The sequence below is a fragment of the Phacochoerus africanus genome, chromosome 1 (assembly GCF_016906955.1).
Source record: "Phacochoerus africanus isolate WHEZ1 chromosome 1, ROS_Pafr_v1, whole genome shotgun sequence".
Taxonomy (NCBI): Eukaryota; Metazoa; Chordata; class Mammalia; order Artiodactyla; family Suidae; genus Phacochoerus; species Phacochoerus africanus.
In genome coordinates this window covers 277,909,872-278,049,584 of record NC_062544.1, presented here as the reverse complement: position 1 = coordinate 278,049,584, position 139,713 = coordinate 277,909,872, and the positions used below count along the sequence as shown (strand labels likewise).

The 139,713-nt window shown below is 45.8% G+C and overlaps 3 protein-coding genes and 1 long non-coding RNA gene across 10 annotated transcripts; 2 read left to right on the top strand and 2 right to left on the bottom strand.

Annotated features, from left to right (window-relative positions):
• Window positions 1-9,254: 9,254 nt before the first annotated feature.
• On the top strand, window positions 9,255-10,004 carry C1H21orf140 (chromosome 1 C21orf140 homolog). The gene has a single exon (XM_047756532.1). It carries the CDS (start codon window positions 9,255-9,257, stop codon window positions 10,002-10,004), a length of 750 nt encoding a protein of 249 aa, XP_047612488.1.
• A 9,915-nt stretch (window positions 10,005-19,919) lies between these two features.
• On the bottom strand, window positions 19,920-33,105 carry SMIM11 (small integral membrane protein 11). Of its 6 annotated transcripts, none has more exons than XM_047795937.1 (5): window positions 33,023-33,085; window positions 29,858-29,900; window positions 28,879-28,984; window positions 23,207-23,385; window positions 19,920-20,088 (listed from the first exon to the last, which is right to left on the bottom strand). In XM_047795937.1, exons 3-4 carry the CDS (start codon window positions 28,888-28,890, stop codon window positions 23,221-23,223), a joined length of 177 nt encoding a protein of 58 aa, XP_047651893.1. In that variant the 5' UTR covers window positions 28,891-28,984; window positions 29,858-29,900; window positions 33,023-33,085; the 3' UTR covers window positions 19,920-20,088; window positions 23,207-23,220. The 6 variants fall into 6 exon arrangements, with proteins under 6 accessions (XP_047651893.1, XP_047651899.1, XP_047651869.1 ...); XM_047795943.1 differs by having other exon boundaries at window positions 28,879-28,981; XM_047795913.1 differs by lacking the exon at window positions 29,858-29,900 and having other exon boundaries at window positions 33,023-33,104.
• Window positions 25,696-60,758, top strand: LOC125135644 (uncharacterized). 2 transcript variants are annotated; one of them, XR_007137022.1, is made up of 4 exons: window positions 25,696-25,859; window positions 57,281-57,559; window positions 57,705-57,880; window positions 58,871-60,758. It is a non-coding gene; the product is annotated as an uncharacterized LOC125135644 (long non-coding RNA). The 2 variants fall into 2 exon arrangements; XR_007137023.1 differs by lacking the exon at window positions 25,696-25,859 and adding an exon at window positions 49,789-49,887.
• Window positions 37,243-38,060, bottom strand: KCNE2 (potassium voltage-gated channel subfamily E regulatory subunit 2). The gene has a single exon (XM_047795898.1). The coding sequence runs from the start codon at window positions 38,052-38,054 to the stop codon at window positions 37,683-37,685; it is 372 nt and encodes a 123-aa protein (XP_047651854.1). The 5' UTR covers window positions 38,055-38,060; the 3' UTR covers window positions 37,243-37,682.
• Window positions 60,759-139,713: the final 78,955 nt, after the last annotated feature.

Sequence of the window (139,713 nt, the reverse complement as noted above, 5' to 3'; positions counted from 1 at the left end):
CCACTAGCCCAGGTGATCTCATTATAAACATCACAAGGTGGGTGCTATTAGGGACTAGAGGCTCAGAGAGGCTAACTAAACTGTATATTGTCAAACAGCAGATGAGAGGTTCAAGCTGGGTCCATGTGATGCTTCTGTGCATGTGTTGTCCAAAATCTACCATGATGTCCACCCAAAGTGAGGAGTGGGAAGACTACCGGTTTGGGTTAGGTTCATTTCGCTCTCATGCCCCATGTACACGGCGGGTCGGCTGGGGCTCCACTCTGTGTCATTGCTGTCCTTGCTCTGAGACCCAGGTCTCTGGAGCAGCCGCTCTCTGAAACATCTCTGGTCTCAGTGTTGAAAGAAAGAGCTCCAGAGAGTCTCACTTGGATGATTAAATGCTCCAGCCTGGAAGAGACACACATCACATCAGCCCACCACTCCCTGGCTGAATTAGCCCAAGGTCCTCCCAACCACAAGAGGGCAGGGACGTGTCATCCTAACTGATAGGTTCCCAGGAGGATGGAGATAGACCACCCCCCATGCCCCAAATGTGGCTGTTCATCTAGGAGACCTGCTGCCAACATGGGTATGGGCCTGGCACAAGATCTATATCCTAGGAGTTCCTGTTGTGGCACAGTGGAAACAAATCCGACTAGTGCATGAGGTTGCGGGTTCAATCCCTGGCCTCGTTCCCTTTGCCGTGAGCTGTGGTATAGGCCAGCAGCTGTAGCTCTGATTGGACTCCTAGCCTGGGAACCTCCATATGCCACATGTGTGTGGCCCTAAAAAGCAAAAAAAAAAAAAAAAATCTACATCCTCTCTCTGGAATGCAGAGGCTCAGGTTGGACAGCAGGAAACAATGGCCTGAGGAAAACAACTGCCTGCATAGATTAACCTCCTACAAGGATTAACTGTCCCTCTCATGGGACTCAACCCCTTACCCCTCCCTTGACCTTGCCCTCCTTCATCATTCTTGCCACAAGTTCCCACCATGAACTTTAGCCCCAGACTTCCTTCACCACAGATCCTGTATAAGCCTAGCCCTCCTCACAGTCTGCCATCTTGAGCTCAGCCCATTCCTCTCTGATGCCTTAATTAATCTTTCTTTCTTTACCAATTTGGCCTTGCCTGTTCCTCTCTCAGCAAACCCACCACTAACATGTGCTTGAAAGGCTAAAGCCAAACAATTAGGGGAGACTACTGGTGGCTACCACAGAGTTGAACCAGATTTCAGGTTCTCAAGCCATGGGGTGGGGATGCAATGTTTGTGTCCTCCACAAAATTCATAAGTTGAAATCCCATCCTCCAATGTGATGACACGAGGAGGTGGGGCCTTTGGGAGGTAATGAGATCATGAGGGTGTAGCCCCCACGATGGGATTAGTGCCCTTATGAGAAGAAAAGTGAGAGCTCATCTCCTCCAATCTCTCCCCTCCTGTCACAGGAAACACTAAGCAGATGTCTGTCTGAAAACCAGGGGGTGGGGCCTCATCAGACACTGGATCTGCAGGACCTTGAACTTGGACTTCCCAGCCTCAGAGCTGTGAGAGGTAAATGTCTGTTGTTTAAGGCCCATCTGGGGTAACTTGTTACAGCAGCACAAAGGGACTAAGACGCCTTGTTCCATGGAGGTTCCTCAGGTCTCCATGAAGGTGAAGGGAAGCCAATCCCATTCCTTACTTTCTATTCTTTTCATTTATATAAAACTCAAACCTCTCTGCACTAAAAATTCTCTCTCTCTCTATATATATATATACATATGTTTATATGAGGAAAAAAATTTATTCTGTTCCTTTCAAAATGAACTCTGAGGAGTTCCCAGTGTGGTCAGTGGTAATGAATCTGACTACTATCCATGAGGATGTGGGTTCAATCTCTGGCCTTGATCAATGGGTTAAGGATTCAATGTTGCCATGAGATGTGGTGTAGGTCGGATCTGTCATTGCTGTGGCTGTGGCATAGGCCTGTAGCTGCAGCTCTAATTCAGACCCTAGCCTGGGAACTTCCATATGCCTCAGAGGCAGCCCTAAGAGGGAAAGAAAAAAAATGAACTCTGAGATCCCTACCAGCTCCATACCCATAGGTCTCCTCCAGGGCCCTGATGAGGCCTTGATCTTGGACAGGGCTTTCAACTTGGTCTCATCTTAGAATCACATGGAAGTTTCCCAAAATCTTGATAATACTTAGGCCAGGCCAATTCCATCAGAGGCTCTGAGCTCGGGGCCCAGACACAAGCAAAGTGCCTCTGTTGAGTCCTCGGTGTACCTAGTTTGAGGACTGCTGTTCCGGGCAGTGTAGAAGCAGCTTTAAGCCCCATGGGCTGGCTCTTGTCTCCCAGGTGAAGGCCTGAGGAGAAGTCGGGGGTGGGAATTGTGCTTCAGCCAAATGAGGCAGAAGCCGGTCAAGGAAGTTTGAAGAGAATTTGGCGATGACCCTGACTAAAAACAGGAAGCACTTCCGGCTGGCTGTCCTCCCACAGGTCCAGGTATTCAAAATTCACACACGTGCACCACAGAGGCAGCACACTCACTGACACACACATTCACACGGCACACAACACATACACATATGCACAAACATGCAGTCATTGAATCTGCACACACATATCCTCCCACACATATACACACTCACGTACATGTATACTTACACACACACTTACGGCCCTACTCACATATATTGGTTTTGTTCCAAATGAAAGAGACACATCAGGAAGTTCCCACTGTGGCTGGGCAGTAATGGATCTGACCAGTATCCATGAGAACAAGGGTTCGATCCCTGGCCCCACTCGGTGGGTTAAGGATCCGGTGTTGCCGTAAGCTGTGGTGCAGGTTGCAGACTCGCCTCGGATCTGGCTTTGCAGTGGCTGTGGTGTAGGCCGCCAGCTACAGCTCCAATTCGACCCAGCCTGGAAACCTCCATATGCCTTGGGTGCAGCCCTTAAAAAAAAAAGAGAGAAAGAGACAGATCACATATTTGGGGGAGAAGGAACCTCACCCTTGCCTGGTCCAATTCTCTCATCCCACCTGTGAGGAAAAGCAACTCTGGGGAGGGTCGAGGCTTGTGAGAAGCCCCCTTCTCAGTTCTGGTCAACTCTCCTTGGCTTGAGAAAGTACATTAGAAGGATTTTTTTTAAGTGTTTTTGATTTTTTGTAGAAAAAGAGGTGGCTAGAAATTTTTCTCTTGGCTGTTTGAACTTGCCCTTTGGAACTCACAGAAGGTCAAGGAGGCTATTTCCTAAAAAGACTTGAGGGACACAGAACGGTGTTTGTGCCAAGGAGCCCCACAGGGCCCTTTTTGGTGACATGGGGAAGGGTGACCTCAGCATCCCGCTAATGCTCTGGCCTTGAGGGTGGAGAAGGAGCCACACAACCCCTGAGTCCGTTGTGATTGATTTAAATAAGCATCATGTTTCCTGCACAACCAAGTTTGTGGGCTACTTACATGTGTGACAACTGTTTTAGATTATGAGGTTTCGGGGGGAAGAGGTGAAACTGGTTGGTGAAACCAGTTTCCAAATGTTCCCTTTTTCTGTGTGACAGGCACAGTTTGTGCCAGGTGTGCCAACAGAACTATAGCAATATTTACCCACTAGGTTAGGGTGTCTGTCACTTTCTATAATTGGAAGAAACTTGATCTCCCAGTTACACCAAATTAATTTAAATGAATTAACATTTTACAGTGTTTTATCTTAGAACATCCATTACCTGGCAATGGAGAAGAAAGACATATGGAAGTATTTTCTAGAAAAAACAGATAGTTATTCATTATACAGCCAAGAGAGAAGGCTGTGATTGAGAAGGGCTCGGGAGTGTGCGTTGGGTTCCTGGGAAAGCAAGGTTCTATCTCAAGTCCTGGATGAACTGGATTTTGGCACTTGCCATCAGCCCCTACCTGGATTAAATCATGAGCCTTTGCCGCTGCTGACCTGCAGCACCCCCTAAGCGGAGTTCAGGGTGGAAATCAGGAGTAAGGCACCCTGGGAGTTCCCGTCATGGCTTAGCAGCTAACTAACGAAGCCGACTAGGAACCATGAGGTTGCAGGTTCGATCCCTGGCCTTGCTCAGTGGGTTAAGGATCTGGCGTTGCTGTGAGCTGTGGTGGAGGTTAACAGCTCTTCAGATATTAAGTATTTGTAGGAGAAAATTTTATGTGCCCGATTCTTGCATTTCCTTATATCTCAAAAAACACTAAAACCCTTCATAGTGATGTCTGCTCCTCATGACTCATAGCAACCGTCACAAGACCAGCAGAAAACTTTTGTAAAATGTGTCCACAGCTGTCGTGAGACATGTTTCTACAATCTTTTCTTAGCCTCGTTGCTTCTATTTTCTATGCTGAAAACTCCATCTTGTCCTGTTTTACTTTACCCCATCGTCCTGCTTGAAACACAGTCGCCCTGCTGGTAAATGACTTAAGCTTAAGCACAAAGACCCAAAGGCATAAGTTATTCATAGGGTCACCTGAATGAGGACATAAGGCGTTGGTCTAGGTACATTGGACCTGTGCAGACAGGCACGCCATTTGCACAAGCATGATATGTCCTCTAAAGAACAAGAGGAAGATGAGCCTCATGGCCCCAAGGGGTTTATGAGGGGTCGTTAGCAGGAAATGCATTAGCAAGGAGAACCGAGGTGCAAATCTAGGCACACCAGGTTGCTGCAGATAGGCATGCTGTCTGCAGAAGCACAATGGTGACTCTCTAGGATGCTACCCATAAATAGCTGATGCCAAGCTTCCTCAAATGCTAATGATTGTTAAATGCCTAAAGGTCAGAATAAAAGCTTAATCAGCAACCGGCTATGTGACTTTTAAAACAATTAAAAAAAAAAAACCCACCTATATCCTGCATCTACAACCCCCTCCTCACTTGACATAATCCTAAAGAGCACAATAAAAGAACTGTGGTTTCTTGAAGTGGGGCTCTTGGTCCCTGAGACCTTGAGTCCCTCAGTTCCCACCTTTACTTAAGATAAATGTCTTTGTGTCTTGTTTAATGTTAACTTTTTTCCTTAAGTTTCACAGCACCCGTTCTTCAGCCCCAACCTGCTGAGCTGGTCTCGGTACACAGCTGCATCCACCGCCCCCTCACCTTTATCATATAGGCTGATATTATTTCCCCCTGCCTCTCTGGGGCCGTTTTTCAGGGCTGTGGTTGAGTCAACAAAACAAAGGATGTCACAGTCATCAGTGAGTGCAGCTACCTCCAAGGGTGAGCCGTGAGCCCCAAGGGACCTCAGGAAAGAAACAAAGCATACCTGCCACCTAGCAGCCATCAGACTGCAGCCAATCCTAACAGGGAGCCCTGAGGAAACTCAGGCTCAGAAAATATAGGATACTGGCCCCATGGCTGAGGTGCCTATCAAAAGAATGGTTTCAGTGAGGCCAGACCTCTTGTGTTCCTGCTCCCTGCCCTTTGTTGCCAAAAATCCTATATAATCCTAGCTCCCCCCTCACCTCCTCAGAATAGTTTTCTCAGGGCTAGCTGAGAAGCTGCCTCCCGGGGTTAAGTCCTAATTTTGCCCCAAATAAAATTTAACTCTCCACTTTCAGGTTGTGGGTTAAGTTGACAGTTGCAAGGTGGTGCCTTGGAGACGTACATGCACTGCCCCCTGGTGGTCCTTCCACGGTCCTGCAAAATCTTCCAAGTAGGATGTCATCCAGTTGAAGTTGATTCTTTGTCTCAGGCCCTCAGTATCCTTCAGTGGAAACAAGAAGGGGAGTCCACAAGGCCAAGCATCAGGGGAAGGAGCAAAGGGAAAGGTTCTCTGAGTTTCTCTGGTCATGCACAGAGCAATGCATTAGGCCCCACTTTGCTGCCGGCCAGGCTATTCCTTGGTCCTGCCTTAGTCCTGGGCCAGAGAGTGTAGATCCTGGTGTCACAGACGGCTTCCTTGCCATCAGGCTGGACAAATGTCCCAAGCTCATCTTCTACATTCCATCCCCAGACCTAAAATCAAAGGATCCCTATTCCTTCAGTAGGAAGTGATATTTAGAGGCCATAATCCGGAAGGTAGGAGTATAATTTGCTACTGTCTTTTTATTTGTTCATTTTGGTTACTGATAAGCAGTTAGGTTCATTAGTTTCAGTTTTGTATATTTTATATTGTATAAAATTATATACGATCTTGCATATTTTAGAGATTGTTATGTTTTAGTTTTCTTTTTCTTTCTTTTTTTTTTTTATGTTCTTTTTAGGGCCACTCCCATGGCATGTGGAAGTTCCCAGGCTAGGGGTCAAATCGGAGCTATAGCTGCTGGCCTACAACACAGCCACAACAACGCGGGATCCTAGCCACATCTGCGACCTACACCACAGCTCACCACAATGCCAGATCCCTGACCCACTGGGCGAGGCCAGGGATGGAACCCACATCCTCATGGATGTAGTTGGGTTTGTTTCCACTGCGCCACGATGGGAACTTCCTTTACATTTTTTTTTTTAATGTGAAATGTTTATGATACAGTCATAGTTTCCTCGGTCCCTGCTTTACTGCAACAAAGCATCGAAACAGCGGATGTTTTCTAAACTTATTAAAGTGAAAGTACATTTTCAGAAAGAGTGAGAGAACACACATGGGCGCAGGTTAAAAAGAGAGCCTGACTCACTCTGCAATGTTTTTTATATCCCCCAATGCCTGAGTGGAGACCCAGTTTGACCTTCTGATTGGTCTTGGGCAGGAGACCTTATCTGCATGGGGAATAGGTTACAGGGTGGCCTGGTGAGGAATGGGCCACATTCCTTCTTTAGCAGGGAGTGAGTGAGCCGTCCAGGCTGGTTGAGGTGGGGGAAGGGGCATTACAGTGAGACATGGCCAGAGGCTTTGGGGCTTAATCTCCATAAAGTAGACTTGAAGCCTGTAACATTTACATTTTCCAGTCAAAACTAGGAAACAAGATACATTCAGAAAAGATTTCTCACTGATTTCCTCCCTCTTGTTCTATCGCTTCCTTTAAAAGTAAGCTTTTTTTTTTTTTTTGCTTTTTAGGGCTGCACTCTTGGCATATGGAAGTTCCCAGGCTAGGGATCAAATTGGAGCTGCAGCTGCTGACCTACACCACAGCCATAGCCACAAAACACCAGATTCAAGCCACGTCTTTCGCCTACAACACAGCTCACCAAAACGCCAGATCCCCCACCCAATGATCGAGACCAGGGAGCAAACCAGCATCCTCATGGGTGTTAGTCAGATTCATTTCCACTGAGCCGAGATGGGAACTCCCATAGGTGAGCATTTTTAATTAGTGTTTGGTTTATTTTTCTGTTGTTTATATTGGACAATACAATCAAATATGCATATTATTTATCACTTATACCACGTATTTACACAAAGATAACATATTGTACCTTTTCTTCTAGACTTCTTCTTCTTTTTTTTTTTTTTGTCATTTTTAGGGCCACACCCACAGCATATGGAGGTTCCCGGGCTAAGGGTCCAACTGGAGCTGGAGCTGCTGGCCTACACCACGGCCACAGCAACTCGGGATCCAAGTTGCATCTGTGACCTACACCAGAGCTCACGGCAATTCCGGATCCTTAACCCACTGAGCAAGGCCAGGGATCGAACCCACATCCTCATGGATGCTAGTCAGGTTCACTAACTGCTGAGCCACAGCGGGAACTGCTCTTCTATACTTCTGAGCATGTGTCCCATATCCATACACGACTAAAAATGGGATGAGAGAGAAGTAAAGGATTTATGTCTTAGAATTGATTTCATTGTATTTTATAATGTTTTCATGTTGCCATTCCAGGTCACAGGGTCCTGTTGGACCGAGGGGAGAAGGGAGGTGGCTGAAGAGGGGGACTCCAGGACTACCATTACCACTTCAGTGCGAAACCACCCTTCTCTTCTACATATTTCACTTCCACATCAAATTGGGTCTGAAGAGGGTTCCTGCTACTGAAAGAAAAACTCTAAGAGGAAATGGCCACAATTATCAACCCAAACCCCCCGATCCTGGCCTCTAAGAAAGGCACTCGGAGAGCCCAGGTTTCATGTTAACTTTGCTGACTAACTGTGCTGGGTTAGTCCTAGGGTCTGGCACTGCCTAAACCTGAGTCTCAGGAAATCTTTGTGGGAAGAAAATCCTCATCCCTTCAACAGTCAAGTGAAGGACTTGATAAATCCTTCCATCCACATCTTCATTGGAGAGAATCCATTACGCACCTTTATGAAACATCTTTAGCTCTCAGGAGACCAGAAAATACAAAGAAAGGAAACTGAAGAGGCTGCTAGAGTTTGAAGGAAGCTGTCTTTTTGCCTTGAGTACATAAAAGTCCTTTGCAGATGGGGTATTGCGTTAGCTCAAGAATTGGCAGCCCCAGGGAAATAGAGGTACGCAGGCTGACTTTCTTTCGCTGTTTGCCACACCCCTTTCTGCCACCTGGAAAAACCGCAATTGATTGTGAAGGTGGGCAGGCATCGGGCACAAAGCCCATTTGTATGCAGACATAAACCACACACGTGCCCAGGCCTTAGCAGACATGTTATGAATGTACCCAGGGGCCTGGAACAATGCCTGGTCCCTGGTAGGTGCTCAGGATGGATGAATGAATGAGTACTACTCGTCATCATCATGACCCAAATGGAAAAGAGCCGGGAACTTGGCTCATCGTTGTTAAACGGTTGCCGTTAGGGGGCTGAATAGTGTCTCCCTCAAATCATAGTTGAAGCCTTCACCCCCCAGTATCTCAGATTATGACGATATTTGGAGACAGGGTCTTCAGAGAAGTGATTAAGGCAGTATGAGGTCATATGGGTGGGCCCTAACCCCACGGGACTGGGTCTTTATAAGGACAGAGGCTCATGGGCACATACAAGACCGGCCAAATAAGGACACAGCGAGAAGGTGGCTATCTACAAGCCAAGGAGAAAAGTCAGGAGAAACCAGAGCAGCTGACACCTTGATCGTGGGCTTCCAGTCTCTGGATCTGTGAAAAAGTCAATAGATTTCTGCTGTTTAAGTCAACCAGCCTATGGTATTTTGTGAAGGCAGGCTTAGCAAACTAACACAATTGTCAGTCTCTCTCTCCAGGTCAACTGCAGACGCGATGTCAAAGTCGTATTTTGTGTGGCTAGCAGTTCCCACGTCATATAAAGCAGAAAGGCGTGGTTCTGAGTGTGTGTTCCACGATGCTTTGAGAGCCAAAGTGAATCTATGGACTGGCTCAGCTGTAAGAAGGCCCTTTGTGAGGTCATCCTCCTCCTCTTGGCAGATCTCTGCAAAGGAGACACGTGAGCTTTGAAAAACACCACGGAAAGAGCTACCATGCCTCACTTCGCAAACCCTCTCTTAAGAAACATCATTATCAGAAATCTATTTGATAGCATCAAGAGGAAGCAATGTCTCCAATACCTGAAGACCTTGAGAACACTGCAATATGATGGATTCACAACCATATATTTTGGGGAAACTGATATCCCTGAGAGTCTTGTCACTGGGGAAGATTTCAGTGATGGTTCTTTCCTGCCGACTCCAACGTGGTGTATTGTTCATGCTGGTGGGAGTAAAGGATGGGTGCCTTGGACATATCGAATGTTCCTGAGGGATGAGTTATGCACCAAACAAGAAGACAGCCTCTTCTTTGAGTTCTGTGAGGTGGCCCAGAAGACCTATGGGAAGTGTGCCATTGTGATCAAAGAGAGAAGGCAGCAGGATGAGATGAAGCCAAAAGAAGACAAAGAGTCTGAAGCCCAGGTCTCATCCGTCATTAACTTAACGAGCATCGTATGTTGCCCCGAGGTAGCCAAGTACTATGGCCATAAACTACTCTCTCTGCCATCCCCTTACAATTACCTGAACCCTTTAGACTCAGCCTGGTCTTCTCTGAAATGGTTTATCATCAATAACAGGAAGGAGTTTTGTTTGCAGTCCATCGACAGTGTCTATTCTTACCAGTATATACTCTTCAGTGATTTAATTAGCAAAGGGATTGAAAGGATAAACCCAAGCAAATGGAGAACACTAACTAACAAAGTCCGAAGATGGGAAAACTACTATCTTGGTAAATTTTCTTAAGGGGGATTCCTCTAACAAGCAGTAGGATTGTGCTATGGGCACAACCTCTCCCAACTCTGTTGAGCTCAATTCTGGACCACTGAGGCCAAAGATACTCTTTCAATAATCTCACCGGGATGCTGTGAGGATGGAGGCTTCTCAGGGCATTAGCAGGGTACTTACGGCTTGCTGGAGGTTTCATTAAAACTTGTTGCTGAATTAGCGATCTTGACTCTGATCTTGTTAAGGCCGCTCTGGAGGCTATAAGGTCAGTGGGAAGATTAGGGTTAGGCCAGAACAAGGGAGCTTGGTGGTGGGTGATCCGAGGTGAAGAGAACTGTGTAGGTCTGAGATTAAAAAAGAGAGAGAGAGAAGCAAGTGGGCAGTCACAAAAAGTGGAAATTAAGTAGTGTGCCTACCAGTGTCAGCCCATCAAAATAATCCACAGCTTGCCATCAGCAGGTGTGGTCCAGATGGAGGCTGAAGAGGCTCCTTCCTTCCCATTGCTTGAAAGCAAGAAGGCAGAGGTGAGCAGGAGACATCCAAGGAGGTGAAACCCCATCCAGATCCTCCAAGGCAAGTTGGTGATCCCATAAGAAGCCTGGGAAGCTACGACGGTGATGGATTCCAGGGGACTTGGTGGGTGACCAAGTGATGGAAACGGGGAGCGGGGAGGGTCTACAGAACCCACTTATCCAATCCGTCTCATGTCTCAACTCTAAGACTCCCAACAGGAGGTCATTAGACTGTCATGCAGTGCATACTGGGCCCTGGTTGCTGAGTCACCTGTAGCTGATGCAACAGCATCCTATTCAAGTTTGGGGCTGCTGCTGGTGATTGTAAGGATTTGCCATGGTACCTTTCATTTTGACAGAAAAAAGGCCTGCCTCCTTTTAAACATATCACAAAATTTATTTGTCTTTATATATGTTCAGGCAGCAATTTTACAATAGAAGTGTAATTCTTCTGGAATGTATCAAAAATAACCTCTGAAAACTGTTACTCAACTCCTAAAAGCCTTGTCTATGTATTGGATTGCGAAGCCAGGTTCCCGTTAGCCAAGCCCAGAAAAATCAAATTCTTTGGTTGTCTTTCTGTCCACCTTTCTTCCTGAAACTTCCTGGATTCTTTAGAAATATTTTGTCAGAAAACAGATGCTCAGTGCTTTATAGCAACTAAGTGGTTGACTTCTGTAGATTTTGTTATCATGCATTTTTTTTGTTTGTTTTTGTTTTAGGGCTGCACCTGCAGCATGTGGAAGTTCCCAAGCTAGGGGTTGAATTGGAGCTTTAGCTGCCATCTATGCCACAGCCATAGCAACACTGGAACCCAGCCATATCTGTGACCTATGCCACAGCTTGTGGCAACACCAGATCCTTAACGCACAGAGGCCAGGGATCAAACCCAAATCCTCATGGATACTAGTCGGGTTCTTAACTTGCTAAACCACAATGGGAACTCCCTGTTATCACGCATTTTATCTGAGGATGAATCGCACTTACCACTTACACTTGGAACCAGACAGTCTCAGCTATACCTCCCACTTTACAGCCAATGGTGCAGTATGACTTTCTTGTGGCTACTGTAACAAATTACTACACTCTTGGTGGATTAAACCAACAGAAACTTATTCTCTCCCAGTCCTGGAGGTGTGAAGTGCAATATCAGTTCCACTGAGCCAAAATCAAGGTGTCAGGAGGGCCATGCTCCCTCCACAGGCTCTAAGGGAGAATCAATTCCTGGCCTCTGGTGACTGCTGGTGGCTGCTGGCATTCCTTGGCTTGTGGTCACATCACTCCAATCTCTGCTTCTGTGGCCACATGACTTTTTCCTCTTCTGTGTCAAATCTTCCCTCTGCCTCTCTCTTATAAGGACACCTGTGATTGCATTTAGGGCCTGTCCAGGTAATCCAGAATCATCTCATCGTCACAAAATCCTTTCCCACCTGCAAAGATTCTTTCATCATGGAGGGTAACCGTCCCAGATACCAAGGATTCAGACCCTGATACCTTTGGGGACCATTATGTAGCTGAACCTAGGTTCTGGCTACCCCACAGCATACAGAGTTCCTGGGCCGGGAACTGAGATGCAGTCATGACCTAAACTGCAGCTACAGCAACACCGGATCCTTAACCCACTGTGTGGGGCCAGGGATTGAATCTACAACCCAGTGCTCCCAAGATGCCACTGATCCCATTGTGCCACAGCGGGAACTCCTGAACCTCAGTTCTAAAGAAGGTCTTTTATCTGCCAACCTGAAATATTGCATTTCTCATTGGCAATTAAGCTGGGGCAGTGGCTCTCACTGTGTGCAACTTTTGTGTGGTCTTTTTTACTACCTGTTTTCCATTGTTTTAGAATTTAAGTTCCCTGAGAGCAACCAGTAGGACTCCGGCCTCCTTGGTGACTTCAGTGCCCTGGCATCGTGCAGGTCCATATGTTGGTGGCCTGGGTTTGGGGAAGTGAGTGTGTTTTGTCGCCACCTCATATTTCTCCTGCATGTGCCCAGAGCTCTGTAGTGACAAGAACTAACAGCTACACATGCTTAACTCACTTACTCCTCACAGCAGCCTGTGATGGGTACTACCATTCTCTCCACGGCTCAGAAGGGTGAACAGAGAGATCTGTAACTGGCTCCAGGGCAGAGGAGCTGAGGTTCAAGTCCAGGGTTCCGGGTGAGAGCTGTGATTCACACAGCCTCTCCCCTGTCAGCCAGCTCAGTTCATCCTCATAACCAGCCCTCAGGGAGGTTCTGCCACTCCCCCATTTGACAGATGAGGAAACTGAGATGTTGAGTAGTTACTTGGGCCAGTTAGATTCTAGAGCCCATGCGCCCAGCCCCATGCTAGGTTTGGTTATCAAAGCCTGGCTCCTTCTTTATCATTCCTACAGTTCACAGGGCTCAGCTTGGACATCAGGTGGACATCAGCCAGCAAAGGAGCCGCCTCCAACTGGGACACCACAACAAAATGTATTTCAGCACAAAATAGAGATAGAGGCAGGTCCCTTTTAAAGACATGTTATTTTGCAGTAGATAAAAGGGAGGGGGGAGATTCCTGTTGTGGCTCCGTGGTAATGAACCTGACTCGTATCCATAAGGATGTGGGTTTGACTCCTGGCCCCACTCAGTGGGTTAAGGATCCAGTGTTGCCCAAGCTGTGGTGTAGGTTGCAGACATGGCTCAGATCTGGTGTTGAAGCGGCTGTGGTGTAGGCGAGCAGCTGCATCTCCAATTCAACCGCTAGCCTGGGAACTTCCATATGCCACAGGTGTGGCCCTAAAAAGGGGGTGGGTTCAGATTTTCAGAGGCACAACATAGACCAACAGGAGCTATTTTTGTTTAAAAGCTCTCCTTCCTTCTGGTCCTTGCCACACCAGCAACCACATCCCTGCTTCCTCCCCATGGACCAGGGTGCTGCCCAGGAGGTCGGGCATTGGAAAATGGCACTGCCCTGGAACAAGCTCAGAGGCAAATTGGCAAATGGAGCCAGGTGCCCACTGTCTCTGGCCTCGACCACTCAAGGAAGATCAAGCCTCAACTGAGCTGATGGAGCAGCCCCTGGCCAATCGGGGGACTGAGTTTCCCCACACCCCCACCCCTAGGCCGTACACACTCCTACCTCTAGTGACCATTTTACATGTATAGGACAATTTTACACACTCGACCTCATTCAGTTTATTTATTTATTTGTTTTTGTCTTTTAAGAGCCGCATCTGCAGCATGTGGAAGTTCCCAGGCTAGGGGTGGAATCAGAGCTGCAGCTGCTGGCCTACACCACAACCACAGCAATGCCAGATTCAAACCACATCTGTGACCTGCACTACAGCTCAGGGCAATGCTCGATCCTTAACCCATTGAGCGAGGCCAGGGATCGAACCCAAGTCCTCATGGATACTAGTTGGGTATCCACAGCAGGAACTCCCCTCATTCAGTTTCGATAACCACCTGTACGTAGGCAGGGCAGGAATTCTTAAGCTCATTTTACAAAAGAAGACAAGGCCAGATGGTGACAGACTCACCTAGAGGCATGTCCACCTGTAGTGACAGGAGGGTCAGGACTAGACCATATCTTTCTACCAGGAAGCCCTCACACCCCTTTCTGGCTGGTTCTATGGGTCAGTTAGGATTAGGTCAGGCTATGGGTAGTGGGGACCTAACCCCAGAGGTTTAAACAAAATAGATGGCACCCTCCACATCTCCCTCCAAAACAAGTGCTGAGGTGGCAGTTCAGGGCTAATACCCATGATCATGAACTTGGGTCTTATCTTTTCACTCTACTGTCCTAGACTTGGTTCCATCCTCAAAGTCACCTCATTGGTCAAAATGGCTGCTGAGCGAGCCATTGCATTAACATTCCAGGCAGTCAAGAAGGAAAAAAGGAGGAAAAGGGGATTGATAGGTGCCCAGGAGGCTGGAGACAGAACCACCCCCGCCAAATATGGCTGTTCACCTGGGAGACCTGCTGTTGACATGGGTACAGCTGGCACAAGATCTACATCCTCTCTAGAATGTGGAGGCTCATATGGGGCAGGAAGAAATAATGGCCTGAGGGGAAAAAAACTGCCTGCATAGACTAAACTCCTACAAGGATTAACGGCCCTCTGTCATGGGACCCGACCCCCTACCCCTTCTTTGACTTTCCCCTCCTCCTTCTTTATTGTTGCTGCCACAAGTTCCCGCCATGATCTCCAGCCACAGATCCTTTATAAGCCTAGCATCTCCTCACAGTCACTGCTGGCACCATCGTGAGCTCAGCCCATCCCCTCTGATGCCTTCATCAATTTCTCTTGCTTTGCCAACTTGCCTTTATGCATTCCTCCCTTGGCAAAGCTAACAGGGGTCATCCCTTCCCTTTTAAGGGATATTCCAGGAAGTCTCAATACTTCCACTTAAATCTCATGGGCCAGACTCAGTGGCAAGGGAATCTGGGAAAGGTAGTCTTTTATTTTGGGTGGCGATGTGGCGAGTGGAAAATCCCTACTCCCCTTCCTTTTGCTGCTACTCTTCATTGATTCACCAAACATTCGAGTACCTTCTTTGTGCCTGGAATGTATGTCTGGAACAGGGGCCCAGAGAAATTAAGCTCAGGCTCTTGAGGTGGTCAGGCTGGTGGTCGGAGAACTTCTCGGTCAGTGAGATGTTGGATGTGGGGGGAGTGAGGGCTTGGAGTCCAGGGCCTGGTGCCAGGAGACGTGGGCAGAGTGGCAGGAAGACGTGAAACTGGAGCTGAGGCTGCCAGTGTCTCTGTCCCTACTTTGAGGAGCGCAGTACACAGCAAATTTGGGAGGACTTCTTTTACAGTTCTCAAATAATCAGCTCTCTGTGTTTTCAGGTGAAATCCCTCCAAATTTAATTCAATGGGGCTAATCAAGAATCTTAGAAAAATACAATCAATACATTTGAGTGTCCAAAACATCTGGAAGCATAAGAAAGATACTGAGCCATGGAGCTCCCGTTGTGGCTTAGTGGGTTAAGAACCCAACTGGTATCCGTGAGGATGTGGGTTCCATTCCCGGCCTTGTTCAGTGGCTGAAGGATCTAGTGTTGGCACGAGCTGCGGTGTAGGTCACAGATGCAGCTCACATCTGGCATTGCTGTGTCTGTGCTGTAAGCCGGCAGCTGCAGCTCTGATTTGACTCCTAGCCTGGGAACTTCCATATGCTGCAGATGCAGCCCTAAAAAAAAAAAGAAAAATATCGAGCCAATTATTTGAAAACTAACGAGTAATTTGTAACTAACATATTGCTCAGGCATAGATTTGTTTTCTGTCTTTGCAGGACACTCCCCTCAGCACACACACACACACACACACACACTCAAGCTCAAAATAAGAATGCATTGTTTCTGCTTCCTCACGTCCTCTCCAGCCCCACAACCTGGCCTCTGTCCTCACTGTGTTGTCTTAAAGACTGGATGACCCACAACTTCAAAGAACAAGCATGCGTGCCCTCCCTGTCCTTGCACACAAGTGAAGAGTACAGATCCAGAGCTGAAGTTCGAGATTCACAACCTGTCCCTGCCTCCTGCCAGCTGGGGGACCTTGGACAGAGAGATTAAGCTCTCTGTGCCTAGGCTTCCTTATCTGTGAGAAGGGGATTGTGCCAACTGTGGGAGGTAATAGTTGAAAAGCAGGAGGAAGAGAAAGTGCTGAATAAGGATTCAAGGCTATATTCTCTCTCCTGCTCCTTATTCTACTGCCCGGATGCTCTTTCCCGGCCGGGTCTCCCGCTCATCTCCTTCTGCCCATCGTTTGAAGCGCAAAAGAAGGTTCAGGGACCACCTCATTGGAATCCTCTGTGGGTGTTCAAATCACAGACTCCTGGTCTCTCTGGTACAGGTTCTGATGTGGCAGATCTGGAGTTCAGCCCCTGACGTCTGTAGTTTGTTTTGTTGTTGTTGTTTTTGCTTTTTAGGGCCATACCCGTGGCATATGGAGGTTCCCAGGCGAGGGGTCGAATCAGAGCTAGAGCTGCCGGCCTACACCACAGCCACTCCAGATCCCAGCCACATCTGCGACCTACACCACAGCTCACAGCAACGCTGGATCTTAACCCACTAAGCAAGGCCAGGGATCAAACCCTCAACCTCATGGTTCCTAGTCAGATTCGTTTCCACTGAGCCGCTATGGGAACTCCCCAACCTGTGTTTTAAATAGGCTCTCGTGCACGCTCATGTTTGAGAACTCAGCCTCAATCCTCTTTTCCCTCCAGACTCTCCATCACCCCCAGCTTCCTTCCAACTGGGACAAGACCTGAGCTGAAGAGCGGATCTCAGCCCACTCAGGATGTCACCAAATCTGGTGAGACGGAGAACCGCGCATGCCCAGGCCGGCTCGCACAAGCAGTCGGGAAGATGACGTCATCCAAGCCAAGGTGCTTCCCTGAGTGAGAATTTGGAGACAGGCTGGCCAGAAGTGACCCTTTTCAACCACCCTAGGTTTTTTGTTTGAAATATTCAGTTCCCGAAATACATTATGTAGTCTCTGCCTCCTTCAGTGTATGAATACAGTGTTGCCCTGTAATAATTAGAATCGTCATCATGAACAGAAGGTCATAATGGGCGATGTTCCTGATGGGGCTTGGCGACCGCAGGGACGAGTTCTCAGGCCTGATCTGCAGCTCAAAGACCGTCTCTGTCGTTCTGAGGTATATCTGCTACCTTTCTTCCTTTCTGCGTCAGGTATGTCGGAAGCTTGAAAACCAAAAGATGTGTTAGGAACACATCTGATAAGATTAAGTATGGTCTGTGTGAGGGAGCCAGGGGCTGTCCCGTACCAGGAGGACATAGATTCCCATTTATGCTCTTTTAAACATCTTTCAGCTGCCCAGACATGTCTTCTTAGGGATCCATTTTCAATTATGGTCCAGAGAGGTGCCGGGTAGGTGCAGTTAGATGGCGTCCTGGTGTGGGCTTGGCCCTCCATCCACCTCCATCCAGCCACACATTCATTCATCCAACCAATTAAAATCAAACTACTCATCTATTAACTTCATGTATATGATCAATAGTATCATTAACTCCGGGAGTTCCTGTCATGGCTCAGTGGTTAACGAACCCGACTAGCATCAGTGAGGAATCAGGTTCGATCCCCGGCCTCACTCAGTGGGTTAAAGATCTGGCATTGCCATAAGCTGTGGCGTAGGCCAGCAGCTACAGCTCCGACTCTTCGACCCCTAGCCTGAGAATCTTCAACGCTGCTGGTATGGCCCTAAATAGACAAAAGACCTAAATAAATAAATATATTAGTATCAGTAACTCCACCTAGTGATTAATCATCTCCCCCTGGTGGTAGAAGAGGGTATCAGAAAGGTTAACCTAAACCCCAAAACACTGTTTACGGAAAACCCACGGGCATGTACAATGGCTCGTCCAATCCTTACATTATCAGCTACTAAATTTTCCACGATGGCCAGATGTTCCACAAATTCCAAAACTGTGTTTTAAATCCTGAAGCCCCTTTGGAATGGATAAGCAATGAGATCCTGCTGTATATAGCACTGGGAACTGTATCTAGTCACTTACGATGGACCATGGTAATGTGAGAAAAAGAGGGTATACATGTATGTGTGACTGGGTCACCTTGCTGTATAGTAGAAAATTACCAAAACACTGTAAACCAGCTATAATGGAAAAAATAAAATCATTTTTAAAAATAAAGAAATAGGAGTTCCCGTAGTGGCGCAGGGGAAACGAATCCGACTAGGAACCATGAGGTTGCAGGTTTGATCCCTGGACCTGCTCAGTGGGTTAAGGACCTGGCATTGCCGTGAACTGTGGTATAGTTCACAGATGTGGCTCGGATCTGGCGTTGCTGTGGCTCTGGTGTAGGCCAGCAGCAATAGCTCCAAATGGACCCCTAGCCTGGGAACCTCCATATGCTTCGGGTGCGGCCCTAAAAAGACAAAAATAAATAAATAAATAAATACCGAAGCCTAGAAAAATACCTGTGTTTAAAATAAACCTGAACATCTAAGCAGGCATAGATTCTCCATGAAAAGCCAAGACCAGCCACCCCCATCCCCTGACCTTGGACTTAGAGGCATCTAGGTGAGGCATGTGGGAAGAGAGGGCACCCAGGGTGCTAAGTATGGTGCCAGGTATGCTGGGAGCAGTCCTGCAGAGAGGTGAGGAAGCAGAGGCTGAGATTCCAGGGCAGGAGCCTAGAGCAGCACGGCTGAGTCACCTGGCAGGCTGCAGAGGGCACCCTGACAAAGGCAAAAGGAAAGGCCCTGGCCCAGGGGCAGTTCTGGACCCCACCCGAGGTCAGGGAAGCCTGAGGGCCAGGCTGCAGAAATCCCAGGGCATCGGTTCATGCTGCAGGAGACCCAGGCCACAGCGAGGCTCCCCAGCAAAGGCCAGAGCAGCGTCCTGCAGGGGGACTGAGGTGCCAGCAGAAGAGAAAGACCCTTTCTATTTTGGGGATTTGGAGCTTGTAGGGTCAGAGTCTCCCATACGTAAAACTTGGATTCTATGTAAATTGTTTTCTAAATTGTGATTAGGAACATCCAGCAATCAAAGTAAAATTGAAGATGGATATAATTCCATTCCGCGTGGAGTTTAAAATTCCATGTCCCATCAATCTGGGCAGGGAGAGGGGTGTTCACTAACACGCATTCATGCAAATTTGCCTTGTGGCTGCCAGCAATGAAGCCAAACATTCCACCATGTTTATGACTTTGGTTACTGCTTCATTTCCCACCCACTCTGGTGTCTTGAGAAAAGCGAAAAAATCATGAACCTTTTAATTAATAGAGACCTCAGTCAGGTGCTGAGTGGAAACACCTATCAACCCCACTTCTCTCAAATCTGAAAGTCTCCTCCGGAGGTCCCACCTTTCACCTCTTAGGAGCAAATCCCAATAAGCAAACTGGGGCATGGGGAGGAAGGCACCCCTGGGCTCCTCCTATTCCTTCACACAGGACTCAGTGGAGCAAGTTCCTCCCGGACTGGGTGCCATCATGGCAGGTGGGTCTCATCCTGTACTCCTCCCTGGACCCCCACAGGCTGGCAGAGGCACGATGCTGCTGGAGGGGTGAACAGCCTCTCTCCACCCCAGCGATGGAAACACGAGGCATGACCACAGTGCTTACAGGAGGGGAAAAGAAGAGTGCATGCGATAGGACAGCAGGTGAGAGGGGTGGAGGGGTGGGTGGGAGCGGGCAGGCCGATGCCGCATCGGTGGCCCAGTCCTCTGTGGAGGTGCACCTGTGATCTGGTGCCCAGAGCCAGGAAATGCTGGAGAGGTAAAACTCCCTCTTCTCACTACATGGGGGCGGGGGGCGGGGGAGGGGGAGGAGGGGGGAGGGGGGAGGGACTGGGAGCGAGGAGGGGGGAGGAGCTTACATGAGCGCGCGTGCGGGCACAACTGCACCCACACACACACACACACCCCCACACTGGCTTATTCCAAAGAACAGAGACATCCTTTTTACAAAGACATTTTATTTAAGTAAATAAAATACCGGTTCTTTTAAAAGCATATAAAAATTCCCATCATTTTAAGTTAGGCTACAGGTTGGGAGTTCATCTTCTGACACATAATTCAGGAATTAAGGCTTTCTTCTCAGCTGGAGTCCACTCAAGCTGACATTTAAATTACACAATCTAGAAGGGAAGACCAAAGGGGTAAGTGTGACATGTCTGACAGAATAATTGTGAATGTTTTACCTGCTCAGCATTAACCTTTCTGTTCAGCCTAAGTGACTTCACCAACGGTAACAACTGAGGTTTATCTATTAATGAATGTATTTTTAGCAGCACTATTTCTTTTCATCTAAAGTCCTTTTGTTTAAAAGGGGGCTCAAGGCCAAGCTCTAATAAGCTGCCAGCCCAGGCAGGTCTGTTCCAGGCTCAGCAGTGTGAGCTACACATCCCTATACCTCACCGGCCTCTACTTAAGTTTGTGTGAGGTCAGAAGGGTTTAGATCCCACACCTAATCTTTTCTTCCTCTTTGGGGTTTAACACACAAAGTGAAGACTCCGTGTGGAACAGAAATCCAAAGAGCATTCCAATGGAAACTGCCTTCCCTCACCCTTTTTAATTTCAAGGTGCTCTCTAGCGCCTATTCCCCGCCCCTTTTGGGGGCCACGCCCACTGCACTGGAAATTCCACGGCCAGGGCTGAAACCTACACCGCTGAAGCTACCAGAGCCACAGCAGTGACAATGCCAGATCCTTAAGCCACCAGGGAACTTGTCTTGTGCCTACTCCTGCGTTTTAGTCAATAAAACATCTTTTTTTTTTTAAAGGCAAGGTTTCATAACAGTAACTTCTTCTGCGAGGTGAAGCTCACTGAGGACCCCTGAGCAGTGCGTGATGAGAGGAGGGTCCCCACCTGGGGTGAGGACCAGGGCTTCCTGCAGCGCCCTTCCTCCATTCTGACCCGGTGCAGCCAGGGCGAGACCCTGTGATGGAATGTGCCACCGGGATTCAAGTCCAGTTCTGCTCTTCACCAGGGACAGGGTGGGCCGCTTTCTCAATCTGAATGGACACACAGGGCTGTCAGGAGTGGTCAGTCACATCGCTGGATACGAAATGCCCCGAACGATCATTCAATACACACTGAGATTATTACCAATAATCACGCTTTTTAGCCTCCACAAGTCTACGAGTACTGTAAGGGAATTCAGCTCTACAGAAGCCTGTCTCAGGGTGGACAGGGGTTTTGAAAGTCACCAAACCAGTGGTTCCTACAGGGACCTGTTGCTGAGAAGACTACATAAGAATCACCCACTAGGTTTTCAAAAGAAGAGAGGCCCAGATACAACCACAGATATAGGTAGAACTTCGCTGAGGCTGGAGCCTGGGAATCTGAGGCTTTTGTTTTGTTGTTCGGTATTTTTTGGGCCGCAAACAGAGCATATGGAGGTTCCCAGGCTAGAGGTTGAATCGGAGCTATAGCTGCTGGCCTACACCACAGCCACAGCAATGCTGGATCCTAGCCATGTCTGTGACCTCCACCACAACTCACGACAACACCGGATCCTTAACCCACTGAGCAAGGCCAGGGATCAAACCTGTGACCTCATGGATGCTACTCAGATTCGTTTCCATTGAGCCTCAACGGGAACTCCTGGGAATCTAAATTCTTGACCATCAGCCAAGTCGGAGATCTATGGATCTAAATTCCCTGGCACCATATTTGAAACTACTATTTTTTTTTTAATTTATTTATTGCTTTTTCTTTTCTTTTCCTTTTTTTTTTTTAAGGCCTGCACCTGCAGCATATGGAAGTTCCCAGCTGAGGGGTCAAATCAGAGCCACAGCTGCTGGCCTATGCCACAGCCACAGCAATGCGGGATCTTAGCCATGTCTGCAACCTACACCGCAGCTCATGACAATGCCAGATCCTTAACCCACTGAGCGAGGCCAGGGATCGAACCTGCATCCTCATGGATAGTAGTTGGATTCATTTCCGATGAGCCACAACAGGTACTCCCTGAACCCTGTATTTTTAGAGAAAAGCAGAGAGCTCAAGGTGCTCAGTGATGAAACTGGATGGCACACCAGAGATCAGGAAACTGCTAACTGTCACATGTTCAGTTTAATAACTTCCTGGTGCCCAAACGCAACCAAGACGTTCTGGGCACAGGCATGGGGCTACAATAATGAGGGAGACCCTGGACCCAGTGAGGTGGTCACTGGGAAGGCTCTCTAGGCCCGGGGGGAGGGGGGGAGGGCGAGAGGGGAGGGGGGGGCTAGCAAGCCAAGGCCAAGGGGCATGAAAGTCTATTGCGGTCAAAGAATGGCCTGCAGGAGCATAAGGAGAAGCAGCAGCGGGGCCGAATGTGACCTGGGCGAAGTGCACGATGGGAACGGATTGACATGCCATGGCCAGGAGATGGCCTTTATCCTAATGTCAGCAGGGCTTTCTCTTTTTTCTCTTTTTTTGGCCTTGGCACACAGAGGCTTGATGTGGGATGTGGGCTCTCAGTTCCCAGACCAAGGACTGAAGGCTGCCCACAGCAGTGAAAGCACCAAATCCCAACCATGAGACCTCCAGGGAACTCCCAGTTAGCAGGGTTTCTTAATCTTTGTTGTTGTTGTTGTTGCCTTTTTAGGGCCAAACCCTCGGCATATGGAGATTCCCAGGCTAGGGGTCGTATCAGAGCTATTGCTGCCAGCCTACATCACAGCCACAGCAACACAGGATCCGAATCGTGTCTGCAACCTACACCACGGCTCACGGCAACACTGGATCCTTAACCCACTGAGCGAGGCCAGGGATGGAGCCCACAACCTCATAGATACTAGTCGTGTTCGTTAACCACTGAGCCACGACAGGAACTCTGGGTTTCTTAATCTTACGTAGAGGCAGGGGTCTTAATGACCCGTGACCCCACTTCCTCCCCCTCTCTGTCCGCCAGTTCATGTACCATGTGTGTACTCCTCCAGGAAGAAGGCCCACAACTTGCAGGACAGTCTCGAGTCCTGTGACCCAGTTCCTGTTAAGCCCCACTGCTCTTGACGAGGCAGAGCCACCGCAGGCTCAGCAAAGGTGTGGACTAATCTCACGGGCCCCGGGGCTCCCCATCTGACAGGCTGTGCACACCTCGCCTTCTGCGGAGCTGTTCTACCTCCGATGACAGGTGGCCCACCCGCACACACGCGGCCTTCAGACCCACCCGACGGATCTTGAGGCCTGTGAACTAGCACACCCGAGGCAGGGCCGCCCTCCTCGCCCCCAGTGGATGTGGAGTTCTTATTTGCGCAGCCTCAGTACCTTTTCCTCTCCCGTTAGTTATCCTTCTTCTCGGCCTGCTTCCTCCTTTCAGCTTCCAGTTTTTGCTGTTTTGCTTCCAATCTTTTCCTTTGGTATATCTTGACTCCGGCAAATGCCAGGCAGAGAATTAATGTTTTCGCTGCCAGGATATACAGGAGCAGGGGCATGTGTTCAAGAGCCTGGAAACAGAAAGAAGCTATTCTAAATGATCTCTCATTGATAAGGAATGTTTTGCTCATGCTCCTTCACTCAACAAACATTTCCTGGGCACGGATGATTATGCGCTGGGCCCGGGGCTGGGTGCTGGAATGGGACAGACAGGTGCCTGTCCCCGTGTTGCTGACAGTCTAGTTTCAGCTCTGCCCTTCTTCACTCCCTGGCTGCTGGCTTCGCAGAGAGGACCACCAGTGGACCGCAGATGTGGTGACTGCTCTGTCACAGCCTGACCGTGCGCTCTGCCCATCACCTAGGCCCTCTGCGTCTGAGGCAGTGGCGCCATCCAGTGTGAGGAGCTGGGCCCAGGGGCGTGGTCACAGCCCCTCCCTGTCACTGAAAGACCACACGACCTGGGTCGGTCGCTCGGCTTTCCTGAGCTTCGAAGGGAGAATTCTCCATCTCTCACAGGATGCTATGGTTTTCTCTTGGCTCCGGCTACTCTGCAGCACTGGTAGTTGAAGGTAAAATCAATAACAAATAAAATACTACAGCTTTGATTAGACCCCTAGCTTGGGAACCTCCACATGCGCAGGTGAGGCCCTAGAAAAGACAAAAAGCCTATATATATATATATATATATATATATATATATATATATATATAAATAGAAAATAAATACAGTAAAACTTACATAAATACCATTAAAACTTAGAGACGTATTCACTGTTCCTATAATTTCCTGTTGGAGGGAAGTTTTAACCCATTGGCTAGAAGGAAGTCTAGGGAATAATTAGGGGTTGGAATTATTCTTCGCAGGCTTTATCATGAAATTCTATGCATCACAAGAGTATCTCAAGTAAAATACTAGTTTTGTAAACATGACTGGTATGACCTGAATAAGTCAATTTTTAATCACACAAGTGCTTTTTGTGTGATTAAAAATTCCTTCCTGGGGGAGTTCCTGCTGTGGCTCAGTGGTAATGAACCTGACTAGTATTCATGAGGATGTAGGTTCGATCTCTGGCCTTGCTCAGTGGGTTAAGGATCTGGTGTTGCTGTGAGCTGTGGTGCAGGTCACAGACACAGCTCAGATCTGGCATTGCTGTGGCTGGGGTATAGGCTGGCAGCTGCAGTTCTGATTCAGCCCCTAGCCTGGGAACTTCCATATGCTGCAGGTGCGGCCCTAAAAACCAAAGAAAGAAAAAGAAAATTCCTTCCTTCCTAAATCACGTGAAAAGGTATGCCTTTGTTGACGGATCATTCTTCTAGGGAACTAGGTAGGATGTATTCCAATGACATCATTAGGTTAAATGCCACACATCACGTGTATGCGCAGCACCAAAATAATGAGATTCTGCTATGAAGACTACATCTGTGCCTTCCTCTGAAGGTTTAACTAGAGCTGATCTGAAACCAGTTAGTGAGAACTTGAGCTGAGAACAACACGCCCACAGAGGGCTAGAAAGGACTTTAAGATGACCTGGCGCCCCACCTTGTTTTTTGCAAACGAGGAAAGTGAGGTTCGCTGTGGCTGAGAGGCCTGTGCCGGTCCCACATTCACAAGGAGGCCAGAGTTGGAACAGAATATTCCAAGCCCTATGCCAGCTGTCTTTCCACTGAGTCCTGCATGCCAGTGAAATGCAATCAAAAGAAAGTGATGTCCCAGGAACACTCGGAATAACTAGGTAATAGTTTTCAACCACAAAATCATTTTAATGGTAAAGAATAAGCACAACATCAGCCACAGTCTAAAAGACTAGAAAGTTACCAAAGTGAAACTTTTATCCTGACAAATGCAAGCAGCTTAGAATTCTGATCTGGTGTCCAGGTCCTTCCTCCCTCAGACCTACAGCTATTCTCACCAACATCTCCCCCAACAATCTTGTAATTCATCTACCCTCCTGAAAGTTCACTTTTGGTGTTTTTTGTTTTTTGTTTTGCTTTTTAGGGCCCCACCCAAGGCATATGGAGGTTCCTAGGCTAGGAGGTGAACTGGAGCTGCAGCTGTTGGTCACAGTCACAGCAACACCAGATCCGAGCCACATTTGCAACCTACACCGCAGCTCATGGCAACTCCGGATCCCCAGCCCGCTGAGGCCAGGGATCGACCCCAAGACTTCATGGATAGTGGTTGGGTTCCTTTCTGCTGCGCCACAATGGGAACTCCAAAAGATCACATTTTAGAGATGAGGCTTGGCTCTATGTTTATAAGCCAGCTAAGAAAGAACATTAAATTTTACCTCCTTAAAAGGCAAAAATCACCAGTTTGGAGATGAAACTTCCTTTTACGACCACTCGGACTTTCCAGTGAAACTGACTGACAGTGTTACGCCCAGTCCTCTTAATCTCTGAGGATGAGCCTCGGGAGTCCTATACAACCGAGCCGCTATCACAGCCTACGGTTCTTGTGATCTAAACAAATCCAAGCTTAGCAGCAGCCACTTCAGGAATGTACAGCACAACCCACTGAAATGGAAACATCAACAAATGGACCCAGGTAAGCAGTTTCAGTATTTACTTACTGTCTAAAGGTTGTGGAGGGGAGGCAGATGTTTCGGGACTGAGAGGGGACAGAGCCTTAGCAGTGGAGGTCAAGGACACCACAAGGGCTACAGCAAAGGGTTTCGGGGGCCCCTGTTCCTGCATCTCTCTTGGGTAGTTTTGCTAAATCTTCAGTTGTGTTCAATCTCTTCCTTTGATTTCCTTTTAACAAATCTCTCAGACTAACTCCCAAAACATACAAAAATTCAAGGGGGGGGGGTCAATGAATAAAACATTGTTGGGATGGACTATATCCATACCAGTTAAACAAACAAACAAAACAATAGGAAACTCCTGTTGTGGCTCAGTGGTAACGAGCCCAACTAGTATCCATGAGGACGCAGGTTTGATCCCCGGCCTCGCTCAGTGTGTTAAGGACTGGCATTGCCTTGAGCTGTGGTGTAGGTTGCAGATACGGCTGGGATCACGCACTGCTGTGGCTGTGGCTCTGGTGTAGGCTGGCAGCAACAGCTCTGATTAGACCCCTAGCCTGGGAACCTCCATATACCACAGATGCATCTCTAAAAAAAGCAAAAAACAAAACCCCCTGTGTGATGAGAATGAGTGACTTAAAACACACTCCGTTGCTGACACCCTGATGCACAGGTAGTGCGGACCGGGGCTGACCGAGCCAGAAACGGAAGTCAGGCTGCACCGGGCGCACCTTCAACCTCCTAGGGTCACTGCGGTCAGGACATAAGGAGAGACCATTCTTTTCTAACGACTGGGAACTACCCCCCAACTTCCTTTTTAAAAAATGAAGCTGCTTCCTGTAGCCCGGAGCTGTGCATCTGCCTGAGGTTGGGAAGGTCTGGGCAGTTCTGTCCCCGGCCCAGGAACAAGTAGGGTTGGTGACAAGTACGGCTGGGCTGCGTGGTCAAGTGGGTTGAGGTCAGTCTACAATGAAAAAGAAAACCTTCTCCGCGTAATGCCTCACAAGTACACACACCAGCGTCGCCTGGGGACCCCTTAACCCCAGGGCTATGCGATCAGAAACTCTGGGGGTGGGGCCACAATCCGTATTGTAACTAGTCCTCCAGAAGGTTCTGAGATGCCCCCGCAGTGAGAGCCACAGGTTCAGAGCGCAGGCGCACACTCCGACCCCTGCTGACGTAGCCTCTGGCACCAGCTCCGCCTGTCACCACCACCGACTCCAGGGTCTGTTGAGGCTAACGGCCTTTCCCTACATCTCACCCCACACTGCCCTCTGCTCCCCATCTCCCACCCCGGCTGCCTCATCTTTCCTCCCCCACATTTCTACTGGCAGCTCTGGAACCCCAACCTCGCTAAACAAACACTCCGATGTCTCCAGCCCCTTCACGAATCCTCACCCTGCCTCCTGAGCCTCCACGAGGTCCTTCCTGGAAAACAGTCCCCAGAGGCCTCATGCATGGCGCCCCCATGCCCCACAGCGCTGGGGAGGAGGGATGTGTACTGTCCTGACTCCTGATTCTGCTTCCAGAACTTTCCACGTCTCCTTGCAATAATGAGCCAGTGGCTGTTCTGAACAAGGAAATGCTTATAACAATTTATATATACATGGGAGTTCTGTTGTGGCTTAGCCCATTAAGAACCCGACTAGTATCCGTGAGGATGGGGGTTCAATCCCTGGCCCTGCTCAGTGGGTTAAAGGTTCTGGTGTTGCCGTGAGCTTCGGTGTAGGCTGCAAATGTGGCTTGGATCTGGCGTTGCTGTGACTGTGGTGTAGGCCAGTCAGCTGCAGCTCAGATTCAACCCCTAGCCTGGGAACTTCCATATGCTGCAGGTATGGCCCCCAAAAAAGAAAGAAAAAGAATGAGATCCTAAGTTTGAAAGTACACACATTACAGTTATGTATGTGGAAAAAATACAGGAAGCAAATACACCAAAACTTAAAAGCAGCCATCTCTGGAGAGTAAGATGATATATGATTTTGACTTGATTTCATGCTTTTCAAAGCATCTACTTTTGTGACTGTTGTCTAGGCAACCTCCACCCCACCCCACCCCACCTACTTCAGGGGTGTAACCTGATGCTCCCCTTTCCATCTGCGAGGTCTGCTGACTGTGGCCCAGAGCCCTGTAACACTCGTGGCTAACAGGGAACTCTTTGGATGCCCCTGAACTTCTGCTCCCACCAGTTGCACCCAATGTTTTAGAGGGGCTAGTTATGTTTATTCCGCAGCCAGCTTATTTAAGCAGCACTTGATGTCATGCTAGACCATTTACTTAAACATGATACTCGTGGAATATGACTATGTAGAGGAAAGACTGTTTCCAGGAAAACTAAGGTGAATGCTTTGAAAGACTCACTTTGAATCAGAAAAAAAAAATAATAATACTGTTGGCCACACAAATGTGAAAGATTAGGGAAGAAGAGCATACAAATCTGGGAAGATTTTGTAGGTAGACTGCTTCCTAAGATCTTATTTATCCACACGAAAGAAACCACACTGTGAAATCATAGGTGAACCTTCCAAGCCACCTGTTTTACGAAGAAAGAAAAGCCTCTCAGAAAAGCCTGGCCTTCCTCCAAAAGTCCGGTGGATAAATGTACATTTATATTTTAACTTAGAGTAAAATGCTAAATGTTATTGCGGTTCCTGCTTTAATCCACTCCCCCACCTTTATCCCTTCTTTTTTTTTTGTCTTTTTGCTATTTCTTGGGCCGCTCCCGCGGCATATGGAGGTTCCCAGGCTAGGGGTCGAATCGGAGCTGTGGCCACTGGCCTGCGCCAGAGCCACAGCAACGCAGGATCCGAGCCACGTCTGCAACCTACACCACAGCTCACGGCAACGCCGGATCCTTAACCCACTGAGCAAGCGCAGGGATCGAACCCGCAACCTCATGGTTCCTAGTCGGATTCGTTAACCACTGCGCCACGACAGGAACTCCCTTTATCCCTTCTTAATCAACCTATCTCTACAGAACCATTATTTTGAATTTTTACAATCAGGAGAAAGCACCCAAACCATTATGTTTAAAGTTAGTCTCACCTTCCAATTCATGTTGGATCAACTAGGAGTTCACTCCTGGTCAGTGCAGGCCACTCAGACAGGCATAGGAAGAGAGCCAGCTGGAGGGCCAGGTCTCACTGTCCTGCTGGGGAAGAGAAGAAACAGGTCCACTGGGGTTTTCTAGAACAGACCGTCTTCAGAAGGCTTCTCTTTGATGGCGAGAGAGGGGGCACGTGAGCAAAGACAGCAAGCTCTGCAGAGAGGAGGGTTAAGTATCCCCAACAAGGTGCCCCAGAGCCTGGTGGAACAGAAGGCCTGGGTGAGGCACAGACAGTACCAAGCTCTCCCCAGCTGCCCTTCCCCAGGGAGGGGAGCACAGCCCCTGAGAAGGTGGCAGCACTTCTCCTAAGGGGACACGTGCTCCCATTCCATTCATCTGTGACATAAGAGTCCAGGTCCAAAATCTGTTCCTCCACCCACCTCCTGCCCTGAGCAAAAGTTGGCTTGTGGAGGAGTGCCATTTTATTTCTCAGGTCTTCTGAGTATTAATTAAGCTACTCCTGGTTTTTAAAAATATCTGGAGGGAAAAGATGCAGGCACCCCAATGTTCACTGCAGCACTGTTTACAACAGCCAAGACACGGAAGCAACCTAAATGTCCATCGACAGAGGAATGGATAATGAATAGGTGGCGTATATATATATACACTGGAATATTACTCAGCCATAAAAATGAATGAAATGCCATTTGCAGCAACATGGATGGACTCAGAAATTATCATACGAAGTGGACTAAGTCAGAGAGAGAAAGACAAATATCATAGGAGCCCAATAATATGTGGAATCTAATAAAGAATGAAAGAGGGGAACTCGTTAACAAAATAGAATCAGACTCAAAGATTCTGAAACCAAACTGAGGGTCACCAAAGGGAAAACGTTAGGGGGAGGGATAAAATGGGAAGCTGGGGTTGACACATACACACTACTATATATGGAATGGATGAGTGACAAGGACCTACTGTATACAGCACCGGGAGATCTAGTCAATGCTCTGTAGTTGCCCTGTATGGCAAAAGAATTTGAAAAGGAATGGTTAGGTGTATATATATGACTGATTCACGTTGCTGTACCCCTGAAGCTAAGACAACCTTGTAAATCAACTATCCTCCCAATAAAATTTAATTAGAAAATATCTAGGGAAGGGAATAAATGATAGGACAAAAAAATTGTCCTAAGAAAGCCATTCATATTAGATTTCCCTCTACAACATGAGGGAGACCCTAGGTTCCCGGAAGGTGAGGCAGGAAGCGATGAGGCAGGGACATGGCCAGAGTGTAGGATTTGCTCCGAGGCCCAATGTGTCACTATTTTTAGACTATGACACATGTCCCAAAAGTCAGCAGACTGGAGCTCTGCAGGAAGAACCCACCCACTCTGGTAAGCGACATCCCTCTTGGGGCCTCAGTCCCGTCTGGCATCAACTACATGGGCTCTAGAGCCCCTGCTTTTTCTGCAATTTGGCGACTTAAAGCATAATAATCCCAGCTTCACTTTATCGTGCCTGGCCGTGCCACAGCGCACTACTGCATTAACGCAGCTCGTCTCCACGGCAGCCCCCAAGAGGGGTAGTTTACTGTGTATACTTTGGAGATGAGGAAACAAAATTTACATGACATGTTCAGAGTCACACAGAGGGACTGGGATTCCAACCCACCCGGTCTGGCTCCAGTGTCTTATCCTACGGCAGAGAGCTCTGCAGTAAGAAAACATGGGGATGCTGCTCCTTAAATGCACTTACAGTTAGAACGACGAAAAACATCAGAAAAATTCAGAGTCCTTTAGAATGGAGAGAAACTTCAGGAGAGACATTTCTTTTTTTTTTTAAAAAAAATAAACTTTCACTTACAAAAGCATTAAATATAAAAAAAAGTTCAGACCTCATCTGCTCAAGGTCATAGTATCCTGAAAACAAGCTGGCAGTTGGCACAAGACAGCCCAGTTCTCCCCATGACTTTTCCAAAGTCAGATAAGCTAACGACAGGAATTTACACCACAAATCTGTTTAAATGCGATGACCATGACCGAAGGTGCTCATTACCTTTGTGCATAAATGGCCCATTTGTCTAAATAGCAGCAGACTCTGACTTGCACCGGGCAACTCGGTTCCTAACAGCTTATAACCTGTTGCTGGAATTTTCACTCTGAATAATGTCTAATAATCTCGGGAATTAGTCCTGTTGTAAATGTTAAGGTTTAAGATCATATGAACTTTATTTTTACAACTCCTGCTTTTATTGAGTTGTGTACAAATATAAGTAGACAAGCTTGGCTGTTTTCCACATGTTTTCTGAGACCAAAGGACATACCTAGAGAATTGAAATAGGTATGGTAGCCCCAAGGTCAAGGACCCCAAGTAGGTCCAAAAAGCTTAGAGGAAGAAATCAAAAGATCACCCGGGGTGATCTGTTTACCAGTGATGTGACCTTGGACGAGTCACCTGGCCTCTCTAAGCCTTAGCTGTCTGTCAATTCTCCTTCAGAGACTGGAAACACTAAGCAATGTGTTCAGCATATGGAAAGCACTAAACAAATACCAACGATAACAGTTATGATAAATATCTCTTTCCACTAATGGACATGTCAAGCTGATAAAAAGTGGTATCCAGTCAAAATGCAGACAGCAGGATATGGTATAAAGAACCAGCACTGGATAACCAGGAGAACTGGAGATCTGGGCTCAATTCTTGGTGGCACCAATGGCAGGGCACGTGAGTGACCTGGCACAGGTCATTAGCCTCTTTAACCTAAAGTGTTATCTCAAAAATCAGAAGCCAAAGAACAGTGCTGAAACTCGGCAATGCCTAAGTCACCACCCTCTTTGATATCACAGAATCTAACTAAAAATATACTGGCAGCTCACTCAACTTCATATCTAGGGTGATAAAATTCAGTCTCTTTAGAAAAAAAAAATTTAAAGTCAATGTGCAAAGGAGTGGAAGACTTGGGCTTAGGGTGAGATAGGAGAGGGCAAATCAGTCAAACTCATTCCCACTCACTGGCTCCAATTATAACTCTTTCCCACCTCCCCTAAATTACATGCTCTAACTCAGCCATTTCTGTAGCACCCTGCAGGACTTCAGCAAATAAGAACAACTGAGAAAGCTAAAAATATCAACAGGCTATTTGCTCTGCTGCCATATGTACACCTGACCCAACACCAGAACCAGGAGGCAGCTGGTATCTGAGGGCTGAACTACAAACTGACAGCCGCAATTTTGAGAGGCCTAAAATCTATGAAGCGCTGGAAGTTTTAAACTTCCCTTTTAACAATGGCTCAGAGTTTCATTTCCTTTCCTGCAAAAACGTCCTGAGTTTTCCTTTGCCAGATTTCTCCTAAAAAATAGAAAAGCTACTGGCTTATTTTCATTAAGCCAATTAAAGCACTATGGACAATGTATGGTCCACAATTTTCTTCTTGGCACACCTAACAAACCCCAAGGGTCGGTCTGTCTCTTGGAGTCTCATTCCAGCCACTAAGTGAATTTTCCGGAGCTGTTCTCATTCCCAATCTCTACTCTTTTCAACCCAACCCTTCACCCAATCTTTTGAAAGAGCAGTGGGTGTGGGAAGGAAGGGGTTCAAGATGAACCTAGGATATCACCTGGTTGGCCTCTAAGGCCCAAGCCCGGATCAGCCCGGGGTTCCCAGGGCGAGGGGCTGGGCCTCAACTTCTCCGTAACGGTAACAGTAATCCGAGGGCCGGGCCAGGGTCCTCTCCAGCCCCGACACTTGGGGAGCAAGGCCTGTACCGCTCACACCCGAGAATGAGGGCCAAAGGCAAGCACTCCCCTCCCCCCCCACCCCGCCCCCTCCGCCCCGCCATTCTAACAGAACAGGGCGTCCAGAGCATTCGCTCGTCTCCTAATCTCTCCGGCCTGCGTGACAGCCTCAACACTCCACCCACCGCGCGGGATCCGCGGCGCCGGGACAACCCAGCCAGGCAGGGACAATCCGCGGGCGGGGGGCGGGAGGTGGCAGCAGTCACCTTCGCCGTGCCCGGGGGCCCGGCGGTGAGCGTCTAGAGAGAAAGTGCAATCGCAGGGCCGGCCGCCAAACTCCCCAGCGCCCCCAAGAGCTGCCGGGCCTCAGCTCAGGATTCCGTGGCCCAGGACACCACCCACTTACAGCTCCGGGCCGCGGAGGAACCAGCCGGCACACACGACAGCTACAACGCCGCGGGAAAACTACACGTCCCGAAATGCACCGCTCCGCGCGCCTGCGCAGTGGGCCAGGATCGCATCGATGCGTGCGCCGCCTTGATGCGTGCGCCGCTTCACGCGCACTCGCGCTTGGGGCTGGCGCGGCTTTCTGGAGGCTGCGACGTGAGTCACGGAACGGGATTGGCCGGGCGAGTGAGGGTGGGCCAGGCGCTTTCTTCCAGGCCCTTGGCACATTCTCCTTTTGAAGTTACTGGAGTTGGAGGACGGCGGATGGAGGGCGGGCTTTGTGGGGGCTTTGTGGGGCCCCTCCCCGTCAGCTGTCTCGCTTTCTTTGGGTGCTCCTTGCTGTGTGTGGCCGAGGGCACGTGGGTCCCCAGAAGTTTCCAAATTTAGCCTTCATCGTCTCTGTCAAAAATGCATGCATTTTCCTTTGGAATAGCGGTGGGGTGCCCATACTAGGTCCCCAGATTCATTCAACAAGAGCTTAGTAAGCTGAAGCAGGTACAACGCACTCAGACCCTTCTGTAAGGGAGGGCACAAACTGGACACTGAAATTCAAGGGTAGCAAGAGGAAAGTTCATAGAGTCCTTAGTCCATGCTCAGCTCACCCTTCTGTGGTTTAGGAAACTAAAGCAAGAGGAGACGAAGTGGCCAGCGCAAGAAAACGTGCAAATTGGTGTGGCAGAACGGAGATTTGAACCAGACAGTCCAATTCCATATCCCATTGTGACATCTTGGTGGTGATGAAAAACAAAATGTTTCCTGGAGAAAGTAACAAAAATAATGTTCTAAGCACTTTATTGTCTAATTGAAGTCTCCTGACAAGCCTGTGAAGGACATATTATGACTGTAATGAGGAAATGAAGACACAGATTAAGTCGTGGAGGGTTTTAAAGCCAGCAAGTGCCAGAGCTGGGACTCCGGATCTAGCCTCTATCAGGGCAGCCACTACCATGAGTTCCTTTTCTTTCTTTTTTTGGGGGGTGGGGTGGGTGCGCACCCATGGCATATGGAGGTTCCCAGGAAAGTGGTCGAATCTGGAGCTACAGCTGCTGGCCTACACCGCAGCAACAGCCACAGTGGACCTGAGCCATGTCTGTGACCTACACCACAGCTAGCAGCACTGCCAGATTCTTAACCCACTGAGCGAGGCCAGGGATCAAACCCACAACGTCATGGTTCCTAGTCGGGTTTGTTAACCACTGAGTCACAAAGAGAACTCTCTTTTTTTTTTTTTTTCCCCTTCTTTTCAGGGCTGCACCTGCAGCATATGGAGGTTCCCAGGCTAGGGGTTGAATCTCAGAGCTGCAGCTGTCAGCCTATGCCACAGCAATGCAGGATCCAAGCCAAAATGCTCGTCAAGATTGGGTATTTCTCCCATTCCCCGAAAGTAAACTTGGCTGATGAACATTTATTAAATGATGATATTAAATGTACTTAATTAGGAAAACCTAGATCCCTCCTCCCCTTGATGAGTTTTCCTGTGTCACAGATAAAGCCAGGCACCTGTTCATGTGTTAGGGACAGACTTGATTCAGTCGCTGTCACAATAGGGAAGAGAATTTGGCATGAATTAAACTCAACTTTGATTGGTGCAGAGGTAACTGGGCATAAGAAGGAGAATGAGAAGGTTGGGGCCACAGGCACTCAGGCAGAGTTGGGGGAAGTGGAAATTTACAAAAAGTGGAAGGGAATAGTCAGCCTGATCTGGCTTTGTCAATGGATACTTCTCTGGAAGAGAAACAAACTCCTATTTTTATGATTGGAGGCAGTGGTGCCAGTTAAAGCAAGGGTCTGTTGGGGAGAGTTACTGCCTTGAATGTGTTCTTTTCAAAGAGACAAGACAGGCCTGGGTGGTCAAAGATTTACACTTCAGGAGTTCTCTTTTGTTGCAGTGGGTTAAGGGTGCCGCTTTGTCACTGCAATGGCTTGGGTCACTGCTATGGCGAGGGTTAAATCCCTGGCCTGGGAATTCACATGCCATGAGTATGGAAACAAAAAACACCAAAAAGCTTAAAAAAAAAAAAGAAAGAAAGAAAGGTTTACGCCTCCAGTGGGGAGACAAAGGATTTATACTTGTAAAATTTCTAAAGTAACTGCTCTAGGAAGGGTCGGGGCTGATTTGCTTATCTCCAGGTTTGGGTTGGAACGAACAGTAAATTCTCGTGGCAGTTTGTTGAGTTTTCTTAGGCAGGTACTTTAAAGGGGGCTGGGGTCCTCTTAAGGAGGCTGCCTAGAGCTATTAGAAACTGTGGGAGTGTTTCAAGTCTCTTAGTGTGGGGAGGTGGAGGATACATTTTGTGTCAAGTGTCTACAGATGTTTATATGTCAAGGTTGAGATCAAGTCACAAAGAGGATTCAGAGAAGCCTGAACCAGAATTTGGTCAAGGAGATGGATAGTCTTTGTCAGTTAGTAGAAACCTTGGATTCCTGTCTGGATTCAGACCCAAGGCTAGGATTTTGTATCTTGGGTTGCCGCTCTGGGCACACTTGTTCCGGTGTTCTGTGTGCTACAGCACTGCCGGGTTTCTGATCTGAGGAGGGAAGCCACACTTTCCGTATCTGCTCTTGGAATATGAATGGCTTTTCCTAACACTGTTTTAATGCTTCTGTTGCCATACTTACATGTTTATTATTAGGAAACAGACCTCTCTATCTCGCTCGAAAGAGACAAGCCTTGTAATCCGTGTAAGACATCGAAGAACGACTCCTTTTTTTGTTTTTTGTTTGCTTGCTTCTTGTCTTTTTAGGGCCACACGGGTGGCATATGGATGTTCCCAGGCTAGGGGTTGAATCAGAGCTGTAGCTGCCAGCCTATGCTACCGCCACAGCAACACCAGATCTGAGAAGCGTCTGCAACCTACACCACACGCTGGAACCTTAACCCGCGGAGAGAGGTCAGGGGTGGAATTCGCATCCTCATGGATACTCGTCTGGTTTGTTACCATTGAGCCACAACAGGGACTCCCAAGACTCCTTTTTGAGTTTTGTCTTAGTGCCCTGAGCCCTGAGGCTCTGCTCGCAATTGCTCTGCCTTGGCTGAGTAGATGGGAGATAAGGAAGGAGAAGAGTGTAAGCAAAGAGGAACGAAACTGCACAAAGCTGCACAAAGCGCCAGCCCATGCATCTGTCTTACCATTGACTTTCTCTTCCCAGCTCTTCTGAAAGATTAGACAGACCTCGGTCCTTCTGCCCTGGCTCTAGCTCTGCCCACTTTATGTTGATCTCCAGTATAACTTTGTCACATGATATCATCATGATGTATATGTCTGATTCCCTCTCTGCTGAGTGAGTGAGTTCCTCCAGCTCAGAGAGTCACATGCATCTCCAAACTCCTGGAGTCTAAGCCAGTGACCCACATAGATAGACAGTAAATGTTACTGATCGAGTTAATGAATCAAGTCACCTAATATGTGGACTGGAGATTCTCATCTATCAGTGAAATGATGTGATCAGAATATGATAAGCTCCAAGATGCCCTCCAGCCCTGACACCCTAGGAAATCATGAAGCCCAAGGTTCAGAATAAGAAGAAGTTCCGGTCTAGCTCTTCAATAAATACCCACCATTCAGACACTTTCGGTGAAAATAAGTCTCTTGAAATGTGAGTGAAACTAAGTTAAGTGTAAGTAGAAAAAAATAAACTGAGTGAAAAGATTGAATTGTTTATACAGTAATGTTTTAATATTATTTTTTTCTATAATAACAAGAATTTTAAAAGGTCGTTTTCGGTAAAATTTTAAATTAATTGGAAAATATGTTTCTGTGGCACCAGGTCATTCTTCAAGATTCTTCTTTGGTGTGGACTCCTTGCCCTTGTGAAATATTTGTTCTATTTTCAGACTTCCAAATAAGCTCAGTGCTGGGGAAGAGACATACCCACAGTTCTGTTCATTCATCACTGCAGCGCCTCTATTCATGAATTACTAAATAAGTGCCCCATGTCAATCTGGTGAGCTAATGATAGATTTTTGAACCTCAGCATCTGGGTAATACACCCGGTTTATTTATAAATTGCATTCGTCACAGACAAAATGCTTCTTGAGAAAGAAGATTCAATGATTTGTTCCTCTCTCCTTTCTGTCCCCACTGCCACTGCCCAGGCACTCTACTTCAAATTTGGCCTTATTTCTACGATTGACATTGATTTTTTTATTTTTCGGTTTTTTTAAAATTGTTTGGCTGCCCCATGGCGTATGGAGTTCCTAGGCCAGGAATCAGATCTGAACCACAGTCGTTAACCTAAGCCTCACCTGCGGCAACAGTGAGTCCCTCACCAGCCCTGCCGAGGAGGAGATCAGGAATCAAACCTTCAACCCGGCTCTCCCAAGACAGCTGATCCCGTTGCACCACAGCAGGACTGACATTGATTAAAATGACATCTCCATCCCTCAGAAAGTAAAAGAAGGCTTTGTCATAAAACGTTGCTCCAATGAGCAAGGATAAAATCACTGAGATTGAAATGTCCTCTATCTTAATTGACAAACCACATCATCTCCACGAAACTTCCCAACAGAGAGCGAGGAACTTAGTGTCTTCTAAGCAATGACAACTGGATTTGCTCCATGGCACAGGTGTCTCTTCATATTTGCATGTCGGCCGTTGGCTCTATGCCTCTCTCGCTGATCAAGGAGACCTTGTGAGCCCTGCTGCACCAATGTTCTCGTGGATGGTGGCCCTTGATTCTTCTAGGTTCAGAATTTGACTCTTGTATTTCCCTTGCCAGTCCTCCACGATGTACTGGTGGTAGGGGTCGTTGGAGTGTTCTCGTCGCTTGGATTTCACCGTGCTCACCAGGATGGCTACGATGATGAAAGAGAACATTCCAATCATCACCATCAGGTACAGGATGACATAGTAGAAGTTCTCAGCATCAACCTTGGCTTGCAGGGCCTCTTGCTCCACTGTCGTGTTCCTGCGCCAATTGTCCATATAAGTAATAAAAATCCTTCTGAAGACGTCTTCCAGGGTCTGTGTCAGATTGGATAGAATAGGCATATTTCCTTCCTGCTGCAATTTAAAGAATAACATGGATGAACAAGGTTAAGAGAAAATGGATTCTTGGAGTTCCTGCTGTGACACAGTGGGTTAATGATCCAGTTTGTCTCTGTGGAGGTGCCAGTTCAATCCCCAGCCCAGAGCAGTGGGTTAGGGATCCAGCATTGCTGCAGCTGTGGCGTAGATTGCAGATGCAACTCAGATCTGATCCCTGACCCCCTGGCTCGGGAACTTTCACATGCCACAGGTGTGGCTGAAAAAGGAAAAAAAAAAAAAAAACTGATTCTTTCTGCCTTAAGCGATGGAGGGAGGAAAGTAATATTATTTCTTCTTTATCTACTGGTGATTATGTGAGTGCATATTTTGTTATTCTTTAAACTTTGCATATATATTTAAAGCATTTTTAGTTTATTTATTTATTTACCTATTTTTTTTTTCCCCAGCTGCACTCGAGGTATATGGAAGTTCCCAGGCCAGGGATTAAACTCCCATCTCAGCAGCCACCAGAGACAACACCAGATCCTTAACCTGGTGTGCCACAGCGGAAACTCCTAGCATGCATGCTGTCTTACGATAAAAGTTTAAAGGAGCACATAAAACTATATGTAGCATGATTCCAATTTACATACGTAAATAAATATGCAGATAAAAATGGAAAAAAGACTCGAAATAGTTTAAAGTGTTAATAGTGGGTGGACTGCTCACAATTTTTTTCCTTATATTTTTCTTATGTCCAAATCTTTCATCAATAATCTTGCATTCCTTACTTTGTTTCTAAATGGATCAGTCACAGTTCCCATTGTGACTCAGCAGGTTAAGAACCCAACATTGTCTCTGTGAGGGTGTGGGTTTGATCCCTGGCCTCCCTCAGTGGGTCAAGGCTCTGGCATCGCTGAAAGCTGAGGTGTAGGTCACAGGTGTGGCTCAGATCCAGTGTTGCTGTGCTGTGGCATTGGCCAGCAGCTGCAGCTCCAATTTGACCCCTAGCCTGGGAACTTCCGTATGCCACAGGTGGGGCCATAAAAAGAAGAAAAAAATAATAAAGGAAGTGGGATGAACGGGGAGTTGGGGTTGGTAGAGGCAAACTATTACATTTAGACTAAATAAGCAATGAGGCCCTACCATACAGCACGGGGAACTATGTCCAGTCTCTTGGGATAGACCATGATGGAAGATAATATGAGTAAAAGAATGTATGTATGTATGACTGGGTCACTTTTCTGTACAGCAGAGATTGACACAACACTGTAAATCAACCAAGTGTAATACAAAATAAAGTCTAAAATAAATAAAACAATCAGTCACTTCGCAAGAGCCAGCACAGTGCCTTATTCACAAAGGATACTCAACAGACTGAATGCGGCAATGACTATGTCTGCTCTGGGTTTTTAGAGAACGCTGAGGCCGGGGTTGCCAGGCGCATTGACAGACTTTGCAATCTGCTCCATGTCCTATGTCTAGGCAGCGCTTGTCCCAAGTATCCCAAAGTGATGAGTAGGAACATCCGTACTTGAAAGTGGTGCAAAGGAATGACCTGAGGGATCATTCACTTCTCAACTCCCACCCTCTTCTCCATCCTCCACCTCACTGCCTGGCCCCCAGCATCTCTCCATCTCACTGCCTGGCCCCCAGCATCTCTCACCTGGCTGATACAATGCAGTTCAACGCCCTCCCCAACACCATCTCCCCAGAGTCCCCTCTGCCCTGCACAGCAGTCAAGGTGCTCCTTTTAAGGGGAAAATGGGAGCATATCATTCCTTTGTTTTGAAAACAATGCAATATCTTCCTGTTGTTCTCAAAAATAAATCCTCATTCCTTAACAGGTTTACCCGGCCTGTCCCTGGGCTGGCCCCTGACCGCCTCTCCAATTATTCTACCCTCGTGGCAACTGGTCTTACTGGCCTTCCTTCCTCCATGTCAGGAGACCTTCTGCTTCAGGACATTTTGCACATTCTGTTCCCTCAACCTGGAATACTTTTCCCTTCTCTTCCCTCTACTATCTCCTCACCCCTTCTGGTCCAGCTTAAATGATATTTCTGAGAAAAATTTCCTGGCCCTGCTCCCAACCAGTCTTCTCCACCTCCACCCTTACTTTTCTCCAGCAGCATCTTACTAGTTTCTTCAAAGCACTCTTCACGATCTGTGGTAGTTGTGTGTGTACATCGCAGGTGTGCATGCGTGTGTGTGTGTGTGTGTGTGTGTGTGTGTGTGTGTGTGATGACTGGCATACCGTCTTACCCTTCCCACTTGACCGTCATGTCTGTGTGGGACTTGTATCCCCTTTGCCTACCTTGGCAGAGTGAAGGTTGGCACAGAGACTGGCACCTAATGGGCACCTAATGGATGTTTGATGAATCAATGAACGGGGCAGGTCCATGCTGAAACTGGAAATGCAGCAAGGACCAGTACTAGACTTCCGTGGGAGCTCAGTGGAGTGGGAGAGACACAAACTAATGAGAGTGCAAGGTGCAAACGGATGTTAAGAAGTGTGAACAGAGGGATAAGGAGCTCAGAGAATGGAGCAGAGCGTGGTTCTCAAATGGGGCAAGTACCAGTGAACAGAACCAGGAGCAATGGAGCAGGGGGGAAGCCTGCTTACTACTGTAACTAAGATAATCTAAGTTTCTTAATCAGATGTTTTCAGTTCTATTATTTGAAGAGCTCTCAGGTCTTCCTCCTTCTCCCCTGCATGCAAACTTGAGTGCGTTGAAAAGAAACTTAATAGGTAAGTTTGTCCCAAAGTACATGCCAGGCACATTTTCTAACCATGTGACAGAGATGTGTCCCACCCCTACCCAAATAACACAATTCCCCATGAAAACATTGCAGCTAAGGCGGTTTTAATCCAACACAGGGCTTCACCACTGGCTCCTTAACCCTTGAAGAGCCAATGTCTCCTCCTCTGGGGGGAGCTCACAATTGTCTCATCCAGGAAAAGACAGCCCACTCCCACCCCTGTGCCCTCAGCACATGCCGTGCAAATATGTCAGAGCAGGGTCCCTTCACCTGCCTGTGTTCACACCCTCGGTTTCTGCCAACCCTTTTCCACGTCTTCACCCAATAAAGAAAATTGATTTTTCCTAGCTTTCCCACCCCCCTCCAGCCCCCACTGCACCCTCTACAGAGAGCTGGGTTTCCTTCTATGAAGCCAAATTTTAAAATGGGTAGAAGATAGACATAACCAAAGGGGAAAAAAAAGAAAAGAAAGTTCCCAGGAGTTCCCATCATGGCTTAGTGGTAACAAACCCAATAAGTATCCATGAGGATTAGGGCTGATCCCTGGCCTTGCTCAGTGGGTTAAGGATCTGGCGTTGCCATGAACTGTGGTGTAGGTCACAGGCTTGGCTCAGATCCTGTGTTGCTGTGGCTGTGGTGTAGGCTGGCAGCTGCAGCTCTGATTCCACCCCTAGCCTGGGAACTTCCATATGCTGCAGGTGTGAACTTAAAAATAAAAAAATAAAGATCTCAAAGCAATAATTTTAAAATAAATAACTCCCGGAGTTCCTATTGTGGCTCAGTGGTTATCGAATCAGACCAGGAACCATGAGGTTGCAGGTTTGATCTCTGCCCTTGCTCAGTGGGTTAAGGATCCGGCGTTGCCGTGAGCTGTGGTGTAGGTCGCAGACGTGGCTCGGATCCCATGTTGCTGCGGCTCTGGCGTAGGCTGGCAGCTTTGGCTCCAATTGGACCCCTAGCCTGGGAACCATCATGTAAGAGGGAGCAGCCCTAGAAAAGGCAAAAAAAGACAAAAAAATAAAATAAGTAAATAACTCTCTCTCTAAAACAAACAAACAAACAAACAAAAAAACAGAGTTCCTGTTGTGGCTCAGAGATAATGAACCCAACTAGTATCCATGAGGATGCAGGTTCGATCCCTGGCCTCACTCAGTGGGCTAAGGATCCAGCATTGCTGTGGCTGTGCCATAGGCTGGCAGCTGCAGCCCTGATTGGACCCCTAGCCTGGAAACCTTCTTATGCTATGAGTGTAGCCCTAAAAAAGGAAAAAAACAAAAAACAAAAAACAAAAAAAACCCCCAAGACTCAAAGCAAACAAAAAAGGAAACAAATAAAAAATCCCAGAAGAGCTAAGTTTGCAAAATAAAGTGCTGGTGGTGACAAAGGACGGTTGGTACCACAGAGGGCCCTGAGCGACTGTGAAGCAGGAGGAAATTGAGACAGGGATGGAGGGAGCCGCTTCTGGGCAGAGAACTGGATCCTTCGTGTCCTTTTGTCTAGGTGGGAATTAGTCTCCTCATTCTGCTTATTGCGCAGAGGTTCTTTGAAGCCAGCCCGTGAGCCCTGCTCCCCCCACCCCACCCCTGAGAGGTGTGACATTGCAGGCTCCTCAGTGCTCTAAGCTCCGCCACCCACCGTTTCCCATGTACCCTCTGTGGGCTCTGCCACTGAGCTTGACTTGCCAGTGACTCCCCTGAGTGGAGACGGTAAAGTCCCGGTGTCGCATGGGAGGGACAATAGGATAGACCACATTCACTGCTCACATCGTACTGTGCACGTTTTCACCGCAGCCCCTCTTTAGCTTTTCACCACCTGTGAGAACTCTGGGCCAGGGCCAGGGGCTCCTAAGAAGTGCTCTCAGGGCCTGGAAGATCGTAGGGGACATGGCAGAGGTGTGTTTTGATGTTTAGCAAGGCCAGCCAGGCTGCAGTGCCTCAGGGGAAGCCTCAGTTGTCCACCCTGGAATGAGGGTGGAGCACTGCAAGTGAGCACTGAGGGCGGAGTGAAAGCGGAAAGGGTACCATGATTCTTCTCCATCATTTTCCCTGTGGTGCCCTGCAGAAGAAAGAAATGCAGCTCCCTAGCAGAAGGGCTGAGTATCTCCAGACTCACACTCTTTTTTTTTTTTTTTGACCCCACCCTCAACAGGTATAAGTTCCCAAGCCAGGGATCAAACCTGAGCCAGAGCTGTAACCAGAGCCACAGCAGTGACCACGCTAGATCCTTAACCCACTGAGCCACGAGGGAACTCCAGGCTCATACATTTTAAAAAGGGGGTTTGCTGGAATTCTCGTTGTGGCTCAGCAGGTTAACCACCCAATGTTTTCTCTGTGAGGGAGCAGGTTTGAACCCTGGCTTTGCTCAGTGGGTAAAATCTGGCATTGTGGTGTAAGTCACAGATGTGGCTCAGATCTGGTGTTGCCATGGCTGTGGCATAGGTCTCAGCTGCAGCTCTGATTGGATACCTAGCGTGGGACCTTCCCTATGTTACAGGTGCAGCTGTAAAAAGAAAATAGATAAATAAATAGATAGAGAGAGAGATAAATAAATAAGTGGTATTTTTATAGTTTCAGAAATCCAAATAGGTGGTCATCCAGAAGCTTTGCCCTGGCCTCCTAGTCTGGGCTGGAGATACCTTTTCAGTGCTGCTTTTTGCAAACTGTCATGTTGGTTTGCCCATTTTCAGCTACCCATTGCCTGCATGCTATCCACAGGATGCTCAAAACCATCAAAATAAAATAGAATATTTTTATTTATTTATTTATTTTGTCTTTTTGCCTTTTCTGGGGCCGCTCCTGTGGCATATGGAGGTTCCCAGGCTAGGGGTCCAATCGGAGATGTTGCCGCCGGCCTTCGCCAGAGCCACAGCAATGCGGGATCTGAGCTGCGTCTACAACCTACACCACAGCTCACGGCAACGCTGGATCCTTAACCCACTGAGCAAGGCCAGGGATTGAACCTACTACCTCATGGTTCCTAGTCGGATTCAATAACCACTGAGCCATGACGGGAACGCCTCAAAACCACTCTAATAAAGGGTAGATGGTTACTTCCATTTTACAAAGGAGGAAACTGATGTTGAGAGAGTAGGTCCTTTGATTCCAAAGGACATGAGGGCTGAGCAGCTAGAGGGCAGGGATTATTTTAGTCACCTTTGAACTGGGGACCTGCATCCTGGTTGGTGGACAGCTGACCTTTATTATGTCTTTGGTGAATGAATGAACGCTCTTCTTTTGTGTTCTGCAGAATTCAACTGGAAACTACCACAGCAATGATTTTTAAATTATTTATTTTTATTTTTTGCTTTTTAGGCCAGCACCTGTGGCCTAAAAAGCCACCTGGAAGTTCCCAGGCTAGGGGTTGAATCAGAGATGTAGTTGCAGGCCTATGCCACGGCCACAGCAATGCCAGATCCGAGCCGCATCTTCGACCTACACCACAGCTCATGGCAATGTTGGATCCTTAATCCACTGAGCAAGGCCAGGGATTGAACCCTCAACCTAATGGTTCCTAGTCGGATTTGTTTCCGCTGTGCCATGACAGGAACTCTGATTTTATTTTTTCCTAGAAAAGTGGGCACCCACAAAGCTCTATATTCACTTTCAGGGGACCCCTGGGCCCCTCAAGCCCAACCGAGAATCTCTAAGATGAAGGACTTCTGTGCTGAGTTCCCCTAGAGTTGGCTTTATTCCCAGGTGTGGGCAAGGCAGCTTTCCTCTGCCCGTTAGCGCTAACGCTGCTGACTGTTGGTTCAGTTCTTCTCACATGGACCAAACCCCACTGCTAAGCAGATCAGCAATGCTTTTTGATAAGACTTAATCATGGAGCTGAAAAGGGCCCGGGGGGATTAAATGCCTAAGTGCTGATCCCTGGCCAGGCTGAGAAAGTCAAGCCCAGATGCCATCGGATGAGACGTGGTTGAGCAGCCCGGTGTCTGCTCCACATCCACTAGCCAAAACCATCCCAGCGTGGGAAAGCTCTTTCACTGATGGACATTCTGCTCAGACAAACAGATTCACATTTCTGCTACCCAGAATAACTATGTAGCAGATAGACGTTGACTGCCTTTGGTATCAATCCCTCCTCTAAGCAGAATGTGTACTAGACATTCACCTTAGGAATGTGAAGGCAGCAGCTATTTACATTCTGTTGAATCACTCGAGGTTGCCGTTGGTAGAGGCTAAAAATGGTCAAACCTTGGCACTTTCATAAAGTCCAAACGCATACATGTGGATCTACATATCCGGGCTTTTTTTTTCTTTTTCTTTTTGTCTTTCTAGGGCCACACCCGGGGCATATGAAGGTTCCCAGGCTAGGGGTCAAATCAGAGCTACAGCTGCCAGCATACACCACAGCCACAGCAACGCCAGATCCGAGCCGCATCTGTGTCCTACACCACAGCTCATAGCAACGCCGGATCCTTAACCCACTGAGCAGGGCCAAGGATCAAACCCACGCCCTCATGGTTCCTAGCCGGATTCGTTTCTGCTGCGCCATGATGGGAACTTCTCCAGGCGTTTTTTTAATAGATGGTTCTTGCTCAGTCAAAGAACAGGATGGGCCCCTAGAGATTCTTTGGGCTGATCTGCTCCTTTGGCAGGTGGAGTAAGCTTAAGCCCAGTGAACTTATGTCAACTATCCACGGTCACGGTGCTTAGACGGGAGGTTGAAGTCCTTTAGGCTGGTGCCCTGCACCCACTCTGTCCTAGCAGAGGTCACAAAATTCAATAACTCCCTGTTTCCATCACCTGTGGTGGGTCAACTCACGGGGTGAAAGAAATGAAACCAAGACCATGGCTTGGGAGTGGCCTAGCTTAAGGATCCAGCATTGTCACTGCTGCAGCTCTGTTACTGCTACGGTATGGGTTTGATCTCTGGCCCAGGAACTTCCGGTGCTGTGGACACGACCAAACAAACTTGGGCCCGTGCCCATCAATTTGTTTTCCTTATCTTCATGTCATACGATGACCCCCTCATTCCAGCTGCACCTGTCACAAGTGTGCAGAATCCCTGACAAGGACCGCCCGACACTGTCAGGTAAGTAACACACACGCGATCCCCAAATCAAAGTTCCCTCTCCCTGAAAGACTGGGCTCACTAGCATCATCAACACCTACAAAAGGCAGCCGCATCTTTCCTTTTTATAATGGGAATAGAAAAGGAGAACGATCTACCTTTACCATGAAAGGCCCATTATCAAAAATTTTTTCTTAAATTTGCACCCAAAGGCAATGGCTGAAGAAACGAGAAAGGAAAACACTACAAAAAGAAGGAGGAGGAGAAAAAGAACATGAGAAAAAGAGGGAGGAAGGGAGGAAGGAAGGAAGGAAGGAAGGAAGAGAGGGCCAGGTCTTGTACCAGGAAGATCATTCCTTGTGTAATTTTCTGGGAATAAAATAGAGAGCTTTGTAACTTAATTTCTCAAGAAATTAAGAATTTGCCGTGGAAACTTGCCTCTGCGGTGTGTGAGCGGTGGGGGATGTCTCCCTGTGAAGTCAGGCTGTTCCGTGCCTTCTCGGTGGGACAGGCAAGCTTTTAGGATGCTGCATGAACCTGGCCTGCTGAGTAGCTTCGGCCTGCAGCCAGCTAAGCCCTCGCTCACCCAGCCTGCAATCCCAGGCTTTTATGAACCCAAGTATTTAATCTAATCTTCTGTGGAAAGTTAAATACCAGCCAGCAGCTAGGAATTAACCTTGAGGCCGGAGGGGTTGCAGAGTCTGGCACCGGGCAGGAGTGGCACAAGTTCCCTCTTCAGGCTCCATGATGCCAGCTCCAGCCAGGGCCATGCCTGGGCCCCCAGCGTGGTGAGCTGCCCTCCCTGGGACATGGCCATCTCTGAGTGGCTGGGGCTGCTTGAGGAGAAGGCCAGTCGATGGCTGCACCCAAGGCATATGAAGTTCCCAGGCTAGGAATTATATCCAAGCCACGGCTGTGACCTAAGCCACAGCTGGGGCAACACTGGATCCTTTAACCCACTGCACTGGGCTGGGGATCAAACCCTCATCTCTGAAGCCACCCGAGCCACTGCAGTCAGAGTCTGAACCCCCTGTGCCATGATGGGAACTCGGAGCCACAATTTTGTTGAAATACCCCTTGCTGGGATAATTTCCAAATGACTTAAAACAACACGGTTGTTTGATAAAACTGGCCACAATTAGGTGGTCTACAGAGTGGGTGGAAACAAGTCTGCAAAGCGTGCAGAGACCTTAAAACAGAAGAACAGGGAGTTCCTGTTGTGGTTCAGGGGGTTACACACGCTACCAGTGTCCATGAGGACACAGGTTCCATCCCTGGCCTTACTCAGGGGGTTAAGGATCTAGCGCCGCCGTGAGCTGAGGTGTAGGTCCTGCGTTGCTGTGGTTGTGCCCTAAGCCAGCAGCTGCAGTTCTGATTCATCCCCTAGCCTGGGAACTTCCTTATGCTGAGGGTGTGGCCCTAAAAAGCAAAAATAAAAAATAAAAAATTAAAAAAATAAAAAAATAAAACAAAACAAAGAAACCCCAGCAGAACAAACTCTGCTTACCCAAAGATCCTCATCTATCCTTATCTATCATGGTGGGCAGAGTGGGACTTAATAAAAACTAACATTTTTGGAGTACTTACCACAAGCCAGGTTCTTCCCAAATGCCCTTATTCTATTAGCATCATGTTGTCACAACTCAATGCAGAAGGTATTATAAACTTTACAGCTGAGTAAACCAGGCACAGCAAGGCAGTCAGAGTGACACAGAAGAAGAGCCAAGTCCAGTCCTGAGTGGCGGCTACAGGAGCTACCGTCCACCAAAGTCACTAGAAGTTCATAGGGCTGGCCACTACTCTGTAAGGTAAATATGATGTAAAGAAAAGTTAACCTTGATTCATCGTGGATTTTCTCATTAAATGGTACTCTAAACAATAGGGTTTGAAGTTCACTGGGGGGCAAGAGGAAGGTGGCTGGAATTTAAAATTACCTACAAATTATAGTTGTTAATGAATTAGATGTGATCTGAAGAAATACAAGGATGTCTAAAACTCGGCACCAGCTTCTCATGACACTGTGTGTCCTTGAAAATTGTCTTCGCTGAACAAGATAAGGCAAACCCAATCAGACAGTGATGGTTTGATGGTCCAACTGGACCAAAAGTGCTTCCATAGAAACAAGCTGGACATTCAAATGGGTCCCCAGGAAATTTCACTGGAGTGACTGTGCCACCTGCTGGTGAAACAAGGAACAGACGCCAATCTCACTGCTACAGCCGCCCTGGCTGTTTAACCTCACATCTTGAATTCTCATAGTGCAAAGTTAAGAAGCATCAAAAGAGTGTGCAAGTCCAAGGTTTGGTAATGGGGGCAGGACCAGAAGCTGGTAAATCCTGAGCTTTGGAGGCTGGCAAACCCATGAGCGAATTACACATTACTCCTGATCTGTGGATTCTGCAACTGTAAGATGAAGCGAAGAAGAATCCCTACCTCATTGGGGTGGCCTAAAAATTGGATGAAAGAAAGGACACAGAGCATGTAGTATAGAGCCTGATACATAGTAAGAGAGGAAGTGTCCTACACATGTGAGCTTTTGCTATTACATGGCGGTGAGAAGTAGAGCTTGACCAGCCTCACCAAGGAAAAGAACATTCCAGCACCTGCAGTAGAGTAGCTCTATAATGGTTTGTTTTTACATAGCTCTTCCCTGATACACAATTCATGCAGCTGAAATCCAATGGGTACCTGATGAAATGGATGCAGACGCAGAGTGCAAATGCAAGCCAAGGGTCTGTCACAGCCTGGAGAAGGAAGTGGAAGAGGGACAGAGCTGTGTCTTCTTTGTCCTGATGGGCATCAGCCCTCTTGGCATCTTCTAAAGTCTCTCAGGAGATTCCCTCTGCATCGTCCCCAATGAGAGTAAAATGCTATCCACCCAGACGCAAGGTTCAAGAAAGCAAATGTTCTCTTTCCAAACCAGGTTGCAGCCCACATTGTTACAGGGCACCTCTGCCTCCCAAGGGCATGGTTTTAAATGCTCATGAACTTGCTTTTGGATTTAAAATGGAATGTGGAGTTCCCGTTGTGGCTCAGCAGTAACACACCTGACTAGTATCCACTGGCCTCGCTCAGTGGGTTAAGGATCCAGCATTGCCCTGAGCTGCAGTGTAGGTCGCAGTCATGGCTCGGATCCCGCACTGCTGTGGCTGTGGTGTGGGCTGGCGCTATAGCTCTGATTTGACCCCTAACCTGGGAACTTCCATATGCTTCAGGTGTAGCCTTAAAAAAAAAAAAAAAAAGAAAAAAGATGCTTGGACCTACTGTATGGCACGGAGAACTCTGCCCAATATTCTGCGATAATCTGTGTGGAAAAAGAATCTGAAAGAGAATGGATATGTGTATATGTATAACTGAGTCACTTTACTGTATAGCGGAAATTATCACAACGATCAACTATACCTCAGCAAAATTTAAGAAGAAAACATTTTTTAAAAAGCTGCTTGGAGAAGGACCTCAGTACCACTTCAGAAACATTAATAGTACCTGATGTTTCTGAAGCTCGTAAAACAGGTTTTTGTGGATGGTCTTAGCATGGGTATAATGGTTTTGTGAAAAGCTGGAGCCGGCCATGCTGAGAAACACTGGGAGTTCTGGGCAGCTACACTCTGAGCTTTGAATGTCTCTGCCCGGCTTCAGATTATTACAAGAGACGGCAATGGTTCTTGAGTGGATGACACTGTTTGACTGAGGAACTACTAGAATTTTCTTCTTCTCTGAGCTGCAAACACACTTGACAATTTCCAACAAATAGGGCTTTGCCACAGACTCCTCAAACATGTGGGCTTCTTTGGTTTTGGAACAAAAGAAGCAACCTTGTAGGATGCTTGGGAGATGTGGCTTTAATGATAGAGCAAAGCAAGTTTTGCTACTGTTTATAAAGATCCATGCACCCCTATGTCCATTGCAGCACTATTCACAAGAGCCAAGATATGGAAACAACCTAAATGTCCATGGACAGACGAATGGATTAAGAAGATGTGGTATAAATACACAATGGAATAGTACTCAGCCATAAAAGCAATGAAATACTGCCGAGGCAACAACGTGGAAGCAACTAGAGATTCTCATACTAAGTGAGGTAAGTCAAAAAGAGAAAGACAAATATCACATGATATCACATGTGTGGGATCAAAAATATGGCACAAATTAACTTATCTACAGAACTGAAACGGACCCACAGACATGGAGAACAGACTTGTGGTTGCCAAGGGGGAGGGCGGAGGAGGTGCAACAGACCATTTGGGGTTTGTAGATGCAAACTTTCTAATTACATTTAGAAAGGATCAACAACAAAGTCCTACTTTCTGGCACAGGGAACGATAGCACCCGTGGTATATGAATGTTCTCAGGCTAGGGGTTGAATCGAAGGGGCAGCCGCCAGCCTATGCCACGGCCACAGCAACGTGGGATCCGAGCCACATCTACAACCTACACCACAGCTCACAGCAAGGCCAGATCCTTAACCCACTGAGCGAAGCCAGGGATCGAACCCACATCCTCGTGGATCCTACTCGGATTCGTTAACCACTGAGCCACGAAGGGAACTCCCAACTGTACTTTAATAAAATTATTTTGTAAAGTTTGTCCTCTTCAGGTGGAATCTTCATCCATGGTGCTCTCCCAGCTTTGCTTCTAGGCATGAAAATCTGGTCACCAAATCGTGGCAGGCCTGCTTTGCAAGGTAAAGCCAGAGGATGCCTCAGCTTCATGGTCCTCTATTTTCCCTGACCTTGCTCAAGTTCAGCGAGGCCCAAGTGCACTGTGTCATGGGCTTCACGGCAGGGCAGTGTCTTTAACTTCTGTGAGCAGAAAAATGAGGGTCAGACCAAGCTGGCCCATTGTCTGCGGGAGCATTTCTTCCCCGATGCATTAACCTGGAGTGAATGATGCCTTACCATCATACCAGCGTTATTTTACAAAGATGCTTTTCAAAGAGGAAGAGAATCAAAACAGAGAAGAATCCTCAGCACAGGGGCCACAGGTGTGTGGGGACAGAAACTGGATGGAAAGGCGGGAAGGGACAGCCCCGGGGCCACATCTCCCCTAGAAGCAGTGAGAGGGCCCCTGGACCTTTGGAGGGAAAAGCTGATCAGTCCAGCCAGGAGAACAGGGAAGGGGGTCGGTCTCACCAGCAAACTGGGCGTTCCATTTTGCCAAGAATCAGACCGGCCTTTTGGTCTCTATTTAAACCCCAGCGTCCTGGTGTTGCTGTGGCTGCAGTTAGGCTGGCCCCGGTGGCTCTGATTCGACTATTCTGGGAACTTCCCTATACTACTGTGTGGCCTTGGAAAAAAAAAAAAATTTGCTTCAGATTAACGGCCTCAAGGAGATAGCACAACTTTAGGACTATCCAGAAAAGGGACGTCCCAGAGGAACCTGTTGCCCACCTCTGGAGAATTCCTGATGACCAGTTTCTAGTTGAGGGTCTTTCGAGCCTGATGAGGCAGGGTGCTCAGAATAGGTTCTCCGGAGCTCAGGCTAGAAAAAGAAAATCTAAACCAGAAGCTGCAGTGTTCAAAGTGACCACACGGTGTCCCCACATCGCTGTCAATGTCAGCCAGGCTCACAAAGCAGCCCAGTCCCCACGTGGTCAGTTCGGCGAATTCCGTAGAAATGGCCTTGCGCTGCTCTGGGCAGGTGGGCCCGCCTCCCTGCAGGAACTAACTGTCAGTAGCCCTCAACAAGGTTCGGGCTTATTCCCTTTTAAATTTTTATGTTAGAGAGGAATGGATACAACCATTCTATTCATTGCTTATTGCTGTTGTTTTTGTTGTTATTATTATTATTTCGATAGGCAAGAAATAGCTTTATTCCGAGTTCCTGAGGTGGCACAGTGTTAACGAACATGACTAGTATCCATGAGGACATGAGTTTGATCCCTGGCCTCCATCAGTGGGTTAAGGATCAGGTGTTGCCATGAGCCGTGATGTAGTTGCAGAGGCAGCTTGGATCCCGTCGCTTTGCTCCTATTCATTGTTTTTTGTTTTTTTTTTTTAAATTATTTTTGTTTTGAAACCATTGTAGACTCAGAGGAAGTTACAAAAATGCTGAATCTCCTGTACCCTTCAAACAGCTTCCCCCAGTGGTAACATCTTCTGGTAACTGTAATAAAGTATCAAAGAATCAACATCAGTACAATGCAGTTACTAGACCACAGACTTTATTTAGATTTCACCACTTTCCCTACATTCATAGGTAAGTGTATGTGTGCGTGTGTGTGTGTGTACCACAGACTTTATTTAGATTCCACCATTTCACCTACATTCGTGTGTGTGTGTATTTTGGTACAGTTTCCTCTAATGTATAGATTTAAGGAAATACCACCACAATCAAGGTACAGAGCTGCCCCCTCACCACCAAGAAATTCCCCCACCTGCACCCCTCTCTCCCACTCTCTATCCCCTGGTCACTCTCTATAAACCTGTCATTTTGGGATGTTCTATAAATAGAATTATAGCCTATAACTTTCTGAGACTGGTTTTTCCCCCGCTCCACTCAGCATAATACCTGTGAGATCCATCCAAATTGTCATGTGTGTCAATAGCTAATTTCTTTTCATTTCTGAGGCGTGTTCCGTTATAGGGATGCTTAACCTTTCACTTGCTAGAGGACATCTGAATTTTTTTTTAGGTTTTTGCTATTGTGAATAGAGCTCCTCTGAGCATCCATATACAGGTGTGAGTGTGGACGTAAGTTTTCATTTCTCTGGGATAAATGCCCAAGAGTGCAATTCCTGGGTTATGCCGCAGATGCTTATTTAGTTTGATAAGAAACTGCTAAATTAGGAGTTCCCGTCGTGGCTCAGAGGTTGATGAATCTGACTAGCATCCATGAGGACACACATTCCAACCCTGACCTTGCTCAGTGGGTTAAGGATCCGGCATTGCCATTCGCTGTGGGGTAGGTCACAGGCGAGGCTTGGATCCAGCGTTGCTGTGGCTGTGGTGTAGGCCAGCAGCTGTAGCTCTGATTCAACCCCTAGCCCGGGAAACTCCATATGCCACAGGTGAAGCCCTAAAAAGAAAAAGGAAAGAAAGAAAAAGAAACTGCTAAATTTGTTTCCAGAAATGCTGTACCAGCTTACATTCTGGCCAGCAACAAGTGAAAATTCCAGATTGCTCCATATCCTCATCAGCAAAGCTTTGTGTTTTACATCCATGGTTACGAACTCCTAAGACTTTAGAATATTAAAGTTTTTCTAGTCCAGCCCATTGATTCTACACAAGGAGGAACCAAGATGCTAAGAAAGGATCCCCTCATTTCCCCTTCCCCCAAGTCTCCTTTCATAATTACCATCTTCCCTGCTTGCCCACTGAAAGTCTTGGGCAGAACTGTCTCCTCTTCCTGATGTCTCTGGAAACTTGTCAAAGGTTGGGCATGACCTAAGAGCTTTGATTAAGCCTCGGGGGAAAGTCTTGCCCAGGAAATTCAACCTTGTGTTTTGCTGCCATTGAAGAAACCCGTCTCCAGATGCACTTGCAGATTCTCACATTTTTTTAAATTTTTATTATTATTATTATTTGTCTTTTCTAGGGCCACACTCGTGGCATATGGAGGTTCCCAGGCTAGGGGTCCAATTGGAGCTGTAGCCAGTGGCCCACGCCAGAGCCACAGCAACTCGGGATCCGAGCCGCATCTGTGGTCTACACCACAGCACATGGCAATGCCAGATCCTTAACCCACTGATCAAGGCCAGGGATCGAACCTACAACCTCATGGTTCCTAGTCAGATTTGTTAACCACAGAGCCATGATGGGAACTCCCTTAATTTTTATTTTTTATTATACTTGATTTACAATGTTATGTCAAATTTTGTTGTAGGGCACAGTGAATATATATATATATATATATATATATATATATATATATATATATATATATATTCTTTTTCTCACATTATCCTCAATCATGTTCCATCACAAGTGACTACATACAGTTCCCTGTGCTATACAGCAGGATCTCATTGCTTATCTCCTCTAAATGCAGTGGTTTCCATCAACCAACCCCAAACTCCCTGTCCATCCCACCCCCGCTCCCTCCCCCTTGGCAACCACAAGTCTGTTCTCCATGCCCATGAGTTTGTTTCTTTTCTGTAGAAAGGTTCATTTGTGCCACATATCAGATTCCAGATATAAGTGATATCACATGGTATTTGTCTTACTCTTTCTGACTTACTTCTCTTAGTATGAGGGTCTATAGTTTCACCCACATTGCTGCAAATGGCATTATTTTGTCCTTTTTTATGGCTGAGTAGTATTTCATTGTGTAAATATACTACATCTTCTTATTCTGTTCACCTGTTAATGGACATTTAGGTTGTTTCCCTGTCTTGGCTCTTGTGAATAGTGCTGCAATGAACATAATTGCATTGTATCTTTTTCAATTAAAGTTTTGTCTGAATATATGCCCAGGAGTGGGATTGCTGGGTCATATGGTAGTTCTATATTTAGTTTTCTGAGGTACCTCCATACTGTTTTCCATAGCGGTTGTACCAACTTACATTCGCACCAATGGTGCAAGAGGGTACCCTTTTCTCCACACCCTCTCTAGCATTTGTTATTTGTGGACTTACTAATGATGGGCATTCGGACTGGTGTGAGGTGGTCCCTCATTGTAGTTTTGATTTGCATTTCTCTAATAATCATTGATGTTGAGCATTTTTCCATGTGCCCGTTGCCCATCTGTGTATCTTCTTTGGAGAAATGTCTATTCAGGTCTTCTGTCCATTTTTCAATTGGGTTGTTGGTCACATGAATTTTAATGGACCGTTGCAATAACTTCTCTCAGGAAATTACTAAGAGCATCAAAGTTCAATTATTGTCTGAAGTTGCAGACCATGACTAGACCAGCTTTCAAAGGTTAATCTGCCCCCCGTCCATCAACAATGTCTACAGCCGTTGCCACTAGCTCAGCTATGTCCATTTATTGAGCACCGCCTGTGTTCTAGGCAATGTGCAGGGCCTCCATGCACCACGCCTCTGTCTCTACCCTAACCTGCAAGCTCATCTCACCACTGACCTATGAGGAAAAAAAACGGCTACCAGAAGTCATAATCTTGGATTCAAAAATTTCAATTTTTTTTTTCTTTTTAGGGCCACACCCGTGGCATATGGAGATTCCCAGGCTAGGGGTCAAATCAGAGCTGTAGCCACTGCCAGCCTGCACCACAGCCACAGCCACACCAGATCCTTAACCCACTGAGCGAGGCCAGAGATCAAACTACCATCCTCATGGATGCAAACGATCAGATTCGTTTCTGCTGAGCCATCATGGGAACTCCTTGGACCCAACGATTTTAAAATAAAAGAACCAGTTCTGGGTTATTCTTTTGCACAACTGCTCACAGTACAAAAAGCATAAAATATTGTTTCTGGTGGTCTAAGTGCCTTTTCTTGTCCCTTTCTGAGCAACGGGCCTCTCTCTTCTTGGGTGTTATAGCTGAAATTTAAGTAGCTGGCACCAGGTGGCGCCAAAGCTGAGCTTTTTCGTTGCGTGGACCTGCCAGACCTCTCAGAAGCCCTCCACCGAATCTCAAATCCTGGTGCTTCCCACTCAACTACAGCATTTCTAGCACATTAAGCTCTTTATGAAAAGAGCAGACATCCTTGCTTGCTTAAAAAGCAAATCGCTGAATATTAACACCCACGCCTCTTTCTGAAAGGGTTCCATTTTACAGGAAAAAGAAAAGTACATTGAGGTAGAAGATAGAACCTTTGCACTAAACACCAATTGCTTTAAATTGCTGCTTATTCTAACTTCAACTTTTCCTTATATGGATGCTCCTGGAAGATAGATAACTGTTTCAGACCCATAGAGCATTTTGAGCGATTAAAAGCCATGCATTTCTCTGCAGTTTTCTATGTGATGGAAGTTCAAATCTACCTGTAGCTTTGCTGACTGTTGAGCCTGGAGAATATTTTGAGAACTGAAGTCCTCCCGTTTTGTTTGTCAATGTCCAGTTCCTCCTAACCTATGAATTGCCCGGTTTCTTTCTATGTGGATGAATTATTTTCTGCTTTCTTGTTCTCCCGTACTAAAACCCGAGAGACACAGCTGCTGCATATATGCCGCATGTCCCAATGACCTCTCATTTTCCTGATTCGGATATGTCTTCGACAGGAATTTTCCTTCTTCCTAGTTCTTTTCTTTGAAGTTTCAAGCAGGGTGACCAACTCGTGCTGGCTTGCCTCTGGAATTCTTTTCCCATACTGTGCCCTGGGAACCCCCTGGGTTCCACATAAAACCGGACCGTGTGCGATGCTAGCTTTAGGGTCTGAGTAAAAGTTAACTTACGATGAAATTCAGATTAGGGCCAACCACTGCAGCGGGCTTCCTTCGCAGTGGCACACTTATTACACATTCATTGATTAACTCACTCATTCATGCAGCAGACATGCATGTGTTAAGTAAAACTCGACTCCTTTGGCCATTCCAAACCTACCTACGTGACTCTTAATGTTCTCACCTTTCACCAAAGTTTGGTTTGGTTTGGTTTTGGTTTTGGTTTTTGCCACGCCAGCAGCAGGTGGAAGTTCCCAGGCCAGGGAACTTCCAGAACCCAAGCCACTGCTGTAACGATACGGTGTTCTTAACCCACTGCGCCACAGGAGAACTCTTGCTGCCAACAATTTGTTATATATCTTCTAAGGCCCGCAGTGCTGAATAGAGCATCTAATCTGAACGGACGCTTCATTAGTGATCATTCCATGAAAGAAGAGAAATGAAGGCCCCCCCACTTCCCCCTTGAGGCTCCACTTCTCTGTGGCCCCAAAGCGTATAACTTCAGTCTAGAATCTTACCAGCCTCTGCCTGACACTGAACAATCTCTTAGGCAGGAGTAGCAAAGGGGACATCGTAATGCCCCACGGGGCCTTGGCCCTGGTGGAGACGACAGTGTCCAACATTTTTAGAACCTGCCACAAATTTCCAAAATTCCTTGTTACCCTTCCAAGAATAAAATCTCCCCAAATTTGTGTTCTGTGAGGTTTACATTTATATTTATCAGAGGCTAGTGTTTAGGAAGGACTCAGAACTTCAGGAGCAGGCTGCGTTCCACCCCAGACCCTCAACGGTTCCGAAGAGGAGGCAGTGGGAGCAGGAGGGAGGAATTCGCCTGTGAGGTTGTCCTCTATTCCCAAATAAGTTCCGTCTCTCTTTCCCAGCCAGACTCTCTATAAAAGGGAAAACTGGACAACAGGCAGTGGGAAAGGAGCTCGTCCTGGCAACTTTCTGTGAAACGCGTACACCACGCTGTTTACAAATTCCTGCAGCTAGCCCCAGAGTCCAAATGTAGACAACTCTGTTTATGTAACTAAAATAGATGCTTATACCGTGTGATTAAGGTGGCTACTGGGAGTTGGGCCACAATCGGGAGACCTTGGCTGCAGCTGAGGCCAGAGGTGAGTGCAGGGCACAGAATCCCCTGGGACCCTGGGGCAGGTATGAGCCTTTTTTTTTTTTTTTTTTTTTAGAGACTAGCTTTCGGGTCTAGAAGTCTCCCAAGGACGGCACATCCAAGAGGCAGGGGATAAGCCAGAACCTGGCATCCGTGGCTGGCTGTCTATCCCAGGGGATGGAGCTCTTCCTTGAAGAGGGATCAGCCCAGCACCCTCCCTCTCAGCCAGCTCCCTTCTCAGCACAGTGCTTGGACTGAAGCCCCCATCCTGCACCAACAGAAGACTTGTTCCAACATATGTTTCCAATCAGCCACCCACTTGCTTGGGTCAGTAAGGAGGCTCAAATGTTTTGGGGTAAGGAGACATACAGCCCAATAGAACATTCCCTCCAAACCCTGGTCTCAAACTCACCATGTCCTTCCTACCTCTGGACCCCCCCAGCGTCATGACCAGAATGGCTTCCTTCACAAGACCCATTCGAGTCTCATTTCCTCTCCAGATGTACTCCACCTCTCCCACAGGAAGAAGTTTGCTCCCCGCTGCAGAAAGAGATGACCCATCTCCAGGTCCATCCACCCCACTCCTAGGAGAGCTCCTTGGGGTCAGGGTCTTGGTCTCAGCATCTTGATACCAGCCTTGACCCTGGCACAGAGTCCACCATGGGCACTCATGTTGGTAAGTGGTTTGTCTTGCTGAGTCTGGGGAAGGCAGCACTGACGGGCCGTAGGATGTGAGCAGGAGAAACAGTGCTGGGAATTCTGCTTCAATGCACCCCATCAGCTCCCCACATCCTGAAGGTGGAGGCCCTGTTCTCATGGCTCACAGGGCCGGGCATGGCCACCCCGTTGCCCCCTGCAGCTCACCTGGGTGCCAGACTCTCCATCGCTCTCCTCTGGGTTCCAGTCTCTGTGGACCACAGTTGTTGGAAGGAGCCAGGAGCCTTGGGGGACTTGGCACATCATTTCCTCTCCTAAGACCTGCTGTCCCACCAACTGGATCCACTCTCTGCCTTGTGCTACTCACGGCTCAGCCCTCTGCTTAAAAACTGCACCTCCCTAAGGTCTAGCTCATGTTTCCTCATATGTTTGCACCATAGAGGGGTTAGGGGAGGGGCTGCCATAGCATCTCAAGGTGTGCACACTCCCCTTTGAGAGGCGGAGCAGGGCCCTATCTCCGGGACATCCCCATCCAGTCCTGGCCATGTGGTATGTGGGCAGGAAACCCATCTTTCTCTCCACCATCATCCCCATGCCAAGCCCCATTGCCTGGCTTACTAAGAACAAACGTACACATGAGCTGATGAATGGATGTGCTGATTAATCAACCGAAGGAGGCTGAAGCACCTTTGGGGGGAGAGCCTTAAGCAACTGGAATCCAGGTCACCTGGAGGCAAGATCAAACTGGAACTTGCCCGTGGCCACCAGTGCTTCTGGGGAAGAAAGGGTAGCTGTCCTCTGTGCGAATGAACAGGCTCTTACACGGCAATGGGTCAGTGGAGGAAAGGTGACGGAAAAACCCTCACAGTTGTCGAAAATGTCATTTTATCTTTTCCTTTGGACAAAATAAACACAAGCTCTCTTCACTGAGTCCTTAAGGGGAAGTGGGTGGCTGTGGCTCGTCGTGGGAGGAGGACAGGCTCTTGACCGTCAACATCTCTGATCTCAGAGGCAGACTCAAGGAGAAGGAGGCCCCACTGAAGTCACACTTGGATGCCAGACTCGCCGCGCAAGGGAGGGCGCTGCGGCTGCCAGGACCAGCCCAGGCACACAGGGGGGCATTCACAGCCTCGTGGCCACAGCCCCTCCCATCTGCCCTGTGCACCCCAGCAGCAAACAGAACTCTCTGTCTCCGTGCCGGAGTCAAGCCTGCACAGAATTAACTGTAATAATTGGCAGGTGGGCCGCTGGCTTCTGGGTTTCAATTCACCAGGGGCTCATGAAAAGGGAAGAAAAAAAAAAAAGTGATGTTCTGTTGTAGCCAGTATTTAGCTGGGGCTCGGAGAAGTTTCAGCTTTCCATGACAAGAAACAAACTGTGTGGCTGCAGCTGCCCTGGGCAAACAAGGGCTCCAGGACGGCCTTGGAGAGAGAAGCCCTGGCTGGCCATGATCACTTTGCTCCTTGGGGAAAGAGGAGGAAATAGGCCTTGACCTGCTGCCCTTCTCAGAAGCACAGATAATGGAGAAGAAAGGAGTCTTTCTGGGAGGTTTTTTCCTTGGATGGAAGGGAGTGATCATCACCCCCCAACATTTTTCCATGGCAGGAAGGCCCTCGAAACACTTCACAAGAGTACCTGCAATAAGGATGTTTGTCCCAGCCCACAGCTGAGCCACCATTCACCAGCCTCCACTGTACTTCTGATCTTTGCCCACTGCAGACATCACTAATCAACAGCGCTTATATTTTCTCCTGAGCCTTAGATATGGACTCAGCATCCTTCTCAACACTGTACTCGTGAAGCCACTAAAAATTAATAGGAGTTGGCATGAAAGCCAAAAAATATTTGCCACATCTCTTTTAGTAACTCTGAAGAGGCCAAAGTTACAATCTCACCAAAATTTCTGCAAAGACAGGAGTGCAGCGAAGTCCTATGACGGAGCTGTGGCTTTGCTGCCAGTTACAGCCCCAGCTGGGGATCCTTCGCATTGCTCTCCAGAGAGTGGGCTCTGATGATGACCCTCAGGGAGGGGGACGCTGGGCAGGATTTCACTGGAGACCCACGTACGGCGGCCCAGGCCTGGGGCAGCCAACGCCAAGGGCATGTCTTTTCTGTTCATGGCACCTGCATCCAGTGCTAGTCCTTCTCCTGGAGCTTTTGCCTCCAATCAGCTACAGAGGGACAGAGCAGCCGCCATCCCGAAGTGCTTTCTTGGGGACAGCTGCCCCGTCGGCAGTGACGCTGGCCATGCGCGTCTCCCTTGCTCTTTCTCAGCAGGATGGTTTGCTCCCCTTTTCACTGGAAGCTAGTGGATAGTGCTGGGGTGGGGGGACTGGCTGCCAGGGCTGGGAAACATTGAAGAAGCGGCTTCCCTTGGGGTCAAGCCCACATTCTTCCCAGGGGAGAATGTCCTTAGTTCAGGACCCAGGTGACCCCAACTCTGCTTTCAAGGATGGCCATCCTTGGGCGTCCTTCCAGTGGGCTTTGGGACCAGGTCTCCTAGGTTCCTTTCCCCGGTCCTATTGTTAAGCACATGAGAGATCAAAGCCTGAAGCACCTACAATGGTGCCTCGTTCTTCTCAGCCTGAGGCTGGGAGGAGCTGCCTCCGCCATCGCAAGTTGCAAGTCGAGTGCTGTGTCTTGGGCACTGGCCTACTTCTCCAAAAAGGAGGGAGACCTGGGCAGCCCCTCCCTCTCCCCCACCTCAAGGTGTGGTGGCAGGGCCACTGCTTGGGGTCTCAGATGGCCACTTCAGCTCTCTGAATCGGCTTTCTCCCCTGCAAAATGGGAATAATGACACCACCTCCTAGGATCGCTCTGAGAACAGAATGAGATAGTTTTATGTATAAACTAAAATTTATTTCTTTATATTTTTTTAAGTTACAGAGGAGTTCCCATTGTGGCACAGCAGAAACGGCTAATATCCATGAGGACGCGGGTTCAATCCCTGGCCTCACTCAGTGGGTCAAGGATCTGGCATTGTGGTGAGCTGTGGTGCAGGTCACAGATACAGCTTGGCTCCTGCACTGCTGTGGCTGTGGCTGTGGTGTAGGCCAGCAGCTGCAGCCCTGATTCAACCCGTTCCCTGGGAACCTCCATATGCTTTGGGTGCAGCCCTGAAAAAAGGCAAAAAAAAATTACAGTGGGTTAAAGTATCCAGTGTTTCCTCAGCTGTGGCATAGGTTTCAGCTGCCATTCAGATTCACTCCCTGGCGTGGGAACTCCTCTCTGCCATGGGTGTAGTCATAAAAAATAAAATAAAGTTGATTTACAATGCTGTGCTAATTTCTACTGTACAGTAAAGTGACTTAATGATACACATATACACAGTCTTTATGTATGTACACATTCTTTGCATAAGTATATATGCGCATTCTATACACACACACACACACACACACACACTTTTCCATCGTGGTTTATTCTAGGAAATTGGATAGAGTTCCCTGTGTCGTACGGTAGGACCTCCTTGTCTATCCATTCTAAATGTAATAGTTTACATCTATTAACCCCCAGCTCCCAGTCCATCCCTGTCCCTGCTCCTTGGCCACAAGTCTCTTCTCTAAGTCCGTGAGTCTGTTTCTCTTTTGCAGATAGGTCTATTCATGCCATATTTTAGATTCCATGTACAAGTGTTATCACATGTTGTCTTTCTCTTTCCAACTTACTATACTAATCTCTAGCTGCATCCACGTTGCTGCAAATAACATTATTTCATCCTTTTTCATGGCTGAGTTAACCTATGTAAAATGCCCAGCGTGCAGGAAGCACCCAACAGATACAGACTATTATCAGTACGGGGTAGATATTTCAGTCATAGCACCATTCCTATGGATTTTTAAAAATTGTGGTAAAATACACGTAACAAAAATGTACTCTTTTTCAGTGTATAATTCAGTGGCATTAAGTATCTTCATAATGTTTGTTACCATCACCATGATCTGGTCCCTGAACTTTTTCGTTACCACAAAAGGAAATGTACCACCCTGTACCCATTAAGCTGGCCCTCTCCATCCCTCCGTCCCACACCCAGCCCCTGGCAACCTCTGATCTGCTCTCTGTGTCTATGGATTTGCCTACTCTGGTTATTTCAGATGAGACTGGGCTTGTTCAGGGTGGAATGGTTGTAGACTACTCTGGTTATTTCAAATGAATAGAATCATACAATATGTGTCTTGTTTCTTCCTTTACACAATGTTTTCAAGGTTCATTCATGCTGTAACATATATGGGTATGTCATTTTATTTTATTTTTTAGGGCTACATGTGCAGCATGTGGAGGTTCTCAGGCTAGGGTTGAATCAGAGCTACAGCTGCCAGCCTACACCACAGCCACAGCAAAGCCAGATCTGAGCCATGTCTGTGACCTACACTGCAGTTCACAGCAACACTGGATCCTTAAACCACTGAGCAGAGCCAAGGATCAAACCTGTATCCTTATGGATACTCATTGGGTTCTTAACCTGCTGAGCCACAATGGAAACTCCTGACGTTTCATTCTTTTTTTGTGGCTAAATAGTATTCCATGGTATGGATATATTATATTTTGTTACTCTCTTCATCTGTTGATTGACTTTTGGGTTCTTTCAACATTTGGGCCCTTATGTAATGAATATTTGTGAACACGGTTTTGTTTGAATGCTTGTTTTCATTTTGGGGGTTATGTACATGGGAGTGGAATTGTTGGGTCATGTGTAGCTCTATATTTAACTTATTCAAACATCTTCCAATTGTTTTCCGCAGTGGCTGCACCATTTTACATTTCAATCATCAGTGCACGAGGATTATCATTTTTTCATATCCTCACCAACGCTTGCTATTTTCCTCTTTTTAAAAATGTCTTGGCCATCCTAGTGAGTTTGTATCTCACTGTGGTTTTTATTTGCATTTCCCTAATGACTAATGACATTGAGCAACTGTTCATGTGCTTGTTGGCCATTTATATATCTTCTTTGGAGGAATGTCTACTCAAGTCCTTTATTCATTTTTTAATTGGGTTGTTTGTCTTTCTGTGGTTTCCCTATGAATTTTAGGTCATTTTCTAACCAATGGGGTCAGGAAGAAGAATCAAAAGACATCTCTGTGTGTGTGTGTGTGTGTGTGTGTTTGTGTGTGTGTTCAAAGTCCCTGTACACTCTAAATGTGCAGGGAATAAAACTAGTTCCTTTAGTTTGTCTATAATTTGTCTTTCTTTTGGGTCTTTACTACTGGTTAATAGGAAAAAGATTAATTTTAATCCAATCTGCTTTATAATTTAGATCCCCAAATTTAAACAGCCTTTTCCATTATGTTCAGTCTTTCTAGGAAAAAACAAAACAAAACAAACTCAACTTCTAAATCTCTGATATTTCTCTGCCTTGGCCCCAAGTGATCACGGCCTCTTAGAGTACAGGGTGGTGGCAGCTTGGTAACCTCAAGGCAGAGGGCATATCTCGGCATCCTTGGTGTGGTGACTTCTGCCTCTGCTGAACTCCTGGGCTGTGTCTCTTGCCTGCTAGTTGAGCCTCACTGTGCCAGAAATGGTGGCCTAAGGCTGTGGCCACGTGGTCAGTCTTTTCCTCTTGGCTCCAGCAAAGGCCACTGGCATCCAGTGACTCAGCCTCCCCTTTGAGGTCTGGCTGTGCCTTCCACTGCCCATCTCCAGCCGGATCTTGGCTCCTCTTTATTCTCACCTTCAGCACAGGTAAATCTAAGACAGCTCAGGATAGCTAAAGCCTCAGGGCCTTCCTGCCAAACCACCTCACACAACCATGCTTGCCCAGATGAATCACCTCCACAACAGCTGCAGCCCCTTCCCAGAGGCCCAGAGGAGCATCCTGGAGCCTCAGAGGAGGGGGAATTCAGTCGGGGGCAACTAAGCTGGATAGGGGAAGCATCTTGAGGTGGGAAGTCTGCCTTCTGATTGTCCCTTGCTCTTCACAGTACTGGCCACAATGTTAGGCAAGAAGGCAGAGATGAAAACCCTAGGAGGTCGAAGGACACAGCTCAGTGGCTATTTGTCTTTGAATCAGAGGCACATTCGAATGGACACACCAAGCTCATCTCTACCACTGGCCATGAACTTCCTCAACTTACTGTTCACAAAATGACAGAAAAGAGTACATGTTCCATATTTACAAACTTTCCTGCTAGTCTTGAAGGTCAGAAGAAGATATATTCCCCACCTCTTTGGGGAGAGTTCTTCTACCTGTGCTCTTATTTCCCATCCCTACACCTTCTTTAAGATCTGGACCTTGATTCCAGGAGCTCAAAGGAAAGCTTCCCTGCTCAGATCTACAGAGAAGTGGTTGACCAGTTGGTTTTTTTGCCGGCTCCTATGAGCAGAAACTGCTGAACCTTCTTTTGCCTCCTGGCTTTGCCCCTGCTTGACAAATGCTCTCTTCCTGATCTACCTGACATGGAACATAAGCTCAGGAGCATTTAAGCACCTCTGGGATGAGGGGGAGAAAGACCAAGCCTCCAACCGCAGAGGCACCCCTTGGAGGAGGACTGAGGAAAGAGCTTGATAATGAGGATGCTCGGATGACATGTTAGAGTCTGAGAAAAGGTCTCCCTGGAACTAAAAACCTATTCTTTATTTTCTAAGATTTGAGAAATAAACTAAAAAGAGTATGATTGCCCCTGAGCAGTGAATGAGAGGTCTGGAAGACCAAGGGAAAGAAAAGAAGCAGCTTATGATATGAAAACACAAAGGGATAGAAACCTGAAGGAATCAGTAAGAGACTTAGAAGATCAAACAAGAGAGAAGGCCTTCAAGCACAGACGTTCCAGAAGGAGAGAGAGAGAGAGAGAGAACAGGTGATGGAGGAGAAGTAATATTTAAACAAAGAACAAGAGAAACTTTCCTTGATCTGAAAAAAAGACTAAAGACTGTAGATTGAAAGGCCAAGTTCCAGACAGGAGTATTTTGCTAAACATACACACCCAGATATAACTTGGTGAGGTCTTGGAATGCTAAGGATAATGAAAATTGTTGACCACGATGAGAGAGAATGAGAGGAATGAAGGGAGACACTGCTTTTTCTCGCTATAGCTTTGCATGGTTTCACTAGGAAAAATGAGTACTCATTATTTTAAAATTGGCAAAGAAAAAATATTTTAATGCCTTCTCATGATTTCCATGTGTCTGTGGACCCTCTTGGCTCATCCAAAGACATGCGTGGCTCCGGATCCAAGGTCCATTGGTCCTATTTTTTTTTTTTTTTTTTTGGTTTTTCCTCTTACACTTGGGCCCTGGCCATCCTAGGCTCCTTCAGACCAGCAAGCACTTCTTGTGCCTTTTACTTTGAGCCAAAAACTGTACTTGACATTGAAGTGTGGTCATGACAAGGTATGATTCCTATACTCAAGGAATGTAAGTCAGGAGGGAGCTGAATTTGCTCCACTGGGTTGAGCTTCTGGGCCTTCGTTCTTTGCTAAATCTCAGGGGAAGTGGTGAGATTATAAAAGACCATGCACTTTTTTTTCCAGCTGCCTGTCTAGGGCTCCCATCAAAAAAAGGTGACCTGACACTATATTTCTGAGGTTTCCATGACAAGACCAGGATGGCATTTCCTGTGACCCAACTGAGGTTCTTCTGAGACAAGATGGCTGGCTTGGCCTCCCCCAACCCATCCCAGTTCCCTTCCCCTCTCCCTGCACCCAGTCTCCACCAAAATCCCCCCGACCATCCCCGTCCCTATGGATGAGGGGATTCCCTTAGTCTCTGGAACACATTCTGTATTTGAATTTCAACTCTTTTCTTGGGCTTGCTTTCCAAAGACAATGAAATCAGGTCCCAAATGCAGGTCATCTTGAAGCAGTGTCACCCAGGTGGGGCCAGGGACTGCTTAAGGTTAAAAAGCAAAGAAAGAACTAAAAGAGGGCATTTCACAAATTGGAGGATTTCCCCCTTCTTCTCTGGTGTCTTTCTTTCTCTCTCTCTCTCTCTCTCTTTTTTTTTTTTGGTCTTTTCTAGGGCTGCACCTGCGGCACATGGAGGTTCCCAGGCTAGGGGTCTAATCAGAACTGTAGCCGCCAGTCACAGTCAGAGCCACACGATATCCAAGCTGCATCCGCGACCTACACCACAGCTCATGGCAACACCGGATCCTTAACCCACTGAGCGAGGCCAGGGATCAAACCTGCAACCTTATGGTTTCTAGTCAGATTCATTAACCACTGAGCCACGACGGGAAATCCTCTGGTGTCTTTCTGATAAGGGGAGAAAGACAGGGACACAGAAAGCTTTGGGGGAAGCCAGCAGGAGAAGAAGCAGGGAGGAAAGGAGAGGTGGCTCCTATGGGAGGAACTGTGGAGGGCCAGCACCCCGGCAGTGCCAGGATCTTCCAGGGAACACCTTGCCAGTGATCCCCAGTGGGGCTGTAAAGTCACCACACTGGACAAAACATCATGTGTGGCTGCAGCGCTGATGCATTTCTGTGTCTGGGGGCACCTGGCTGGGGAAAAGGATACAGTTTCCCAGGTGCTCCATGACTGGTGCCATCGAATCCACCTTTAGCGCAGGGTAATAAACACACACTCCTTGCTCATGTGCCATCTTCCCTCTTCTCCTTGCCCTTTCCGAGCCTCCCTCTCTGATTCCCATTCCACCTGTCTTGTCAAAAACTGGACTCTTCCTGACAGACCCCACAGCTTCTTCTTAATGTCAGAAGACAAGAAATGAGACCATGGGTCACCCTGCCTTCCTGCTCCCTCAGATAGGCAGTCGAGCTGGAGCAAAGGACCCCAGAGGGCCAAATGAGCAAAAGCTAAGGCACCCCAGGGCAGCTCAAGACCACGTTGCCAACCCTGGCCAAGGTCCCGGCCAAAGGGCAGAAAGAAACAGGCTTTCTGTGGAGAGTATCTTCAAGGATTTGCACTCCTGCCCAGTTGACAAAAGCCCTAAAGTGCTGGCCTGGGGAGGGAGTGCCAGATCTCTGTTTAGTCTGGCATGACTCTCGCAGGCCTGCAAGGATCAGCAAGCTGCAAGGGTGGATCTCAAGGCTCCTGAGTGCCCATGTTTATCTTCAGGCTCAGATCCAGGAGCTCAGCAACGTGTCCATTTCCAAATAATAATTACAACAATAGCCTGTCCTCCAAGGATGCAGACTTTGGGATGCACGTCCAAGTACAGTAGAACAAAAGACCCTAAGAGAAGGCTGATGTCTCTGGTGCATGAGGAGTGGAATTTACCCTGAGGATTTTCAGAATCCATGGAGGCCTCAAACACCTCAGTGAGAAGAGGATGTGAAGACATTATAATTGGAAGAGATAATTAGGGAAATGACTGGAGCAGAATGTTTTGTAAAATTGAGCGTTTCAGCTGGTTCTGGTCATCGGACAATGGAAGGACCAGCATTTGGAGATTCAATTATCTCCTGAAGCTGAGGACTAGTTGAATATATTTGGTTCCGGAAATGTCCCAATGAAGCAAGAGAAAAATGGGACAAAAGGCTTTGGCAGAGGCCAAGCCATTCTCCCAGCTGCAGAAATGAAGGCCGAATCCCAGAGCACCCCCCCACCCCACCCCAACCCCAGCCTCCATGTGGCCTCAGGAAAATGCATGAAGCAGGGCTTAGCAACAGCCTGGCTGGTAGCAAGGGGCATGGACAAGCCCCCCAGGAAGACTGCTTATATCAGCCCACCCTACCCCATAGGGCCCACCATCTCATCTCACTGAGAATGAGAAATACTAAAACAACCTTTCTGAATGCTGGCGCCAGGCACCCAGGCACTTACCAGTCAACTTCCCTGCCTCCTTATAGAAAAATTCCAACTTCCCAACCACACACTGACATTCCTGGCAGAAAAAAAACCCTTATTATTCCACCTGAACCAACGAGAAACAAAGCCAGGCAAGAAATGTGCCTGTTGGGATTGCAAAGCTTTGAATGCCATCAGTCATGTGGAAAATGTTGAGCCCAGCCTGGCATTGTCCTCCAAGGCCCTCATGCAAACAACAAGAGGCCACTGAGAGCTTTCAAGCCCACATGGAGGGGGAACCGCTAATCCCAAAACCAGGCACTGGCCTCCTCCGATGGCCCTGATGAGGACCAGGTGACCAGAGATGAATGCGACCACACTACGCTAGCATGTGTCAAATCTGAGAGTGCTGCAAAGTCTGGAATGAATGAGTCTGCAAACAAGAAAATCTATCTGTCCAGGAGCTGGAAAGAATAGGATGTGGAAGAGGTGGGGGGGGGGCGGGTGGCGGTGGGGGGAGGGTGTCATCAATTACTTGTGGTTCTCAGAGAGCCAAGAATTATGCTTGGAAGTACAACTTCTGAGCATCTGGAGAAGTCTTTGGTCAGCATCCTAAGTCTTCTGGATAATGTCAAAATCATTCAGACCATCCACTCCAGGCCAGCTGGAGGCAATATTGCGTAGAATGCAGACTTGTCTTGGGTTGCTCTCAGCCCTCTCCCTGCCTCCTGCCCACCTTCCTGCTGGTCCACACCAGCCTCTCCACCCCCACCAAGAACAGCCCAGGGTCTTTCCTCCCCCAGCTGCCCAAATCTGCTCCTAGGAGGGACCCGCTGCCACTCTCCTTGCCCCATCACAGGTCAAGCATCCATGTATTGACATTATAATGGGACTAAATGCCATCAGATAAAGGGTTAAAGTCTCACTGTGGAAACTGAGGATTAGCCAGAGCAGAAGGCAAGAGTCACATGACCTATCCAGCTTCGCTTCTCATGGGGCCTTGTGTGTTGACCTCCTTGGCCAGGTCTCAGGGAGACTCCAGCGTTCCTTCCACCCTGAACCAGTGGAGGGGCGGCAAGTCCACAGAAGTCTCTCAGGAGCCCCTGAGGAGGAGCCAGGCATATTTAGGAAGATGAAGTCATTCCATGGCCAGCTTGCATCTTTTTTTTTTTTTTTTTTTTTTTAACAGGGCCACACCCGCAGCATATGGAAGTTCCCAGGCTAGGGGTTGAATTGGAGCTTCAGCTGCAGCTGCAGGCCTATGCCACAGCCACAGCAATGCTAGATCCAAGCTGCATCTGGAACCTACCCTGCAGCTCATGGCAACATCTTATCCCTGACCCACTGAGTAAGGCCAGGGATCAAATAGGCATCCTCATAGGTACTAGTTGGATTCATTTCTGCTGCACCAAGATGCGAACTCCTGGCAGCCCACATCTTAGATCCTTAGAGACACTGCGCCACTTTCATGCTGGGCCCTGGGGGATAGGGCACAGTGCCCAGGAAAGCGTTTTGGTGCTTACTAATAATTTGGTAGCACACGTGCCAGGGCTTCTCCCATGTCCCTAGGGAGGCCCTTGGGACAGTAACTACCTGCCCATACAGCTCACACTCCCTCCTTCCAGTCGCAACCCCTCCACGAGGCATCCTCTCCAACCCCACCCCTGTCCCCTCAGCCACACCTCCCCACCCCGCTTCCATGCTTCACAAAGCACCTAGCCCAGGTATACTTCGGTTTTACTCCCCTGCAGGGAGTACCCCTCACAGTACCGTTTAGAGAAACATCCCGGCTTTGCCAGGGCGAAGGGTGCCCCCTGGAGCTGGGCGAGGCAGAAGCCCACCCTTCTTCGATTCCCTCCCAAGTGGTCCTGCGTGCTTGGGAGAGTTCCGCAGGGCCACTGCAGCCAGTTGCCAAAGGCTCATCATTGCGACCCTTCTGTCCCTCAGAGCAAGAGGCCCTCTCCCTCGCCTTCATCTCCCTCTGAGCCTCATGCAGGTCTGGGCGTCCCCATGTGCCCCATCGTAAACCTCGCCCACTTGGCCAGACTGGAAGTCAGGGCTACAGAAGATCATTTGCTCTTATTCACAAGTTTTTGTGGATTTCTTTTTTCTTCTGCATATGAGAGGCATTTAGGTGTCTGGGAAAGAGTTTTTAAAATAGTTTTATAGCTAATGAAGAATTTTAAAATATCCGCTAGAACAAAAGGCTTCTTTGAAGCCCAGTCTGCAGAACATCAACACAATAGACATTCTGTTTACTTTGCTACAAATCATTTACTTTGCTACAAATTAAATGCAGAGATAGGGCCTTTTTTGCGCCTGGGGTTGCAGAGATGTCAGCCTCTGAAAGAATTCGAGTAACTTCAGCCCCATTCCACGTGCTCCACCTCAACTATGTGCTATGTAATTGCGTGTGTGTGAGGGCATGCATGTGTGCGTGCGTGCATGTGGGGAGGGGGAAGGTCTCCAAGGGGCTCTGACTGGGCCCTGAGCTGGGGTGGGGGGCAGGGGGCAGGGGTCAGGGGGCGGGGTGGGGAGGGTGGCCCAGCCTCTCACTCTAACTCTGTATTTCAGACCCTAGAGTGAACGAAATGAATAGAGCAACTCAGTACTTTTGACCTGGAGAAAATACAAGATTTGGGGATGGGAGGGAAGGTTGGAAGGAGGGAGAGACAGGTGTTTCCCTCAGAGCCTATCAGGGAAGCTTCTTGTGGGATTGCTTTCCTGCCCCACCCATCCCCATCCCAAGGAAAAGACACCCTTGCTGCTTCCAAGAGGGGCTCTAACAGACTCCATGGCCATGCTGATCCCATTTCCGCTTAGTTCACTCTACTTGCTGTTGGCAATGGATTGAGCTGAATCTCTGCCACATTCACATCTTGAAGCCTTACCCCCCAGGACCTCTGAATGTGACTGTCCTTGGAGACCAGGCCTTTAAAGAAGTAATTCAGTTAAATGAGGTGGGCCCCCTTTAGGAGGGGCCCTAATCCTATCTGCCTGGTGTTCTTATAAGCGATTAGGACACAGATACCCAGAGAGGAAAGACCACATGAGAACACAGCAAGAAGACAGCCATCTACAAGCCAAAGAGAGAGGCCTCAGAAGAAAGCAAACCTGCTGACACCTTGACCTTGAACTTCCAACCTCCATCGCTGTGAAAAAATTAATTCCTGTTGTTTAAGGCACCTAGTCTGTGGTATTTTGTATGGATCCCTAGCAATTTCAAACAGTGGTGAAAGAACCAAAATCCTGGCTCTCTCTCACCAAGCTTCTGTTCATCACCTGTAAATGAGGAGCATTTGTTTCTGCCCTGGAGGGGGCTCTTGTACCTGTTAGGATTACAGATGACAAGGCACTGGAGAGCAGGGTCTGACGAAGATTCTGTTACTATTATTGGAGACCTGTCAACATGCATATGTTGCTTATGGTTCTACCAAATATGCCTAGAATCTCCATCCATTGATTTGATGATTTAGTACCAAAGAATTAAGTGTTTTTGGTAACCCTGGAGATTTTACCCTCTCTGGGCCACCATGCTGCCCAACTCCACATTCATTCCCTAAACCAATCCCTTTTCAGGAGTTTGTATCTTCACCTATTTCACAGAAAGTCAGTGTCTCATAGTAGCCATTGACAAGACAAAGTTTCGTTGAAAGTCTGTATAAATTATATCCACGGGCTACTTGCCTTCACGTCAATCTCTAATAAGTTGGCCAGGCATGATTTTGCTCTAATATAATCTGTTTCCTTTTCCCCAAGTATATATATATATAGGGATTGGTGATTCTATCTTCTTGCATATCTGCGCTTTGTAATGCATAAGAGAAGTGAGCCCTGCACACTGAGCTTCTTTTATGTACTAGGGTTTCCGGGGACGCTGTGACCACATGTAATGATGGGTTACCTCCTTCACCAACAGTCCTGGCCATTGATGTACATTTAGTTTGCTTGTCCTTGAAAATACTGGACTTTGACCACCTCTGAATTTAAATCTCCAACCTGAAAAAATAGAATCTCCCTAAAAATTCTCCCAACCAGCACTGGCTCAGATCCTGGCCACATATGACTTCTCTACCTTAATATCTCTAAATGAAAGGACCCTCTTAGCCCACAGTTCCTGATGGCCACTGACTCTCTGTCTGAGTCTCTCCTTAAAAATGTTTTTTCGGAGTTCCCGTTGTGGCGCAGTGGTTAAGGAATCTGACTAGGAACCATGAGGTTGCGGGTTCGATCCCTGCCCTTGCTCAGTGGGTCAAGGTTCCGGCGTTGTGAGTCAAGGTTCCGGCGTTGCCACGAGCTGTGGTGTAGGTTGCAGACGCGGCTCAGATCCTGTGTTGCTGTGGCTCTGGCGTAGGCCGGTGGCTACAGCTCCGTTTCGACCCCTAACCCGGGAACCTCCATATGCCGCAGGAGCGGTTCAAGAAATGACAAAAAAAAAAAAAAACCAAAACAAACAAAAAACAAACAAACAAACAAACAAAAAAACATAATAAAAATTTTTTTTTCTACTAGAGTTGATTTGCAATGTTGTGACACTTTCTGCTATACAGCAAAGTGACCCAGTGATAGGTATGTATTCTTTTCCATCATGGTCTATCCCAGGAGATTGGATATATTTCCCTGTGCTGTACAGTAGGACCCTGTTGTTTAATCTTTCTAAACCAAGTTTCTCCTTTGGGACATCACTTTCTGTAGATACTCAGGCCTTGCGAAGTTGGCTCACCTTGGTAGATATTTCAGATTTCTCCTCTACTTAATTGTTATACAACAAGCACTTTGTAAACTATGACACCAGGGATAAGTGTACTATTTTGTGCTTAATTACTGGTTTTCAATCTTTAATATATTGTTGCATTCCTGGCTGATAACTTCACCCCAGGATTTTCTGGTCACAAAAAGTGAGTGGTCTTCATTTACTCCAACCATCCCTCTGGGTCTTTGATGACGACTTCCCTCTGTTGTCTGTTGTCTTTTCTGTCAACCTGGCCTCAGGAGAGCAGCGTGGCCACTCTCTCCAGGCCCAAGAACTATCTATTAAACTCTTGCCCAGCTTCTGCCCTCACCTCAGAGAACCTTCCTCGGCTCACCTTTCTCGGCTTCTTTCCACACACAGTCTCCTGTGCTAGAAAATCATCTTCCTGACGCTAGAAAATCATCTTCTCCTGCCTGCCCTTTGCTAGGTGACCACCTCTCATGGCCAAGATTCTTTTTGAAAAAATTAATTTAAATTCAATTAAAATTTTTGTTAAAATTAATTTAAATTCAACTAAAATTTTTGTTTGTTTGTTGTTACGGCATATGGAAGCTCCCGGGTTAGGGGTCAACTCGGAGCTACAGCTGCTGGCCTACACCACAGCCACAGCAGCACCATATCCTTAACTTAATGAGTGAGGCCAGGATTGAACCTGCATTCTTATAGATACTCGTCGGTTTTGTAACCCACTAAACTACAATGGGAACTCCCTAAATTTAGTTAAATTTTTAAATGTTATTGAGATATAGTTGACATATAACATTGTGTAAGTCTAAAGTATAGACTTTGGTTTGATGCATGTATGTATTGCAGTATGATGTGCACAGCTGTGTTAGCTAATATCTGCATCATGTCACATAATTAGCATTCCTTTTTTGTGGTGAGAACAATTAAGATCTAGTATTCGTGATCTAGATCATAATATTGTTGACTATGTTCTTTATGCTGTGCCTTAGATCACTAGGACTTCTTGAACTACTAGCCGCAAGTTTGTACCCTTAAATAATATCTCCCCAGTCAATTCCTTGTCCTTCAGCCCCTGGTGACCACCATTCTACCCTCTCTTTTTATGATTTTGACTTTTTCAGATTCTACATATAAATGTATATATGAGTATTTGTCTTTCTCTGACTCATCTCACTTAACAGAAAGCTTTCAGAGTCCATTTATGTTGCCTCAAATGTCAGAATTGCCCTCTTTTTCATGGCTGAGTAATATTCCATTGTAATTACATACCACATCTTCTTAGCCAAGATTCTTTTTTTTTTTTTGAAAATAAAAAACTCTATTAAATACATACAATAAAGAAAAAAGACAGGGTATCAAATGTTACATGCACACATTAGAAATTAATCAAAGTATATGAAAAAAGCCTGGAAGGAACTCTGCAAAAAAAATGATAAAGACAGTTTGAGTATAGGAATAGTAGGCAATGTTTTTTTTACCATTTTACATGTTTCCTAGATTGAAGTTATATTATCTTTGTAATTAAACAATAAATTTCCTTTGAAAATAATGTCAAAATTACACTCTGATAAAGGTTTTGACAACCTACTTTTATAACCTCCTCTCTTAAGCATTTTTGCCAAGATTCTTGACCACAAGGTCTTCACCCACTACCATATCTCACTGTCACTTAATCATACTAGGATGTCTGAAGTCTGATTGCCATCCCACTGCTCTTCCAAATGAAACACTCACTCCCAAGGCCAAAGACAGAGGCCCTGGGCAACTCCCCACTTTGGGGAGGGAGGCAGGAGAAGCCCAAAGCTATGAGCAGAAGGCTGAGAGGCCAGGCCTGGCTGAAACATCCAGCCTGGTGGAGAAATTATAGAATCACATGGCAGGTCTCCAGGTAACCCAGACAGCACCCGGAGGTCAGTCACCAGCCTGCTGGAGGTTTTGCCTCCCCTTCCTCCATGATCCACGACTTCTGCCACCCCAAAGGTGCCAGCCTGCCTGGCCCATCTCTCTCTCCTACAGATTTTCCCCAATCTAAGCCATCCCCTCCCCAGCACTGTCCCACATCCATCAGAGACACCCCCAAACTTCTCTGTCCTGCCCCACAGCAATGATGAGTGCCACCTGAATACCCACTTTCAGCCAGACCATCGCTCAATTATTCTGTCCTCACAGCAACCCTACATGTTAGATATTGTTGCCATCCTCATTCCCATTACACAGGTGAGGAAACTGAGTTCCAGAGAGGACAAACTTTTCTTCCCCAGTGTCTCCCTTTTAAAAAGTAGCCAAAACTCAATGCCTAGGAATTGGGTCCCTCTGAGCATATCTTGCCCCACATCCCCTCTTGCTGTCTGTGTTCATTCAACTGTGTGGCCTTGGGAAAGGTGACACCCTCACCCCACCCCCACCTACCCAGTGCAACCCTGGACCAGAGAGCCTGTCCTCTTCCAGAGAGCCCCAAGCAGTCTCCAGAAGACCTTGACATTCACAGCTGAGACCCCGGCCCCTTGTTCTCCATCCTAGTTCCTGCTTTGTCCTCATTTTCTCTCCCATAGAGGCCAACTATGCTGCACCCACTTCCCCTGCTGAGTTGTCACCAATGGAGAGAGACCTGACTTCGTCCCCAAGAGGAAGAAGAGAGGAGCAGTTATGCCACAGACTCCAAGTGGATTGTCTGGGTTCTATCTCAGATTCTCCACTTTTTTACTGTGTGGTTTGGGGCAAGTTACTGAGCCTCTCTGTGCCTTGGACCCTACATCTGTAAAATGGGGCTGTTACCAGTACCTCCCTCCTGTGAAGGATGAAGTAACACAGTCTAAGCACTGAATTTTTTCTTAGCTCTTTTTTTTTTCTTTTTCTTTTTAGGACCACACCTGCAGCCTATGGAAGTTCCCAGACTCAGGCTGTATCAGAGAAGCTGCAGCCACCAGCCTACATTATAGCCACAGCAACGCAGAATCTGAACCACATCTGCAACCTACACCATAGCTCGCAGCAACGCCAGATACTTAACCCACTGAGCAAGACCTGGGATCGAATCCACATCCTCATGGATAATAATTGGGTTTGTCACCACTGAGCCACAATGGGAGCTCCCTACCTTAGCTCTTATTATTTGTACTCATGTGGTCTAAGGAAATATCCCTTCTCTTAGAGCTAAGACTTCCGTAGGAGGTGCTTAGAGGCAGAAAACACCGGGAGAGCTCTAGAAATACACCTCAAACAGCAGAATTCCAGGCATCCTGGAAGGCCAATGGTCCTTCTTTGCACCCTCCAAATCATATCACCAAGAGGGCTGCCTGTATATCCTAACGATGCTTGTGGCCCAAGTAAGTGCCACCAAGCTGGTTGTCACCAAAGTGACCAATTGCATCACTGATTTAAGGTTTTCATTAGTTAGAAATAAGCCGGGGAGTTCCCCAGCCTACTTAAAGGAATCCTGGGGAAGATCAGCCTCTGCAGTGATGACCTTCACCCAGCAAAGTAAAGAGGGAGGAGCAGGGCCGAGGCCCCAGCCAGGTCGCCAGGCCTCACAGACGTCCTGGCTACGAGGTAGGGAGCACGGCGAGAGGGGAGCTGTGCAAAGGGAGCTTGAACAGCTTTGGCTTTTTTTTCTTTTTCACTTTCTTTTCTTTCATTTTTTTGCTGTGCACAGTTGGAGCTGTTACGGGTCCCAATCGTGACATCTTGTTTATTGATTCCACAGGCTCCAGGACCAGAGCATGATGAATATCGCTTTTCCACCGGGGCTAAAGTCACATAGCCAAAAGAGTGAGGCAATCATCCAGAAAACAAAATTGTTTTTGTCTGAATGTGCCATTGGAGACGCTCTGAAAAACAGCCTCTTCAGGTGATTACAGAGCCTAAGCAAAGCCAGGCTCTTGCTTGAATTATCTGCATAATTGCCTTAGTTCCCTAGTTTGCCCACGCAGACTCGAACTTGCAAATCACCAGCTCGCCTAAGCAAGCACATTCAAAGTCAGGCAACGATAGTAACGATGCTAATTTAATAAAGGAAGAGCTAGGCTCTGCAGAGCACTCAGCTGTCTCAACAGCCTGGCGTTTGTTTGAAGACTTCCTTTGACAGTGGGTTTCATGAATGTCTTTGTTGCTAGTTGTCCACAATAATCCTGGAAGGTAGAATTCTTACCTTGAAGACCATCCTGGCCCCTGAACCAAGCTCATCATCTTGGATGGCTTTCCCCTTTGTGGGAGATCCCTCATCCCCTCACTTCAGGGAGTGTCCACCACAGACCAGTTCCTGAGGTCAGCCATCTGGGTCCCCTATTGACCCAACTGGGTACTGTCTTGAAAAGGCAGATGACTTCCTCTGAGACCATCTCCTGTTCCTACTTTTGGCTAAGCAGGCAGAGTTACTCTCTCTGGCATTATCTGAGCCCATATCTGCCTCTACCAAAGCCACAGACAGGTGAAGTTTCCTGGTAGCCTAGTGGTTAAAGATCCAGCGTTTCACTGCTGTGGTTCAGGTTCGATCCTTGGTCCAGAAATTTCTAGCTGCAGCAGGCATGACCAAAACCAAACCAAACCAAAATAAAAAGCCACAGACAAGACTCCAATAAAAAACCAAGTGTTATGGCAAAATGGAATCCTTCAAGGTGGGGGCAGGGGTGTAATTACAAAGGCAGAGGCAGCCCAGCAGAACCCTGGGGGGTGGGGCACAGACATCCCAGGCTAGCAATCTCAGTGCTGTCATGGCCCCTATATCCACATGACCTGATGGGGAAAGGATAAGCCTCCAGAATATGCAATGTGAGGGTCATGCAGAGCAGGCCACATTGGGAGGAGCTGTGTGGGACAGAGCCAACCAAGACCACTTTACAAGAAAGGGGCAGGGAAGGCAGACCACAGCACCAATCTACTCCCTGCCTTGGATCTCAGGTTGGGCACCTGCTGGCCAAACTCCACAAGAAGGCAGGCTTCACCATCCCACCCATGAGCCATACAGGTCAGGCTCCCAAGGTAGAGATCAGGTGGAGGAAGGTGAAGAGTGGATATAGAAGGGCAAAGAGAAGGTATTCCCCCAACACAGCAATCAAAATTCAATGATAAAAGGAACCCAATTTTGAAGTTCAGACTTGAACATCTTTGAATGTGATAAACACATGTTATATCCAAGAAAAAGCTGATTTGTGTAGAACCAAGAATCTGCTGCCTTGACTAGGCTGAGATGACACTTTGACTTTGGGTCTGATAAATGATCATAACCCTGAGAAAGTACAGAAATTACTATCTGGTAGAGTCACTGCAACCTCAGGAATGGATAAAAATAAAAATATGTAGAAATATAATAAAGAAAACAAAATAGGTCCATGATACTAGCCCTTTTATCATTGTTTTGTGTCATTATAACAAAGTTTCATTGTCATTGTGATAATATTTAAAAGTTCTGAAGCACGTAAAAGAATCCAATATCGCAGACTATGATTTTAACTGGATGATTAGGAAAATTTGATTAAATTTAAAGTAAATGTTTAAATATCAGGAAATTTCAAAATTTGTAAATTTCCGAAGTTTGTGTTATTCGTTCGATAAGTGGTATTTGAAGAAGTACAATATTTAATACACTTATGAGATTAATAAACTGTGCATTTGATTAACCATACACAAACTCAAAACTCTTGGACATTTGCAAGGCATCCTCCTGTTACTAAGGACCTAGTATCATAAGCTCCAAACCAAGCCCTAGCATGTCTGTGAGGCTTTCATTGATCCTTCTAAGAATTTCTCATCTCCTAATTCTTTAGCTGCTAGATCTTCTTTTTGGGTCTCTGTTGAGTAAGGTCATTCTTCCCCTCTGTTACTTGGGGTAAATAGGCCTTGACTCCCCAGCTTGACTGTACACACTTTGGGAGACAAACACTTCTCCTGAAGCAATCTTCATTTCTTTTCCATTCTTCATTTCTCCATGCCCAGTGCTAGATACATATTAGGTACTCAATACATGCTGATTAGTTTCAGACACATATGGAATGATTCTATTATACTGGATACACCCCCAAAAAACAAAATCAAAGTTTTTGTCAAGGACAGAGTTAATATAAAGGACCTAAGTATGTTCTACTTGAGTGTTTAGGGATGAGGGTATTTTCTTAGGACTTCCTGGACTTAAAAATACTTTCTCAATTCTAGGATGACTGCTATACCCTTACCTCACTTCACCATCACCCTCACGAAGACCCGTTCAGAACTGTGACATCTTCAGGCTCTGTGGTTCTTTAGGGGTGTAAGACACAGCCTCTTTTTTTCTGAGGAGGTCTAAAAAATGTCTTTTGAGTGCCTACTGTGTACCCAGCAGTGTACTAGGTCTTGGGGATAGAGCAGTGAAAGAGGTAGCATCTCCACCCTGTAGAGGGTCATGATCTCACAAAATAATACCATGCAGCACATGCTTGGTGAGAAGTTAGTGAGTGATAATAAGTGCTCTAGGACTCAAGGAGAACATGATTACTGAGCTACAGAATGTTCAGGTAAAGTTCCATGAAAGAAGGGGCAGGGCAGCAGGGAGGACTTTAGGGAGTCAAGAGGGGTGGAGGCCTGGATGTCTTCTTATTCTCTTGGGGTGAACAACAGAATAAGAGAGGCAGAAATTGATTTCTGTTTTGGCCATATTACATGTGGGGTACCATCACTTCAGGGATAGCTGCTGAGAGTTGAACTACGCAGAGACGATGTGAGTAGACAATGAGGACAATCTCAGAAAGTTTCAGAGCATCAAGGCTGAGAATAGATCCAGGGGTAACACAGCAATAGTGTGATGTGTTAAAAGCAGTGCTTGTGGCTGCCTGATGGGAGGGGGAGGGAGTGGGAGGGATCGGGAGCTTGGGCTTATCACACACAACTTAGAATAGATTTACAAGGAGATCCTGCTGAATAGCATCGAGAACTTTGTCTAGATACTCATGTTGCAACAGAAGAAAGGGTGGGGGAAAAAATGTAATTGTAATGTATACATGTAAGGGTAACCTGACCCCCTTGCTGTACAGTGGGAAAATAAAAAAAATAAAATAAAATAAAATAAAATAAAATGCTACAGCTGAAAAAAAAAATAAAAAAATAAAAATGCTGTCTGCTCTGCTTAAAAAAAAAAAAAGTGGTGCTGGGAGTTCTTGTTGTGGCTCAGCAGGTTATGAACCCAACTATTATCCATGAGGATGCGTGGTCAACCCCTGGCCTTTTTCAGTGGGTTAAGGATCCAGCATTACCATGAGGTGGTGTAGGTTGCAGACATAGCTCAGATTACCTGTTGCTGTGGCTGTAGCTGTGGCCATTAACTGCAGCCCTAGCCTGGAACCTTCTATATGCCTTAGGTGTGACCCTAAAAAGCAAATAAAATAAAACAAAATAAAATAGTGCTTTTAGTTCCAGACATTCCTTTTCTAGTCACCAGCTTCTTCTCATATTCCATAAATTGGGTCAATCCAAAGTTAGGGATTTTTAATTTGATCCATCCAAGGTGAGAGGTGGGGGTGGAGATTTGTGATGGTGGGGGTGGGGCATGGAGTGGGGAGAAGAATGACAGAAATGTCCAAGAGGCATGAGGAGTCCATCTGTGAAGTGCTATTCTTTAGGATTCTTCTTATGAGGGTTTCTGAAAGGGGGTGAGCCTAGGATGGTGCCTCCAAGGCAAGCATGAGTACTAGAGAGGCAAAAATGGAGTGGCATGTCACCAAGGGGACAGTCCAGTCCTATGTCACAATTTCCCTGCACCCACTCTAGTTCTGAGAGAGCGCGATGTTTCCCACATGCCCCAGAGTAGCATATAGGTAATCGACAGAGAGTGGCTCTGACAAGAGCTCAAGGGGACACTGTTGTGACATACATTGCTGAGGACAGAGACCTGACAGGAATGACAGAAGCCTCAGGGGTGTGCCAGTATGCGTGGAAGATGATGAGTTGTAACCAGATGCCAGTCCCCTCCCCGTAGAAGGGACAAGGACTCTAGAGCAAGGGGAGAGCAAGGCAGTGGGGAAGGGTTTGAGATAACCCTGCGTTCACTAACATTTCAGTGTTCACTGTCTGGCAAAACAAGATCTTGAAACAGTGCAAAATCAGGTGTTTTTTTTAAATTAAAAATAATGAACATTTCCAAGTTCATGATTTGAGATTTGTGCACATATATTTAAGGCTAAACAGGAAAGTAGAGACTCTGAAATGGCCACAAAGGTAGGACAAAAACCAAGAGAGAGAGGGGGGAGTGTCATAGAAATCAGGGAGAAAGGAGGTCTACGAAGGAGGCTGGTGGTGTGGAGCCCAATGCCTAAAGGACCAGGGATGCGTAAGGATGTTGTAGAGATGAGCTTTTGAGGGACAGAGGCCGCATATACAGTGCTTCTCTCAGCTTTACTGGCTGCCTGGCTTAGCATCATGCCTTGCATCTTAAGCTTGAGAAGAGAGTTTCATACGCTCTTCTTCAGGGAGCCCAGTGCTCTTCTTCAGGGGCTTTAGTGGGTGGGGCAGGGCTCTTCTTTAGGAAGACTGCTCCTCTAGTTCACATACCATTTAGTCTTTCTTTGAGCTTAAAACAAGTCTCCCTGTTTGCAAGTTTGACCAGATTCAGTGTATATGTTGAAAAGCAAACATGGAGAATATTTGGCCCTGTTTGGGGGAGTCCTAGAGAACTTCTAGGCCATCATGATCCTTCAAGACCAGTATGAGGAGTTCCTGATGTGGCTCAGAAGGTTAAGAACACAACATAGTGTCCATGCAGATGCAGATTTGATCCATGGCTTTGTTCAGTGGGTTAAGGATCTGGTGTTGCCAGAAGCTGTGTTGCTGTGGCTGTGGAGCAGGCCTTAGCTGCAGATCTGATTCAACCCCTAGCCTAGGAACTTCCATATGCTGCAGTCGAGGCCCTAAAGACTAAAAAACAAACAAACAAAAAGACCAGTATGGGCAACTTTCAGGGGAGGTCAGTTAAGCCTAGGCTAATCAGTAACTAGATCCATCATGTTGACCAGAATTGGTCATTGTGTTGGGACTATACTAGAGTCCAGTGTCAATGAGATACCCACTGATAGTTTTGGGAAAATCACTTACTTTTCTAGGTCTCACTTCCCTTCCCTATAAAAGAGGCACTCTGCATTCTCAGAGATTTCTTCTCCTCTCCCAACCATTTTCAGTGCTTTGTCGTTGTCTATTGGTATATTATTATTGAATTCAATGCACTAGAGCATTTGATTTGCCAAAGCATAAGAAAATATTTTCCAGTTGGTGTAAGTTTGGTGAAATGGGCACTCCTGTTGGTGAGAACATGATTCTAGAGGACAATTTGGCAATAAGTATCACAAGTCTTGAAAACCAGGGATCCAATTTACCCAGGAAATAATCATAGACAAGTGAAAAGATATGTAGCCAAGGATGGATCATCATTGCTATGCTATGGATAATAAGAGAAAACTGGAAACAACCTAAATATCAAATAACAGGAGATGATTATAAAGTATGACACATTCATGCAATAGAATACTATGTGTAAAATCATACATAAAATTACACTTAAAGTGAATATTTAGCAATATGGGAAAATACGTAGAATATTTAAGACATGTGGTTATAATAAGATCTGATTTTTGGAACATTATTGTTTTATCAATTAATTAATTAATTGTCTTTCTAGGGCTGCACCTGCAGCATATGGAAGTTCCCAGGCTAGGGTCCAATTGGAGCCCAGCTGCTGGCTTACACCACAGCCACAGCAACTCGGGATCTGAGCCGCATCTGCAAACTACACCACAGCTCATGGCAATGCCAGATCCTTAACCCACTGAGAGAGGCCAGGGATCAAACCTGAGTCCTCATGAATACTAGTCAGACTTGTTTCTGCTGAGCCACAGCTGGAACTCTGTATTGTTCCATTTATATGAATAAAAAATAAAGGAGAAGGAAATAGCCTAAATATTTATAAGACTATTCTCTACGTGGGAGGCTAGAGGCCATTTTAATTTTCTTCCCTGTGCTTCCCTGTATTTTCTGCAATCAATGGGAACTATGTAATCATGTTTTTAAATACATTTTTATAGAGGGCACTTTGCATCTAGCCCCTCTTCATATTCTGACACCAGATAATCTTTCAGAAATAGTGCAGTGAATACTTCATCAGCAAAAGGTCTTTTGTCTCTGCCTGGCTCTGAGTCTTTGGGAGTGTGGTTTTCATGGATGGTGGGGAAATTTAGGGGTGTTCTGTTGAGATGGTTGCAATGATTTGTGGGGAAAGGTGAAAGTCTGGAGATAACTGCACTTGGTCAGTAGTAGCTCAGTCTCTCCTTCTCTCCACCTGTAATGCCAACAGCCCACATCCAAGTTCAGCAGAAAAACTTCCAGCTATACAACCCGGGACCGGAGAGGATGTCTACCCACAAGTTATATAACTAATGGTGTCTTTTTTTTTTTTTTTTTGGTCTTTTTAGGGCCGTACCCACGGCAAATGGAGGTTTCCAGGCTAAGAGTCAAATCGGAGCTGTAGCTGCCGGCCTACGCCACAGCTACAGCAATGCAGGATCTGAACTGCATCTGTGACCTACACCACAGCCCATGGCAATGCCTGATCCTTAACCCACTGAGTGAGGCCAGGGATCAAACCCACAACCTCGTGGTTCCTAGTCAGATTCATTCGCCACTGAGCCACAACGGGAACTCCAGATGGGGTCTTTTTCACACAACATTAAAAAGCATTACTTCCACATGCCAACCATGGACGAATTTCCTCTCTTGTGGATTATCAGCATCCCTGCTCCAGAAACCATGCTGCATCTCCTCCCCTCTATCCCACTGGTGACAAGCAAATGACCAAGGACAGCATCTCTCCAGACTCAAGGTGAGAGGAACCAAACCCCATCTCTTGGTGGCCAAGTGGCAAGGCTGTGTTGCAGGAGAGTATGCAGGGCGTGATGCCTATTTCATCTGTTTTGGTGGAAGGCCTTCTGGAAAGGAATAACTGATGTCTATAAAGAGGTGTTTATACAGGCCCGGCATTAACAGATGTTCTAATTTTTCAAGAGTGGCCTGAAAAAAAAACCTTGATTTTTATCTGAAATCTCTTATTTTGTTTTAATGTTGCCAACCAACTCTGAACACCTCAAAGACATTGTCCAATGTCACTTCATAAAGGTCTCTTTATGAGACTGCCTGTCCCTTCTGTAAATGGTAGGATCTTTATTTATCCTGATAAAAACAGGTTTTCAATTTTTAGTATGGAATTGGGCGGAAAGGTGAGAAATAAAATGTCACTGAAAGAGGGATAATGCTAGGTCCAGGGAAAGGTAAACCGATAATTCTAGGAAGGAAGCTAAAGAAGGGCTAGGGTTCTAGGAGTTCCCGTCGTGGCCCAGTGGTTAACGAATCTGACTAGGAACCATGAAGTTGCGGGTTCGATCCCTGGCCTTGCTCAGTGGGTTAAGGATCCGGCCTTGCCGTGAGCTGTGGTGTAGGTCGCAGACGCGGCTTGGATCCCACGTTGCTGTGGCTCTGGTGTAGGCCAGTGGCTACAGCTCTGATTCGACCCCTAGCCTGGGAACCTCCATATGCTTCGGGAGAGGCCCAAGAAAAGGCAAAAAGACAAAAAAACAAAATAAAAGAAAAGAAGGGCCAGGGTTCTAGAGGAGAGAATAGCAAAGTGGGTGAGGTCATCCTTGCTTGGAAAAGACGCCATGTCTTCTTTTCCAAAGAGAAGGAACAGAGGAGGAAAAGGGAGGGAAGGAAGGCTCTCCCCATGTGAAGCAAACCTTTGTGGTTCGGGCATTGTTTAGATGCTCTTTCAGGACTGGGGGGCCTTGGTAAGCCCAGTCCTAGGCCATCATGGTGCTTATCTGCCCATGAGCTGCCCTGTCTTCTCATGGGGCCCAGGTTTGTGCTGAGAAGGAGGTGGGAGCTGGTGAAGGCTCTGAGGGCTCAGAGGAGCCCATGGATAGGAGCACCCACCACAGGCAGAGGGCCAGGAGCTCTCTAGAGTTGATCGCCAGCCTTGCAGACATTCCTAAATTGGGCACCCATGAGCAGGGATCTTCTGAGGCTTGGAAGCAGGGACATGGGAACACTGAACACGATCCTAGGTTGAAGACTAGAGCAGAAGGCGGCCCACAGAGTGAGGCATGAGTGGCCTTTAAGTGGTGTGGCTCCAGGGGAGGGCCAGTGGGGCTCAGGGTGGGGACAGATGCTATGGGGCATGGCTCCTCTCAGGAGGCCAGAGGGAACAGCTATGCTCCACGGGCCATGCCCATCTGCCAGTTCTGCCAAGGAGCAGCATTGTGCCTGTGGCTTCGGCTTGCCAAGTGATGGGTCTGTCTAATCATGAGATAATGGGGGCCGGTACCTCTGAGGAGAAAATCAGCCCCTCAAGTGGTCCAATCACATTTTAAGATGCGAAGTGGATGATGCCAACCAACTCTTCATTGAAAAGGAAAAATAAAATATTCCTGTGACCTTTGTATGTATTCTAATTATTAAAGACCTGAAGGAAAACCAACAGCTGTAATTTAACTGAGCAGAATGTAGGCTTTGACCCATTCTGCAGCCTTACAACAAGCAAGGGCTTTATAGAAAACTCCCGGTTTTCTAGCAGAGGAGCAGTTAGAACCAGACTGTAACAGCACAGGCAGATTCACAGGGAAGAATCTTAGAAAGCATCATGGAATGAATAGAAAAGGACTCAACATATACTAAAACTCAGAAGCCAGAGAACAATTTTTCTGAGCCTACCGATAATCAAATCAGGTATCGTGGACACCTTATGTAAGAGTATTCAGAAAGTTTGCTTTGTTTTTGTGAAATGAGGTCTACCTTCCCAAATTTCATCTCCAAACTTAAATCTGAACCTGGCATAAAATTTACTTCCTCACTCACTATGCTATGCCTCCTCTGGAAGACAATTTGAAACCAATTTTCTATTGTACAGCAAAATCAATGCCAATTCATCCTGATGTTTCCAATCAACATGTCTTATTTTCTTCTCTGTTCCCATAACTTATAATTATTTGTGGTGCTCTCCGAACAAACTTCACTTCTTCTCCTTAGTGCTTCCTTCTGGCTGAAAATTTATATATGTGGAAGTCATTTGAGGCTGGAGATCACTGATCTATTATCAAGCAATTTGGCAGGCGAGTAGTCTTCAAGACCACCCACCATTTAAAAATACAGAGCTCTGGCTTTTGGGTTCTCAGAGTTTAGGCACAACATTTTAAAGAAAAGGTGAAATTCTTAATTAGAAGGTCAACACAGAGCCATACAATTTCTTCATTTGGCTTTTGAGCAAGCAAATCATTGTCTAAGTGCCACCACTGTTCCCTGCTAAAATAATTTCCGCAAATACTAGAGGACTGAAATATTTGATTCTTGCTCAGAAATCTCATCCAATAACTTAACACTGGCACACTCCCACCTGCGCCTTCAGCACGAGGCTGCCGCTTATCCAGCCCTGCCATTCCCCCCATTCTCAATCCCTTTGGGGTTGTTTAAAATATATGGGCATATTTTCTGCTTGAAAAATATTGAAAACCTTTCCAATAAATTTTTATAATTATTGAGGTTTGAGTTTTAGAGAGCAAGGTTTTTTGTTTTTTTTTTTTTTTAATTTTTTATTTTTTGGTTTTTAGGGCTGCACCTGTGGTATATGGAAGTTCCCAGGCCAGGGGCTGCCTTGGAGCTGCAGCGGCTGGCCTATGCCACAGCCACATCCATGCCAGATCCAAGTTGAGACTGTGACCTATTCCACAGCTCATGACAACACAGGATCCTTAACCCACTGAGTGAGGCCAGGGATTGAACCCACATTGTCATGTCTGGCTGGTTACCGACGCACCACAACAGGAACTCAGTGGCTGGTTACTGCTGAGCTACAATGGGAACTTCTGAGAGCAAGCTTCTTAAATAGGCATCAAACCATGGAACTTCTTGAGAAACCCACCTTCTCCATGCACCTAAAATCCCAGGGACAGAATTGGGCTGAGACTAAAATTTATGTCCAGGGCAAACTCAGTCCAGAACCCTCCTACCTGCCTTAATTTCTCTCTTAATCTGAACGATGTGAGCTCAAAGGGGATAGCAGGCCAAAAACTAAGGAGCCAGGCAATCTCCAATGCTTGATTTAGTCAGTTATGCAATTAAATCAAAACACAGCACAAAGACCCGGAAAAACACTCCTAAGTAAGTAACCCAGTGCACATCAGTGACCAGGTGGGAATTTCTTTTCCTCTGGCCATGGTGGACACAGGTGATGCACATTGGTAATGTACTTTTCCCACTACATTTTTTCCCCTGGTGCTGAGTGGAGACACGTAATTTTGTGGTCTCTCAAGCCATTTGACATGACTGCTTTTTGGCAAACAGAAAAAAAAATGCTTTCCTGCAGCACTCGTGTCTCTATCCCCCTGGACTGAGTTTGCACAACTAAGAGGAAAAGCCGCACAAACTCGTGAGATGCTGCACAGCGCTTAGGTTTTCATTCTGTCTTCAGTTTTTCTCCACTGCGACTCCAAAAATGTCAAGGAGGGTTGTGAAATCCTCCAAGCAAAATTGATTTGAATTCTCTAGAGTCAAAAAGAAACATGCAGCCATGGGGGTGGGGGAAGGAAAGGTTGCTGTCGTCGTTGCTGTTGTTGGGGCTTCTTTGGAAAGGTTTTGAAATAACTGTTTTCCATCTTAGGTGGTCATGACACCCCTAGATTTAGTGACAATGTCTAGGAACTACCACCTAAAGATTTATTTACTCACTTAAGAAATGTCAGGATTAGCAAATGGACTCACACATGGGAAGAGGCAAGGGCAGAGCCCAGTACGGAGAAAAGGGGACCCGCATGCTGGGAGACATATTAGAAATGACTTTGAGGTAAGATGGTGGCAGGTGAGGGAGTGGTTAGAAGAGACCATTTTTCCAAAGATGGAACCATGGAGGCGGGAGACTATGATGAGGCCAAGGATCAGATCCGAGCCACGATGCCACCTACACTACAGTTGCAGCTGTGGAAACACAGGATCCTTAACCCACTGTGCCAGTCCGGGGATCGAATCTGCCTCCCAGGGCTCCAGAGACACTGCCCATCCCATTGCCCCAAAGTGGGAACTCCACTTACATCCTTCTCTTAATTCAAGCCACCAGACTTCTGAGAAGGAGCACGTTTGTCAGTCACCCCCAAATGTAAGCACATTAAGCCATCCCTTTCCCATGTCCTTTCTCCTTTAGTTTCTTCTGCGGATAGAAGTGATTTATAAAAAGAACTTTTAAAAAGAAGTGGCTTAATGCTTAGACTATCATTTCAGGGAGATCTAAGGTGAAAAAAAAGCTAAAGAAGACAAAGAGAGCACAATTAGCTTTCCTCAAGCAATACTTGCTCTGGTTCACCTTCGAAAGGGCTTCTCGGAGCCTGATTGGTTTGAACTGAAGGCAGGGCAGTTATCCCACCAAGATGTACCCAGAAGGCATAGCAACCACGGCCCATTTTGATTGGTTGAAACCCGTTATTTAGTCATTAAGTATTGTGATTGTGGCTTCACAGTGTCTTTGAGAATGTTGAGGCTTAAGGCAAAATGAAGGACATTTGAGTTCCAGGAAGTTGAGTTGGAAGCCCTGTTCCACTACTAACAGTGGGAACTTACACTTCAGATACCTTCTTTCCCAGTTCCTCTAACCCACAGTGACATATAACATCTCTGGTAACTAGAACAACATCAACCAATAACTTGTCAAACTGAGTGCCAACAGCCTCTCTTGTCCATTGGTCATTTTTCAAAAAGAAACTAATCAATAATCATGAATCCAGTGGGGGATGTGTCTCCAGAGGCCTTTACCCTTCAGATAAATTTTAAGTCCGCATTTAGATCCCCTTCTTAGCCCACATTGGCATTGAAGTTGGCAAGGCGTTGCTACTCGTTTATAAAATATACAGTGTCACTAAGAAGGAGATAACGTAGCTTCCTCTTATGTCTGTTGAAGTATCAGTTCTTAACCAGGCATCCAGTTCCCTTTTATACCTTTGCCCTTTCAAGTCTGATAAGGACTGCTCATCAATTATGTACTTGTCCCTCCCCGGGATGGGTGTGGGGATGGGGGACTACTTTGCCTCCAAGCCCAGAGAAAATTCACTACCTGAGATGGGCTGAGGTCTCTGTGTTCTCAGGTTAGTTTCTTCCATGTTCTCAAATTTTAAAAGTTCAATTTTACATCCCTTTTGTGTTTGATGATGATATCCCCATGCACTGCTCATAGTTTGTATTCGTGTAAAAAGCCTTTTGTATTTTTAGATTTAAAAACCTAAATGTAGGAGAGCTGTCTTCACAGAGGAAAAGACTTTCCTATAAACAGACACTGGATTAAATCTATGTTGCTCCAAAAGAAAGAAATGAAACCAGGTGCAGACAATCTACAGGAGTATAATTCTTTTCAAAAATAAGGATGATTTTTCCTTAATAGTTGAAGTTACTGAAAAAAGGAACCACTTGCCTTAGGACAGTGAGGCCAGTTACTGGCATTAAGAGGACACCCCTAGAAAGTATTTCAAGAGACTGGAGACCCTTCATGAGAGAAGTAAAGTAGGGGGTTCAGCACCAAATGTCTGTTTTGGAGGAGGGAGCATGTCTACGGCATGTGGAAGTTCTAGGCCAGGGATTGAACCCCACGCCATAGCAGCAACCCAAGCTACTGCAATGACAGTGCCAGATCCTTAACTCGCTGCCCCACAAGAGAACTTCCAGCACCAATGTCTACAGTGGTACCTTCAGCTCAAAAGCCAGTGGGAACGCCCAGCTGAGATGAGTCTGTGGCTGCCAAGAGTCACCCCAGTCTCAGGAACAGAGCATACACCATAGCACACTTTTTATCATTTGTCCAAGTCTTTCTTTACTTCCCTTAGTAGAGTTTTATAGTTTATTATTTGATTTGTATAAACACTTAGTTTTTTGTTTGGTTTGGTTTCTGCTTTCTTAGGTTTAAGTTATAGTAAAATAAAAGAAGAAAGTTAAACTTCCATAGTCCCACAGTTTAAAATAAACAAAGGTTAGCTTTTTGGTCCTATCTATTTCCTGTCAATTTTTAGGAAGAAAAAAAGGAAGGAAGAGAGGAGGGAAGGAGGGAGACGGGAGCGGGAGTCAGGGATAAATATTAGCGCATGTCTCCTAAGCCACCAACCCCCGACCCACTCCTCCCCACATTTCCCTAGAGACTGAAATGATCATGTATCATGTATGATTCCATTTCTGTAAAAATTTTCTTTTCTAGGTAGATTCATTACACACACACACACACACCCTGGTTTTGTTTTTAAAATATGCAAGTACATTACCTATATATATATCCTTTCAGTCTGCATCTTGCTTCATACACTCTACCTTATGTTTGTAATACCTGTTAACATTGATATATATCTGTTTTATTTATTGTTGTTAATGGCTGTATTGTGTTTCATCATAGAAATACCACATTTTATTTGTTTATTCCTATACAGAGGGATGTTTCAGTCATTTCCTTTTTTCCTGCTACTACAAAGCAATGCTGTAACAGACCCCATGGCATATAGGACGCATAGGAAATTATGCAGAAGGTTGTCTATTGTGTACCCAAAGCATAATTTCTAGGACCTAGGGGCAAGCCCATTTTCCTAGACATACCAAGCTTCTCTCCAAGATGTTTTTACCAATTCACATTTCCAGCAACAATTTACCATTCCCCCTAAAACCTTGCCAACAGCTGAGATAGCCTCACTACTTAATTTTACCAACACGATGGATAGGAAATGGTCTTTCTTTGTTCTTTTCACTTGCCTTCTCTAAGTTTGAGCATCTTTTGTTTGTTTGTTTTCTTATGTGTTAACCGTTCACATTTCCTCTTTGGAAAATTCATTTTTTTCTACTTTTATTTGCCTTATTATCTATTTTGTTTACTAATTCCTAGTCTATTAAGTGTGTCTCCCAATCAGTTTCTTAATCTTTTGCCAACAGAAATTTATAGGTTTTTCCCTACAGGGTTTTGAAATTTGCAGCAGCTGAATATATTTATTTTTTCTTTATTTGCTGGACTTGATAAGTTTTGTTTTGAGGTTTTCATTACTCTAAGATCATGTGGATGCTGTCCTTTATTTTCTGTAATAATTTTTCTTTTCTTTTCTTTTCTTTTTTTTTTGGTCTTTTTGGCATTTCTTGGGCCGCTCCCGCAGCATATGGAGGTTCCCAGGCTAGGGGTCCAATCGGAGCTGTAGCCACCAGCCTACACCAGAGCCATAGCAACGCGGGATCCGCGCCGCGTCTGCAACCTACACCACAGCACACAGCAACGCTGGATCGTTAACCCACTGAGCAAGGGCAGGGACCGAACCCGCAACCTCATGGTTCCTAGTCGGATTCGTTAACCACTGCGCCACAATGGGAACTCCTGTAATAATTTTTCACACTGAGGTCTATAATCTACCTGGTGTATGTATAAAGCATGGTTTGAGGTAGGGGTCTAATTGCATTTTTACTGCTCTTCTGCTTCACCTCCCCTTCTCCCACTTCCCAATCTCATGAGATTTTTCTGAGATAGTTTCTGCCACTCCAGAGCTGGCCTGTCCTTGTCTTCATGTAATGTCTCTGGAGCACATTTCCTCTGGGCCAGAAGGTGATGGGGGATACAGTTCCAGTCGGTTCACAGGGTGGTACCCTTGTGTGTTCCAAAGTGGAATGAAACATGAAGTTGTATTCAGAGGGCTGGACATGTCCCTCAAGCCATGTGCACAGGCTTAGCTGCCTAGCTGGCATGTTCTCGCCCACAAGGACACAGCATAGACATTACGGGCTGAAATGTGTCCACCCACCAAGTTCGTATGTTAACACCCAAACCCTTATTACCTCAGAATGTGACTAGAAACAGAGCCTTTTTTTTTTTTTAAATGGCTGCACCCACAGCATATGAAAGTTCCCTGGCCAAGGGTCAGATCCGAGCCACAGCTGCAACCTATGCTAAATCCTTTAACCCACTGCACCAGGCTTGGGATTGAACCCCCTCTTCTACAGTGACCCAAGCAGTTGAAGTTGGATTCTTAACCCACTGGGCCACAGCAGGAATGCCAAAATGGGAGGTTTTTGTTTGTTTTTGTCTGTTTAGGGCCACACCCGGAATGCCAAAATGGGAGGGTTTTGTTTGTTTTTGTCTGTTTAGGGCCACACCCATGAGATATGGAAGTTTCCAGGCTAGGGGTTGAATGGGAGCTATAGCTGCCAATCCACATCACAGCGACAGCAATGCCAGATCCAAGCCATGTCTGGAACCTACATCGCAGCTCATGGCAATGCTGGATGTACCCTTAACCCACTGAGCGAGGCCAGGGACCAAGCCTGAGTTTCCATGGCTATTAGGAGGGTTCGTTGCCACTGAGCCACAACAGGCACTCCGTGACTTTAATTTTTGCTTGTGTACTCACACCTCCTTTTCAGACTCTGCCTCTCTGGCTTTCCTCTTACAAGGACCTTTGTAATTACTAGATCCACTTGGCTAATCCAGGATAATATCCTACCTCCAAATCCTTAGCTTGCTCACACCTGCACCATCCCTTTTGCCATGTAAGGTGACATTCACAGGTTCCAGGGGTTAGGATGTGACTATCTTTAGGGGCCATCACTCTTGTCTACCACAGTTGCAAAACAGTGCTGTAAAGCAGTTGAAAGTTATTCTATTATGTTCCAAAGTAGAGGATTTCAAAAGAATGAAAGTATTGAAACATTTCCTGCTTTTTCACTCAACAGAAGGGTTTTTAAACTAACTTTTTAAAAAACTGTCTGTTAGTACCAGATGTTTTTCAAAATCATTTTTAGGTCCTTGTTACTCTAAAAAGGTGTTGTTTTGGTTGATATTTTGTTTGCTTTAGCTCTCTGTTGAGCTTTTTTCCACATCCAGTTGGATTCTATCTGTCAACATGCTTGTGGGCCTGTTTCCACTTAGAAGATCCTCTTCCATGTACAGCCTTGAGGCACGAGTGTCCCAAACTACTGACAACGCCTTCCTACCACGGATTTCTCCAGGCAGCTTGTGCAACACTGAGTCAGGCGGGCAAAGCTGCGGGGCTGGAGGGAGACCAAAGCTCTTCTGGCCCAACCTGATTCAGCTTCTTCCGGCCTCCTGTTATTGACCCTCTCAAGCAGCTGCAGGCAGTGCGTTCTTGCCACCAAAGCCTTCCAGTGTCACGTGGGGGACTCGAGTGAATTACAGCCTGCCCTGGGCATGTGGGTGGGAAAGCACCCTGCAGGCAGACGCAGAGGAACACACGTGGGCATTGGCCAGAAACCTACTGGAACTTTCAGATGCAGGCAGATCTCCTGCAGCTGAGAGATAGAGGAAGGAGGGCTGATTGTTCTGGAAGGCTGTTGCATTCCCAGGGGACGTGTGTTAGAACAATTCACTCCCTAGGAGAGTGTGTTTTTCCGGCAGCTACTGCTTGTTTTCCAAAACAGCAAGCTGCCCCAATCATCTGTGTGTCTCTATAATGGACCAGGACTCTGTGCAGGTGCACGGAGCACTGGTGTCCGCCTTCGTGGCTGTCAATCTGCTCAGTGGTTTGCTCTTGTGTATGCTAATGTGTCTCCACTGTAGGTCCTGCTTTTTACACAGAACTGAGAGCTGCTGGAGGTGGTATCATCTAACTGCCCTTCCAGCCTCTCCTCTCACTCTGACGCTCGTGCTTCAGGCTTTTGCCCAACACACCAGAAAGCCACTTCTGCAACCCTTGAGAAGGAGAAAATGGCAGAAGGCCTAAAGTCCTTTCCTGCTCCCCTCTCGCCCCTCTCCTGGGGGATGTCCCAGGTCTGTGGGAGGAGGTCCTCACTTCATGCCAGTATTCCTCAGGTCCCAAGATGCCACTGCTCCTGCCCTCTCCCAGGGTCTCTGTTCACTCCCTCAGCCAGGCACGGGCACCCAGAGGTGCAGGTACTTAGCCTGACGCTGTGGGTGCCTTCAGGTTTTTCTCAGGAGATAGCAGCTACTCTGAAGAAGCATCTGAGGGATGGACTCATTCCACTCTTCAGGTTCTTCTTCTTTTTTTTTTTTTTTAACTAATAAAGTTTCTTTTTTGAGCAGTTTTAGGCTCACAGAAAAATTGAGTAAAAAGTTCAGAGAGTTGCCGCTTATCCCCTGTCCCCACACCTGCTCAGTCAAGCCCAGATCAACATCCATCACCAGACTGGTGCATTTGTTACAATCAAGGAACTGAAATAGACATGTTATCACCCAAAGTCCATAGTTCACCTAAGGTTTGCTCTTGGCGGTGTATATTCTGTAGGTTTGGGCAAACATGTGACCTATACCCACCAAAATAGCATCGCTGCCCATTATCTGCAGAATAGTTTCACTCCTAAAAATCTTTTGTGCTTTGCTTCTTGGTCCCTCCCTCTCCCTCAACCCCTGGAATCCCCTGATCTTTTTACTGTCTTTACAGTTTTTCCCTTTCCACTGTGTCATAGAGTTGGAATCATATATTTGTAGTATTTTCAGACTGGCTTCTTTCACTCAGTAATATGCATTTAAGATCTCTCCTTGTCTTGTCATGGCTTGATAGCTCATTTCAATATTATTGCCGAGTAATATTCCATTGTCTGGATATACCAGTTTGTTTATCCATTCACCTCCTGAAGGACATCTTTGTTGATTCCAAGTTTGGGCGATGAGGAAAAAAGCTGTTGTAAATATCCTTATGCAGGGTTTTTGCACAGATAGAAGTTTTTTCAACTCCTTTGGGTAAATGCTATGGAGACTGACTGCTGGATCAAATGATAAGAGGATGCTTAGTTTTATAAGAACCTGCCAAAGTGTGCAGACTCTTTTTAAATTTAACATTTCTGCCTCACTTTATTTTTCACCAAGCTTTTTATTAATATGTAGTAGGCGCGTAAAAGCCTCATGGGATGGCACTCTTGATTCTTCCAGAATTCCCCAACTCAAGAATGTGGAAAATTTGTGCAGGCTCCTGGCATCTTCCCGAATCACATGTCCACTGGGAGCTGTGTTTCCTGCACATCTATGCACACCACAATCTAACTGCCTCCCTGACTTTTGCGAAATTTCTAGCTTTTACTCAGTGGCCATTTTTGACACACAAGATTACTTTCTGTTGTTCTATAATTTCAAAAGACTTACTATGTAGACGAAGTCAAGGAAAGGAGATCAACATACTGCCCTGGGGATAAGGATGCTGGTGGTGGGCTAGACACATCCATGAAGCCACGTGATTTGTTTCCAATACAAGCCTCACCATGTTATTGGTTCATATCAGTGCCTCAGCAAGATGACAAATTGCAACTTACTGTAGGATTTCTGAATCGCATGGGAAACTCAAAACTTCAAAAACTAGGTCCACAAATTCCATACAGCTTCTTTTTCCAAAGGTCCTTTGAAACAGCTTCATATGAGTAACCTGGTCTAGTCTGAGGAATAGTTCATTAGTCTGTCCTTGATTTGCACAGTAGCATAATGACAGTATAACAGTAAGGATGCTGAGAACAATATAAAAATCACCGAGCCATTCATTTGCAAAAATGAATGGGGTCCCAGGTCTGTTGGCTTCTCCATTAAGAGCATCTAAACAAAGGACATGGAAATAGGGAGTAGTTACCTCTCAATGTCCCTGGCAATAAGGTGACAGCTCTCCTAAGTAGACCACTTAACAATGCTAGAGATGTTATCAATTAAGATAATGCTTGTAGAGCACAGCCAAACAGACATCCAAACAAGGGATTCCTAGGAGGTCAGAAAACTTGAGAAAGCATGAATCTGTCAGGAAAGAGAGCTAAGGTGGAGTTGGTGTTGCCTATGGGGGTCACAGGTCAGTTCTTGGTGGTCTAACTCAGGCTATGTAGGTCATGCAGGCACCAGGGACAGGCAAGGTGAGGAGACGACTGGGACACCCTTACTAAAGCCAAGGCCACCAAGGGCAACCCCCTGAAAATTGAACCAGGTAAAGAGGGGCCTGGGCAGGAGCGTTCTATCTCCATCTTGGCTCTGGGTAGAGCCAGAAAGAATTGACCCTGAGAATTTCTAATAGCCAAAATTCATACTATGTGGGAAGCTCTAAAGCCAGCAGTTTATTTAAAGTGATACCAGGTTGCAAGTATTCCCAGGCACCTGCCAGAAACAAATTCAATACCTTATTTGAACACTGGCCTCAAAGATTTATCATAGATAAGGAGTTCCACTCAGCACTACTCTAATCTGACTAGTATCCATGAGGATGCAGGTTTAATCCCTGGCCTTGCTCAGTGGGTTAAGGAACCAGCATTGCCATGAGCTGTAGTGTAGTTTGCAGACTCAGCTTGAATCCTGCATTGGTGTGGCTGTGGCACAGCCTGGCAGCTGCAGCTCCAATTTGACCCCTATCTTGGGAACTTCCCATGTGCCACAAATGTGGCCCTAAAAAAAAAAATTATCACAAAGTTCTAAGGCATATGAGCTCAGCATCAAAATCCACCAAACTCAAGAAGAAATAAGCCACTATGCATGAAAAATCACAAGAAATCATAAACCACAACAGGCCTGCAAAGATCAGAGATATTGAAAATATCAATACAAAATATGAAATTGGTTCATATAAAAATACTTAAAAATAGTAAATGAGGTAACTGAATATGACGAAGATATGAGACCATCAAAATATATCAGGCAGATTTGATACGAAGCCAAAAAGTACTATTGAATGAAAAATAGATATGAATGCAGCACAGAGAAACAGAGGTAGAAAGTATAAAAGTGGTTAAGAGACATGGAGGATAGGAGTTCCCATCATGGTGCAGCAGAAATGAATCCAACTAGGAACCATGAGGTTGCAGGTTCGATCCCTGGCCTCTCTCAGTGGGTTAAGGATCTGGCTGTGAGCTGTGGTATAGGTCACAGACGTGGCTTGGATCTGGAATTGCTGTGGTTGTGGTGTAGGGCCGGCAGCTACAGCTCCAATTAGACCCCTATCCTGGTGTGGCCGTAAAAGACAAAAGACAAAAATAAATAAATAAAGAAAGAGAGAGACAAGGAGGATAAAGTGAAAAGATCTAACTTATTATCAGATCAGAGTTTTATGAAAAGACTACAGAAATAATGTGGAAGAGGCAATATTTTAAAAGATAATAACCATGAATTTTACAGAACCAATGAAAGATATCAGTCCTCAGATTCTAAAAGCCTAAAGAAGAGCAGTTAGACAAATACCAAGATATCTTCCCTTAGATACATTCGTAGTGAAACTGGGCAATTGGATTCAGCAAATTATGAACCATGGACCAAATCCTGCCTGGCATCTAAATAAAGTTTTATTGGAACACAGCCACACCATTTGCTTACACATTTTTTATGGCTGTTTTCAGGCTACAGAGGCATGGCTGAGTAGTTGCAACAAAGATCACGTGGAAGGCAAAGCTAGAAGTATTTACTTCATGGACTTTTCCTGAAAATGTTTCCCTATCCCTGTTGTAGAACATTAAAGTAAAGAGAAGGTATTAAGTGATTGTTCAAATTTATGGAGAATTCACACAAATAGAATTTTATGTCACATCTCTTGCCCAAGGATTCTCAGAGTTGGTCCCAGAACAAGGACCAGCAATATCATCATCACCTGGAAACTTGTTAGAAGTTCAACTTATTGAGCCCCACAATTAGCCCAGAAGATTCCAATGCATGTTAAGTTTGAGAACCATGGCTCTTGACTAATTTACCAGACCAGAGGTTCCCAACCTTGGCTGTACTGTAGAATCATCTAGGATTTTGTAAAAAATATCACTGCCTGGACTCATCAGACCCACATAGTAGGTCTGAAATGTGGCCTGGGTGTTAGCATTTTTTCAAAGCTCCCCAGGTGAGTCCAATCTTAATTCAGGTGAGAACCACTGCATTCCATATTGCTGCCTTCCTTGTTTTATTGCTGTTGAAGTAGACAAGGAGAAAATGTGGCAAACTCCCAATCTTTGTCTGTGTCATGTATTGTATTCTTCACTATGCAGATTAAATAAGAACAGGGCACTTTGTATTGGGAGAATGCTCTTATTTGAACCACTCAGATAAGCCTAAATTAAGTCATAACCTCCCTCCCTTCCATTTACTCCCCCTACCCATCCACCCAGCCTCATCTCTCTCCTAGAAGAGGAACTATTGATAAGTGAAATAATGAAATGTCAAGCCATTTGGGTGGATGGAGAGTGAAGCTTTGTGAACAGTCAATTCTGTTGTAAACAAGTTTAGGATAATGAAGTATTTTGGTAATGCCCAACTTCACCAACAAGGGAAGAAGGAACTGAGAGTTGATGAGTTAAGAAAGTTCAACCCAGAAGGTCATCTGCAGTGTAGGTACCTGGGATGGGCCAGGTGGGAGACGGAGCATTCATGTTAAAGTCCTCACAGATGTGGGGGCTAGAAGAGGAAGGCTAACATCTGCCTTTCCATTCACCCCAATGACATTGTTGAACTTGCTGAAGCACACACCTCCTGGGCATGATCTACTGAAGGCCTGGCCACCTTCTTCAGTGTCACAGCAAGAGTAACCCTTCTAGCATTCTCATCTACTTTGAGTTTCCACCCATTCCCTTGGAGCTATATCTGGTGGACATTAAGAACTAGATGACATCAAATCACCACCATAGTCTTAGATTTTATGCGAAAAGGGGCCATTTGGGCCAAGTGCTTTTATAACAGAGGACAGTGAAATTAAGAGAGAAAGGAAAAAGTATTGACATTCTCAAGTTTGGCAAAATTCCATTTGCAAAAAAAAGGAATGCTAAGAGATTATCAAAATTTTCACCTAAAATTTCAAAATAGCATAATGTTGAACCACCATAAAAAACAAGTGGTTTTTATAATAGGAAAGCCCACAAAATGGCCACAGTAATTTGCATCTTCATGGTTTATAGGCAAGAAGTCTTCAACTTGAGTTGAGGGAGAAGTAAAATAAACAGCTAGGGTTCTTTTAACTACTCACCAAGATACTTATGCACTTAAAAGCCTGATGCTGGAAACCACATTCTCATCTACTTTGAGTTTCCACCCATTCCCTTGGAGCTATATCTGGTGGACATTATTGTAGTGCCACTGTGAATATTTGTTTAACGTTCACCACACATTTATGGGGAACAGATTTGGTTCACCATGGAAACCTTGGATGAGGCAATTGAGAAAAATGATTTTCATGAGTAGGCTTATGCAGCAGGGGGAATGAAAATGTTGGGAGAAAACAAGAGCCAGAGATAAGCAAATCCCCCCACCCCAGGGTCAAGGGAATCCATGGCAACATTTCCACTTGGGGTGTCCACACCACACCAAGGGTTAAATTCAAGACCAGGAGGTCAGAGAACCTGAGCCTAGAAAGCTGACCTTAAATTGAGTCTTTTGTTTTAAGGCAGCACTCAGGACAGCTGCAGGAAGGGTCTGGGCCAAGCAAGGTGACCACTCATGGGGTCAGGGTTAGGACACAGCCAGTGTAGGGATCAGGGTGAAGATAGAGAGCTTGAAGGTAGGTAAGGAGCCTCCTTGCACAAGGCCTGATCTGGCAGAAGCCAGGGCTGGTCCCCAAGGATCACTGCTGCTGGGGGAGGCCAGTTGCAAGGTGAGCTGTCCCTGGGGAGACTAGGTGCTTCTCTCGACAACTCCACTAGGAGTCTATTCCCTCTGGGGTCCATGGTCATGGACCTGGAGTTTTTTTAGACGGCTTCCAAAGCACTGGTACATCCTCAAGGTATTTGATGGATACCAGTTGGGGACAAAGACAGGTACAAACTGGGGGTGTGTTAGAAAAAGCAATGGATACCGTAGAGATGTAGACACTGAGGACTGGGAATTTGTTTCCAGAAGGTCATTTCCTGGGAGGCTGGAATACAGACTGACAAGGTTCAATGTTCTCACCCTGGCTGAGAATTAGAATGACTCGGGAAACTTAAAAAAATAAAGACAAAACAAACAAACAAAAACATTGTAATGCCCTGATCCTGACTTAACTGGTCTGAGGAGGTTTCTCTGGGTGATTCTAGGTTCAGCCAAGGCTGGGTTATGGGGGGTGTGGGGATGGGCAACGGATAACTACTTCTGCACCTGTCACCCTCTGTCTCCTTTCTTGTTCTATGGAGACGCCACCCTGTGAATGTCTAATGTTTGACCATCTTTGAGTTTTTAATTATACCATCTCTTGAAAGGCTAATAACCATTGAGCTTATTTATTACTTTTCTACTAAAATTACTTCAAAATGGGAGGTTTTAAGGAAGTCTTTTCCTAACTGAACAATGAATAATCACTATGTACAAAGTATTGTTCTCTGAGGAAGAGGAAAAAAGTGACAGGAGATGACAGGAGTGGGGAGAGGAGGTGTTCAAGGCTTGGTCAGGGATGCCTGTGTTCTCACCTGCCCACGGATCTGGGGGAGGAGCTGCACCTCATGCACAATGTCACCCCACCTGTTGAAGGTGGATATCTCCCTGGGGACCGAGCTGTTCAGTAATAAGCCACAAGACATGGGCACCATCTGAAATGTAGATCCAGAACAGAATTGGAACAATGATGCAAAGAATGCCCTTTTGCCTAGGGCTTGAGCTTCTCAACAAAATACACTTTGGAAGACCTCTGGTCTTTCCCAGGCCACAAACCCTCCTTTGATACATTTCCTTTTTCCATGATTACCAAGCCCAAATGCGAAGAGTCGACCTGCTTCCTCCTCCACTGGATGCTTCCTAACCTTGGCTGAAATATGCAGCACATCCACCACAATCTGTCCAGCTACCAAACTCGTGGCTGTCATTCAGGGACCTTAGGCTTACCTGGGTTCTCTCTATTGATCAAGAATACACAAGTTGACTCTTAAGTCATACAAAGTGAAATAAATCAGACAGAGAAAGACAAATACTGTATGATATCACTTATATGTGGAGTCTAAAAAGGCAGAACTTGCAGAAACAGAAAGCAGCATGGTGGTACCAAGGCCTGGGGGGTGGGGAAGTGTTGGTTGTCTGTTCAGTTGGAAGACGACTAACTTCTGGGAATCAAATGTACAGCATGGTGATTAACATTAGTAATACTGTGTTGTATACTTGAAAACTGCCGAGAGTAGATCTTGAATGTTCTTACCACCAACAAGTAATGTTAATTATGGTGACATGTTGGAGTTGTTAGCTAACTATGGTGGTAATCTTTTTGCAATATACAAGCATATCAAATCAACATTGTACACCTTAAACTTACAGAATTGTATATGTCAATTGTATCTCAATAAGGCCAGGAAAATAATTTTAAAATATGGTGTGTATTTAAAATATCAGGAAATGTTCTTGAGAATCCTCCTATGTCCAATATCACCGAATCTTTTTTTTTTTTTTTAATGGCTGCACCCATGTCACATGGAAGTTCCTGGTCAGAAATTGAATCTGAGCCACAGTTTGCAACAATGCTGGATCCTTTAACCCACTGTGCTGGGGATTGAACCCACACCTCATGGTAACTCAAGCTGCAGCAGCTGGATTTTTAACCCACTGTGCCACCACAGGAACTCCTGAATCTATTTGTTGTAGTTCTGTCCCACTTGTGCAATTGGCCCTTTATATTTCTGCGTGCATCTTCTGGTTTTTGAGTCAAATGGACATGTATTTTAATATTTTTTAATTAGTGGAAATAAGATATATTAGAGTTGAAGAAATGGAATTAATTTTTAATGCTTTGTATGACATTTAAAATTTCCCATTTTCAGCAGCTGGTGAATTAGTATCAGCATTCCTGTTTTGATAGATCAGGGAAATTAAATAACTCACCCAAGGTCACAGAGCTGGTCAGTGGAAGAGTTGCAGTTCCACCAGAGTCAATTTGGTTATTTATACATTAAGTGAATTTTTTTTCTGCTTTGTTCAAAAGTAAGCCAAAATTAAAAAAAATTTTTGGTCTTTTTAGGTTCCCAGGACAGGGGTCAGGTGGAAACTGTAGCTACCGGCCTATACCACAGCCACAGAAATGACAGATTGAACCACATCTGTGATCCACACCACAGCTCACAGCAATGCCAAATCCTTAACCCACTGAGCAAGGCCAGGGATTGAACCTGCATCCTCATGGATACTAGTCAGATTCATTTCTGCTGAGCCACGATGGGAACTCCCAAAGAAATACTTCATTGATCTGTTTTCTTTTATATTGAGGTCTGTATTTGGTTGATTAGTTTGGCTGTTCTTCTTTTTTTCCTCTATAAAAAAAAAAAAAAAGCTTCTTGGGGACTTGGAACACAGACTCCTGAAACTACCTCTTTACCTATATGGTTGGCAGAATAATGCCCCCCTCCAAAGATGTTCATATCCTAATCCTGGGAACCTAGAATAAAGGTTGCCTGCATAATAAAAGGGACTTTGCAGATGAGATTACATTAAGGATTGTGGGACGGGGAGATCCTCCAGGATAATCTGGATGGACCCAATATAATCACTGAGGTCCTTATGAGAGGTTGGCAGAAAAGTCAGAATGAGAGAGCAATGATGTAAGGATAGAAGCAGGGTAGGAATAATGTACCTTGAAGATGGAGCAAGGGGCCGTGAGCCAAGGAATGCAGATGGTCTATAGAACTGGAAAAGGCAAAGAAACAGACTCTCCTGTGGAGCCTCCAGAAGGAAGGCAGCCCTGTCAACACCTTGCTTTTAGCCTAGTGGAACTGATTTCAGATTTCTGAGCTCCAGAAATGTAAGGCAATACCTTTGTGTTGTTTTAAGCCACTAAGATGGTGATAACTTGTTATAGCAGCCACTAGAAACGAGTACACTCCCCTCCCTCCCCTCCCCCTGCAGTTCTTCACACTATGATCTTTGGCTCTATGAGCCAACCCGATCCACACTGCACCCAAGGAAAATGTTACTTTTAGGTGTGAAGTCAGCTCACTTTTTCCTTTTATTTTTTCACAGTGTCCTAAATCCTAAAAACAACAGTCTTGTTATTTTGGGCTAGGGCCATGTACAGGGGACTTGGATGTTTTCTTGGAATTCCTGGCTTTGAGTTGAACTTGGTGGCTCAGGCCAAGTTGTGGGGGGTCCCAACGCTAGATGAAACTTAGGGGGGATCTCCCTCCTCTTCTTCCTCTGCTCCAAGACACACCACCCACAGTGGCTGGCTGAATTGCATTTGAGTGTTTGTGCACAGTTCTGGAATGCATGGCCGTTCCAGTCACAGAGGTGGTCAGACTTCCCAGATCTTCCCATTCCTGACCCCATTCCATATTTTCTTTTCATTCATTCATTTCTTCATTCATTCATTTATTCAAATGATACTAATTAGCCACCACCCAGGGCCAAATGCTGCGGTAGGTACTGGGATAAAACACTGAACAGACACAGCCTCTCTGTCTGTGTGGCAGAATAATGGACAGTAAAAGTGTGGTCAGTGTGTACTAGCAGAGACGTGCAGTCACAGAGGAGGGCAATCCACTCTTCTGAGAGCTGGTCAGAGTTGGTCTCAGGGAGGGTGGGACCCTGGAGCTGGGTCTTGAGGGATCAGTGGGGCTCCACAAGCAGGCAGGGAAGGAAGGGAGGGGTTGAAGCAGAAAGTGCTGCAACTCTAGAGGTTGGACATGATGGACTGGCATGGCCCAGCTCAGCAATGCAAGTAGTTTGGTGTGGCCACAGCAAAAGGTATGAAGGAAAAGCGGAGGTAGAGAGAGGGGCCCAGCCTCCTGGAATGTCAAGGGCAACATTTGTAAAACTGAAGTCTTTTTGCCTGCACGTTTGACTCACAACCCATTGGCTGGATGGTGGAAGGGTCTGAGAGCATCTCATCACTGGGTGATGGATATTTGTTGGCTGATTTAACTAATTTAAGTGTGACGTGTGGGATTGTGTTAGGGTTAGTGTGCAGTTAAAGGGACAAGACTGGGCTGCATAATGGTTAGACTGAGGGCTTTGGCATTGCATAAATATGAGCTATGACTTTCTAGGTGTGCAACTTTGAGCCATTTAAACAACCCTCTGAGCTGGTATTTTCCCCAGTGAAGTTCAAAGTTTGGAGTGGAGATTAAATTAAATAATGCATGTAAAGCGTTCAGCCCGGTACCTAGCACACAATCAGTGCTCGTAAATCATAGTTGTTTATTATCATGTCCTTTAGGTCAATTTAACAACGTGTCACTCTATTTTCCCACCAGAGGAAGATAGGAAGATGCTGTCAACGGCTTTAAGAAGGGATTTTAATAAGAAGCTGTGAGGAGAATGACAAAAGAGCCAGGAAATACACATCTCTCCACTATAAGAAGATTCAGGTTGAAAACAGATGGGATTAACTGGAGATTAGAAGAGTCTTAATTAATTAGGGCAAAGTTTCAAGATTCTAGAATGACAGATCTTTCGGTAGTTCCAGTCAGGGAAACCAAGAACACCATGGCAGGAATTTGGAGAAGTGAGGTTGTTATTTTCTAAAAGAACCTTCATGGAGGAAAATAGGGAAAGAAGAGATGGAAAGACACTTTCGTCAGCATTTTGACATGACCTTCAACGTTCAGTCATTGGGGCAATCTGGGTTCTAGTTCTTTGAGGGTAGGGCCTTGTCTTGGGTGTCTGTTCCTACAGAGCGACTGCTGCATGGTGGAGAATCACTAAATGTTGAACAAGCTTCTCTTCCAATTCAGGCATTATTTTAATTTTATTTTATTATTTTATTTTTGTCTTTTTAGGATGGCACCTGCGACATATGGAAGTTCCCAGACTAGGGATGAATTGGAGCTATAGTTCCACAGCAACACCAGGTCTGAGCCATGTCTATGACCTACACCATAGCTTCGTGGCAATGCCAGATCCTTAACCCACCTAGGGAGCCCAGGGATTGAACCTGTGTCCTCATGGACACTAATCGGGTTTCTTAACTCTGAGCCACAATGGGAACTCCCTCACATTTTAATTTGGCACAGGTAAGACAGTATATGGATTTTTTTAAAAAAAACTATAGGTGCAATCACTATGGAGAACAGTATGGAGGTACCTTAGAAAACTATACATAGAACTACCATATAACCCAGCAATCCCACTCTTGGGCATATATCCACACAAAACTCTCCTTGAAAAAGACACATGAATCCGCATGTTCATTGCAGCACTATTCACAATTCTCAAGAGATGGAAACAACCCAAATGTCCATCAACAGATGATTAGATTAGGAAGATGTGGTATTTACACACAATGGAATACTACTCAGCCATAAAAAAAGAACAGAATAACGCCATTTGCAGCAATGTGGATGGAACTAGAGACTGTCATAATGAATGAAGTAAGTCAGAAACAGAAGGACAAATACCATACGATATCAGTTACATCTGGATTCTAATGAATCTTTCTATAGAAAAGAAAATCATGGACTTGGAGAATAGACTTGTGGTTGCCAAGGAGGAGGGGAGGGAGTGGAATGGATTGGGAGCTTGGGGTTAATAGATGCAGACTATTGCCTTTGGAATGGATTAGCAATGAGATCCTGCTGTGTAGCACTGGGAACTATGTCTAGTCACTCATGAAGGAGCATGATAATGTGAGAAAAAAGAATGTATACATGTATGTGTAACTGGGTCACCATGCTGTACAGTAGAAAATTGACAGAACACTGTAAATCAGCTATAATGGAAAAAAATAAAAATTATTACATATATTAAAAAAAAAAAAGAATCCAACTGCAGTGGCTTGGGGTACTGTGAAGGTGTGTGTTCAATACCTGGCCTGGCACAGTGGGTTAAAGGATCCAGCATTGCTGCAGCTGCGGGCAAAGATCACAGCTGTGCCTTGGATTCAATCCCTGGCCCAGGAACGCCCATGTGCCCATGTGCCTAGAGTGCCACCATTAAAAAAAAAATGCTTTGCTAAATCCTTTCAGAGAGTTCTATGTTTTGAGGGGCACAAGATAGCTGTTCTCCTTGCATGGCTCTGCAATAAACCTTTCTCTGCTCCAAAAACAAACAAACAAACAAACAAAAGAACAAACTACAACTTCTCATCCCCATCTGTCACTCAAATTCCACACATTGCTCAGAAACTTTGTTTTTCTCATGATCCTGTCAGCACCTGCTGAGTAATAACAAGATCACATGTGGTCACATGCTTTTTCTTTTTTGGCTATCCGGAGGCATATGGGTATTCCCAGGGCCAGGGATCTGATCTGAGGCACAGTTGGGACCTACTCCACAGCTGAGGCAACATCGGATCCTTTAACCCACTGTTCCAGGCCAAAGGCAAACCTCCATCCAGGGGCTGTAGAGACACCTGCCAATCCCATTTTGCCACAGCAGGAACTCCCTGAAAGGGTTATATAAACTGAATTAAGCAGCATCACTTGTGTCCCGTAGAATATGGACCGACAATGAAAGGGTATTTAAAATACATCTTTAATGGGAGAGAGGTGATTAATACACCTCATTATTTTGCAAGTTTTAGGGTTCTTTATACTTTGTGAAACAACAGAAGCTGAGAGATGTGATTTTACTGGCTCTCGGGGATGAAAAGGTGACTGCACATATGTAAGAGGACTGAATGGAAGATGTGAGCGTCTGTTTGTACTTATCAGGTCTGGATGCTCTTTGTTCACTTCTTATAGACCAACCATGACAAAATTTTTCTTAAAATTGCCCTAGTAAGTTTCTTTTTTTCCTGACTTAACAGAATTTTCTTGCCATCTAATCAGAAGATGTCAGCTTTTTAATATTCTTAACAAACAGTTTAAACACTAACTGAAATACTTCCTTTGGCTCATTTCACTCAGTATGAGATTCTCTAGCTCCATCCATGTTGCTGCAAATGGCATTATGTCATTCTTTTTTTATGGCTGAGTAGTATTCCATTGTGTATATATACCACATCTTCCGAATCCAATCATCTGTCGATGGACATTTGGGTTGTTTCCATGTCTTGGCTATTGCGAATAGTGCTGCAATGAACATGCGGGTGCACGTGTCTCTTTTAAGTAGAGTTTTGTCCGGATAGATGCCCAAGAGTGGGATTGTGGGGTCATATGGAAGTTCTATGTGTAGATTTCTAAGGTACCTCCAAACTGTTCTCCATACTGGCTGTACCAGTTTACATTCCCACCAACACTGTAGGAGGGTTTCCTTTTCTCCACAGCCCCTCCAGCACTTGTTATTTGTGGATTTATTAATGATGGCCATTCTGACTGGTGTGAGGTGATATCTCATGGTAGTTTTGATTTGCATTTCTCTTATAACCAGCGATGTTGAGCATTTTTTCATGTGTTTGTTGGCCATCTGTATATCTTCTTTGGAGAAATGTCTATTCAGGTCTTTTGCCCATTTTTCCATTGATTGATTGGCTTTTTTGCTGTTGGGTTGTATAAGTTGTTTATATATTCTAGAGATTAAGCCCTTGTCGGTTGCATCATTTGAAACTATTTTCTGCCATTCTGTAAGTTGTCTTTTTGTTTTCTTTTGGGTTTCCTTTGCTGTGCAAAAGCTTTTCAGTTTGATGAGGTCCCATGGGTTTATTTTTGCTCTAATTTCTATTGCTTTGGGAGACTGACCTGAGAAAATATTCATGATGTTGATGTCAGAGAGTGTTTTGCCTATGTTTTCTTCTAGGAGTTTGATGGTATGAGCCAGAAAGACAAAGACAAATACCATATGATATCACTTATAACTGGAATCTAATATCCAGCACAAATGAACATCTCCTTAGAAAAGAAAATCATGGACTTGGAGAAGAGACTTGTGGCTGCCTGATGGGAGGGGGAGGGAGTGGGAGGGGTCGGGAGCTTGGGCTTATCAGACACAACTTAGAATAGATTTACAAGGAGATCCTGCTGAATAGCATTGAGAACTTTGTCTAGATACTCATGTTGCAACAGAAGAAAGGCTGGGGGAAAAATGTAATTGTAATGTATACATGTAAGGATAACCTGACCCCCTTGCTGTACAGTGGGAAAAAAAAAAAATACTTCCTCTGGAAGATTTTTGAACAGGTTAAAAATGTTTCCATTTTTTAAAATATGCAGATAGGCGTTTTTATAACCAAACCATCATTTTCAAAAACAGTACTACATAGTAGTCAGATATTTCCAAACATCTGTTTTCAAAATGCTTTCTCCTGGGAATTCCTGTCGTGGTGCAGCAGAAACAAACCTGACTAGGAAACATGAGGTGGCAGGTTCGATTCCCTGGCCTCACTCAGTGGGTTAAGGAGCCGGCATTGCCAAGAGCTGTGATGTAGGTCGCAGATGAGGCTGGGATCTGGTGTTGCTGTGGCTGTGGTGTAGGCGGACAGCTACAGATCCAACTTGACCCCTAGCCTGGGAACCTCCATATGCCACGAGTGCGGCCATAAAAAAAGCAAAAAAAAAAAAAAAAAACCCAAACCAAAACAAACAAAAAACTTTCTCCATAGCATGATTTACTCTTGAGAATCAGATCAGGAAAGTTCTTTCTCAAAGTTAAAATGCCATCTTTACCTTTACAGATTATGTTTATTTATTACTCCAAAAATCTCTCCCAGTGCGGAAACCACTGACAGCCACATGTGTCAGAAACTGCGAATTTGCAACAGTCATGTGATGATGGCAAAAGCAATGAGTGGGCCCCGTGGCTAAGTCGAAAAATCCTTTGATGTATTTTACAAAAGATAACCAGTAAATCTGTCTGATACAAAAACGTGCTCACAATTACTTCTATTTCTGTTACAAAATACTCTAAAGGGTCTTGCCTATTTTCAAGGTTTTTTAGGTGTTTGTTTTATTACTATGTTTTGTTTTGGAAGTCTTTGTATTTGTTTTACTACTTGCAAAATTTTATTTTATTTTATTTTATTTATTTATTTTTTGCCTTGTCTTTTTAGGTATGGAGGTTCCCAGAATAGGGGTCTAATTGGAGCTGTAGCCGCCAGCCTACACCACAGCCACAGCAACGTGGGATCCGAGCCGCATCTGCAACCTACACTGTAGCTCACAACACTGGATCCCTAACCCACTGAGCGAGGCTAGGGATCGAACCTGAAACCTCATGGTTCCTAGTCAAATTTGTTAACCACTGAGCTTCAACGGGAACTCCCTATTTTTATTTTTTTAATGATTTTTATTTTTTCCATTATAGCTGGTTTACAGTGTTCTGTCAATTTTCTACTGCACAGCAAAGTGACCCCGTCACACATATATATACATTCTTTTTCTCACATTATTCTCCATCATGCTCCGTCATAAGTGACTAGATATAGTTTCCAGTGCTACACAGCAAGATCTCATTGCTTCTCCATTCCTAAAGCAATAGTTTGCATCTGTTAACCCCAGATTCCCAGTCCATCCCACTCCCTCCCCCTCCCCCTTGGCAACCAATATTCCTTGCATATTTTAAAGTTTTCTGTGCTTGTTTGATTACTATATTTTGTTTTGAAAGTTAGCCTCATCAATGTCATTTTCTAAAATTTTGGACCCTCCAATGATGACTTCTTCCTCATAATGACTTGCCTGTGAAGGAAGTAGTGAATGAACATCACCCTTGCATCTCTTTCTGTGAAGTTCCTTTCATGCTCTGGTCAAGTTGGCTGCCACATCAAGGGTTATGCTAAAACCGTTTTCTCATAAAATATTGTTCTTATTACAGAAGTCACTTAGCATTAAAAAATCTTCTCCAGTCCATCTTTCTTCTAGAGGTTCACAAAGAAAGCAATATTGGATGTATTCCATGACTGAGTAGAATTAGCGAATTCCATAGGCTGAGACATGGCAGAAACATCTGTACTTCAGTCCAACTTGGAGTAAACCTCCCACACTGTCTCATTTCTCCTAGTACTTGGTTCTCCAACTCTTCAGTGATGTTTTCCAGGCATCTTCCAGCAGTATTTGCTGACAAAGGAATGCATTTTAGTTAAGTCACCAATTTGTGTTCCATGCTTCATTTTCAAGCTGTCGTCACCATGAAAGGAATAAAAAGTATTTCCTTCATAGTATGTGGCCTTTCCCCCATTTACAATTAAATAAGAAATGTACATTAAACACAAAACTTAAACAAGCACTCAAGGCGCTTCCAAACATCTGTCATCAAATTTATTGTGATTTTTGTAAAGCGCTGGATTGAGTTGTGAATAGCTTTGAACATTAAAAAAAAAAAAATAGACACTTACCTTCATATTCTGGATAATAAGTTTTTAAGTGTTTGCAGATAGTGTTGGCTTCACATCGGTCATAGTGATAACCCAAACGGCAAGATGCATTTACTTGGAACTCACTGCTAGTGGTAGATGATAGAAATTCATAGAGCAAGCCGTTTTTTGGTCATGTTAATTTTTTTGTGCATTTGTATATGATTTGTTGGCCAGAACTGATTACATTATCATTGTTTTGCCTCATAATGTGGCCAAGAAAGAGCTTGCATCAGGAGAAGGGTCGGCCCTGACGTCTTCCTAATGGTTCCTCACTGTTTTCATTATTAGAATTATCAGTAAGCAGTAATTTCTCTACAGGTTCATCTAAAGCCCACTTGTCTGCTTTGTAGGCATTGGTTTTGCTGAAACAAGATAGTCGAAACTATAAACCCACTTAACTAAGCTCACACATGATTTGAAATTTGTCATATGGCCCTGAACTCAAATGAGTGAATGCAGGGCTTACTCCATCACCAATTGAAATTCATATGAGCAAGAAACAAATTTTTATTGTGTCAAGCCACTGATATTTGGGGTATCAGACCACTTCCTTTGTGTAAGATATTTTGACCAATGTTGTAAGGGCTGCAAAAATAGACTACGTTGATTTCAAGACTGTAACCAAGACATGCATGCAAATAATCATATGATGAGTCAATCCAGAGTGCAGGCACGGTGAGAGGGCCCAGTTTAAGCACAGTGGGAGTTAAAGCAAAGAGAGCAAACTTTGCAGTTAGTGTGGTCAGAACACGCTCAGTGGAGGAGGAGATCACATTTGTGCTGGACTTTGGAGGAAAGAGATTTCAGTAGAAAGAGCTAAGAAGGAATCTTCTCAAAGATGTGCAGCGGGAGCCTCCTGGTGGAACTGGGGCTTTGAATGTCAAACTAAGGGGTTTGGACTTGATCCTACAGGCAATGAAGAGAAATGGGGCAATGGGTTCCTGCTGTATAGCACAGAGAACTCTATCCAATCACTTGTGATGGAACATGATGGAAGATAATATGAGAAAAAGAATACATATGTGTGTGTGTGTATATATATATGTGTATGTACATGCATGCGTATATATATATATAAAACTGGGTCACTTTGTTGTACAGCAGGAATTGACAGAACATTGTAAATCAACCATAATAATTTTTTTTTTAAAAAGAGCAATGAGAAATTTCGTGTGGGGGAAGAGGCAGTCCCACGGAGGCATTAGAGGGATGACTCTGGTAACATGGAAGAAGGTTTAGAGGAAGCACAGGAAAACCGGTGTGTTTCTGAAATCCATCAAGAAGCAACCATAGTGGTGAGCCTAGGGTCACCACTTCAAATCTCAGGATGTGGGGTCAACAGACTTGTGTGTGAATCCTGCCTCTTCTGTTTGTCAACCATACTGATCTTGAGTAAGTTACTGAATCAACTAGGCCTCAGTTTCCCCATTGCAAACAAGGGCTGGAGATAGAAGGTGTCTCAGAGATTTATGTGAAGAGGGAGATTATTCATATAAAACCTGCAGCACAGGGTGCAAATAATAAACACTTAACAGTCACTAGTATTTGCACGCCCAATATGAGATAATAAGGGCCATGACTGGGTCTGTTGCAGTGATAACAGAAAAGAAGGGCTGAATTCAAGATGTATGCAAGAAGGCAGATAAATCCAAAATGACTCAGAAGTTTGGTCTCAGTTACTTGGGGGAATGTTTTCTCGCTGAAAGAAGGGACTGGTTAAATTGACCACAATTAAAAAAGGATCCTCTCTTTCTTTCTTTTTTAGGGCGGCACCTGCAGCATATGGATGTTCCCAGGCTGGGGATTGAATTGGAGCAGCACCTGAAACCTACACCACAATCACAGCAATGCCGCATCCGAACCGCATCTGCAACATACTCCACAGTGTGCAGCAATGCCAGATCCTTAAGCCACTGAGTGAGGCCAGGGATTGAATCTGAATTCTCATGGATGCTATGTCGGGCTTTTAACCCACTGAGCCACACCAGGAACTCCAAAAAAAAAAAAAAAAAAAAAGTCTTAGATAAGCCAAGTTTGAGGTGTGAAGAGAAAGCCAGAGATATTTGTAGACAAAGATGAAGAAGGCAGTCATTAAAAGAGGAGAACATAAAATTTAAAAAAAGAGAACATTTTTTTAAATGGAATAAATTGTTGGAGAAAGATTCCACACGAGAAAGGAGCAGATGAGACTGAGACATCCGTTAGGGTCTTATCTGTAGAGAGATGAAGACATACGCCCTTGTCGCCTTCCTCTGAGATAAAAAGAGAATGAGACAAAAAGGGAAGAAAACCTCCAGAAAAACTACGATATGTGGAACAGAGAAGTCAAGGCTGCTGGTGGTACACGGCCTTGGCTTTGTTTTTGAAAAGCTGTTGATGTGGTCATCTGCATGGGGTGGCAGTGGGGACAGAGGTGACAGCACAGGAAGCAATTACCACTTAAACCTCACCCTCTCCAATTCCTATTCACTGAAGACCCCGGGCCACATAAGACTCCAGGCTCAGTGCTCTGCAGAGAGATATTTTTTAAGGACATTTTTTTTAAAATGGGGATTGTTGAATGTAAACTTCCCTGGCCCTCCTGGAGGTTTTTAAGGTTAGCCTGAGGCTAACAAGAACAAACACACTCTTACCATCTTAGAAGAACTGTATTTTAGAGTTAAAGGTCCAGATTGACTTCCTTTGGCTCTGATGTTGGGCAGAATCAATGCCAAGGCCATGGCTTATCAAGGTATTTTCCAACTGGAGCCATGCTGTAATTTTCTTTCAGTGATCCCAGGGAAGCCATTGGGTGGTCGAGGGGTGGGGGCCCAGTGGGGCTGAAAGCTGGTTAGTGCAGTTGGTGCTAAAAAGATGCAAGGCTGGTATGGACACCCATAGAGTTAGCCCCACCTTCCTACACCAACACATCCCTCAGGCCTTGGCCTTCATTGGCTTCTCATCTTCCAGGCTACCCAGATGCTCCCTTTAACCTGATTTCATCTTTGGATACCACGATTGAGAACAGAGGGAGATGCCCAGTGATGGATACCCCTACAGATGGCCCTGCCTGGCCCCTGGAGCCAAGTTCCAACTGAAGTTGAGTATGAGCAAGCCAACTTGGAAGCTTATAAGTTTGAAGATCTCCAGCCAGGAGCAGCAACCACCAGAAGGTACCCGTCACACGAGAACCTTCCTAATGAAGTGAAACCTTGTTTATTTTTCCACGATGGAGGTAATTGCATGTGACAGTCCCTGAATCATTTATTTATATTTTTCCTTCTTTTTTTCAGCATAAGAAACTAAACAGATGGAGAAAACTCATTTAAAGGGTTTTCTTATTACTCCTGGCAGTCTTTGGCTCCAGACAACTGCTTACCCTCTTTTCCTGGCTAGAAAGAATGCCTGGAAGTGTTTATACTGCCTTCAGATTCACAGAGGGTGAGCAGGGACCACATTTTTCCCATTTGTTCCCTTCATCAAAGTCTTCTTCCCAGCTCCAGTACAAAGCTGTTTTATTGAGACCCTGGACCCCACTCAGAAGCTTTTTTGTTTAATTTGATTCTTCTTGTTGACATTAGGAGTGCATTTAAGCATGCCTCTGTCTCCAAAGTCTAGCTGGAATGCAGAACTTCTCGTTAGAAGGTTGGACATGGGCGAAAACACCCAGGATGGTGAACACACAGCTGAGAGCATGCGCAACTGAGGGAAGGCGAGATGGGAGGCGGGGGCGGGCCCAAAGAGGGCCAGGTCCCCGCCCACTCCTCAGAGGACACACCAGAGAGTACGGCAGAGAGTACCAGCACCTTTTTAGGTAGGAGCTCCTCGAGATGGGCTTAGGGGACTGTGTAGAGGGTCTGGAGCCTGCTGCTCCTCCTCAGAGGATCAGCTTCCTCAGAGCTTAAGCCAGATTGAGCCCCCAGAGTCCACAACCTTTGAATATCTGTTCTCTGCTGCTCAGTGTGGAGGTTATACCCAGAAGAGGAGTTAAGAAGGGTGACCAAAAAAGAAGACCAAAGGGATGTAAGTGCCCCCAAGAAGACTTTGAAAACTCCAGGTGGGGGCTGAAGTTTGGATGGGACACAATGGACACCTCCCAGCCCCCTACCTCTTGACCTGTCCTTTAGCTGCAAAACTGGGGCTCCCATTACATTTCCTCATCATCTACTGTCTCTATTGAGAAGGAAAGTAATATCACGGGCAGCATATCACTCCCAGGACAGCCCTTCTGTCTCTTCTGATATTTAACTGGAATTCCTTTATCACCCCACATCCCAGCCTGGCTGGAGGGTCCCTCTTTTCATGCTCCTGAGTACTCAGTGAGCCACTTAGTTGACACTGTACTGGAATGTGCTTGCTTTGTGTTGCTCTCCCTCATTGGACTGTATTCTCTTTGATGTCAGGGGTTGTCTCTTCCTGGTGGATTTTTCTAAAAATGAGCACAATGTCAACCCATTGTTCAAACAAAAACAAACAAATGAACGTCCTCACTTCCACTCATCCAACCTCAGTTCGAGACTACCTTTCAGCAATACCCAAGAAACGTGGATTGGATGCCACCTGTGCACCAAGCACTATGCCAGGCCCTGAAAATATCACTATGAGAAAGAAGCATTGGGAATTCCGAGTTGCACCTAGGCACATGAGATGACAGACAGGAGAGCAATGGTTCCTGCATCCTGTCCTGCCCTCCTTGATCTAGGTTTGCAGGTGTTTAGCTGGAAGACTGGCGTGATCCCTTCAGCTTGGTGCACCCAATTGGCTCTCACTTCCTCGCATCTTTGTAGCTGCTCCCCATGAGCTGTTTGAAGTCCTCTCTCTTCCCATGGTTTTCAATGGGTCAGAACCATTGTAGAAATTTGTATGGTATCTTTTTCTCAATGGCCAGGGGAGTGCCACTGATATTTACTTGGTAGAAGCCAAGAATGCTTGACTTCCTGCAATGCATGAGCAGTCCCTTGTAATAAAGAGTTATCTCTCATCGTGCCTGATTTTCAAGTGTTCCACCAGAGCTTTATGTAGATAAAAACTCTGTTCTGTTTTAAATGTAAACACAAAGCATTTGTTGAAGGGTTTTAAATACACTGAATTTTTTTCAGAATGAGACTCCCATGTGAATCAAAGGACAGCTGTAGTTTGCTTACCAAGAGTCAATCACCATTTGGGACCCCTTGTCACCACCAGCAGTGCTCATGGTTTTTGAGCCACAGCACAGCTCACCTGTGGCAGATTATATTCATACCACCTGCTTTCCTAGAGGGGTCCCACAGAACCTCAGGTACCTGACTTGGGCATTGTATTTTCTACCTTACTCCTGCCTGAGTATTTACCTATGGAAACACATTCTACTCTGTTATAAATTACTTTCCTTTTTTTTTTAAGTCAGAGAATTACGTTGACCTTATAAAATATGATGCATGTAGGAAGATTATATGACTAATTTCTGTTATGGGTCAAATTTGGCCTCCATCCCCCCTCCAATCCAAATGTATGTGTTAAAGTCCTAACCTCCATACCTCAGAAGGTGGTCTTATTTAGAAAGAGGGTCTTTAGAGAAATAATCATATTAAAATTAGGTCATTAGGGTGGACCCTAATCCAATAAGACTGATGCGCTACAGAAAGGGGGAAATTTGGACACAGAGACAGACGTGGAGAGACGACAATATGAAGAGATATAATTACAAGCCAAGGAGTGAGGCAAGAAACAGGTCTTCCAACACAGCCGTCAGAAGAAACCAGTCCTGCCAACACCTTGACCTTGGACTTGTGAGGCAATGCATTTCTGCTTTTCAAGCCACTCAGTCTGTGGTACTTTTTAAGGGAAGCCCTAAGAAACTAATACAGTTTCAGTCCAGAAAAGTACAGGGGGTGCAGGTTATGTTGTAAAAAGAGGGCATTAGGCGTGATGGGGTTGACAATAACTTCTTGGTTCAGATTCTCAAATGGAGCTGCTGAATATGGCCCCAAACAGCAATAAGAATAGAAAAATTTGCTTTGGTTTGGTTTGGCAAAGGAAACACCATAATGGGTAATTTCAGTGTCAGAAACAATCAGAGTATTAAATATCTAGCAAAAGAAAAGAAAAGTAAAGCCTCTAACTATGGATATTTCCTGTGCTTGAGAGGAATTGACCACAAAGCAATTACCGTTAAGATAAAAAAGAAAGAAAACATTCTATTTCGTACTTGGAGAAAGCTCTTAAACTCTTCTTGCTATGGACAAATAGCCCCACTTATATTTGTATGGCTTTTCATACTTCTTGAAGCACTTCATGCACTTGATTCCATTTAATAGTTCCAAGAGATAAACAGGGAAGAGAAAATCAGCCTTATTTTATAAATGGGAACTCTGTGGCTCTTAGAGTGATTTGCCCCAGGGCAGATGAACATTAAATTTCTTTTATTGATTAAAATTATTTTGGTTGAAAAATAGCCACCAATTTGAGAAGCTTAGACATAAAATAATTCAATAATAAAGATTCCCCCCAGCCAAAGAAACCACAAGCAACTGGCCACGGGGCAATCAGAGTCACTGCCTGTCCGGGGCCTTCCCCTGTAGGGGACTGAGAATCTTGTCCATGAGGTTGTCATGAAGATAACGCCATGGCCAACATCCAAGATTGGTCACATTTCAAATTCTCAGATGAGATGATCTGATTGGCTGGTCAGGTATCTAGCCCTGTGGGGACCCAGTCTTATAGATTAGGGGGATATTTCCCAAGGAGAAGGGAACCACAATGTAGCTGAACAGTTCTCCAGAAGCTCCACCCCTAAGCTGCCCCCCCAGAGAAAAACACATTGACTTTCTTGTGCATCCACATATACCCCTGGGTGACAGGGTGCCAAACATAGAGGTACGAGCACACCCATCCTCTCCCCAGGAGAAACAACCAGGAGTCACGTCCAGCTAACAATTAGTAGATGGGCTGGTAACTCATCACACTTGATTCCTTTCTTCTTGGGCTCACATTCACTCCATTTCCCAGCCTCCCCTGGGATTAGATGTGGCACATGACCAAGTTCTGGCCAGTGGAATGTGAGCAGAAATGTTGGGCATCACGTCCAGGCCTGATCCTCCTTGCTCTTCTCTCTTCACTGGCTTAATGCAGATGACACAGTGACCATGGCAGCTTCTGTAAATTTAATGTGGAAAAACCACAACGTGGAAGAATCCCAGGTCCCACGTTGCTTCCTGGAGGAGGGGCACCAGAAGGTCAAAAATACATTTAAGATTCTAGGAGAGAAAGAAAGAAGCTTCTATGGTATATAAACCCTATACATTCTTTTAAAAAATATATATTTAAAGGTATTTCATTTAATTTATAAAGTTGTGCCAATTTCTGCTGTACAGCAAAGTGACCCTGTCATACATATATACACACATTCATTTTCTTATATTATCTTCCATCATAGTCCATCCCAAGAGATTAGATATAGTTCCCTGTGCTATACAGTTGGACCTCACTGCTTATCCATTTTGAATATAATAGCTTGCATCTACTAACCCCAAACTCCCAGTCCATCCCACTACCTCTCCCCTCCCCCTTGGCAACCACAAATCTGTTCTCTACATCTGTGAGTCTGTTTGATTTTTTGGATAGGTTCATTTGTGCCATATTTTCGACTGCACAAATAAGTGATATCATATGGTATTTGTCTTTCTCTTTGAGACGTACTTCACTTAGTATGAGAATCTCCAGTTCCATCCATGTTACTGCAAATGGCATTATTTCATTCTTTTTTATGGCTGAGTAGTATTCCTTTGTGTGTGTGTGTGTGTATGTGTGTATCACATCTTCTTAATGCATTTATCTGTTGATGGACATTTAGGTTGTTTCCATGTCTTGGCTATTGTGAATAGTGCTACAACGAACATAGGGGTGCATGCTTAATACATTCTTGGTTTTGGTTTTAGGCAGCTAGTATTGTCTTAATCAATGCAGAGGGTGATCCCTATTCAGTGTTTCCAAATGACAACTTGCGTTCACTCCTTTCCTTTGTTCCATCACAGTCCTTTCTCCCAATTTCACACACTATGGACTCCTCCACCACCAATACACTTCATATAAAGAAGTGGAGAGAGGGAAAGAAAAAACATTATTTGTATAAGAGTCAGGGCCTGATTTAGTTGTACACTTGAGCCAACTGTAGATGTACTGCTACATCTCTCACTCGTGGTGATTCACTTTTCTCTGGGAACCACAGGAACAGGCTACTGGCAGTCACGGTTATACTGCAGGAACTTGCTTTCTCAGGGTTGGCTTGGGCAAAGGCACAACCCTCACTGTGATGGGATTTTGGAATTTGAAGGAAAATAACAGAAACCAGGAGATGAGAACTAACCTAATAGATGAGTTCTAGAGGAAAGGTCTATTAACTCCTGGGTGGGTAGACATCAATGGAGCAACCCAGTCTGTATCTTCCTTGAGTTGGCTTTTCAACTTTCCCCTGAATTACATGGTATGTAAAGTAAGCTTCCAGTAACTCCCCTTTTATGCTTAAACTTAACAAATGGCAACCCAAAGAACTCTAGAAGAAGGTAGTTCCAGAAGAAGGGATTTGATGTTCTCCTTGGTACCAAAAGGAGGAGCTCTCCAACCATTTGTTCATTCATTTAAATAATATTTATTGAGGTCCTACTATGTGCCAGGCATACTCTGCTGGATACTGAAGATTCAATGGCAAACTCAATCTCTGCCCTCTTGATGATTCCAGTCTTGAGGGGAGGGGCATTCTTCAGGTGATCTCATTTATGAACCTGTAATTACAAACTGTGATGGACTCTGAAGGAAAGATTCAGGTCCAAGAAGGAGCACAGCTCAGCATCCAACCTTAGACTTGCAGATTTGAAGAAGTGATGTTTGGGCTGAGTCCTGAATACTGAGGAAGTATTAAGTCATGGAAGAAAGCAATGCTTAGACAAATATTTACAGACTCATGTGATGGGGGAATGTAAGGAGTATGATAGGAGCCCTTCCAAAGTATTTTATTTTCTTTGAAATTAATGGAAAAGGCTTCTCACAGTGGGTGACATTTCAGTTGAGTGCTAATGAGCAAAAAGAGATTTACAAAGGACGAAAAGAGGGAGGGACATTTCAAGCAAAGTGGACAAAGCATGTGCAGAGGCATGAAGGCATCAGATAGGAAGGACAAACAGGTCTGCACGGTAGCGGCATTTAGGATAAGGATGTTTGTGAGGGAAACAAGTGAAGAAGCTAGAGGGTCAAATCATAAAGGACCTCATCTAGGTCATGCTAAAGGGGATGGACTTCCCACCATGGGGTGGGGGCAGTCAAAGGAAGATGACCACAGGGACGTGTTCCAATAAGGTTTTTTGTTTCAGGAGTTCCTGTGGTGGTTCAGCGATAATAAACCTGACTAGTATCCATGAAGACACAGGTTCAATCCCTGCCCTTGCTCACTGGGTTAAGGATCGGGCATTGCCGCAGGCTGTGGAGTAGTTCGCAGATGCGACTTGGATCTGGTGTTGCTGTGGCCGTGGTGTAGTCTGGCAGCTACAGCTCCAATTCAACCCCTAGCCTGGGAACTTCCATATGCCGAGGGTGTTTGGTTTTTTGCTAAAAAAACAAAAACAAAAAAAAAGAAAAAGATTTTTTTGCTTTGAAAAGTTCATTCTAGGTTTTATGAAGATCAGATTGGACCTGGGAGAGAATAGAAGCTGAGAGGATAATACAAAGCCATGAGGTCCATCTGTGTTAATAGTTAGCATCTGCTACAGGCCTGAAGTCTATCATAACCTGAGCATCTCTGGGAGAAGGAATGATTTGAGGTGTCTCTCCAAAGCCCTCCTCTCCTACCTGGCTCACTGCCACCTTGTTGGTTGGCTCTAGTTGCCTCAGGTGTGACTCATACCATAGCAACAACGGGTCTGTCTTCCTGCAGCCTTCAATCCCTGTAATCTCTCCCCACAGTGCCAGCTCGTTATGCCCACTGGGAATCATAGCTGATCACATCCTCCAGCTCAGAGAGCTCCTCATGGCCTTCAGGGTCAAGCCATGGTCCTTTCTTCACCATCTCCAGCTTCTTCTGTCTTTACTTACCACTGCTGACTGTCCGCCCAGCTCTTTACATCATTATCTTTTTTCTTTTCTTTTCACTTCTTTTCATTTTTCTTCCTTCTTTCCTTCCTTTTTTCTTTCTCTCTTCCTTTATTCCTTTCTTTCATGGCTGCACCTGCAGCATATGGAAGTTCCTGAACAAAGGACTGAATCTGAGCCACAGCTGCAAACTACACTACAGCTATGGCAATGCCAGGTCCTTTAACCCACTGCACCAGGCCAGGGATTGAACCTGCACCTCTGCAGCAACAACCCAAGCCACTGAAGTACGATTCTTTTTTTTTTTTTTTTGCTGCTTTTTAGGGCCATACCCACAGCATATGGTGGTTCCCAGGCTAGGGGTCTAATTAGAGCTACAGCTGCCAGCCTACACCACAGCCTCAGCCACAGCAATGCCAGATCCAAGTTGCATCTGCGACCTACACCACAGCTCATGGCAGTGCCAGATCCTTATCCCGCAACCATATGGTTCCTAGTCGGATTTCTTTCCACTGGGCCACAAAGGTAACTCTTGAAGTGGGATTCTTAACCCACTGCACCAGCACAGGAACTCCTGTTTGTTATCTTTAATTCTTACCCCACCCCAAGGTGAACATTACTCTCCTTATTTTAAAGCTTCAGAGAGGTTGTGTCTCAGGTCACAGGCTAGTGAATTGTGGGATCACATTTTGAATCCAGAACTAACTCCAAAACCCATACCCTCTCCATTCAGGTGTATTAACTCTAAACCAAGTGACATGGTTTAGTCAGGCTATAATCCCCATATTACCCACCCCCAAATGCAGTACCCCAAGAACTGAGTATTCCCAAGCATTACATAAAATGGAAAAATGCCAGTACCGTTCTTCCCCCAAACCATGGTAAACAATCAAATCTTCTTAATTTTACATATGTATCCTCTAGAAAATTTTAAAAATCTTTGGCCCTTTCTATTAGAATTTAGTGTAGTAACTTAATTTTATAGTTATTTTAATTGCCTCCATTTCTCTCTCTATCTCTGTTTTTTTTGTTTTGTTTTGTTTGTTTGTTTGTTTTTTGGGGCATGCCCATGACACATGGAAGTTCCAGAACCAGGGATGGAACCTGTGCCACAGCAGTGATGAAGCCTGATCCCTAACCTGCTTAGCCACTAGGGAACCCCATAATTGACCCCATCTCTTAAATAAGTTTGAAATCCATGGAGCTAAACTATGCAATTAGTCAGGAAGGAATGAAACGAGGCCAGAAATCTTGTTTGGGGTTGAGCCACAGAAGGCTCTGAAAGCCTGGCCCAGTAGTTAAGCAATGGGGAGCCTTAGGTGGCTCTGGGCTGAGGAGAGTCCCAATTACAGCTACGCCATAGGAAGACTTCTCTGATCACAGGGGCCAAAAAGATAAGGGTAGGATTTCACAAAACATGGTCCCATGCCACCTGGACCAGAATCTTTCAGGAGCACATTAAAATACAGATTCCCAGGCCACACCCACGGTTAGACTCCCTGGGGACGGGATCCAAGAATCTGTATTTTAACCACTTCCAAGATTTAAGAGACTCTGAATTTAAGAACCAGCAGCTTCAGGGGAGGAACCTGTTGGGAGTGCTGCAGAGATTCTCCATCAGGGAGGCAATACCGGACGAGACTGGAGGGAAGGAGCGGAAACTCAGGGGCCGGGAGAGATGGCGAGAGAGGATGTGGAGCCGGATGCTTGAGTAGATAAGGCAAAGGGAGCGATGGCGCTTGGCCCGGGTTTCTGTCCTGGGTGGCGGGGAGGATGGTGCGGTCATTGGCAGAAACAAGGCGGGCGGGGGAAAAAGCAATTTGGAGGAAGATCACTTGTGCTTGTGCTGGTGACTTTGAAATGGAGGCACTGACAGGACATCCTGAGCTATAGTTTACCATTAGCAGGTCTCTAAATGGCCTGGAAAATGTACAGCCAACCCACACGTTTGGAAAGCTGGGGACACTAATGAGGCTCAGGCCAGGGAACAGGTCTTCGGGGAGTCTATTAGCTTTCTTGGCTCATGGCCACGAAAGCCACGAAAGCTCTGGCCCCGTGGTCACCTGCAGACAGAGGCAGTTAATCACACAAAGCTGGGGACTGCTGGGGAGCACGGAGGACCAAAGGGTTCCTGCAGATCCGGCTTTGCTCTGTGAAAACCAGCCCTGGATTCCAGTCCTGTCGCGGCTCGTTTCCATCTGGGGGTTCCCAAAACACACCCCATTAACTATCGCTCTCGTGCTCTGGTGCGGATCGCTGGAATCCTTCATCAACGGGGAGCTCAAAGACAGCTTCAAAATCCTCACAGCAGTGCCCTCCACCCAGCCAATTACATTTGACTGGAAAGTCAGCCAGGGGTGGGAACCTGGGAGGAATTTCAAGGACACCTTTTAAGACCAAAAAGATGGGCTTTTAGAATTGACAGTTTCTGTAGATCCAAGTCACACACAGAGACTTTCATCTGCGCATTAGCACATGCGGGCCCGGTGGGGGCGGGGGGCGGGGTGGGGGGGGGGCTCCTCCGGAACTCAAATCATCAGGTTTGCTAAAACACACACATTTTCTTGTTTAGCTTCCAGTCCTGCTGAGGGGGTCATCTGGGGAATATCAGTGCCGGAAACGCGTCTAGAGGTTTTCCATTAAAATAAATTGCCTCAATCTTCGCAAATTATACAAGAAACTGTCAGTGTCATAGGAGGGCTGCAAACTATTTACTTTCAGGCGAGCTCCAGGCTGAACTCCTTCGGAGGCCACCGGAAAGAAGGAAATACCAGCAGATTCACAGCTTCTCCATCCCAATCTCCCTCCCCCTCTCCCCCATCGGCCCTCCCCCACTCAGGGATGGGACACAATGCCCCATTCTTGGCCCCAGGAAGTTCTTAGCAGAAGCTTTGGAAAACCCGCTCTGGTGAGCAGTCCCCAAGTTTTCCATCTTGTCACAGGGGACTCCTGGAGCAGCACAGGGTTCGGTGGCCTCCCAGACCCCGTTTCTCTACCATCAGCCAAGTCCTGCTCATCTCAAGGACAGTAAGCGGCACAACACCCCAGCACCTCCTGGGTCCAAACCCGCAATGGGTTCTGATCTTTGTCCCCAGGCAGGGTCTCCTGGACACATAGAAGAGCAAGGCTGCAGTCACCTTGCCTCCCACACTAGAGCATAAACTCCTGGGGAGAAATGTTTCTTTCTGGAATTCCCCTCCTAGCACCCCAGCCCCCAAGAGTCCAGGAGGAGTGCAGAGCTCAGGTGAATGGCACTGGTGTCGTCTACAGACATTTTAGGATGTCCCTGTTTAAGATGATTCAGGATCGCGCGTCTTGGCACACAGCTACATGACTATCTTAGTCTATTACGGCTGCCATACCCAAGCACTGCAGACCTGGGGGCTTCAACCACGGGTTTTTATCTCCTCACAGTTCTGAAGGCTGGAAGTCCAAGATCAAGGTGTCAACAGAGTTGGTTTCCTCTGAACCCCCTCTCCCCACCTTGCAGGCGACTGTCTTTTCTGGTGTCTTCACATGGCCTTCCCTCTGAGGGTCTATGTGTCTTGTTTTGTTTGGCCACACACATGGCATGCAGAATTCCCAGGCCAGGGATGGACCCCAGGCCACACCAGCAACCTGAGCCACTGCACTAACAATGCCGGATCCTTAATCTCTGTGCCACCAGGGAACTCCGTGTGTGTGTCTAGGTTTTAATCTCTTTGTATAAGGACCCTAGCCTGGTTGAGGTCATGCCCACCCATATGACTCCATGACTTTAATCACCTCTTTATTGTAGACTGTATCTACCATAAAGTCACGTTCTGAGGGGCTGATGGTTAGGGCTTCAGCATACAACCCTTGCAGAGGACACAGTTCAGTCTACGACAGCCACAGAGCATGGCACACACTCATTAAAGTCTGACCCTTCCTATTCCTTGCCTATGAGCCTGACTATCCACCATCGCAGTCCTTGCCAGCTGCCATGAGTTGGAGCGGAAGGGAAGTCCAACAAAATCACTTACTTCCGGGTCACAGTTCTGGGAGAAAAGCCACTGGAAGAAGAGTTTGGAATGAACGACTGTGAGCCTTTGTCTTCATTTGCTTAGACGCCCATCCCCCTTGGTCCTGGGAGGTTACCAAGTGCCTTTAACAGGATGCAGAAGAGCTACTCTGGCTTGTAGCCATGACACCCCCCCCAACCCTCCCCCCCCGAAAGCCTTCAGAGAAGATTCAGATTCTTTCCCAAAGGACCCACACTCACTGCAGGCAACAGACATCACTTCATGCCCGTAGTGCTCTACTTAATACCAGGAACCCAAGAAAGAGGTGCCCGCCAGGGCTATGATCCCACAGGATAGAGGAGGCCCCACAGAGGCCCCCACCTGCAGGGGGCCCAGCCTCCAGCCTGAGCCTGTTGGAGACTCAGGCAGCTCTTTGAAGAGAGGGGTTTTAATCCTTCACCATGAATGAGCTGAAACATTCAGGGAAATCTACTCTACAAGGGGAAAAAAAAAAAAAAAAAAAGGCACATTCACCCACACAGAGGCACTGCTGTTGGGCAAGTTCAGCGAGGTGGAGGGACCTCTGGTAGAGTCGGATGAGAAAAGCTGGGGAGAGAGGTGGTGGCAGAGTTGAGCCTGGAAGGGAAAAGCCAGTCAGGTTGGGTGCAGGCAGGAGGGAGGCCCTAGAAGTTGGGGCTCAGCCTAAACAAGGACCAGACTCAGGTAGGAGCCGGCTGTACTCAGGCCTGAGAGAGGGAGGCAGAGCCCTCTTCTGACCCAAGCAGAGGCCAGTTCTTCAAACGCAGGTAGGCAGATGCTGCATGAACCAGACCATTTCCAAAAAGAACAGGGAGCTGCCTGTGGAGCCTGGGACCCCCAAACAGGCCTGCAGACAGCGGGAGAGGCCAGCCTATGCTCAGACTCAGCACCTCTTCGGCATCTAAACCCAAGTTATGCTCTACTTTTTGGCAGGACCCAGACTTGCTCTCTGCTGTCAGCATTATTGCTTTCCAGGAATCTCCTGTTTTTCAAAGTATTTTTGCCAAGATGTGATGTTTTGCAAGCCCCGAAGCCCATCTCCCTCCTCCTCTGTCAAACTGATGAAACCATTCGTCTTCTAGCCCCAGGCAGTCTCGCCCCACCCAGCCCTCACTCCCCAACTCACCCCAGGATCTGGCTGAGACCCAGGAGCCCCGGAGGCAGAAAACAGGCTAGTCTGTCTCCACCAGAACTGGCGACACAGAGGGGCTGTGGTATTCTCAATGCCTAGTAAAGACAACTGCTTGTTGGCAGATACTCCCAAGGGGCATAAATATTTCCAAGGCAGGCCCTGAGTTTTGGCAAAAGACAGGATGGGATCATTTCTGAGTATATTTTGACATGCATTAAGGGCAAGGGGCCCTTTCTCAAATATTTGCTGGAAGCCTGGATTTTAAAGTTATTCCCCTGCTCAGTGACTCCCGCCCCACAGAAATTAATCAATACAGTAAAATATTTATTCTGATTCCCATTTATTACACCAAGGAGAACGTAAGTTGCCTATGGAAGATGTGTTTCAGGCTTGTTGATTCCTGTACCTGGAAATCATTTTAACCCAGCCTTGCAAATAAACACAGAATTTTACCAGCCCACTGCTCTACTTTGTCATCCTAGGCAAAACCAACTTCAGGCTGGAGACTATGGTATTAACATTTATCAAACTGTGGGGCAGGCATTGTTTTGAAAGTTTCATAGGTGTGTTACATTTTACCGGGGGGAAAAGTCAAAATCCTGCATTAGAACCACCTGTGACTCTGTCTGCCTGGCATCCATGGTGATACCCCATGATAATATTGTCCCATCATGAACACTAGACATGTACATCAAACTGCATCTTTAATCCCAAGACTAAGGACTAAAATCCAGATTGTTCTACTTCAGAGTTCTTTGGAGAGCTGAAAGCTTGCAACTACCTCGGGGCTCCGTTTTTCCCCGCCTGTATACTGCAGAGCATCCCCAGCTGCTGGCAGAGCCCTTGGTAGCAGCCACTGCAAGAAATGACCCTGGACCCTTCTGGAAGCCTAGCCAAGGCCTAGGAAGGTGAGAGGGTAGACAAGCTGTTTCATTCCCTGGTGTAGCCAGCCCTGGGGTCATGGCCTCCCCAGCGCTAAGCATGAAGCTTCGTGGGAAATAGAAAAGTAATTCAGTAAGAAAACTCTTTAGGAGTCTAGAGAGCAAAATGTTTGTCACAAGCCCTAAATAGCAACAGGGGACTCTTCAGAAAGGCTCCTCTGTCCCCGTATAAGATTATAAAGCCGTACTATGTCAAAGGGGGAAAGGAATTTCAGAGGTTGCGTAAGTTTGTGGTTTTAAAACTTTCCATTGTTTTTACTATGGAAACCTTCTTTGAACAGAATTTTACATGGAAACACAGTATATCAAACAGGCAAGTAGAAAGCCTTCTCATGCCTCCTCCCCACCCCCAGACACCCCTTGGCATAGCAGGACAACCTGGGCCACCACCCTCTCATGGCTTGCCTCCCCACTCTCACTCAAGGGCCAGCATTGGAAGTAGAGAGGCAACACACAGCCTTCTAACATGGTAGCTCCATTGAAGAAAAATGCCGTATCAGCTTCTTGAGATGAGAGTCTCCCCGTGGCACCAGGCAGTTCCACTCAAAACTCGCATTCCTGCATTTGGGACTCAAGGCATCCGGCAAATGTGACCTTCTGGGGTCCTTCTTGCCTCTCCCTGATCAGCCTCTCTTTCCAGAAGTTCCCCAGCAGGGGAGCCTACCCCAAATGCTTGATACCAATAGGGCAATAAAAATCACATGGGGAGTTCCCATTGTGACTCAGTAGGTTAAGAACACAACACTGTCTCTCTGAGGATGTGGGTTCAATCCCTGCCCTCACTCGGTGGATCAAGGATCCGTCATTGCTGTGGCTATGGCATAAGTCTCAACTACAATTCCAATTCGAGCCCTTGCCTTGGAACTTCCATATGCCGCAGGTGCAATCATAAAAAGAAAAAAAATCACATCTGTTGTCCATGTAGATTTATCAGTTTTAACAAATATGCCACCAAATCCCAAATGCCATATATTCACTTTTCATACATTTTTGTAGGTAGTAAGTGTTATATAATAGGTAGAGTAGAAGGGTCCTCCTCTTTCTACCAGTGCTTGGAGAAGGAACTTACCCTAGAGTGGTAACATGGCTAGTAAGTAGCAAAGTCCAGGTGCCAATCAGGGTCTGCCTCAGCTTTCCCCCTTCTTATCCCATGGCTTTACCAGCACTGTCTCCCTAACCCCACCTCCTACTACCCATGTCAGTCTCGCCATCTCTCAATACATTCAATCAACAATATTTACTGTATTTGTGTTCCTGGCATCGTTCTAGGCACTGGGGGTATAACAACAGAACAGGGCACATAAGGACCCTCCTGCAAACAAAGAAACAAAGAAACAAATAATAAAATGATATCTCATGATAACTACAATGAAGGAAATAGACAGATTCCTGGGATGAAGAAAAACTGACTTCCTGCATATAATTTCATAGCTGTGACCCAAACTCCTGATACACTCCTGACAGCCGGGGCATTTGGCTTTAGTTTCTCCTACTCCCAACCCCTTAAAAGAGATGTCCATGCCCAAGAGGGACGAGGTCCAACCACCCACCCAGATGTGTGGAGTGGGACAAAAGAGGGTGGTGGACCTGCCCAGAGGAAGTGCTGGGGGAACAGGAAGTGCTGAGGGGGAACAGGAGGTACCTTGTAGGAAAAGAAGCGCAAGAAGCAGGAATTAAAGGAAGCATCGATTTTATGCATTTTTAAGTCAGAAGAATGTCTTCGGCTGGCAAAAGACAGACACTCCAGTCTCCTGAGCCCTAACCAAACACTCCAGGGAGACGCAGGTAAAAGGCAAGGGGCGGGGCGGGGGGGTCAAGGGTACAATTATGGGGCTTCCTTGTCTATGAGCCCGAGGCAGGATGGCAGTCAAAGGATACGAACAGTTCCCCTCTCTTCCACCCTGAGGGAATTTGCCGCTCCAGTACAGAGAATTTCAGGCACCCCAGTTACACTTTGCTAACTAAAACAATGGAAATTCTCAAAAAGAACACAGTAACTGGCCGGTTTCTCACCTTAGCCTGGGACAGCACTGACCATGAATAGAACCAGCAAGCCAGGCCGTTGCCAGTGTTCAGAGAAGCTTGCAGGAGGGTGGGATCTCTGCAGAACTATTTGCTGGAGGAGAGGGGGCCCAGAATGCAAATATATTGAGGCCATGCATTTACTCATATTACAACTCAGAGACTCAAAGAAATGATTCTTTATTTTCTCTATCGCTTCATCTGATATTCCTCATGAGCCCACACCCTGCTGGGCAGTAGGAGAAACTAAGAATGGCCAATTAACAATAGTTCAGCCTTTTCCAATTTCAACGGTCTCCTTTCAATGGAAACATTCGGTCAGTTTATTCAAAGTTCAATTCCCTATGAGGCTGGTCTTAACAGAACTTTAGGACAGCTCAGATTTCCTCCCCTGTTGCTCTGCTACTATGTAATATGGCAGCTGTGTATTTAGAGGAAAGGTGGGGTTTTCATGCCTCCAAAGAGACCTGGCACCTCTGAGCCTCCCTACTGGCAAGCTCCCTTAGCCAGATATTTTACCTAGTTCTGCCTGCCCCTCCAAGGGCATCAAGGCACTTCTGCTAGTCCAATCCACACTGCCGCTGAAGACAGCTGGACAGGGTCAATCTCAGTTTCTCCCTCTGACCTGCTGAGTTGATGTCTTCTACAGGCCAAAGCAGGGCCAGCTTGTGAAACAGGCTTCTCTCAGGGTCCTAAGTTCTATTTCACCCACTTACCCAATGGTCCCCTACCACCATTGACTCGGGTTGTGACTGTGAGATGGGGTATGTGGACTGGGGTTTGGTCTCTTACCTCCCCCACTATAGTCAGCCCTCCACCAGTCTTCCATGCCTTGGAAGTGGCCAAGAGCATGGTTTTTTCCCAGGGAAACATGCCACTGGCCTTGAGGATTGGTGTTGCCCATGCCTATCTGGATGTTTCTGGTAGCTCCATGGAATAACGGTGTGTGAGCAAGATCCCTAACACCCAGCCCAGTCTTTTCCCTTCTCGATTCTTCTCTGCACCCACAATTCCAGGTCCAAGTAGAGTGGGCTCAAGCTCTTCCTTCTGTATATCATGTTTTCCCTCCACCCTGGAACAGGAAGCTTCGAAGTCTAGTTGTCACTGTCTGAAGTCTATCTTTTCAGTCATTATCAAAAAAAAACCAAGAAAACAAAACAAAACAAAAAAAAACCAGCATGTGCATTCTGCAGCCTGGGTTCTTGACATGTTGAAAAATTTTGATAGTTCTCTCCATCTCTACAAAGTCTGGTTTTCAAGACTGTTGTCTTGGGGCAGAATCCTATTTGGGTATTAGAAATTTGTTTCTCTTTGCCCCCTGACATCATAGCAATTTGGATTCTTTCCCAACCTCCCCCTGAAGGGGAGTGGATGGCTGAACTGTGGAGGAAGAACTGGAAGGAGGCCTTGCCCACGAAAATGCAAGGAATATTAGCAATTTTCAAAAATAAAATACAAACAACAACCAAGGGGAAAAACCTATTTCCATCTCATAAATCTATTACTGAGGCTCAGTCAAGTGCTCGGCCTCACTCTGATGGGTTCTTCTTCTCAGAAATGTAACACAAATACTTCAGAGGATGAGAATGCCCCCCACCCCAGAGCCCCAGAGACTGTTTAGCCTCCTGTCCCTACTCATTCCTGCCTCCCCTCCTCTCAGGCTGTCAGGTGAGGGACCTCAAGAGTCACATGACCCCCACAACCAGAGAACTGGCACTTCTGACTGTGGGAATTAGAGGGGAAATTTGATGCCTTTTCAATGTACGAAAGGGGCAGAGATAGACAGATGGGGCTGGACTTAACCATTTTACAACATTTCCAACTTATGGTTGATCTCTTTTGCCCAGTAATGAAAAGTTCTCCTGACAATGGCTACAATGCTTAGAGACTCTGGAGATGACTATATGGATTCCTCAGTGCCCTCTGGATGGAGGAGGCATTTAGGGAAAGGAGGGAAAACCAAATAGAGACAGAGCCAAATGTCTGCACAGCTGTTTCATTCACCAAATTTCTCCAGGAGCCACTCCAAACTGACAAAGCCATTGTAATTTGTCATGATGGTTTGCATTCCTCTTGTGATTTAATTTTCAAAGTACCATCAGATCATCCATGATCTCCTTCCATCCTCTCAAACCTGATACCACAAGCACAGCCATTGCCTTTGACAGATGTGTCAGCCTCTAGGGCATAAAGAGGTTGTTTGAGATGCTTAAGATGATCCGCCTCAAATAAAGTTCTGTCACACCTGTGGCATAGCCTTTCCCTTGGGTCCTAAAGAAAAGCAGGGCGCACATCTTCATAAAGAGGCACAGAATGGAGAGGTGCTGAACAGTTCAGAGGGAGACATGTGATGCTCTAGATTTGTGCTGGGCTTAGAAATAGGAATCCTGGTTCTCAACCTGGATCAGCCACTGAGTGACTTTGTGACTTTGAGGACATCCCTGGACTTCTCTTAGCCTGTTTCCTTGTCCATAAAATAAGAACCGTAGTTTCACTGGCAAAGCCCATTAACAATTCCTGGGAAATAAAAATCAAATCTCTGTAATAAAGTCTGACCTTATGTTTGCCCCTCTTTGGCTTAGTCTGACATCATTTGCTCTTAGGGTACTGTGTGCTCAGCACTTTAGATGGATGTTCCTTGTTCCAAATGGCCTCGCCTGACTTTAGCTGGACCAGTCATGTGCAAAAGTGTGCATGACACCTCAAGGCAAAATGGCAGCAGCAGACTGTGTGCAGAGACACTGTGCCTGGCACTGGGCACAGGCCTGTGCCTAACGCCTGAGAACTCCACCCCCTCGCTGCTGACAAGAACCCTATAAAGCAGCCTCACCCACCCACCACCTGTCAGAAGAGAGTGTGCTCTAGAATAGGAGCCTTTGATCAAAGAATAAAGCTTTCCTTTGCTTTTGAACCAAACTTGGTCTTCTTCTACTGGCTCAAATGATACCAATCAGGAGGACCCTTGACCTGAAAGGGTGGTTAACAATAGTAATAATAATATCAGCCCTGTGCACCTCACAGGATGGTTGAAAGCATCAAAAAAGTTGAATCTACATGGACCAATCTCTGAGTGCCATTATGGAGGGATAATTTATAACACAACCAGCCTTTAAAGATGGCGTTCTGACTACTCAATGAATAACCGAATGTGCCCACGCTCTTATTTGTTCTAATCTCATTTTGGATATCAATCCTGGCATCTCTGTCTCCTTATCTCAGGAAAGAAGCGGGGGGATTTGCATGCAGTTGGGAAGATGTATTCTTGCTCATAGATGACTGGAGGAAGGAACATAGCACAAATATGGCAAAGGGTAGGGATCTTGTGTTCTTGGTCTGTATGTTAGGAGAACACTTTATAAAGACCCTTTTCTCTTGGGTCCTCACAGCAAACAAGTAGGTAGGTAAGCAGGACGTATCATATCAATTGGGTACAAAGATTGAAAAATGGAGTTGACAGGTAGTATGACAGTGACCACGTGGTACTGAGCGTGTCTCCTAAGTTTGCCGTAATGTCTCCTCCTGCCCCAGCACTAGATTTGGAGCTAAAATGTTCAGTACTTGAAACAAAAGAGTCAAGCAACTTGAGCAAAGGCTTTTTCCCCCCCTGAAATTCAGCAATAGTTGCCAACAATATTCCTTGAATATCTAATAATTATAGAGTGTTACATTAATTTACAGATGTAGGTTGAGCCCTGCTGGGGGCTCAGCTCTGTGCTGGGACCCAAAGGGGATGTTGCAGTGAAGTAGTGGATGACATCCAAGATGTAGGCAACTATTAGTGGAGACAAGACAAATATATGAAATAATATTGAATGATCCAGGCCAGAACACAAACTAGTATGCAGCATGGCACACACCAGGCTCTAAAGGAACATGATGAAATAACAAGTGATTGAATCGATGAGTAAAAAATTAATTAATGAAAAACACAATTAAGTGCTAGATTGTGTGGTTCACAATATAAAAGATGCAGGATTTTGGATGGAAAATAAATCACTGAAAGCAAGGATTGTTAGGAGAGGTGTCATGGAAAAGGAGAGATTTAACTGGATGTTTATAGATAAGTAAAGATACTGTATTTTGGGAAAAAGTGAAGACATGCTGGATAAGGGGTAAAAAGAACAAAGACTCAGAAGAGGAATATACAAGGTATGGACACAGCGGTGTGTTGGTAGATGTTCAACATCCCTGCCTTGGGAAAAAAATAAAATCCTTAATTGTAGCATTTACCAATTTCCATGGTATAACTACCCCAAACATGATTGATTTCAAGCTACTAGCATGACATGATTGAATGTGGAGTTGGGAAAGAGATATGCATTAGCTCACCATTATAGAGTGTTGCCATCATACAATAGGCATAAATCATCTCAAGAGTACAGATAATAGTAAAATAATTAGAGACTTATGAGTTTTAAGTATTTAATAACTTTGAAAACGTAATTTATTTGTTTCTATAATTTACTTTTTAATAATGGCTTTGTTTAGCAACTGGCTCACAAACTTCCTGAAAATTGATCATCAGCTCTTGTGAGCCCGTGCATGACAGTGCCAGCACACTATTGCACATGCTTAAAGAAATCAGTCCCCTGGGAATGGTTCATGTTGAAAGTTAGAGGGAAACAGAATTCACTTCTTGGAGCCAGGTGAAAAAGACTAGGAAAGACACTGGTCCAAACTGGACAGAATTGGACAGAGGGCAGCTCTGAGGATACTCAAGCAAGGGAGCAGCTGCCATGATGTTTGAGGAAGTCTGAGAGGGATGGACAGGATAGAGGGATGTGAGCAGAGACGGGTGTATGGGTGGCAGGGGATTCAGCTCAAAGGCTGTGAGGTAAGGGGAGCTATGTTTAAGGGTGGCAGATGGAACCGAGATGCGGAGACCAATGGGAGAGACTTTTTGAAGTAAATCCAAATACAGCTGGTGGCTGGATTTGGACATAAGGAGGCAGGCCAGTCAGAGATGCATGAGGTGGGTCTGGGGGACTGAGAGGAAAGTTAGTGCTGAGAGAACTGACTGAACTGAGGAGGAAGACAATTTCTTGAAGCTGCAGGATGGGAGGCAACAGCCAGGGAAGCATAGCAGTGGCAAAGTCTTGTGGACAACTGTGAGGAGATAGGAGACTGGAACGTGGGGGAGAGGAAGGTGTGGGAAAATGCCAATTCGAGGGTCTCCATGAGGCAGAATATTAACTCAGGTCATCACTGTAGGAGCATGGGCTTCCATGCATTCTTTGATATGGCCATTGATTAACATCTGTGGCTTAAGACACTTAAGACAGTAACATTCCCACAGGCCTTTTTTACTATAGGGAGTGTACCTACATCCAGATGGACATTAATCCCTAATCCCCTGTGACTCAGTTTATGGAAGAGAAAAGCAAAGAAACTATGAGACTTTTGGGACATCTCCACCCCTAAGACCCTATTGGACAAGGACTGATTTAGGTAATTGAACAAAGCCAATGGGAGAAAACCACATCTTTCTGGACCCCACATTGGTACCCCCCCCAATTTTAAGGGATTAAAAACCCCTATAGGACAATAGAGAAAGGGGGGTCCTCCTCCTCCCAGCTGTCCTGAGAGCTATTTGCTTTTCTTTAATAAAGACTTTGCTTGCTTGCTTCCTTTGTGTTCATGGAGTTCATTATTCTACTGCCATGAACAAGAACCTGGATTCTGGTATCATCTTTCTGGTATCGTCTGTTCAGAGGTGGAAGAAGAAGCTTGAGAAGGATAAGCTCTCTGGAGGAATACACACCGAAAAGAAGGCCTGAGGGTTGGCACACACCACCACGAGGAAGGCAGGAGGAAGAAGAAGAGCTGCAGAAGATTCTAGCTAAGATGTCCCCAGCAGAAGAGGTCAGAGATACCAAGATGGGGCAGTTTCCAAAAGAGAAGAGTGTATCGAATGCATTCGAGTAAAGAAAAACAGAGAGAAATAAGTTTTTAGAAAGAAAGAGAAACAGTAATGGAATTTAATTAATCTCACCAAGAGAAATACATTTGTCTATTATAGGCACAAGCTCCTCCCTCGGCCTGGGTCACCTGGAACCAACCTCAATAATGCACCTCCCTTGGCTTTTATGGACAGAAGCTCTTGTCTTCAAAGATGGAGGTTCCCAGTCAGGCAATAGAAGTGTGTGTTAGGAAATCTCAGCGTGCCAAACAAGCTCTAAAAATAGTGGATAGCTTCTCCATAGTCAACAGTGAGGTCAGAGCTGGAATTACAGAAGTAAAATTTTGAATAAGCAGCTGGGAAGGTGGAACACGACATAGGCCGCCTTCTCTGAGGGATCAGAAGTTGCAGTTTGTGAAATCATCCAGTGGCTGCATTGATTCCAGTTGCTTCATTTGAGAAGATTCTCCACAAAACCTAAAATCACAAATCTCATCCCTTTAGAGGAAATGGTTTTAAATATCCAAGGATAATAAAGTATAAATACAGCCATTCTCTCAACAGGAACGTGTTGTATACCTGCCTTGTTATGGGTGCCTGAGACATCCACATGTGGCATTTAGGGACTACTGTGTAAATAATGAGTGATCTTAAAAAATGCAAAAGCCCAATCAACAGCATTTCCATTGCTCTTATTTTGGCTTAGGACTATAGCGAGAGAAAACCGATTCCAAGCCTAGGAGAGGGAAAGACAATATCCCACATATTGCGTTTAATTCCACTGCAATAACAAAAAAAAGCTCACTCTACAGGTTTATTTCCAAAATGTAGTAATTCTGGCAATTCCTTTGCTTCATAAAGAGCTGAAATCAATACCAAGAATATTTACATTCTCATTCTGTTTTACAACACATTTCATCATTCTGTCTTCGGTGTCCTGTTATTTATTCTTTTCGTCTCTAACCCTCAAAAAGGGCACCCTATGTTCCTACTTTTATTTTTTTCATCCTGTACTTGAGTGATAAATTCTTTCTTAGCTTCTTAACTCTTTATGATATATATTAAAACTTCCCCTATATTACTGCACCAGGCTTTAATCGGGAGAAGGTTCTTTCCGGATCCCATCTCCTTGGCTACATGGGGTTGGGCTCCAATAGGGAGAACAACAGGAGAAAGGATTAAAAATGAGAAAATCATTTGTTGGCAAGGATTTGAGGAAGCAGACACACTAAACTTTGCTGGTGGCACCACAAACCGACATTTAAAAAGTCTTAAAGTGCAATTTTGCAATATGTGACAAGTCATAAAAATAATTCTCCTCTTTGACCTGGTGAAGCCTCTTGGGGGAAAATGTCCTCAGGAAGAATTCCAAGGAAACAAACATATTTGTAAAAAAGATGTTTCTGGTCCTGCCATATATTAAAATGAATCATTGGAAACAGCTCAAGTGCCCAACTGTGAGGAAATGGTTTAGGCAGACTGTGGTCTATTAATATAATGGAATATTAAATGGTCACTAGGAAGGACAATTATAGAGATGATTATGAAATCTGGGAAGTATCATGCAAAAGTATTCTGAGTGGAAAAAGTAGAAAATAGGTCCGTGCACCAGAATAAAAGGTAAGATGGTATGATGTAAATGACTAGGAATATAGGGGTTCATTCGCTTTCATTTCACCTTGGGCCTGCTTGACCCCATTGTTCAGTTTACTAGATCCTACAACTCTCAACTGGCAGGTGGCATGTCCTCCTCAGAGAAGAGAAGCAATATCAGAAGATGGGGGAAAGGGAGAGGCATACATAGTTTCAAAACAGTGCAGTACTGGGTGGGAGGGAGTGGGATGGATTGGGAGTTTGGGGTTAATAGATGAAAGCTATTACATGTAGAATGGATAAGCATGAGGTCCTACTATATACCATAGGGAATTACATCCAGTCTCTTGGGATAGACCATGATGGAAGATAATATGAGAAAGGGAATATATATATATATATGTATGACTGGGTCACTTTGCTGTACAGGAGAAATTGGTACAACATGGTAAATCCACTATACTTTAACAAAAGACTTTAAAAATGCAGTATTTTGTTCCATTTTTTTCTTGTGTGTGTGTATGTATATATACATACACACATATATGTATTTATGAATATACATATTATATATATAGAGAGAGAGATTATGCTTAATTTGAACCTCAAATAATATATATTTTTTAATGTGAGCTTTGTATGTGTTTATCAAAAACCCAAAACAGGGGCTTTCCCATTGTGACTCAGCAGGTTTTGAACCCAACTAGTATCCTTGAGGATGCCGGTTTGATCCCTGGCCTCACTCAGTGGGTTAAGGATCCAGCACTGCTGCAGGCTGTGGCATAGGTCCCAGATGTGGCTCGGATCTGACATTGCTCTGGCTGTGCTGTAGTCTGGCAGCTACAGCTCCAATTCGACCTCTAGCCTGGGAAATTCCACGTGCCACAGTGTGGCCCTAAAATAAATTAAAAAATAAATAAAACTAAAGCAAGACTTAGAATGGTTGAGAAATACTTAAGTTCCCTCTTGCAATTTGTTCTAGGTATTTATTTAAGCTATTTAGTGATATTTGAATTGGATCTCCAGATATTCCATTGAAATTGTCCATATTGAAACAGTCCCGCCACCCACAACTCTCCTGAGGGGAAGCTATCATACAAAACAATTGCCTGTCCAGCAATTTTCCTAGGAAGAGAGCTTGTATGAGATAAACAGGCTGATGATCTGTTGCAATGAAATGGCAGTATGGCAGCACATTTAGGCAATTTATTTTTTTAATGCTCAAATGTGATTCTCTAAAAAGAAGGAGAGTAAACGGAGGATCAAATAATCTCTTTGAGTGTATGGTTGAAATAGTCTCATTATTTTGTTATATATTTAAATGGGATTTCTGCCATGTCAGTGGATAATAAACTCTCCCAATACCCAAGCTCTAGAACTCAATCTGTCAGAGCCCTACTTAATCAGAGTTCCATCTGTCTTCAGCATTTCCATTGCCACTTCCAGTGACTTCTTGCTCCCATTGTCCCCAATCTAGATGAAGCTCACTCTGGACATTTCCTTTCCCCTTCAAGCAGTAGTGTGCCAGTAAATGTTTAACAATCGGCTCTCTGAAGAGAAGATCCTTGATTTATAGCCTTTGCCAATTGCCATGGTGTAAATACTCAGACTATGGCCAATTTCAAGCTACCAACAGGATATCCCTGGGTGAAGAGCTGGGAAGAGATGAACAGTAGCACACCATTAACATTAATTATGTTTGGTTTGAAGGACCAAACATATACAATATACTTCAATGGCCTCAAGAGCATAGATAATAGTATAGTGTAATAAAGTACTTAGGAAGTGAAGAGTTTGAATAGTTACTATCTGTGTTTTAAGAAAATGTATTTAATTATAATCTTACACATTTTAATTTTACAATTTTAGTAATAGCTCACAAAATTTCCCAAAAGTTAGTTAACAACTAGGTCTTGCAAGTCAGTTCCATCGCACCAATCCAGCACACCAGCCCATCGCTCCACTGACATTTGGATCAAAAAACTGCTGTGCCAGCATAGGGTTTCCCTGCCCTCCTTGAAGTTTTCTCCTCCTGTGGGTCTGGAATGACACAGTGTTGTGATTTTCCTTTGACATTTCAGGCACAACCTCTCATCTCCTGTCTCAGGTTCATCTCTTTCCCCTGGCGCCTTTCCATACTAACATGACCCAGGGTTTCCCTTTTGACCTCTGTCCCTTCTTATCTTCCCTGGGTGAGCTCATTCATCACCAACACATCAAGGACTCCAGAATGATTCCCCCAATCCTTGGAACCCCCAATCCTGAGTTTTCTCTTAGGTTCAAGGGGGCCCCTGGGCATCTCCACCTGGATTTTTACCTTTATGCCTTCTTTCCTATCTTTTCATCCAAACTTGATATTCTTCATGCCTTCCTTATCTGGGTATAAGGATATGCCCACTCATTCACTAATTTATTTACAAATATTGATTGAGATTTAATATGGGCAAGGTACAGCTTTGGACGACAGAAATACATGCAATAGAAGGCAAAATTGGCAGAGCCCGCACTTTATGGAGAATAACACAGTCCACAAAACAAACAAGCAAGCAAAAATCAGATGTATTTTATAGCATCAGATGGTAATAAACACAGTGAAGAGCATGGCATTCTCTGTTCCTTTCTCCTTTACTCCCCACATCCAGTTGGATACTAGGATCGATCCCTTTCCTGGTTAAGTATCTCCTGAATGGAACCTTCCCCTCTCTCCAAACTGCCATGGCCTTAATTTGGTCATTATCGCCTAAGACCTCCACAGTCTCTGACCTGGCCTCCTTGTTCCACATTCTTGCCTGATCCATGCTTCATACTTTCTGAAAGCTTTTTGGAGTTTTCTAAAATACAGACCTCTTCACCCCCTCCCCTTGTTAACTATCTCAAGGGGTACTTTAATAACAGTAGGGTAAACTCCTTGGCATGCTGAGCAAGGAAACTAATTTTGTTATTTACCCTGTGCGAATGTCCAGTGAACACGCACACACATGCATGCACACACAATGCACACAGTGTATTTACTTCTGCATCCCAGACAGTTACAGGAAGGATTTCATTATCCTTCCAACAACCTGGTGAATTTGCGGGATTTTTGGCTTTGCATGAGACCCATTCGCAATCTGGCCCAACACTTCTCCGTGAAGTTTCCTCTCCTGGCCCTCCCCCCCCCCCACTCCTGAATCCTGGCCTCACCGGCCTACTTTCCCATTGGAAGTTCCTTTCACACATTTGAGCCTCTGCTCACCCTGTGCCCTCTGCCAGGGATAAATTTGCTTCCCTTTCTCCACCCTGTGAGACACTACAGTTCGATCCCTTCTTAAGGAAGCCCTCCTCCCTTAGACCCCCACCCTCCTTTGATCCAGGAGATCCCTCCCTTCTTAGCATTTGCATGTAAGACATTTTGTTGAGCATCTACTATATCCTAGGTACAGCAAATAGAAGGATGCATAAATCTAGGTCTATGTCCTCATGGGGTTAGTAGTCTTGTGGGAGGAAATGCAAAACAAACACATAAATAAACTCCAGTAGCAATGCAAGCTGTGAGACAGAGCTGGGTGTAATGAGTTGAGAGGGAGGAGGTCCAGGTTTGGTCAGGGAGGGTACCACAGGACACGTCATCACCTATTACAATTGGTATCTGTGTCCCCATTCATCTCTTCCATTGGTCAGTAAGGGTAGATTTCATGTCTTATTTCTCTTTGTCCCAGGTAACCTAGCATATATGCAGTAAGTATTTATTGAATAAATAAATAAACAAAAGGAATTTCACAAATGATTTGTTTGGGCACAGAATCCAATAAATTATCAAGTGTTATCGATGTTTCAAGTTCCAAAAAATTCTTCTGATGGCTTCATAGAAAATCCTAGTGACACAATAGTATGCTATTCACAGAAAGCCACCTGAGTGGCTCATACTTTTGCCATTTTTCCCCTCATGCCCATGGTACCACATCCAGCCATCCGACAGGGAGAGTAAAATTGCATCAGCCTTCTGAAATTTGAAAGCACGAGGATTATTTAGGACTTGGAAGCAGTTCAGCCCCAGGAATATCAATGCCAGTATCCGTTCTAAAGCTAACCTATTTCTCCATCTGTACCATTCATGAATCTACCCATTTGACCTCACAGGATAGGGAAGCAGCTGGATGACTGCTGGTAGCTTCTTTTTAGGGAAACACACACAGAGCATCTCCACGAGGGGAGAATCGTGACCCATCACACGTGCTTTCCAGCACGTGCAGCACATAGATGGGGGACGGCACTGAGAATTTCCATCCTTCTACCTTGAAAGTAGAACGGTGACTTTGGCATATGGCATGTGTGATCACATGTCACATTATTCAGGGCTTCCTAATTAAGATTGCTTTTTTTGTTTGGGTGGGAAAATAGCACACATCCTTTGATCTCTAGTATAAGAAGTACAAGAGGAAATAGTATGCCAGGTGGTTTAAACCCCAGTACCTGCTCTCTCGTATGCTTGCTCTCGATGAATTCAGACTGGTGTGGGTGCATGTGTGTGTGCATAAATATTTTATTATCGATACAGCCTTCTATGTTGCTAAAAGAATTTTAGGCAATCTAGAAAATCACTTAAACTACAACGAGATTGTGTGACTTAAGAATGGTATCAAGGAGTTCCCCTTGTGGCATAGGGGACACTAATCCAACTAGTATCCATGAGGACGTGGGTTCGATCCCTGGCCTCGCTCAGTGGGTTAAGATCCGGCTTTGCTGTGATCTGTGGTAT

Bases quoted from the DNA above. Each gene is read 5' to 3' on its own strand.
- C1H21orf140 (XM_047756532.1), top strand. From the start codon at position 9,255: ATGCCTCACTTCGCAAACCCTCTCTTAAGAAACATCATTATCAGAAAT.
- KCNE2 (XM_047795898.1), bottom strand. From the start codon at position 38,054: ATGCCTATTCTATCCAATCTGACACAGACCCTGGAAGACGTCTTCAGA.